The sequence below is a fragment of the Rhinichthys klamathensis genome, unplaced genomic scaffold (genome assembly GCF_029890125.1).
Source record: "Rhinichthys klamathensis goyatoka isolate OS25496 unplaced genomic scaffold, OSU_Roscu_1.1 h1tg000010l_1, whole genome shotgun sequence".
NCBI classification, from domain to species: Eukaryota; Metazoa; Chordata; class Actinopteri; order Cypriniformes; family Leuciscidae; genus Rhinichthys; species Rhinichthys klamathensis.
Genome location: NW_026606563.1, coordinates 1097816 through 1241994, shown reverse-complemented (window position 1 = coordinate 1241994; position 144179 = coordinate 1097816). Strand labels below are relative to the sequence as shown.

Here is a 144179-nt window from a genome sequence, read left to right as displayed (position 1 = left end):
TGTCTGTTGTTCCAGAGCCGGAGCCAGAGCCAGTGCCTGTTGTTCCAGAGCCGGAGCCAGTGCCTGTTGTTCCAGAGCCGGAGCCAGTGCCTGTTCCAGAGCCAGAGCCAGTGTTTGTTTCTGTGTTTGTGTCTGTTCTTGGAGCTGTTACAGTTCTGGTGTCTCTTCCTGAGCCGGTGTCTGTTGCTGTCCCTGAGCCGGTGTCCGTTGATGTTTCTGAACCGGGTTCTGTTCCTGGGGCGTCCAAGGGAGAGTCTCCGCCCTGCCGCCCGATGGGTCGTCTCCGCCCTGGCCGCCCGAGGGAAAGTCTCCGCCCTGGCCGCCCGAGGGAAAGTCTCCGCCCTGGCCGTCCGAGGGAAAGTCTCTGCCCTGGCCGCCCGAGGGGTCTTCTACGCCCTGGCCGCCGGAGGGGCCTTCACCACCCTGGCCGCCCGAGGGGTCTTCAGTTTCGCCCTGGCCGCCCGATGAACTGTCCGCTTCACCCGGACCGCCCGATGGACTGTCCGCTTCGCCCTGGGTTCCCGATGAACTGTCTACTTCACCCTGGCCACCTGATGGACTGTATGTCCCCCCCTGGTCTGTTTCTCCCGTTCCGCCCTGGTCTGTTCCTCCCGTCCCGCCCTGGTGTTTCTTTCGGTCCCGCCCCGGTCTTATGGAGCGTCTGGTAGCCGCTCCGTTGGGAGGGGGTAGTGTCACATGTCTGTCCTGTCTTTGTGATGCACATGATTGTTTTGTTATGTTGGGCCATGTGCTCTTGTCATTGTCTGGTCCCTCCCCCTTGTTATCTGATTCTTGGTTTATTTGTCCCACCTGTTATCCTCGTTACCTTCCTTATTTGCCTTCCTATTTAATCTACCTGTGTTTGCTGTCCTGTGCTCGTTCGTTGTTATTGTTACGTGGTTTAGTCGTGTGGAGTTCTGTGCCTGTCCTGTCCTGCCTGGTCTGTGTTGGATTAAGTTTTGAATCGTTGGAATTCTTTTGTTGGTTTGTTTATTTTATGTTTTATCTTTATTAAATTCTTCATTTCACTCCGCATTTGAGTCCTCTTCTCCATTTCTCCACAACCCACCGTGACACTACAGACAACCTTTGAAGCGTTAAAAGGAGGAATATAATTACATCGAACGGTTCTATAATCTTAAATAGATTTGTTAGGGTCTGAACCTTCCTGCAGAGAGCACTTTGTGACATGCAATAAGAACAGTTCATTACCAAACGCATCACAATCATCTCCTTTGACGTTAGTCATTTGAACAACCAGATAATTCAATAAGAATCAAGACAGTTTGTATAATCATATTGGTTTTCAGCCTGTCATCATATGGTGGATGAAACATTATTCTTGCATGCATATCCTGAGTCATTCTCACTGAAAACAGTAGCAGAACTAGAGTTTTATACAATAGGCTGGCCAAGCGGAGAGCAAGAAAGAAAAAGAGTGTGTGACTCTAAGCTGGCACTGAAGGAGCATCAGTGAATCCTGTGATTGAGGCGGTGGAAGCCGTCCATCTAAATCCATCAGAAGGATTGACAATACAGACTGCAACAAACTCAAACGCTTACAATGAGTCTGAAAAACTACACTGTAAAACCCAACAAGTTCAGCTAACTCAAAACATTTGAGGACACCAATTACCTGAATTAAATTAATTTGATTAAAAACAATAGCTATGAGTACTCTGAACTTGTTTTAATTGAGTCCACTAAAACAAGGATATTTCTTAATACACGATTAAACTTTACACTGCATTCAAATGTTTTATATAGCTGAAACGTCCCTATACTGATTAAAACCACTGAAATTACAAACTTTAAATAAACTCAGAGTGCTTGCAGTTACTGCTCACAATATCACACACAAAGTCAAATCCAATAACTTAAGCTAACTCATAACATTTGAGGACACCGATTACCTTAATTCATTTAATTTTTTAAAAAACAATAGTTATGAGTAGGCCTACTCTGAAAGTAGTTCAGTTGAGGTCACTCAATGTGCATTTACATGACAACAATATGCTTAAAACAGAGAAGTTTTTCCTATAAGTTTTCCGCATACGACACCATTATCAAAACAATCCCCATTCACACGGATCCGCGAAAACAACTAAAAACGCTGTATTCTGCTGCCAGGCCATTAGATGGCAATGAAACACTATAGACTGAACACGTAATATGCATATGCATGACGTCATCGTCTTCAGAGATTGCATTTTTGTTGTTTACACGGAGACCGTTTTCAAAAACTTGCACTTTGAAACCCATTTTCAAAAGTTTGCGTTTTCAGGCGCCCAAAACGCCATTGTCGTGTAAATGAACGGCCAAAATTCATAAACAGTTTTTAAGTTTGTCTTGTAAACAGTGCCTAAAAAAAGATATACATTGCAGTCAAGAAATGAAGTGATTAAAGTGATCAATTTAGGATGATTGACCATTAGTGACGAACAACTTCTGGTAACAAGCAGACGAGAAATAAAGAAAGAGAAACACAGAAACTACAACTGACTTCAGCCACAGCCTTAGATGAAATCAACTGAAGATAAAAGAGATCTCTCAAGATCTCAGCAGAGGAGGATTAAACAACTCCACAAACAGCATTACCAGCTTCACCTATTACTAACCAGACTGACTTTATTTCAAGTCAAGTTATCCTCATTTATAGCGTTTTTAACAATGTAGATTGTCTCAAAGCAGCTTTACAGAGATAAACATATAATTTAAGGTAACAGAGATTGGTTTGGTTTTATAGCGGTTCTTGAATAATGTTATTTTCCAGCTAAAGTTAGTTTTGATTTATTCACTTCCATTGAAATGATCATTTGTTATTAAATTAGGGTTCTCTAAAGCCCAATTTATACTTTTGCGTCGAACTCACGCCGTAGCTACGTCGTAGGCTGTGTGTAGCTCGCGTACCCTTTGGCGTACCCTGACGTGCACCTCTCCAAAAATGTAACAACGTGTCAATTCTACGCGCACCGCAAGTGCTGTGATTGGTCTGCTAGAACCGCTCCCCGGCTTTTACATGCTCCCTCTGCATGTGTAATTGCGCGTCAATGCGGACAACGACGCAGAAGTATAAATGAAAACTAACGCGTAGTCTATAGCGTAGAGGCTCCGGCGTAGGTCCGACGCAGAAGTATAAATCAGCCTTAAGACGACACTGTTCTCTCTAAACAGACTTTAAACTGAACCTGTGATAAACGCTGATGGCGTTCACATGCGCATTAAGAATTGATTCTATATGTGACAGAATCAGTTAAGTGATTGACAGTTGTGGTGTCCTATCAGAGAAGAGTATGGGCTATTTAATGCTTGTTGGCTGTACCCTGAGCACGTCACGTCTTGTCCCTCGTTGTGCGTCATCCACTAGCGCCTCGGGTATGTGTTGGTAGCGGTTGGGTTAAATCGTGTGTTTAGAACACTACTGATGTCTTGTCATCTCTTCAAATTGTAGCGTGTCCATTAATATTTTTCCGACGGTGTACTTCATCAGCTCAGAGTGAGTATCTGCTCACCCTTCAGGTATGTGAACTGTATTTGTATTGAGTGGCGGGTTACGATGGCGTGCGGTATCGTGGGTCGCTAGGTTACTATTAATGTGTTGCTTCCTCTACCCCAGCTAATCTGCAGTTTTGATGATCGCTGTAAACAGTAGCCTGTGGGCATTATATGTGAAGTGATATCCTCTTGCGGTAAGTGTTATGTAAGTTCGCTGGAAAATTGTAGTGGAAAGAGCACTAGTAACATTTCACTTATTTTAAGGCGTTCGTGAAGCGTGGGTCTTCTCTCTCGTCCTCAGTTTCTGGTCTCCAGCACAATCTCCCTCTCTCGTTTCTGCAGTGATTTGTGCTTCGTGAACCTGATTCCATAACCATGGTGTTTGTGCTGTCCTCCGCATCGCTGTGATCGCGCCGTGGGCCGGCAAACACGTTAACAGGATTCGTATCGTCTACTTCCTCCTTTTTTCTTTTAGAGTGATTGCAAAGTTATAACCTGACGGTTATTTGTACGATAATCAGTGTGTGGATGTTTGTGCTGCATCAGCTGGTTCTTTCTGTAATCTTTTTCTTTAGCTCACCTGTGTATTTTGTTTAGATTTTGCTTTCTTTGTTTGTTTTTTGTTTGTGATACTTTCTTTGGTTATTTATTTGTTGTTGTTTTCCCCAGGAATTGAGGTGGCCAGGCGGAAGGACCTTCTCTTGCATGGTGGTGGTGTTGCAGTGAGTGACATTGTTTGGAGTGCCTGTGTGTGATCCAAGTGCACGGTGACGTGTGTGTGTGGGTAGGATTGCGCTTTTGGAAAAGCCATTAAGTGGTCCTTCCGCCGGTAGACTCAGTCTGGTGGTTTGGTATGAACTCTTATTTTGTGTTTGTCTGATCTGTGAATTTAATTCAAGTTCCTTCTTGCAGTTCCTCCTACCCTCGTGGTTAGAGGACTGTGCTGGTGTTGCCATTATATACTGCCAATTGTATTACCTTGCTTGTGACTTGTCATTTTGTATATGTAGCGCTGTGTGCCCTTTTTAAAACAGAATACTATTTTTTAACTATTTTTGTATGTCAATAACGACCATTTATAAATTATTTGTACTTGTGTCTCTGACCTTCCTGGCACACACGAACCTGTGTGACCTAGTTCAAACTGCTGGGTTATTTTGATATTCCCTGATTTATTCAGGGTGGCGTAGTCGACAAATTATCATCATAAGCTAAATTATTTATTAAAATCCAATACCGCTTCACCACATACATGTGTGCAGGTTTGTTATTCCCTACAAACCATGCGTAAACAAACTACTTGTCTTGCCTATAAATTTTGATACAGAATTCTATGTTATTTTATCACTTCGGGGTCGGTACGTGAACCGTAATTTCCACAACGCCTTATCTTTTTCTGTCCCGCGTCTACAGTTGTTGTTATTGAAAATTAACAGAGGTTAATGTTTCAAATAAAGTTACCATGATGGTGATCAGTGTTTGCTTTAGTTGGGCTCTTGACCTTGACTTTATAACACCAGTTTTTCCCTGGCTGCTGTAACCGTGTGTTTATAAAACACATTTGTTGTTGCACAAAGGCCAAAAGAAAATATAATCCGGTGTTGATGGTTGTGTTTTGATCAATCAATCAATCAATCAATCTTTTATTTATAAAGCACCTTAAAAACAACACTGTTGACCAAAGTGCTGAACACAATCTATAAACAAGAACTTACAACAAAGGCACAACAAAGGAATAATAAACAATACCAGTAAACAATAGTACAAAAACTGAAAAAGTCAACCCTCAAACTGTATTAAAAGCCAAAGAAAATAAATAAGTTTTAAGACGAGATTTAAAAACAGGAAGAGACTCAGCCGATCTGATGTCCAAAGGCAGCTCGTTCCATAGTCTCGGAGCTGCCACAGCAAACGCACGGTCACCTCTAAGTTTACGTTTCGTCTTAGGAACGACCAGCAGTGCCTGATTAGTTGACCGGAGCGAACGAGTAGGGGTGTAGGGCACAAGCAGATCAGACAGGTACTGAGGGGCCAGCCCATGCAGACATTTAAAAACAAATAAAATAATTTTAAAATCAATACGAAACTGCACAGGGAGCCAGTGGAGGGATTGGAGAACGGGTGAAATATGGCCAAACTTTCGAGTTCCAGTTAACAGTCGAGCAGCTGCATTTTGAACTAGCTGTAGTCGTGTCATAAGTGATTTGCCAAGACCACTATAAAGTGCATTACAATAATCTAGTCGAGAGGTGATAAAAGCATGGATTAATATTTCAAAATCATGTTTAGATAAAATCGGTTTTACTTTAGCTAATTGCCTTAGCTGGAAGAAACTGTTCTTTACCACTGCATTAATCTGTGCATCGAGCTTTAAACTACCGTCCAACTTGACTCCTAGATTTGTAACCACAGGGCTACTGTCACGTGTTAGACAACCCAGATCAACAGGAACTGTAGCAGCTGAGTCACTAGGAGCAAATAAAACAAACTCAGTTTTACTCTCATTTAAATACAAAAAGTTCATAGCCATCCATGCTTTCACTTCTTTCAGACACTCTAAAAAATTTTTTGACTGACTTAGCGGCACATATATTTGGCAGTCGTCAGCATAAAAATGGAACGCGACATTGTAACTTCTAAGGATTGACCCAAGAGGCAACATGTATATTGAAAAAAGTAGCGGCCCAAGGACAGACCCTTGGGGAACTCCGCACAACAAAGGAACCGAAGAGGACATAGCATCATTAACCTGAACTGAAAAACTTCTGCCGTCCAAATAGGACGTAATCCAGGCTAAGGCCGACCCCTTAATGCCCACATAATTCTCCAGCCGAGACAACAAAATTCTGTGGTCAACCGTATCAAACCCGGCCGTAAGGTCCAATAGCAGCAGAGCAACGGTGTCACCAGAGTCTGAGGCCAAAAGTATGTCATTTAAAACCCTCAGCAGAGCTGTCTCAGTGCTGTGGGCTGACTTAAACCCAGACTGGAAAATTTCAGTAATACCATTGTCATTCAAAAATGTGCTTAACTGCAAATAGACAACTTTCTCCATAATTTTGGAAAGCAAAGGGAGCTTAGAGATAGGCCGATAATTTGACAGCTGTAGTTGGTCCAGACCAGGTTTCTTTAACAAGGGTTGAACAACCGCATGCTTAAAACTCATAGGTACGACTCCAGTAATTAAACTGACATTAACAATATCGAGAATACAGTGCGCCACTGTAGGAAAAACCTCTTTAAAAAGACGAGGAGGAATCACATCATTGGGGGAGCCGGTGATTTTCATTTTACCAATAATGTTTTCTAAAAAAGGCAAGCTAACAGGCTCAAACTGGTTCAAAACAGCAGAACAGGTTACAGAAATGCCCGGGTCATTCAAAGGTGGACCAATAAGGGCCCTAATACTCTCCACCTTGTGGATAAAAAAGTGAAGAAACTCATCACACATTTTTGATGGATTTTCCAAATACTGAATTTGTGGAACATTAAAAACAGGTTTGAGGGTATTAAAAAGAACTCTAGGATTGTGACCATGATGATAAAGCTCATCATTTAGTGACTTGATTCACTGAATTTTTCCAGAGCTCTGATTAAACAAGTGATCTATTATTAGCAGAGGTGTCAAGTAATGAAGTACAAATACTTCGTTACCTTACTTAAGTAGACGTTTTGGGTATCTATACATTACTTGAGTAATTATTTTTCAGCCGACTTTTTACTTCTACTCCTTACATTTTCACGCAATTATCTGTACTTTCTACTCCTTACATTTTAAAAATAGCCTCGTTACTCCTATTTCATTTCGGCTTGTTTTCATTTCGGCTTGTCATCGTTCGAAAAATTACCAATTACACAAACGTTTAATAGATCTGAGTCCCGCCTCCTGAATATCGCTAAACTGATTGGCTTTGTGTTTTGGTTGTGCGAAGCGGCAAAACTCATCCAAAGGAATTAGGAAACCTAGAGATGCGGTAAGTGAGGGAGAAATCAACAGTTTTCTGCTGAAGAATATGGGGCAAATCGCGTCAAATATTGATTTGGGGACAGCCGTTTTTACAATATACTGTAAGACAATCGCGGGATAAGTGGCAAACATAATCGAGTGTGTGTGTGTGTGTGTGAGAGAGAGAGAGAGAGAGAGAGAGAGAGAGAGAGTGTAACCCTACATTATAGGATCAAAGTATCCCCATAAAGATGGCAATATCCGAAATCCCTTTGGAGAAATTTTTTTGTTTTTTTAGTTTTTTTTGAAAACAGCTTATAAATCAGACAAAGTGATGTTTTTTGAAAATGCAGAAAGTTATCTGTGATAGGGTTAGTGTAGGGGGGTAGAATACACAGTTTGTACAGTATAAAAATCATTATGTCTTTGGAAAGTCCCCATAAAACATGAAAAAATAACACTGCTTGGTCTGTTGAAATGAGAGGTCTGTTTGATCAAGTTGAAACCTTGTCATCCCAGTCTTATCCGCTGGACTGAAAGAAGTTTCAGTGCACTTAGGACCCTGAAAACATGTCTCAATGCAATGGTCACAAGTGACACTTGACAGTATTGCTGTGTGTCGTGTCCAACAGGACAAACTTGACAGTATTGATGCAAAACATATGCCAACAGTTAATTTCTGTTAAAGGGATAGTTCACTTATTTAAAAACGAAAATTCTGTCATCATTTACTCACTCTCAAGTTGTTTCAAACCAGATTCTTTCTTCTGCTGAACATAAAAGAAGATATTTTGAAGACTGTCGATAACCAAACAGTTGATGGTAGCCATTGACTTCCATAGTATTTTTTTTAAGTCAATGGCAATCAGCTGTTTGGTTATGAACATTCTTCAAAATATCTTCTTTTATGTTTAGCAGAAGAAAGAATCTGGTTTGAAACAACTTGAGAGTGAGTAGCCTAAATGATTTTCGTTTTTGGGTGAACTATATCCTTTTAATGAAAGATGCAGACGTGTTTGGCTTCTTCAAAAAGCAAGGAACAAGGCAGTATTGCACTATTGCATTGCACTATGAACGGAGTAAGGTTAAGTCTCTGTTAAACTGCCTCCTTGTCTTTATTAGTTACCTGTAACATTACAGAATTAATGAATTAACGTATTGTTAAGGTCAATATAGACTAAAAACCTTAAAGGAGAGCTCCGGGCAATTTTTAAGTTAATCTTGACCGTTACACCTTTGTGAGTACTGTCTATAGACCCTTTTACAGCCCACGCGATCAAATAGTTGCGCGCGCATTTTGGCAACGGAAGTGGTGTTTTTTCCCACTGGCTCTAACGCGTTAACAACTCTGAAAATTTACCAAAACTATTTCCCAGCATCAAAATGTCTGGTTGTTGCGTTTACGGTTGCTCTAATCGATATTCCACCAAGGGGCTTAAGTTTTACAGGATTCCGACAGGATCACGGCCGTTTCAGAAGAACCGGCGGCGCTTGTGGCTGCAGGCGATTAAACGTGTTGATTGGAGCGATTCACTAAATACGTATTGGAGTATTCACTAAATACGTATATATATCTGGCCACTGTATATTTGGCCATCTACTAACGTCTTCTACTAACGTCTTCTATCCACTCCACTGTAGTACACGGATCTGGTAGCCGGATACCATTTGATAAAGTTAACTTTTTTAAATAACTTTCTCTGTCTGTGTTGCTTAATCCGCTCGCGTAGCTTGACATGTTGTTGATTCTCGCCATACTTCGGTTGCCAATATGCGCGCGCATACGTTGCTACGTCATCATTGTGTACAAACAGTAAAAGGGTCTATAGAAAAAAAAAGGAACCGGATCGTTGCTTGCAACACGGAGCTGTTCCCGCAAGGCCGCAAATGCCCAGAGCTCCCACTCAGCTAAAACGGCAGTTATGGGGGCATAAACAAAAAGAGTTCTTTGTACCTCTTAACAGACACAAAATGCAATTAAAATGTCTGTCCAACACGAACAGGGGCCTTACATGTGAACAAGATGCGTTTAGCAACTTAGCCATTGTTTAAATTCACCTAAATAGTGTTTTAGACGGCAAGCTGTAGTCTCGCACTGAAGTCCCGTGGGAACTCAGTTGTAGCCGGAAAAGGTAAACAGTGTCCAGGTGGGAGGAGCGCGAAGAGCATGATCGGAGTTACTTACAAGTGAAGAAGCTTGTAGTAACGTACTGTCATTCGGACTGTATTTTCCCAGATAGGTCGTGGCCTGTGTGATCATCACACATCTCCCCCTCCCCCGTACTGCACACTCCCACACAATTTATTCTCTCTAGCAAGTGCATTTGTATTCTCATAGAAATTAGCAAAACACATATATAATTCAAGTCATAGAAGCTAGTGAAATAATTAAAGTTTTGCAAATTAGTCTACAAAAACATTACTGCACAATCTCTCCTCAAGCCATGTGTGCCCAAATGGAAGGATAAATAAAGTTTACATTACCCCACAGTGGTTGCACCCGTCTTCGTCCACGGAATGGCTTTTTTCTTCAACCGGCCCCGCTGTGTTGTGTCTGTAATTATCCTTGTCAAAGTGTTCGCTGCAAATGCGGTAATCTTTAGCGCGTATTACTTGTATGGGAGTTTGCACATTAGGTTGAAGTACAACTAGCCACAACTGCAGAATCTCGAGGTCATGGAAAGGAAGACGATGAAAATTTAAGTTCTTATATTTTCGCATTCTGTTGCCACAATTCGGAAAGGCACAAACACGAACCATTTATTCTTCACTTGTAAGCAACTCCGATCATGCTCTTCGCGCTCCTCCCACCTGGACACTGTTTACCTTTTCCGGCTACAACTGAGTTCCCACGGGACTTCAGCACGAGACTACAGCTTGCCGTCTAAAACACTATTTAGGTGAATTTAAACAATGGCTAAGTTGCTAAGCGCATCTTTGTAAGAAATTATAGTCTGCTCCGATCCAACTTCCACTCCAATATAGATATATTGAAATGTTCCTTCACTTAAAAGAGCTTATTTATCATAGAATTAATTCCTTACAATCTTAAAAGTATCACAGAGTCACGTTTATTACCTATAGCGTGGGAATGACAGCGGGTATTCAAGAACCATCTTGATTAGGGAGCTTCAAAGAGATGTTATCACCTTAAACATTTGGCCGTTCTTATTTGAAAGAATATCAAAGACATGGACACAGAGGTACCAGTTTCAGCTCCACGCTGAGAGAGAAGACGAATTTGTTATTCTCAATTTACATTTAAGAGAGAGCTTCATTTACATGCTGAGGGGAAAGACAGATGTAAGACGGTATAAAATGTTTACGCTGGGATGAGTTCGGGGTTCATTCTGACGCCAGTGAACCCAAGGTGCTTCGTGTCCCTTGCCACTGCTATGCTGTAATAAACTTCATTTTTGAGATCTTCGACATCTACATCATTTTTTCTTACATTGGCGAGCCACCCTTCCAGGAGTTTCCGACAAAAAGTGGGAAAAGGTAAGAAAAAGCCGTTTTCTTTCATTTATGCTATTTTTTGTCAGGAAACCCCTCGTTTAAAAAAATCTAGAAAAGGAAAATTTAAGGACAGAAGAGAATTTGGTTTATTCAGTATTAGCAGGAGGAGTTGTTAAGCCTATTCTGTACGATTTTGTTTAAGATTCTAACGGAACTGAATCAGCCCGAAGCAGTGTGGCGGCAGAGTTATATTGGAATTGTTGTTTCTAAAGTAACTGAAACTTTGTGTTGGTCTCTTATAAATTCTGTTAAGATCCTAAAGTAATTGAATCAACCCGAAGTAGTGAGGTGGCAGAATTATATTAGATCAATTATATTCAACCGAAACAAAAGTGTATGCAGCCTATTTGAAACCGATTGTGAAAGTTGTAATAATTCTGAGGAAATTCTAAAGTAATTGAATAGACCCGACGCAGTGTGGTCACAGAATTATTTCACAACGATTGTGTTTTATAGTGTAGATTAGTAAATCTAACACTGTGGCTCTGTGAAATTTAAAACAAGAACCCGAAGCAGTGGTTTTGCCCGACGTACTATGGCAGTGTTTTAAATTTTATAAATATTGTTTAAGCCCGAAGTACTGTGGATAAGTAAACTGTTTTAAGAAAATAACATAAAACCCGACGTAGTGTGGTTTTGTCCGACGTACTGTGACGTGTTATTTAAAAAAAAAAAAATTGTTTTGTGTAGTGAAATTTAAGGCCCAAAGGACTGCGGCTATGGTTAAGTTAAGCCTCGGGGCTATTTTGTTCATTTGCGTCCGAAGTACTGGAGCTGTGAATAATTAAACTAACGGATATCTTAAAGGAACTAGATAACGTGTAGTTATTTAAAATCAGACTTTGTGAATAACAATTAGATCACGAGATACTCTAAAGCCCGATAAGACTTTTGAAAATGGAAGAAATTATTCTTAAATACATTGCTAAACATGGTTCTCAGGGAATGTTTGATGGAATAGAGAATATTGTTGATAAACCGTACAAGTGGGCTATCTCTAAGTTTGAAAATGATCCCAAAATGCCTAAGAACAAAAATGGGAAAATTGCTAATGCGCTTCAAGCACTTTTTGCTTCATACAAAGTAACGAGGAGGAGACTAGATGAGTTAGAGGCTGAAAATGAGCGACTCAGTGTTGGGGTAATTTCTACCAAAAATTACCTGGCTAGTGAAACGATATGGAAAGAAGAAAAGGTCAAGATGCAGAATGAGATTGCACTTCTGAGAACAAACAATAGTTTGCTTAAATCATCTGTGGAAACATTGTCCAACAATTTGGAGGAAGCAAAGGCAGCTTATCAGTTTATGATAAAGAGTGGCACAACTGAGAAAAACTGTAGTAAGACATTATTAGGTGTCACATTGTGTAACCCAGTTCCAGAAATGCCAGATTTGCAGGAAGACAGAGCTGAGGGTTGGGAAAAAGATACTCAGTCATTTAGTAGCCAATACTCAGACTGTAGAGTCAGATTTCCCATGGCACCAGTCCATACTACTACCGCTATACGTGCTAGTGAAGGAAGAGAAGAACCAATAACCTCTACCATAGTCCGAGGATTTAATCCAACTGAACTAGAAACTGTGATCAAGAATATTGGTAGATTTGATCCTGTCAAACAAGATCCACTAGATTTTCTGAAAAACTTGGAGGAATATGCTGAAGTGTACAATTTAACAGATGGTGATGTGTGCGTTTTGTTAAGAATGTGCTTGCCTGACACTTTGTCTGGAGCCTTAACTCAGAAAGTAAAGGACCGAAAGGCTAATAAGTCAGAGAGGAAAAAGGCACTGCTTGAAGTCTTAGGTGTGATGTCAGTTAATTGGGATAAAATATCTGAAATGCACATGAGGAAAGGGGAGCATCCAGCTGCATTTTCAGAACGATTATTGGAGATGTTTAAAACTTTCAGTGGGAATCCTGATATTACTAAGAATGATGTCAGTTTCAAGTCTGCCTTGATTAACAAATGTGACCCACTCACCCGGTCTGCTGTGACAATGCTTGTGACACCACTCTCTGAATATAATGACATTATTGGTAAAATGACACAGTTTTACAACAATAATGCTAATGCAAATAGTCAAATGAGAACTGTCAAATCTAGACAACCAGTTGCTGCCTTTGGCGGGAGAGAATGTTCTTCTACATTGTCTAATGGTTTCCATCATAGACCAAGGAGATTTACAAGAATAAATTCAGAAGGTGTTATTCTTTGCTATGCATGTGGAAAAACTGGTCACATTGCTAGACATTGTCAAGACAATGAGAGACCTCTTCAAAGCTTTGTCTGTCATGCATGTGGAAAGGATGGTCACATTGCAAGGCACTGTTTGGAGAAAAGAAAGGAAGATCAGGAAGTTGTTTGTTTTTCTTGTGGACTGATGGGGCACAAGGCAAGACAGTGTCACTTTTCACACAAAAGAAAGATGGGCTATCGTGGTTTGCTCAAGAAAATAGGCAATTTAGAAACCCAGTTGGAACTGTTGCAAGGAAATAAAGAAGCGATTCACACCTTGTCAAACATATCACCGCATGAGCAACAAGACTGTAGCTCAGTCACAAGCAGATGCTGATGCAAATTAGAATTAGTTTTATGATAGTAACACATTTTAGAAAAGGGTTTACTATCAAAAGGGGGGTGATTCTTTATGATTTATGGAACATGTTTTATTAGCATTGCTATGTAGGTGTAATTTATAATAAATGTTTTGATGGCATTATGTTTAGAAATAATTTTTAAAAAAAACATTACAGATGTTTGATGTTTTGAGATTAAACTTCTGTGACTTTGATGTTTGAATGTGAAAAGATGATTGTGGGGGAAAGGGGGGCAACCTCTTCTTTTGATAATTGTTTCAGATAAGCATCAAGATGTCCTGGAGAAAGATGGCATGGTCGTTTGAAGGACGAGAAGGAAGTAGAACCAGTGGAGCCAGGGGATTTCCTCAAGAAAAGAACACAATACAGAGATTTCCAGACCTGTAAGATCCAGAACTCCAGACCTAAAAGACTGAGACCCACCATGGGATGGATGGAACTGATGAAGAGACACAGACTTGAAAAACACCAGTGACTGCTTCTTCTAGAAGGACTTACAGTATGGTCCATGTGAAAAAGAATGGACAATGAGAAAAGAAACAAGAAGAGATCAAACCATTTCAGAGACTACGGACAGCAGTCTTTGCACATAGATGGAAAACAAGTGGGCAGAAGACATACCCACTCTAAGAAATGCGCAAAGACACAGACTTACTACATATGAAGAGACAAATATATTCAAACTCATTCACATTATATATATTATTGTCTATTGGATGCACACGTGGATAAAGGATGCCCACACTGAGAAAATGGACACAAAACACATGACAAAATGAAAACACACACACACACACACAGTCTATTGATTGTTGATTGTTTGAATTGATCAAAACTAAAACAATATGCTAACATCACTGATACACATTGTGAGCCCAACAAGGCCTTGAAGAAAAAGACAAAGATTTTGGCAAAACAAATGCATGATGGAGATTTAGATATTGCCTTTGCTGGTTTAATTTGGAATGTAACCTTTAAAACAGCTGTATGTGTATGTATGCATTCTTATTATCGGTCAGTACATTATGTACATTATGCTGTATGTGTTCCATGTTGAAACGTCAGGTTGAAGATAATTCTATGATCAAAATTGGACGTTCCCGTTGGATGTGATGGTTCTTGATTACCTCTCTCAAACCCAAGAAATACTTTTCCAAAAAAAAAGAAAAAAAAAAATTCTTAACACCAACTATGATAATTCTGCTCAAGTGAAGTAGAGCTGTAACCAGTGTGCATGAGGTGTCATTCCTATGACGGGTAAGATTCTCCGATGGCCATAGGGGGACAACCTAAGCCAGGATGCCACCGCCACTGGGCACCTGCCCACCAGGGAAGGGAGGTGTTATTTAGGACAAGGGAGTGGATGTGATGCTACTTTTGGGCCAAGAGCATCAAAGGGGGGTCTGTAAGAAATTATAGTCTGCTCCGATCCAACTTCCACTCCAATATAGATATATTGAAATGTTCCTTCACTTAAAAGAGCTTATTTATCATAGAATTAATTCCTTACAATCTTAAAAGTATCACAGAGTCACGTTTATTACCTATAGCGTGGGAATGACAGCGGGTATTCAAGAACCATCTTGATTAGGGAGCTTCAAAGAGATGTTATCACCTTAAACATTTGGCCGTTCTTATTTGAAAGAATATCAAAGACATGGACACAGAGGTACCAGTTTCAGCTCCACGCTGAGAGAGAAGACGAATTTGTTATTCTCAATTTACATTTAAGAGAGAGCTTCATTTACATGCTGAGGGGAAAGACAGATGTAAGACGGTATAAAATGTTTACGCTGGGATGAGTTCGGGGTTCATTCTGACGCCAGTGAACCCAAGGTGCTTCGTGTCCCTTGCCACTGCTATGCTGTAATAAACTTCATTTTTGAGATCTTCGACATCTACATCATTTTTTCTTACATCTTGTTCACATGTAAGGCCCCCTCACGTTCACGTTGGACAGACATTTTAATTGCATTTTGTGTCTGTTAAGAGGTACAACACTCTTTTTGTTTATGACACAAAGACACTCTTTTTGGAGCTCTGGGCATTTCCGGGAACAGCTCCGTGTAGCAAGTACCGATCCGGTTCGTTTTTTTTTTCTATAGACAGTACTCACAAAGGTGTAATGATCAAGATTAACTTAAAAATTGCCCGGAGTTCTCCTTTAATACATTATCCTATTAATTTCCTGATTCCTCCGCTTCTGTGAATGTCCCCAGTCCCCACCAATCTCAAAATCAAACCTATGCCTTTAAAGAGAAGTATGGTCAACTGGCAATTTTTATTCACCACATTACAAAAATTTGGCTTTGGAGAGTCATTTATTAACTGGATCAAGATTTTATACACATTACCATCTGCCACAGTCACAACCAATGCACTAACTTCACAAAGCTTCACACTGTACGGGGGGACGAGGCAGGGATGTCCACTCTCTCCATCCCTATTCAATATTTTTATTGAACCCTTAGCAGCAGCTATCCGCCAAAACCCAGCAATCAAAGGTATTGAAACACCACAACAAACACATAAAATCTCACTTTATGCAGATGATATTCTACTATTTATACAAGGACCTCTAGAATCTACTCAAGAAATAATTAAAACAATCCAGTCCTTCTCAAAAATTTCAGAATACGCAATAAACTGGAACAAATCTTCTGTCCTCCCTTTACATAAAAACAAATGGGTACTAGCTCTATCTAACCTCACCCCACTGTGGAACAACCGTGACTTCATAAGCAATAAGAAAACACTGAATTTTGGCACATGGGCTGAAAGGGATATCACCCACATTAACCATATTTTCAAATCTAACACATTAACAACATTTCCGCAATTGGCCCAGGAGTTTGGCATCGGGAGCAATGAATTTTTAAAATACTTACAACTCAAATCTTCTATTCTGGCAAAAATAAACATCAGAGCCACAAATGTAGAACTTCCACCGGCAATATCAGACTTGGTTAACATTTCCTCTCCAAAGAAACTTCTCTCTAAAATATACAAAAAGATTTCAAATCAACTTCAGACCATAGACTTACCAACAATAAAATGGGAAGACGATCTTTCAATAGCTCCTGATACCAACTTCTGGACCCAAATCTGTAAAAACATCTATCTCATGTCCAAAAATGCTAATCTTCAATTAATACAATACAAAACACTTCATAGAACACACTACACGGGCAATAGATTTAGCCAAAATGGGTTTCACATCAGAAGTTTGCACACATTGCAATCACAATTCTACAGATACATACATCCATGCAACCTGGCACTGCACTCCAATCAAACACTTTTGGGAAGAGGTCACACAGTCACTATCCACTATGGTCGGCTACCACATCCCACTATCACCTCCTCTTTGCCTCTCTTGCTGGGAGACCTCACAATAATCACTCATAAAACTATAAACTCTAAAATGCTCCTCATAGCTCTAACCATCGCCAAGAAAACTATCCTCATGAACTGGAAATCTCGTAACAAAATACACATTAACCATTGGAAAAATCTCATTACAGACTTCATTACAATGGAATACACATGTGACCCGTCACAGAAACCAGGGACACAAGTCGGCAGCACAACTTGCGAGCAAATTGAGAAAGAAGCTTTTTTTTTTTTTCAAAATTGGTGATTTCAGCTTTTTTGCAGAATCTGTTAGTTGAGATCATGAAGAAGCCTCTCCATGTTTGAGATAACAGTATTGGTATATTTAAAAGCGTACATATTGAGGTTGAAAACGGCTTGTTTCCCCCCCCAACAGCGTGGCTACTTATTATGCTGTGCTCTGGTCGGCTCTATCTGATATCAAAATTCAATGAAGATGGACGCCGCAAAGATTGTCGCAGACGAGCTGAAAATGTTTTCGCCGCACTTTGTGGGCTCGGGAAACTGAACCGGAGGTATGGGCGCGGCGCGCGCACCCTCGGTGCTTGCATACGGCGGCTCGGCTCGCTGACAGCGGTGGCATAATATGTCCCGATTGCTTTGAATGGGGAACGTTTTGTGAACAGGGAACAGACTTAATGGACTGGCAACAATCTCCATAGAACATGAACTGGCACAGAGAATCGAAATAGAGAATGCAGTTAAGACCTTTGCTGCGATGAAGGCCTGCCGTGCGCGTTTCTGAAACGTAAGTTAAGCTTCATTTGCTCTTTAGTCGTTATTTAAGATGCTGAACCTGCTGATGATATAATGTGCTTGCGGACATTTCATTTGTGTGTGTATAAGTTACGCACATAAGAAAGTGGTGTAAAGAGATTTGCAACAGTAATTTGAGGAGGTGAAATATGATTATTTGGAAAATTCCTGTAATGACTGCTTAAAGAAAAATGCCAGCAGGCATTTACCTCCTGCATAAACTTTAATTTTGTTGACATTTTGGGCACACGCGCATTGCACACTATTTGCGTTATATGTAGGCCTATTATATGTATGTTATATATGTAGGCCTATATTGGTCTTTGTGTGTTGTTGCTGGTTTTGCGTTATATGTATATGGCATATTGGTCTTTGTGTGTTGTTGCTGGTTTTGCGTTAAATGTATGGCATATTGGTCTTTGTGTGTTGTTGCTGGTTTTGCGTTATATGTATGGCATATTGGTCTTTGTGTGTTGTTGCTGGTTTTGCGTTATATGTATGGCATATTGGTCTTTGTGTGTTGTTGCTGGTATACGTTGCAAATAGAGGGGCAGCACAATTGTTTTTCGCCTAGAGCGGCAGAAGTGCATTCGCCGGTCCTGGGGGTGAGTTTCCATAAACATTAAAGTTTGTCGTTTTGTTTTCATTCTAAGAACGCGTAGTTATCTCATGTTTAGTCTGTTTAGACCTTCCCATACCTAACTATTGTTATTAGCTAGCTCAGGAAAGAAAAAAAAGCTGTAAGCACAGGGGGGAGCATTACAGGGGGTATGGCTTATCTAAATGAGATGTTAATGAGCCCTATTGTCACTCCTAGCAGCAGAGAGAGGTGAGAACTACACAATCTTTAGAGGCTGTTATCTAACCTTTTAGTTTTTTTAAGTGCCTACCTTCAAATGGCCACAACTTCTCCAAATATTATCAGATTTCCACGTGTTACACATCGTTGGAAAGCTTGGAGACTACACTTTCAGAATCTATGAATACCTCAAAATGCCCCAGAACCGACTTGTGTCCCTAGTTTCCGTGTTTGGTCACAAATCTCCCCCGTATAATTACGCATCTGAAACCGACCTCTGCCATCCAACACTTTCTGACCTCTTACAACTATGAATCCTTTCTCTCCTTTCACCTCCGACTCCTCCCACCTTTTTAATCAACCCACGGATATTACTTTATTTTTGTTATTTTTGTCATCATTGCCATTATTATCCTTATTGTTACTGTTATGATTACTTTTTTTTTTTTTTTTTTATAATAATTTTTTTAATTATTGTTGTAATTGCTGTTGTTATTGTCATTGCTCTCATCATTGCTATCACCATTGCCATCATTATCATCATTATCATTATTATTATTATTATTATTACCATTGTTATTGCTGTTTTGGAATTACTAACCTGGTGTTCCCCTTCAGGGACTACCGCTGCGTGTAATCGCAGTGGGAACGCCCCCAGCGTAACGCGTCTGAAGCATGAATGAAATCAGTCAATGGAGAGATGAGCGTCACAGCAAGTGACGTCATAGAACAGGAAGCTATAAATATCCCCTGAATACACAAGCCGCCAGCTTTTGTTACTTCAGCAAGCGCTCTGTGTGTGTCTGAATCTATCGATTGTGTTTGTCTGTTCTAGTGTTTTAGACAGGAGTTTTTCACTATATATATATATATATACACTCACCGGCCACTTTATTAGGTACCCCATGCTAGTAACGGGTTGGACCCCCTTTTGCCTTCAGAACTGCCTCAATTCTTCGTGGCATAGATTCAACAAGGTGCTGGAAGCATTCCTCAGGGAGTTTGGTCCATATTGACATGATGGCATCACACAGTTGGGGCAGATTTGTCGGCTGCACATCCATGATGCGAATCTCCCGTTCCACCACATCCCAAAGATGCTCTATTGGGTTGAGATCTGGTGACTGTGGAGGCCATTTTAGTACAGTGAACTCATTGTCATGTTCAAGAAACCAATTTGAAATGATTAGAGCTTTGTGACATGGTGGAAGTAGCCATCAGAGGATGGGTACATGGTGGCCATAAAGGGATGGACATGGTCAGAAACAATGCTCAGGTAGGCCGTGGCATTTAAACGATGCCCAATTGGCACTAAGGGGCCTAAAGTGTGCCAGGAAAACATCCCCCACACCATTACACCACCACCACCAGCCTGCACAGTGGTAACAAGGCATGATGGTTCCATGTTCTCATTCTGTTTACGCCAAATTCTGACTCTAACATCTGAATGTCTCAACAGAAATCGAGACTCATCAGACCAGGCAACATTTTTCCAGTCTTCAACTGTTCAATTTTGGTGAGCTCTTGCAAATTGTAGCCTCTTTTTCCTATTTGTAGTGGATATGAGTGGTACCCGGTGGAGTCTTCTGCTGTTGTAGCCCATCCGCCTCAAGGTTGTGCGTGTTGTGGCTTCACAAATGCTTTGCTGCATACCTCGGTTGTAACGAGTGGTTATTTCAGTCACTGTTGCCCTTCTATCAGCTCGAACCAGTCTGGCCATTCTCCTCTGACCTCTGGCATCAACAAGGCATTTCCGCCCACAGAACTGCCGCTCACTGGATGTTTTTTCTTTTTCGGACCATTCTCTGTAAACCCTAGAGATGGTTGTGCGTGAAAATCCCAGTAGATTAGCAGTTTCTGAAATACTCAGACCAGCCCTTCTGGCACCAACAATCATGCCACGTTCAAAGTCACTCAAATCACCTTTCTTCCCCATACTGATGCTCGGTTTGAACTGCAGGAGATTGTCTTGACCATGTCTACATGCCTAAATGCACTGAGTTGCCGCCATGTGATTGGCTGCTTAGAAATTAAGTGTTAACGAGCAGTTGGACAGGTGTACCTAATAAAGTGGCCGGTGAGTGTATATATATATATAAAAAACCAACGATGAGCAAAAAAGTGACTAGCGAGCAGCAATATAGGAAGTGTGCTTCCCCCTGTACACGATACATCACTGGTGGGGATTCACACCAACTGTGTGTTGCTTGTTTGGGAGTGCAGCATGCCCAGTCAGCTCTCGAGGGAGTCGATTGTCAGCATTGCGAGCGTTTTCCCTTGAGAACTCTGCGCTCGCGGCGATCGCTCTTCGAGGAGAGTGGTTTGCTGCGAGCTCCCCAAGGCTCGGGTCCCGCTTCTGTTGAGGCAGAGCGGCGGCGCTTGTCTTGGGGTTCGCAGATGGATCTCACCAGCGACGTTGAGACGGGCTCCGCCCTATCTCAGCTATCTCCGGCGGGATCCAGTGCCTCTCACCCGGCTCTGGAAGCACGCGCTGCGGCGGTTACTTCTGCCAGGGTTGAGGCACATGTTCAACTTAGACTATCCAGTTCTGAGGAGCTGGATGTCGAAAGTTTTACATCAGAGGAAACTGGTTTGTCACTCCAGTATACCGCTGAAGAGGGGCTGATGATTGTGTTATCTCGGGCTGTTGAAAAGCTCAGCATCGAGTGGCCAACTGATAGGCAGGAGTCTAGAAATAAAAGCAAACTAGACGATAGATTTCTGTCTGCACGACCTCAGCCTTCTCGCTGGTGCTTACCATTCTTCCCAGATCTTCATACTGAGGTTTCAAAGCCCTGGGTTAGACCAGTTTCAAGCAGGATTTACACTAACCAATCTAATGCTTATGGAAACATTTTTGGTGCAAAAAATGCAGGGTATGTGACGATGCCGAAGGCGGAGGAGACGCTTGCTAGCTATCTCTCTCTTGCTTCGTCATCTTCGCTTAAAGCACCGGCTCTTCCCTCAAGACCACTAAAAAATACTTCTGTGCTGGTGGGGAAGGCTTACTCGGCGGCGGGGCAGGCGGCTGCATGTTTACATACTATGGCCATTATGCAGGCTTATCAGGCAAACCTGCTTAAAGATGCTTGTGAAGGGGGGGAAATTTCTGCTGATATGATTAGTGAACTCAGGCAGACTGCTGATCTCACTCTCCGGGCCACCAGGGAGACCGCTAAATCTATCGGCCGGTCTATGGCAGCCATGGTGGCCACAGAAAGACATTTATGGTTGAGTCAGACCTCAATGAAGGAAACAGATAAGACTTTCCTTTTAAATGCTCCCGTTTCGCCTGTGGGCCTTTTCGGTGACGCTCTTCACTCTGTCACCGAGAGGTTCCAGGAAGAGAAAAAACAGGCGGCTGCTTTTCATAAATTTATTCCCCTCAAATAACGTGTCGCTGAGGCTGCTGAGCGAGGGCAGTCCCAGCCGCCGAGTACATCTTCTAAAAGAGCGCAGCAGAAACGGAGCGTCGCGTCTCGTGCCCCCCCGCAGAGAAACTGGAGGGACGAGGCGGGGCGCTCTCCGGCGCGGCCTTCTCGGGACAGGGCTGATCTGAGGACAGTCATTGTCGCTAGGAAGGCCGCGTCGAAAAGGTCCTGGCGTTTTCAGCGCCAGGGCTCTGAGGGGGGTCCCCGCCGAGAGAGACTTGTGTTCACCTCCCTTAAGGGTGCCCTGTCTCTCCCGGCGCCCTCAGGGGCCCGTTCTACTAACCCTGCCAAAACAGGGCGTAGAAGGATCCGGCGAGTGCTTTCCCGAGGGACACTCGCCGCCTCTAAGGAGGGTTCTAGTGTGTTCAGACCAGTCGTTCCCTGCCGGTGCGCCGTTACAGGGCACTGTGTCTGTCACGCAGAATGTTCAACCAGAGGCCAGCCCCGTGAGGCTGGTACCCTTAGTAGAATTTCTGGTAGAGTGGAAAAACCTTCCAAATGTGTCTCGATGGGTCCTGCACACGATCGAAAGAGCTTACGCTATACAATTCAGGTCTCGTCCGCCTCGGTTCAGAGGGGTCCTTCCCACTGTGGTGGGCTCCGAGCAGGCTATGGTGATGGAACAGGAGGTTATGACTCTCCTTCAAAAAGGAGCTATAGAGCGGGTTCCTCCTCCCAGCAGGGAGTCAGGCTATTACAGCCGGTACTTCATTGTTCCGAAGAAAGACGGGGGGTTGCGTCCGATTCTAGATCTGCGTATTTTAAATCGCACTGTAGGGAAGCTCAAGATGCTCACTCTCAAGCAGATCGTGTCACAAATCAGATCCGTGGACTGGTTTGTCACGATAGATCTAAAGGACGCTTACTTCCATGTATCCATCCTCCCTCAACACAGGAAGTTCCTGAGGTTCGCTTTCGGGGGCGAAGTGTACCAATATCGGGTTATTCCGTTCGGCCTAGCATTGTCACCCCGCACGTTCACGAAGTGTATGGATGCAGCTATAGCCCTGCTGAGGCTGCAGGGCATCCATATTCTGAACTATATAGTCGATTGGTTAATTCTAGCTCAATCAGAACAACAGGCGGTTCGGCATCGAGATGTCGTTCTTGCTCACATCAAGAGGTTGGCATTGAGGCTCAACGCCAAGAAGAGTGTTCTTTCTCCATTACAGAGAACCACTTTTCTCGGTGTAGTGTGGGATTCGACGACGATGCAGGCACAATTGTCACCTGCTCGTGTTGCTTCGATTCTCGCCGCAGTAGATCAAGTCAAGCTAGGCCGGTCATCCACTGTAAAACAGTTCCAGAGACTGTTAGGTCTCATAGCAGCTGCGTCCAACGTGATACCTTTTGGCCTCCTGCACATGAGACCGTTACAGTGGTGGCTCAGAACCAAGGGATTCTCCCCGAGGGGAAATCCGCTTCGCATGTTCATGAGTTCGCGACGGTGTCATCGCGCCCTGGTTATGTGGAAAGATCCTTGGTTTCTGTCCCAAGGCCCTGTGTTGGGAGCTCCTTGTCGTCGCGTTATGCTAACGACAGATGCCTCTCTCACGGGTTGGGGGGCGATCATGAGTGGTCGCCCAGCTCAGGGTCTGTGGGAGGACCATCACCGTCTATGGCACATAAATTGTCTAGCAGTGTTGGCAGTGCAGTGCAGGTGCAGGGCAGTGTTTCAGGCCCTGAAACATTTCCTCCCAGACCTAAGGGGCCACCATGTTCTTGTCCGGACAGACAACACATTGGTGGTCTCTTATATCAACCATCAGGGGGGTCTGCGTTCTCGCCCACTTTACAAACGGGCACGTCAGATCCTTCTATGGTCCCAGGGGAAAATTCTTTCTCTGCTATTTAGCCATTTATCTCCCGGGGTATTTAAATCAGGGGGCAGACATCCTGTCGAGGCAGGGGCCGAAGCCCGGGGAATGGAGTCTTCACCCCGAGGTGGTGGAGCTCCTATGGGATCATTTTGGTCGTGCCGAGGTAGACCTATTTGCGTCCCGAGAGACATCACACTGTCCACTGTGGTTCTCTTTCAGCCACCCAGCCCCGCTGGGGTTGGACGCGATGGTACATCCGTGGCCGAGGTCACATTTGTACGCATTTTGTACGCGAGTTCTGGAGAGGGTTCGCCGGGACGGGCTCAGTCTTCTGCTAGTAGCCCCGTTCTGGCTGGCTCGAGTATGGTTTGCGGACCTAGTGTCTCTCATCGACGGCTCTCCCCTGGAGATACCGATCAGGAGAGATCTACTCTCTCAGGCGAGTGGGTCGATCCTTCACCCCTGCCCAGAACTATGGAGGCTGTGGGCTTGGCCTCTGAGGGGGCCCAGCTCATAGATTCTGGTCTCTCGACTGAGGTCGTTGAGACCATCCTCCAATCCAGAGCTCCCGCCACGAGGAAGTTATATGCTGCGAGGTGGAAACTTTTCACCTCTTGGTGTGGAGAGCGCCAGCAGGACCCAGTTAACTGCCCGGTCGGTACAGTGCTGGATTTCCTGCAGGATCGTCTCTCCACAGGGTTATCCCACTCCACACTGAAGGTGTATGTGGCGGCCTTAGCTGCTTACCACGCCCCTTCAAGTGGAGGTTCCCTCGGGAAACACCCACTTATATCTGGCTTCCTTCGTGGCGCCTTGAGGCTGAGGCCTGCAGTTCGCACGAGGGTACCAGCTTGGGATCTGGCCATCGTCTTAGAAGGTCTCTCCCTAGCTCCTTTTGAGCCCATCGAGGAAGTTTCGGAAAAGTTTTTTACACTTAAGACTATCCTTCTTCTCGCTATCTCGTCTCTAAAAAGAATTGGAAATATTCAAGCACTTTCGGTGGCTCCCTCATGCCTGGAATTTGCTCCTGGTATGGTTAAGGCTTTTCTCTGTCCGAGACCAGGGTATGTTCCTAAGGTACCAACCACTTCTGTTAGACCTATAGTACTGCAGGCCTTCTGTCCTCCGCCTTTTTTGACGTCAGACCAGGAGAAACTTAATTTGCTGTGTCCCGTTAGGGCTTTAGATACGTATGTCCACAGAGCTGCTCTGTGGAGGAAATCGGAACAATTGTTCGTCTGTTTTGGGTCACCTAAGAAGGGGTGTCCGGCATCTAAGCAAAGGATGAGCAAGTGGGTGGTCGAGGCCATCTCGCTTGCTTACGGTTCGGCCCATCAGCCTTCACCTTTGGCTGTAAGGGCTCATTCCACCAGGAGTATGGCTGCCTTTACAGCTCTTCTTTCAGGAGCTTCTCTTCAGGACGTTTGTGATGCGGCAGGCTGGTCCTCACGGCACACCTTCGTTAGATTTTATTCCCTTGATCTTAGCTCCGCTCTCGGGGCTCAGGTTCTCTCATTGGTTTGTGTCTCCTAATGATACACGACGGGGATTTGGTCGTATGGGGATGTGGGTATTGCGTTCCCACTGCGATTACACGCAGCGGTAGTCCCTGAAGGGGAACGTCCCGGGTTACGTATGTAACCCTAGTTCCCCGAAGGGACGGACGCTGCGTGTCCTGCCATACTTCCGGCATCCCCGTGGCTCGCTTGCTTCAGTAACATTAGAAGCTGGCGGCTTGTGTATTCAGGGGATATTTATAGCTTCCTGGTCTATGACGTCACTTGCTGTGACGCTCATCTCTCCATTGACTGATTACATTCATGCTTCAGACGCGTTGCGCTGAGGGCCGTTCCCACTGCGATTACACGCAGCGTCCGTCCCTTCGGGGGAAACTAGGGTTACATACGTAACCCAGGACGTTTTCACTACTGCTGTAGTTAAATCAATTGATTGTTTCCAAATATTCCCCCCTAATCTTTTCATGTGTTTTTAATGCACCACATTGTAGAATAGAAAAAATAAAAAAATATTGTAGGTATATATAGAGGTATATATATATATATATATATATATATATATATATATATATATATATATATATATATATATATATATATATATATATATATATATATATATATATATATATATATATATATATATATATATATTGGGGCGGCAGTGGCTCAGTGGTTCATGTGGGTTGTCTACAAACCGGAAGGTTGGTGGTTCAATCCTCGGTTCCACCTGACCAAGTGTCGAGGTGTCCATGAGCAAGACACCTAACCCCGGCTGCTGGATGGCGCCTTGCATGGCTGCCGTCGCCCGTCGGTGTGTGAATGGGTGAATGTGAGGCAAATGTAAAGCGCTTTGCACCAGAGTGTTTTTGGGGCCCTTGGGATGTTTTGACATGCACTGACATTTGTGCTTTTTTCAGTTATTTATAAACATGTTAATGGCAAAGGTGTAAATTCACTCTATATAGCACAAACTTGGCTACCATGAGATCTGAGCAACATGTATGTACATGTTTGTATTTTTAATAGAATAATGTTTATGCGTGGTTATTGAAAAAAATAAAAATGAAAGTTGCTGAAATAAGACCACAAAACACATATTGATTATTTCTTCACAAGACTTTTGAAAATTGTATCACATAGCCTAGAATATTTGCTCCAAAACTATGTGAGAATCATCCTGACTACTCATTCAGATAAGTCAATAAAGTCTTTTACATTTTTAATGACGTGTTTTGTTTGAGAAAGCTTTATGCAGGAGGCTTGATCTCTCATTAATATGTGTGGCATTCCACACCTGAGAAAGACAAAGACCCTCCCCATAATGGCCCTATTAGGTGCTATCAGGCCATATCATTACAGGAGCCTTGCACAAAGAATGAGGAGATTTAAAAAAGAATGGCTTTTAGATTGTTTGGATTTATATAAGGAAAATACAGGGTGCATACGTCTGGACACTTCTATCACACACCCTTCACCATATAGACATGGTTTTATTTCAGTTCAAAGTTAGAGTTGGAAACATCTTGAAAAGAAAATTGTCTTTCTCCATAAATGTCTTAGTTTGATCATACATATTTCAAAGTTGAGGATTCATTATTTTGATATAGCTTGAAAAAACACTATAACATCTTAGTTGATTAGTTTATTGACAAAACATACTATATATTTAACATATGAGCAGAAACTCCTAACAAAAGCTTATTTGATGTCTATTTTAGAGTAAAAACTTTATCCAAAACGAGTCAACGAAATGTTGTCTGTTATTTAGTCTGTAACAGTGCATATCTGTGCGTTCATTCATTCATTCATTCACACACACACACACACACACACACACACACACACACACACACACACACACACACACACACACACACACACACACACACACACACACACACAACATGATTCACATTTAACAGTATGCTATTTTTCCGTTTACAGACACTACGTTATTCTATATCGCGATAAGAACAAAGCACTTGCAAAAAACACTTACTTCTCAGCTGAATCTGTTCATCCTCGAAGTGAAAATAAACCCAGTGGTAAATGTCCCAGGATTGTTCCTCATATAGCCGCGCAAGACGACAGTAGATTAATCTGACTAGAAAATAATGTGTGTTTTCAGAGTTTATGGGTGTTAACGCGTCTCAATGTGTTGCTTCACATATTTGCGTTTGAATAGCGCGTGCTCTCCGTGGGCGTGTCACATTACCAGAGATAATCAGCTGAGAGAACGATAATGAGACGGGCTGACACGTCTCTCTTTTTATATAGATGACATAAACGGAGAATAATAATTTTAGTTTTGAATCGGATCATTTAAAAGTACAAACTCAAATGATTTAAAAGATATATTGCTTATGGCTGGGTGAATAGTATTAGCTGAGTTGTGTTGAAGATTAGAGAGACGTGCTCCAGAAAAAAAGTTCACGGTGACCGAGAGGCAGAACTAGAGTTCTCAACGGGCCTGAAAATTACAACCCGACCCGACCCGGCCCGTGGCTTTTAAAGCCCGTTCATTTTTGGCAAAATGATCATGATAGCCCGTGGCTTTTAAAGCCCGTGGCTTTTAAAGCCCTGTTCATTTTTGGCAAAATGATCATGATAGCCTTTATATATCTGTGTGGTTAAGTCTTGTATATTGATTAAGCCCCCCCCCCCCCCCCCCCCCAGCGTTCCTTATTTCCATTTCAGAAAGTTGGCAACCCTATTAGAGACGTGCTCCAGAAAAAAAGTTCACGGTGACCGAGAGGCAGAACGCACACCCTGTTTATTTTCTTTATTTTACAAAAGCACAATATTTTATTTCGATTGTATGTGGGCACATAAAAAAGTAGACATTTAACAGATTATTTTCTCATATTTCTTAACTCTATATGAACAGATATGATGGTAGTAATTTAAGTCTATTTTTCTGCTATGTGAAAAAAAACGAGCAAAACGCGCCGGCGCGTTTCTGGTCCCCAGAGGGTTAAACACTACACATAACATACAAAAAAATATAAATAAATAAATAATTTTTAGGAGAAAATAGAGATTGAAGAGATGTGGGGGGGAGGGTTATCTTATATTATCTTATTAAAGTATCTTTTATTATTCTTCTCCCAGGTCACCGGCCACTTACTTTGGTGTATTTCGGGAGAAACTGATGAATTCACATGCTTATTCACATGCTTATTCACATTGTTATTATTTAGAAATAAAAGCGCTACATCTGTCATACAGCGCTATTTTGGCTGCGGTGAATCACGTGCCAAGCATGACGCATCACAACGGAAACATGGGGGGGGGGGGGGGATTGCGATGCCGGCTCAACATCGTGATGCTGGACGATGGCATCATCTATCGGCCCAACCCTACCGGAAACGCCCAGTCTATATGTGTAACTTCCACATGATACCTTCCACATGATGGTAAATGGACTGCATTTATATAGCGCTTTCACAGACCCAATGGCCACCAAAGCGCTTTTACATTTTGCCTCACATTCACCCATTCACTCACTCATTCATACACCGACGGCGGTGTCAGGCATGCAAGGCGCCATCCAGCTCGTCGGGTTAGGTGTCTTGCTCATGGACACCTCGACACTTGGCCAGGTGGAACCGGGGATTGAACCACCAGCCTTCGGGTTTGTAGACAACCCACATGAACCACTGAGCCTTATGATACCAGTAGGATGTGGCTTCTGCAGCGTTCCCTTTCCACTGAAAGTGTTATTCAAGTCTGTCTGAGTGGGTCTTGCAGAACAGCAGGTCGACTTCCTCTGCCTAAGCCCTGTCCCATCTTCCACCCCAAAGTGCGGGGGGATCAGGAGTCTTTCGCCAGGCACTGGAAGGTGGCAGCACTAGGTGGCGTGTTACTTGGCTTACCAATCAGTTTTACCAAACTGAAAGGGAACGTCTCGGTTACGTATGTAATCCTCGTTCCCTGAAGGAGGGAATGGAGGCGTACATTCCGTCGCCACCATTGCTGGACCACCGCTGACCCTGGGGCTACTGTTCGGCTCTTCAGCGAAAAACAAATGGTGCTTGCATCCGCTTCCTATTTATACCCGCGTTGCGGGGCGGAGAAAGAGATGCAAATCTCGCACGCCAATTCTGCATTGACTCATTCTGTTAACACTCAAAGATGATAGATCGCCCTAGCGAGATCCCAATTTGTCAGTTCAGTTCTGATGTACCTCTCTGTTTCCCTCCTTCAGGGAACAAGGGTTTCATACGTAACCGAGAAGTTCAAACAAATTAACTTTTATTAGTATGTAGAAATTCCTGTTTCCTTTGAGTTCACGAAATAGACATATTTTAATTGCTTATTGTTTTGTGTTTAATGAACTTCCTTCTTTTAATTTAGACCAACTTAAATTTAACTGAAACAGGGCTGGGGATTTCTGTTTCCCAGCATGCTTTGCTATGGCACTCAAAAGAGAAAGAAAATGTAAGTGTGTAAGTGTTTTTTTTGTGCAAGATTAATGTTAAGGGGGAGATTAAGTAGTATAAAATTGTTTTTCTATGCAAATTTACAAGAGTTTCTGTTATGTTGGATTATTTTTTTTTGCAGGGGCTTACGATCATGTGACTAGTGGAGCATGAGCTTAGTTTGAGAACAGGCCTGTTAAATGTTCTATATTGCCTTAATCATTCAGCAATTTTGATGCTAATCAAAGCATTGTGTTACCAGTTAGCATGCTAGAATTTGCTGAATTAGCTAGTTATAGCTATTTACGTTTCCACAATTAAGTTAGATTACATGATGATTTTGAGTTAAATATATTAGTTAGCTTGCTCAAATATTTCAAGTTAAGATCAATTAAAATGGACAAAATAAAAACCAGCTTGTTCTGCTTATTTAAACTTGGAATTTCTTAACTTAAAATTTTTGTAACACTTTATTTTGATGGTCCCTTTTGAACATTCTGTTGACTATAAGTAACTTTGCAACTACATGTCAACTAACGTCTCGGGTTACGTCTGTAACCCTCGTTCCCTGAGAAGGGAACGAACGCTGCGTCGAAATCGACACTACGGGGAATGCCCTTAGCATGACGCGTCTGAAGCCTGAATAAAACTAGTCCAATCCTGATTGGTGCTGCGTGATGACGTCAGCCGTGACGTCGTAGGTGACGGTGAGCGGAACTATAAAACGGGCGCCGGAACCCGGAAGCGGCAGCTTTAAATAGTCCGAAGCAAGTCGTCTCTAGGGGCGCGAAGAGTGTGGCCGAGGGACGCAGCGTTCGTTCCCTTCTCAGGGAACGAGGGTTACAGACGTAACCCGAGACGTTCCCTTCCGAGGGAACTCCGCTGCGTCGAAATCGACACTACGGGGAACGCAATGCCCACTGCGCCACACTAAGAGAGTACGCCCTGGTGTGAAGCAATCTGGCACACTCAAGATGAGAGAACCTGTGAACCCGGTGTAGAGGTCAGATCCAAACTGTAATGTCTTATAAACGTGTGAGGGGAGGCCCAGCCTGCGGCATCACAGACCTCCTGAAGGGAAACACCCGCAAGAAGGGCTTTAGAGGAAGCCACTCCTCTCGTGGAGTGGGCCTTAAGCAGAAGAGGTGAAGGCAGGTTGCGCACCTCGTAAGCTGCCGAAATAGCTTCCACAATCCATCTGCTTATAGTCAGCTTGGAAGCAGGAGAACCCTTTTTAGGCGCCCCAAAGCACACAAAGAGCTGGTCCGACTTTCTCCAGCCTGAGGATCTCTGCATATAGACCTCCAGGGCTCGGACCGGGCACAGTAAATGAAGGTTAGCTTGCTCAACCGACACATGGGGTGGAGGATGAAAAGCCTGGAGGATAATAGACCGTGCCACATTTGAGGGCACCTTAGGGACATAACCCGGTCTAGGATGGAGAATAGCCTTTACCTTGCCGGGAGAGAACTCGAGGCAAGAAGGAGCGACCGATAGAGCCTGTAAGTCCCCAACTCTTTTAAGGTACGTGATTGCAAGCAGGAATGCTACCTTAAAAGACAAAAATTTCTCCGACACCTCACCCAGAGGTTCGAAGGGCGCCAGGGATAACCCTTCGAGGACCACTGTTAAGTCCCATGAAGGAACTCTGGACTGGGTGACAGGCCTCATCCTCCTTGCTCCACGAAGGAAACGAACAATAAGAGGGTGCCTCCCCAAGGTGCCCACCCCTAAAGGCGTGTGGAAGGCAGCCACGGCCGCCACATAGACCTTAAGCGTGGACGGGGAGAGCCCGTCAGAGAAGCGGTTTTGAAGGAACTCCAGCACTGAAGCCACTGGGCAGTTAACTGGGTCCAAAGAGTGATCTCTACACCATAAAGAGAACACATTCCACTTCAAAGCATATAGTTTCCTCGTGGAGGGGGCTCTAGAGTTTAGAATGGTCTCAACAACCTCGGTTGAGAGACCTGCATTTATGAGCTGGTCCCCCTCAGGGGCCAGACCCACAGTTTCCATAGCTCTGGACGAGGGTGAAATATTGTGCCCTCTGCTTGAGAAAGAAGGTCCCTCCTGATAGGAACTTGCCACGGAGGACCTGCCAGGAGGACCATGATGTCCGAGAACCATACTCGGGCCGGCCAGTACGGGGCTACAAGGAGCAGGCTGATCCCGTACCGCCGGACCCTCTCTAGAACCCCTGGGAGCAGAGCGATCGGGGGAAACGCGTACAGACGTAACCTCGGCCACGTCTGTACCATGGCATCCAGTCCCAGAGGAGCTGGATGAGTAAGGGAGTACCATAGGGGGCAGTGAGAATTCTCTTGGGAGGCAAATAGGTCCACCTCCGCCTGACCAAACTCCTTCCATATTAACTCCACCGACTCGGGGTGGAGTCTCCACTCCCCGGGCCTCAGCCCCTGCCTCGACAGGATGTCTGCCCCCAAATTGCTGTGTCCCGGGATAAACATTGCTCTGATTGACAGAAGCTTTCCCTGGGACCATAGGAGGACTTGATGCGCCAGTCTGCACAGAGGGCGCGACCTCAAGCCCCCCTGACGATTCAAATACGAGACCACCGACATGTTGTCCGTTCGCACTAGAACATGATGGCCTCTGAGGTCCGAGAGGAAGTGCCTGAGAGCCAGAAACACAGCCATCATCTCCAGGCAATTGATGTGCCAAGAAAGATGACGGTCCCTCCAGAGACCTCTGGTGTAGCGGCCTTCCATTACCGCACCCCAGCCTGTGAGGGACGCATCCGTGGTCAGAATTTTTCTCTGACACGGTACTCCTAACACAGGACCCAGGGACAGGAACCACGGTTTCTTCCACATGACCAAAGAACGAAGGCATCTGCGCGTTACTTTGATCGTGCGAAAAGGGTTCCCCCTCGGGGAAAACCCTCTGGTCCTGAGCCACCACTGCAGGGCCCTCATATACAGCAGGCCAAAAGGAATAACGTTGGACGCTGCTGCAAGAAGACCCAGAACCCTTTGGAAATGTTTGACAGTGACAGCCTGGCCTAGTTTGACACTCATTACTGTGGTCAGGATGGAGTCTATAGGGGCGGGAGACAGTTGTGCCCGCATCGTAACTGAGTCCCAAACCACCCCCAGAAAGGTTGTTCTCTGTAGAGGAATTAACGAACTTTTCTTGATATTGAGCCTTAACCCCAAGCACCTCAGGTGTTGCAAAACAACATCTCGATGTTGAACTGCCAACTCCAGCGACTGCGCCAGTATTAGCCAGTCGTCGATGTAGTTGAGGATGCGAATGCCTTGAAGTCTCAAAGGAGCAAGAGCAGCATCCATGCACTTCGTGAAGGTGCGAGGGGACAGTGCTAGGCCGAACGGAAGAACCCTGTATTGATACGCTACTCCCCCGAAAGCGAATCTTAGGAACTTCCTGTGCCGAGGAAGGATGGAGATATGGAAGTAAGCATCCTTTAGATCTATGGTGACAAACCAGTCCTCGGATCTGATTTGACTCACAATTAGAGGTATAGTTAACATTTTGAACCTGTATCTCCTCAGAGACCGATTCAATACCCTGAGATCTATAATCGGGCGCAACCCCCCATCCTTCTTGGGAACTATGAAGTACCGGCTGTAGAACCCGGTCTCCCAATCTTGAGGAGGAACACGTTCTATGGCCTCCTTTGCCAAGAGGGACTGAACTTCCTGTTCCATGACCTGACCCTGCTCTGGTTTGACCAGCGTGTGAACCACTCCGCTGAATCGAGGTGGACGATATTCGAACTGAATTCTGTACCCCTTTTCTACCGTGAGCAGGACCCATTGAGATATATTTTGAAGACCCTTCCAGGCGTCTAAATAATCCACTAAGGGGATCAGTCTCTCGGGACTGACCTCTGGTCTTATAGTAGAGATATCGGTGACCTGAAGCATTTGATTGGCAGGAACTAACCGATTTAATTTTTCTGCAGACCTCTTGAGAGGGAACACAATGCGCGGAGCCGTCAATTTTACGGGCGGACTCTGCACCTTGCATTCGCTGGAAACCGATGCGTCCCGAAGCGCACGTAGCGGCGGGCAGCATGCATCGATTTCCTGAGGGCTCCGTGAAGGAGCGAGCTGTTGTTGCTCGATCACGGAGGGGACCACCCTCAGAGGCCTGCGCAACGCATCAGGACCTCTTCGATGAAGCCTTCCTAGCCTGAATGACAGTCCTCAGATCTGCCCTAGGGTTGGAAGACTTCGATTGAGAGTGTTGCCCCTGGCTCCAGGCCTTCTTCGGGGGAGCACGAGAGGCAACACTCTCCTTCTGCTGCTGCAGGCGTGAGGAGCTGGCGGCTGCCTCATGGGACTGCCCCCTGGCAGCAGACCCATGAGACTTAGAACGACGGCGGGGGATAAGGTGTTTGAGTGCGGCTGACTGTCGTTTCGTTTCCTGGTACCTCTCGACGACAGTGTTGACTGCGTCGCCAAAGAGGCCAGTAGGCGAAATCGGGGCATCGAGGAGGAAAGCCCTGTCTTTATCCCCGATGCCCGACAGATTCAGCCACAGGTGTCTCTCCGTAGCTACCAATGCTGCCAGAGAACGGCCGATGGCGCGGGCCGTCTCTTTGGTAGCACGGAGAGACAAGTCCACCGTACGACGCATCTCGCGAATATCGTCGTAGGCGACCTCCCCACCGTCGTCCACCTCTTTGAGGAGGTCGGCCTGGTACGCCTGCAACAGCCCCATAGTATGCAGGCATGCACCAGCCCGACCTGCCGCCATATACGCTTTCCCAACCAAGGCCGAAGTAGTACGGCAGGGCTTGGAGGGAAGCGCCGGAGCTCTCAGGGACGATGCAGCATCGGGCGAGAGATGGTTCGCAAAAGCCTCTTCAACCCGCGGCATCGTCCCGTAGCCCCTCTCTCTCGACCCCATAATGGATGAATATAAATGAACATCGGGACTGGAAAGTCGAGAAGAGAAGGGCTTATTCCACGATCTCGACACCTCGGTGTGGAGATCAGTGAAAAACGGGAGACTCCGGCGCGAAGGCTGTGACCGGGCTTGCAGGAAGCGCTCATCAAGTTTACTTTTTTTAGTCGCTTCCTGCACTTCTGGGGGCCAATCGATATTTAATTTAGCCACAGCCCTGGTCACAACCTCCAGCAGCTCCTCAAAGGCAGGGGAATGTGGTGATGGAATTTCACAATCCCCTGCCCCGACGCTGAGAACATCTAAATCCTCGGATTCAGATAGTTCTAGCATCGGTTCCTCTCTGCGGTCGGGAGAAGCCGCAGGGCGGGCTCCCGAACCGTGAGCGGGAACATGAGAACTGGCCGATGAATGCTGAGAAAGAGCCGAAGCTGTCTCAACATTATCAACCAGATCCTTTTGCGATCCCCATGAATGCAAGCGCCGCGCTGCCTCGACAGACGCGGGACCTGATCCATGGGGAGCGCGAGCCTGGCCTGATTCATCGAACAGGCTCAGGCGGGAGCGGAGCGTTCTTAAGGGCAATGTTTCACAATTTGCACAGGCAGCGCCCTCAAACGCTGCCCGAGCATGCTCCACACCCAAACAAACAACACAAAGCTCGTGTGTGTCACCCTCGCTTAAATAGCGTGGGCAAGGGGACGCACACTGCCTGAACTGTTTCACAGTCTTCTCCATCACAATATACCTTTGTTTTACCGAACAAACAACACCAAATAAGACAGACAGATTCACATATAACGCTTTGCTGAAGGACAAAAGCTGCCGCTTCCGGGTTCCGGCGCCCGTTTTATAGTTCCGCTCACCGTCACCTACGACATCACGGCTGACGTCATCACGCAGCACCAATCAGGATTGGACTAGTTTTATTCAGGCTTCAGACGCGTCATGCTAAGGGCATTCCCCGTAGTGTCGATTTCGACGCAGCGGAGTTCCCTCGGAAGGGAACTCTCATTAGAGTATTAGTAGACTCTCTGCTTAATATCTGCCAACTCTTTATTGTGATGCTCCTCCAACAGACATTCTACAGACTATAAGTAACTTTGCAACTACATGTAACCCTACCAGTCTGATAATACTCTACTAACACTCTAGTGAGAGTTAGTAGAGATGTAGGTGCAACGTTACTTATAGTCAACTGAATGTGTTAAAGGGACCATCCAAATAAAGTGAAACCAAAATTTTGTATGCAACTGATTACCTCAACTGTGTACTGAGATAAACACCTTTCTGTAGCATCTTTATTTCAACACTCATATAATGTAATAAAATACAAAGTATATGGAATCAATATAAATACAGATGATATTTTACCAAGCTGTCACAGACTGGAGTATCCTCGGTATTTGAGGTGTAGGTTTGTCTTCTGATTTGGGATTAGACTTTTCACATGTGTTCTGGCGGGGATAAAGTATATTTCTCTAGTTTTATGGATGTTTACATACTTTTAGTGGACAACAAGACAAAAATACTGATGACATTTTTTTATTATATTGTTAAAATATAACATTTGAGATTTATTTCAGTGGATCCTGATTGCTTGTTGTTGTGACTGTTCCGGTAAAGGCACAGGAGGGACGGAGCCAGACGGATCCTGTCAAACAATTCTAGTTCAGACTGGGCTTACGTTAAGTGCAATACAGAGGTTTATTGATGAAGAGAGAGAAGGAAGGACCCTTGAGAGAGCCGTCTTCTCTTATCAGATTATCAAATACCAAAAGGAGACTCTGAATCAATCCAAACCTCCCAGAAACAAACATAAGTGGCCACATGCACACAAGCAAACTCTGCTCAGGCTTGTGTTCAGCTAGCGCTGGCGTGTGTCAGAGGGCCCATGTTACCCCACACCCGCTCCATCTGCTCCTGATGGCCAGTGTGTGTGTGTGTGTTGGGTGGTGCGCTCTGTGCTCTGTGCATATTGTGTTTTTACAAGCATCATGTTCCATTAAATCATACTGTATTACAGTATTGGTTTTAAGAAAATAAAATGAGATGATCTGCAGACCTCTAAATATAGATGGATGGTATTTCAGCGTAAAGCCAATAATCATCATTTTAACTTAAAGGAGAGCAAACTCCATCGACGTGCATAAGGTTGAATGTCACATAACCAGGCCACATTCTCACTCAAAATGAAAGAAAAAATAAAATTGGCCTGTTTCTTAAGATTCTTTGCATAGTTGCATTATTTCTATGATGATTCCCATTCAATTATTTTTCCTCATATTGCAAACATAATGCATTTTTTTATATTCCTAGAATAAAAGCACTACTGTTATTGTGTATACATATTGTACAATTTAGATAATATTTTATTATTTAGGTATTACAGTAATGAGATTGAGATTGTTATGCGTTAGAAATGGGTAAACATAACAAAGAGCCAAGGTGAGGTTGAACTGCCAATGGCAATTAAAGTAGTCGAGAAAATCTCTTAAAAATACCTTGGAGAGTTGGGACTGTTTGGGGTGCTCTGAGGGGTACGGGGGAAATCAGAGGAAAAGCTTAAACCTCTCCATTGTGGCTGAGACAGAAAGAGGTAGAGAGCAGGGAGGGGAGGGATAGACAGACCAGAGAAAGAGATGATGTCACCTCTACTCATCCGCCAATCAGAGGTGTGTGGGAGGAGCTCGTGCTGAGGAGGGGAGGAGGGTGAAGGGTGTGTTTCTCCCTCACTGCAGCATCCGGCAGGGCTTCACCCATTGGATGGGATGAACAGAGAGAAAGACAGAGGAGAAGCAGAGAACAAGGCGTGTCACCGTGACCGTACCACAAGATAGAAACCTGTCTTCTGTCCAAGACCTTCACACTACCTGTAAAGGTAAGACACATGATCGTTTCAGAAACAAAAACTGTGCCTTTTGGCTGTATGTACGTGTGGTTGTGTGTGTGTGTGTGTGGATGGGTGTGATGGTGATACCTCAGTCATCAGGGGCCGAACGCAGCTCGAACACACCTTGGCCTTGTGTGTGTATTCACATCAGTGAGGGAGTGTGGCAGATTCAGAACTTGCACTCTTGGCGATTGATGGAACTATTATCTGTTATCAGAAATGGTGATTTATTTTTTATTTTTTTATTACAGTCTGTTATAATGTCCAATAATTGGAAGATTATTTTGATAGAATGATTTTCAATACAAACATGAGTGCATGAGTAAGTATATTATTGCAAAAGCAGGGCACTTTCTATTACGTTCAATTCTGGGAATCAATTTGTTGAAAAGTAAGCCTGTTTGTTTGATATGTAATGTAATCTGGAGTCGGTAACTCAGATCATGCTGCTGTATAATACTGTATAATAGCCCTCTTTAGGAACACTGTCTAAAAAACATCAGTTAACTGTGAGGAACAGACATGCCATCTTTATCAGTTAAAAATGCTATATTATTTCAGCAATCTGCTCTGCTTTTTAGTTGCCACCCCGCCTATCTATGTGTGTGTGTGTGTGTGTGTGTGTGTGTGTGTGTGTCGCTAGCAGGTGAACGGCCTCAGCCATTGTTTCTTTATGTGGATGTTATGATGTAGCCCAAGCTATATAAGAAAATCTTTCAAATCTTTTAAGGTTTCTAATTTTGATTCTCCAGGATTGACAATGCTTAGTGTATCCTTGATTTCACTGGCCTCAGTTATGATACGGTAAAATGCTGAATCACAAGCATGTCATCATTAATTAAATGTGGCACAATAAATATGGCACTGCACTGTTATTTAACTGAGTATTAAATTACATAATAATAATAATAATAATTAATAATAATTGGTTGAGGGAGTGACAGTAGATTTGTCATATTTCTCCTCATTACTCCTTTTTGGAAAAGTTGTGAAAATGCTATTGTGATTTTTTTCTTTTCTTTTGCTATTAGAGAAAATGAGAGAAATTCACGTCTGCTTGTAAGACCCCATAAATGTGTGACGGGTCCATGTTAGGGCTGTGTATAATCTATAAGTGTAATAACAGAATGACCCGTATCTATATTCGGGTGAAACCTGATGTAGACGATGCTTAATCCGGAAGAGCGTTCAAAACTAAATGAAAACTCTATTACATTTACAGTTTCCAAAGATGCCTTGAATAATTCACACATTTATTTATTAATGTTATTACAATCTATATCAGGGCTATTCAACTATCTCCATTCGAGGGCCGGATTATCCAATCGAAAAGTTGAGGTGGGCCGGTGGGTTGGTTTGGGGGTTTAGCTTATTTATTGTAACATTATTTATTGAAACATAACAGTTTCAATAAATAAGCTAAAGTAAACCTAAACAAGTATTGTACTTACTTGTAAATGAGGTACCCAACAGTATGCAGATATATAAGACCATAAAAAATACAATTTTGATCATTTACAGCTCTGTACAACTATTTTCCTTGGAACAAATAAATTAATTACACAAGCTCATAGCTATTGATAAGTAATAATAATTATTTTATTTTTAATTGCTATGCTTAAATGAAGATATTCTGACAGTGAGACTTGCTGACCACAGGCTACTCACTCCTACAGCCTAAACACAGGTTAACAACGATACACACCTTCACAGAGAAACTGGCGTAATATCAGAACAAAAATGAATTATATATTCCTCTACCCATCTAATAAATCGAATGCAATATAAATTACTATAACATATTCAATATAAGTAAATATTCCACATTTCTGCCCAAACCATGGTAAATTACTACAGTACATTCATGGTAAATGTTTGTAAGGGTGGTGAGTAGAGATTTAAAGTCTTCGTTCATGACACAATGTTTCTCCTGCTTTCCTCATCAGTCGTGTTGGGAATGTTGAGGCCGTTTCATCCGATTTAATACTAGTTAAATCATCGAGTGATTTGTGGTTTGTAACAGAGGTGTCTGTCGAATTGAAACGCTTCCCTCTAGTTGTTTAACAATAGTGTCCGGGACCGGGAGTAAACGCAACCCCGTGCTGAAACCACTGGTGAGCGACTGAAAGCAGCGCTGTGTCGTCACTGACTGAGAAACCGCTTCAGCAGATCCAGTGACACAGCGGTCCAAACGAATCCCGATAGTTTCAGACCGTTGTGCAAGCGTGTCTAGACAGAATCGAACCAAAAGAATGATTCATTCACGAATGATGGCTGGTTCAGTCGACAGAAATACGGGACACGCATAATAACTGCTGAAATATTCACACGTACAAGGTTTCTCAGGTCAGAATATTCACACGTAAAAGGTTTCTCAGGTCAGAATATTCACATGTAAAAGGTTTCTCAGGTCAGAATATTCACACGTAAAAGGTTTCTCAGGTCAGAATATTCACACGTAAAAGGTTTCTCAGGTCAGAATATTCACACGTAAAAGGTTTCTCAGGTCAGAATATTCACACGTAAAAGGTTTCTCAGGTCAGAATATTCACACGTAAAAGGTTTCTCAGGTCAGAATATTCACACGTAAAAGGTTTCTCAGGTCAGAATATTCACACGTAAAAGGTTTCTCAGGTCAGAATATTCACACGTAAAAGGTTTCTCAGGTCAGAATATTCACACGTAAAAGGTTTCTCAGGTCAGAATATTCACATGTAAAAGGTTTCTCAGGTCAGAATATTCACACGTAAAAGGTTTCTCAGGTCAGAATATTCACACGTAAAAGGTTTCTCAGGTCAGAATATTCACATGTAAAAGGTTTCTCAGGTCAGAATATTCACATGTAAAAGGTTTCTCAGGTCAGAATATTCACACGTAAAAGGTTTCTCAGGTCAGAATATTCACATGTAAAAGGTTTCTCAGGTCAGAATATTCACACGTAAAAGGTTTCTCAGGTCAGAATATTCACATGTAAAAGGTTTCTCAGGTCAGAATATTCACACGTAAAAGGTTTCTCAGGTCAGAATATTCACATGTAAAAGGTTTCTCAGGTCAGAATATTCACACGTAAAAGGTTTCTCAGGTCAGAATATTCACATGTAAAAGGTTTCTCAGGTCAGAATATTCACACGTAAAAGGTTTCTCAGGTCAGAATATTCACATGTAAAAGGTTTCTCAGGTCAGAATATTCACATGTAAAAGGTTTCTCAGGTCAGAATATTCACATGTAAAAGGTTTCTCAGGTCAGAATATTCACACGTAAAAGGTTTCTCAGGTCAGAATATTCACACGTAAAAGGTTTCTCAGGTCAGAATATTCACATGTAAAAGGTTTCTCAGGTCAGAATATTCACACGTAAAAGGTTTCTCAGGTCAGAATATTCACACGTAAAAGGTTTCTCAGGTCAGAATATTCACACGTAAAAGGTTTCTCAGGTCAGAATATTCACATGTAAAAGGTTTCTCAGGTCAGAATATTCACACGTAAAAGGTTTCTCAGGTCAGAATATTCACATGTAAAAGGTTTCTCAGGTCAGAATATTCACACGTAAAAGGTTTCTCAGGTCAGTGTGCGCATATCACACTAAACTAGCGGAAGCGCCAGGACAAGAGGAGGAGGGGTGGTGCCGTCGGGCCGGATGGAGATGATTGAATAGCTCTGATCTATATGGTCAATAAAGCTGGAAAAGGTTCAGCTTGAGTCAGACATATAACTTCAACAGCGCAGCTTTATAACAGAACAACAGAATATTTTGAATTTCCAACAAACAATCACAACGCTAAACACAGGCTTCAAACCGCTGATAACCTTCTTCCAGCCAACATCCTAACGTTTGCAGAACTAAACTGAATTTAAGTCCATATGGTACCCCTGCTCGAGTACCTGCATCAGTTCAAATATCATATACAGGCTACTATAGGCTACGGTCTATGCTGATATTAAATCCTGAATATGTCAGGACCCCCCGACCTGGAGGCATAGACTGAGCCAGTGACACAGAAGCTGCGATCCACAGTATATAACGCTCCGAAGGCTTAAAACATCCACATTTTAAGAAGGCCTACTCTTGACACGTTTCTGAGACGCGCACAGTAAAAGGAGACTGCAACAGCACTATCCCATTTTAATTGATAAAGTTTCATATTGCCTTCACAATAGCGACTAGTAAACGTCAAGCTTAAGGCGTCATGGCATTTATAGGGTACAACAGGGCTAAAGCACACCCGAAGAAAAATGAGCTTTTCACTCCCTTAGTGTATGAGTGCAGAATTGATATATATACATAAATGCATGTTTCACTTGTTCAAGCATTAAATGATTATTATGATGATTAAGTGCAGTATATTTTACATTAAATTAATGCCTATACTCTTTCATTAAGTATGATTTGTAACAAGATGAACAGTAGGAAATAATATCATCACACGATACAGTCAAATGAAACACATTACAATATGGTTAGACATTTATTAATATATTATCAAAATTAAAAAGTTAAACGTATTTGTTCTGATTAGTTTCATTAGTTCATGCAGTATGAAGTATCAATGAACTATTGTGTTTGTACTGTCCATTAACATGATTAATGTTTTAAAAAATTGCTCATTTTACATCATATCTAGTGCATGTATGAACCTTGTTTAAAAGTATTGTTGTTAAATATTGGAAAATCCATGTGAAAATATCTCATATCTCCTAAAAGAACATGAGTGTGTAGGAGGCTCATCTCTGGACTGGACATATCTCTGTCATGTTGTTATGTTGCCCTGTGTGTGGGACGTCCTGCAGACTTTACTTTCAGGCAGGTGTTTAGGGAAATACCAGTCAAGTCATATTCACTTCACAACAGCTTTATGACTTTTTTTTCTTCAATTGAATTTCATTATTTGCACAAACAGCTGAATCATTCTTCAAAGTACCTTCGGCAAAAGAAAGAATTGGGTGGAACATGAGGACGAGTAAATGAAGACATTTCCATTTTGGGGTGAACTATTTCTCTAAGGAGATGTTTTTTAATAATTGAATCATTTTTAAAAATGTTGGTTGTCGACGGATACATGAGGATTCTCAGACAGCTTCCCTGGCCGCTGTAGTGCTGGATAGATACATGCATTAACATGGCAGTGCAAATCAAGAATACAGAACTAATTCAGTGCAAACGAACAGACAGATCAGTGTTGGAGAAAAGATTCACCAAATATCATTGCCCCAATCTTCTTCTATGGCCGTCTCTGATTCTGACCTTTCTCGGTCCACTTCCTGTGACAGAATGGAGTCTTTGTTGTGTTCATTGACTCATTTCCTCTGAAGATCAGCGAGTGTATTAGCTCCCGTCAGAGTCCTTCATCTGGGTCACATCAATGCATGTCGCAATTCTCAGAATGGCTTATAACTGGAAATCCTGTCAGAGTTGCAGGAACCAGCTAATGGAGAAACACAACACACTGCCAATACATTTAACACTCCAACAAGTATGTTTCTTTCCAAGTAAAACACCGAAACATCCTGAAATCAAGATCACTGTAAAAAGTGAACATGTGCAGTTGTTGCTTTAAGGAGGTTTTTCTACCGAGTCTACCTATAAATTCTAATGTTGTTGTTGTAACCTACTTTAATCAGATTTATGTAACATAAAGCAAGGGAATGCCACCTTGACAGTGGATAAGGATAGCACATATTATTGTACATGTTATAAAGTATAGCAAAAATAAAACTATGTAGAATGATATAATTAGTAAAGCCCAACCAGCAGTATAAAAACACACACATACTGTACACAAACTTCATTGTTAATTGTTATGTGGGATAGGAACTAGTCATTTTTAACGAAGACATTTTTTTGTGACGCTCCTAAAAATGTCTCCATGTTTTCGGCCATCACCACCCAGACAGCAACAGTGTCGGCCCAGATCCGGATCACACACACCAGACGTGGTTTTACCGATAACTAGGTTTGACCGTACGTGCCGATAACCGATTAATCAACCGATATTTTTAAAATGGATACTGCATTAAAAACAAACATAACACTCCAAGTAAAACAGTGCTGAACTGAAATGTGCTAAATTAAATAAATATATAAATATGAATCTATTAAAATGAGAAGTTTAACAGAATGAATTCTACAGAAAATAATTGAAACATTCAAATATTACAGGTTTCTTTAGCTATAACCTATATGTACATTTCACTTTGCAGGCCCCATTTGTGAACAAGGATATATTAGCCAGCTTTCATGAACTGCATGAAGCAATATGCGTTTTTACTGCATGTATTAATATTTGAGCAATACAATTGTACCTTGTTCATTCATGTTAGTGCATAGTACATTAACTAGGGTTAACAGATCAAATTAAAATGTATTAGTAAATGTTGAAATTAACAAACTAACAATTAACAATACTACAACATTTATTAAACTTAGTTAATGCTAAAAATGTTACCATTTCATATAAATCCAAAGAGTCTGGACATATTTAAATATCTGTAAAGGCCAGAGCATTAAAATTACATACATGTATATTACATGTAGTCTCTCACATCTATATTAGAACACTTGATTATCTAATCAAAATAACAATATGTATTGCAGTGATAAAAAAGAATTGAATCGAATGCGTTTCTGATCTGTTTATGTTTCTGTCTCATTATAATTGCATAATGAGGGCGCATGTATACAGTCATTATGTCATTTTCCCTAATGGAGACTCTTTTCTCATTCATATCTTTAGTCCACATCTCTTGACGTACTTGAACTCAAAGATTCCCGAAGGTTTGTGGTCTGGTCGCCACGCTCAACATCAGATATATGATGTTTTATTAACAAAGTTCTGGAGGAACACGTTTAAATGATCTAGCCAGTCAGCAGGAGAGGAGGTCTATATACACACAGTCGAATCTCCTCGCTCTCGGCTGGTTCTGTCCCAGGCAGCGATCCGGGGGGGACTCCGGGTTCAGTCTCCTCGGACAGCACACCACACACTCTTTACTCGATCCGATTATTTGTGTGAGCTCGGGAAATACAGGGGTGCTCTCTATATAGTTTCATAGGACACAATATGTGATTATCTTTATTTCAGAAAGTGCATTCACCTTACAATAATCTCAAAACTACAACAAAACTTTAAACAAAAGTCAGCAAGCATCGAAACTATAATCTTACAATAGTAACGCTGCAATACATGCTGAAACTATAACATATCCTCGTCCTGTTCAAGTCAACAGTTAATGCATGATGCTTCTCAATGAGTGAGTGAGTTTAACATCACATGACACACACACACAGCCGTGAATCATCCAGCTAATGACTCGCAGTAACAGGATTAAGAATCAAGGGCATGATCATTGAACAAGTGTCCATCTATTCTCCTTGCAGTGTGTGGGGTGTATAACCAGCAGTTCACTGACATTTCTTCCCTAATTCTCTCCATGTGTACCATGCAGTTTTACCGTAATGTGCATGAGTGTGTGTGTCAGTGAACTGAATGGGGCTCTTATGAATAAACAACTGCTGAAGTCTTCCAGGAAATGCTTTGGCAAAGCTCTGATGTGTCGTAACAGAGCGCTTGAGAACAACACAGACAGCTTTACACATCTCAGAAAGCTAGTGATGGAGCTCAGTAATGCAGCATAGCATCATTAAGCCCTCATGCTTATTCTTTTACTGAATCAATAATATATGGTAATGTATTCAGTGTAATTTGCTTCTTAAGTTAATGAGTTTAGGTTATTTTGTTATTTGACAGTGAAAGTATGAGCATTAAGAGATGGCATTAATGGCTCTCCTCTTTACAGAGTCCCGTACTGGTTCCAGTGTAAACGTGAACATGTTCTGACAGCTGACATGTAAATGTTTGGCTTCAACAGAGGAGTGTTTCTAATGAAGAATGGGAAGCACAAAGGGGACGTCTCTGTCTTTTGTTCAGAGGAGCCCCTCTAGGGTCAGGATCATTCAGTTATTTCGGCAGGGTACCGTAGGGAATATGGGACTCATTAATTCTGGAGTCTGCCATGTGTGTAATCGAGTAAAAGTCTTGCTCTGGCTTCCAGATGGAGGGTGTCTGATGACATCCCCACATTAAACATGGGCCGGCCAATGACATTCGTGCTTCTGGTTTGGTCCGGAATGAAAGTGCACACGGGGTTCAGAGTCCTTTCACTGTGCGCATCTCAGAAATGTGTCGAGAGGAACATTATAGTGATGGGACAGTGTCTTATAGTAGGCTTTACAAACAGTGCTTTTGTGAACGAATCACGACTGAATAAAGAGAAAAATGGTTCGATCTGCTTTGTTGTCGTTTGCTCTTAAACACTCTTTCTGGGGTCTCTTAGTAGATACAGCACACACACACACACACACACAGTACAGGACACTAGCCCTGATAGACTCAAGGAGAACGGCGTGACTAAAATCTTTCAGTGGTTCTTAATTCCTCGCAGTGTGAACTTTCCAGAAAACTTGTGCTGGTCCGTTTTGTTACTGTGACTGTAGTTACACTCCATTACATGTTTATCTTCTGGGTATAAAGTTCATTTTTTCACAGTTTAGTATTTGTGTTTTTTTTAATCAAATTATCAAATTAAACAGGAAATTTAATAAGTTGGCAGGCTAGTGGTGTGCAATATGTTGAGCAGTCCAAGAATGAGACATTTTTCATTTCACAATTGTTTACCATTACGCCATTTAAAATGCAATTATAGTCATATTTAAAGGTGCTCTAAGCGATGTCACGCGTTTTTTAGGCCAAAACATTTTTTGTCACATACAGCAAACATCTCCTCACTATCCGCTGGCTGCCTGTCCCCTGAACACACTGTAAAGAAACGCGATCTCTGTAGACAGCCCAGGCTCCACAAACAGCACCAAAAACAAACTGGGCCAACCCGCTCCCCAAAACATAACAAACTGTTCCAGCCAATGACCGACAAGAAGGGTTTGGGGGGTTAGTGTGCGGATGAGGAGGAGGGAGGGTCTAGCTAGCCTCCGTTGTGTTTGACAATATTCGAACGTCAACAAGAAGTGACGTCACCCAGGATCGCTTAGAGAACCTTTAAGTAGATAAGATGACAAACTGCATAGGTTTTCTAATCAGGCGCTGATCAGAGTTCACATTTAAAGGCCTTTCAGCAGGAGGACCCATTAGTTCATGACAGCTAAAGGCCTCCAGAACCTGCACAGATCCGTCCTCAGACACACACACATGAGGGATCTGGAGTAGAGAGAGCTGGTGCAGGTGTGATCCTGAGTATCCGGCACGCATCCCGTGTGGGGGATTCCGTTGTCATGGAGACGAGACCGTGAGGCGCGTCCCAGTCTGAGCGTGTGTGAGATCGCTCTCTTCTTTACTGGGAGTGTGTTTGGAGGTGAGCATCATGCTGGTCGCTGTGTAAAAACACACTGATGCTCACCTCCATGAACACCGACTTCTGATTCATGTAAATCACTGACACAGCATTAGCACACATTAAAATCAAGCACGCACACACACACACACACACACGCACACACACACACACACACACACACACACACACGCACACACACACACACGCACACACACACACACACACACACGCACACACACACACACACACACACACACAAGACAAAAGAAAATGTATGATACATTAAAGAAGAGCAGGGTGTGGCCGACAAAGAGATGAGTATTCCTATATGACTCAGCAATATCAAGTCGACTGTCCGGAAAATAAACACAGATGATGGACAGAACGGTAAATCTCTCCTCCCCCGTTTCATCCATTAATGGCCCTTACCAGCACAGCTGCCACTGCTCAATATTTTAGCACAGACCCACACCCACTCACACACACACACACACACACACACCCACACACACACACACACACACTCACTCACACGACTCCTAAACCTACCCATCACACAAAACTTTCTGCATTTTTACATTTAAAAAAAAAAACCTCATTCTGTATGATTTATACCTTTTGTACCTCAATTTAGGTCCAGGGCTGGACTGGGACAATTTAGGCCCTGGCATTTTGGCCCAGACTGGCTCACAACATATGATCATAAACACCACCCATCTTTGCACATCCTTGAATATGTATACCAACTCCTAATCCTTAAAACCACTAATGCCATGTAATGAGTGAGTAGGAACGAGTGAGAGTTAACAGATGAAATAAGTACAGAATTGTCATTTATTAATACAATTGAACTATATTCCACAGTGATGAATCCCCCAAAAAACAAGCTGCATTGGCATAGAAATAGTAGTTTCTCACAGGATTTTTGGTAAAACTGTGTTGGGTGGAGCTTGGGCCTTCTAGGGGGGTTCGGGGGCATGCTCCCCCGTAAGAACATTTTGTGCTTTTTAATGTTAAATTCATCAATCTGGTGCACTTTGAGAGGTCAAAATTAAAAGCTCCAACCCATATTCATTGTGCAAATTAAACAAAGAAAAATCCCATGACAGTAATAGCCATATTTTGTAAAACAAATGCACTGAAAAATAAAGGAAACTTTCATAATTAGTTTTGTACTAATTTCTATACTTGAAAGAGATTAGCACATGATCTTTTATTTTGACGGAAACTGCATCAAGCCTTTATATTGGCGGAAAACACGGTTTACAAAAGCTGCAGTAGGGAGTTTTGAGAAAACGTTGACTTAGCCTGAAAATTTGAACAAGCACAACTTACAGGTCCCGCCCCCTTGCTCTCTGCTGCGCTACAGCCCTCCCTCCACAGCGGAGCCCGTCGTGAACGCGCAGGCTAGTAAACAGGGCCACCCATAACGGCGGATAAAAAGTTATATGGCACATTCACTAATAGGGACTAAACGTCAATAATATGCTTTACATTGACTGTGGCCTGCCCATACTTTGACTACAAACTTGGTCCTCAAATCATTATGTATTTTCCAATAGCCTACATGTAACTTTATAACGTTGCACTCTTTCTATAAGTTATAAATAGCTAGTAAGATAACGTTAATATAACGGTAACTAACGTAACAGTATGTAAGTAATTATTCTAGCGATATATAATGCTAGATAAGGTGTGCTAGTACATTATTTCAGCAACATGACAAGCCAGTGAATTAGCAGGTTTCAATTGTTGCTTAGCAGAGTGTGTGACATTTTATCTACATGTTATGCGGCTAGAGTTTTGACACCGAGTCAATGGGCTCTGTGTAATTCTTTATTTTTCGCTTGTTTATCGTCATCAGTCTTTTTCCTTTTACCTCTTTGTTTTATGAGCAGGTGTCACTCGAGAATTGGCAGTTTAGGTTGTTTCTCCGTCATAAGCACAGCTGCAGCACGCCGGCAATCTTGAGTTTGAACGACTGCTCGCGCTGTGCAAGAGAGGGGTGTGATCAGCGCGGACACGAGCGTGATTGACACTGCTAAGACATTCCTCCTAGCTCTGATTGGTTGTTTCTGACCGGGAGCGTGTATTTCTGCAAATGGCAATAGGACCACTAGGAGGAGCCAGAGGAGCTTGATTTTTACACAGATTATCTGTCTCATATTCTACTGTCAGGACATAATGACAGTTTTAGCAAATATATGTTTTCAAAAGTTACCTACAGGAGCTTTAAATGTCTAGTAAATTGCGGTAATAGTCAACTATGCAGATGTGGAAATAATGCGTAACTCGGTAATGGGTCAGACATAGCCTATGTGTTTTGAAAGTAGTTCTGCTTACCGCGGACTCTACACTCACTCCTCCCTCTCCTCATCATCACGGGAGCTGATGAAGGTCCTGCTGCTGCAGAAAACATATATTTTGACACATTTTACAGCGTCTGCTTGAAGGGCATGTATCTATTTTTCACGCTATTTCTCTGCGCATTCCTTGCGTTTCTTCTCCATATTTCAGACTATTTTTGACAGATACACACTTGAACGTTACATGGACCCTTATAATCGGATTGACGGCTTAATCGGACTAAAAAACCTTAATGTAAACACCTTAATCAATCTGATTGAGCTCGATCCGATTGGAATCTCGATCGGATTGAAAGGGGTGGTTTACTCCGTTTGTAATCCGATCGAGAGAACATGTAAACACTTGATCGGATTGAAAACCGAAACTGAAAGGATTGCGCATGTGCAATGACGTTGAAATAGCGTAATGACGTGTGGAAAGAGCTGTTGTACCTGTTGAATAAAGTGTCATCTAAATGAGTGTCCCGTTATTCTAGAATTCTCCTTTCACTCAGCGTCTGTGAAGTGGAGCAGGACAACGTCCCACCAGTGCTTGTTTCAGACTCTCATCACAGACGACTGGGCGCTGGGTTTCCCTGCGTGATCAATATAAGCAGCAGCGGCACAACGGTTCATGCTCATCGTCTCCAAATCATGACCAGAGACGGATAAATATTAAGTCTGCTGTTTAAAACAAACAAAGAACCAATAGAGGAGAATAGTTATGAGCGAACAGCGGCAGTATATTCGTGCAGTGTGCGCATGTCAAAAAATCAATTCTCGATTTGAAGCTTGCGACATATAAGACATATAAGCATATTTCCCCTGTTCTTTACGAACTCCATTGGTTTCCAGTAACGGCACGTATCGATTTTAAAATCTTGATTTTAACATATAAAGCTATTCATGGGATAGCACCGGAATACCTTTGTGATCTAGTTGTTCCTTACATTCCAAATCGTCCTCTACGCTCGTCTGACTCTTCTACTCTAACCCACATTTAAATTAAAGTCGATGGGTGGTCGCTCCTTTACGGTTACTGCCCCTCGGTTGTGGAATAAACTTCCTCTTGCGATAAAAAATTCCCCAACTTTGGACAGCTTTAAGAGGTCTTTAAAGACCCATCTTTTTAAAAATGTTTATTGTCTTTGAAGTGTATTATGTCTATTTGTTTACCATACTGTGTAGCGCTTTGGGTTGGAGAAAAGCGCATTATAAATAAAATGCATCATCATCATATAAACGCACACATCAACCCCATTACTTAATTTATCGTTCATGTAAATACCGTGTTCGGATTCATCAATCGGATAGATTTCATTCCGATTGAACCAAAAGGTGTCCATGTAAATGTAGCTACTGACACTGCACGCTCGCTCAAAGTCCAAAGGGAGAGGTGTTTAAAGATGTGATTGGGCCAGACCAGTGTCAATCAAGAAAAGAACCAATGGGCCGCTGATCTACGTGTTTCATGTGCCGGTCTTACCAGTCCAGGACAGTGACACGAGTCCCCATGAATCTGTATGCATTCAGGTTTAAGTCCCCACCAGGATAGAAAAACATGTACACACACACGTACACACACACACACACACTCTCACTCACCTCTCTCTCTCTCTCTCTCTCTCTCTCTCTCAGTAGCTATAATGAACGATCAACTCTAAATGTCATGTGTAGGGATACTAGGGATTATTCCTATTAGCTCAGATATAATTTTAATAACGAATCATGAAACATGATCGGGAATCACCTACAAATTATAAAATTACCCCTAAGGGAATAAGTTGCCAATGTTCTGTATGAACGACTGAATGCAACGACCAATTGTACTATCAATAATCAATCACAAGAATTATAATTAAATATTAATATGTCAATTGTCCAAAATAGATCAATTGTCAAGATAATCTTTAAGGGGATTAATTTATTATCGAATCATCTGCTTGTCCAGCAAAACTGATCATTCGATCTCTATCAAACCTCACAAAAATGATCCTCCTTTATAGACTTTCAAGAGAAGCTATTCCTCTGGCCACGAGGATTAACTTTCCTGTTCTATAACAATACTATAAGTATCAATAAATTTGTAAAGCACGTAGATTGATCGCAACATTAAAGGGACTTTGAAATGTGCATGAGACAGTCAATCAAATGAATATAATGTATTTAATAAATTAAAACTACGTATACAGGTGAACTACGTTACATGGAATAGATGTATATACAAACAATAACAACGAAACACAGACAGAGAATGAAAGTGAAAGAAGGGGCGGGGCCGGGGTAGCAGGGGGCGGGGCGTGTTCGGTACGCCATGAGAGTATTGCGATTCGAATCGTGGGTTCTGTATCACGGTTTTTCGGTTCGGTTCGAATATCGTTACACCCCTAAAGTTGGGTAAGAACTTATTATAGTAGTTTAACAGTCCCAAATAGGCCTTCAACTCTGTCACATTCTTTGGTGAGGGAGCGTTTTGAATAGCAGTCACCTTTTCTGGTACTGGGTGGAGGCCAGCCTCATCTACTTTATGACCCAAGAACGTTACCTCTTTTTCCATGAAGGAACATTTGCTCCATTTCAACCGCGGTCCTGCTTCCTGCAATCTTTCCAATACCCTGGCGAGCGTTTGGAGATGTTCCTCATCATTATGACCAGTCACCAGGATGTCATCTAGGAAAACTGCCACATATGGTAGACCTTGCAGTACTCCCTCAATGGTCCTCTGGAACAGTGGTTCTCAAACTTTTTAGCCACCGACCCCTAAACTAACATCGACGAGAACTCGCGACCCACTACCTACCACAGCATACACAAACAATAAACAAACAAAAAAGTTGTTTTAAATCCACATCCACTTCCTATGGATGCTTGTTTCCACCACAGAATAAAAAATAAAAAAGGTAATTGCAACTTTATATCATGCAATTCTGACTTTATAACTCGCACTGCAAGTTTATATTTTACAATTATGAGAAAACAAGTAAGAATAGCGCGATGTAAACCTGCAATTTTTAGATAAAAAAAAAAAAACGCAATTATCTTTTCAAATGTTTTCTTATGTGGCGGAAACAAGCTTCTATAACTTCCACTATATTTACTATATATAAATTTAGTCTTACCTTTCAGTGGGATGGGTGCACTTGTTTTTCGGTGCACAAAAGCTTAAAGGGTCACTCCACCCATTTGCATTAAGAGGTCCATTGTTAGACAACCAGTCATACTATTGAATGGTCGTGCAACATTCTTTCATTTTCCCCTGAGACAAGAGAAATCTACTATTTACCTTTTTCACTTCCTCCTACAATGACGCAAAAATCGTCATTTGACGTCATTGTAGGAGGAAGTGTAAGAGGGGGGGATTTCTGTAAAGACTACAAGCACAAGTTCCCACCCTTTCAAACCCGCCCATAGGGGGTTGTGCCTAATGCGCTAACAGAGCTATCACAGATCAGTGGGTGGGACTTCCCTTGCAGATACTGAAAGCAATATCAGCCATCTTGTTTATAATTCCATCCAGGTCTTTGAGATCAGAAAATTTAAATCTCCTTGTGACTGTAAGAACAAATCTGAAACGTAAAGGTGACAGAGCGTTTTCTAGAGTCGGTCCGACACTGTGGAATAATCTCCCGCACTCTATCAGATCAGCAAAGTCGTTGGCCGTGTTTAAGTTGTTGTTAAAAACATACTTATTAGATGTAGCATGGGGGCAAGTCTGAAGTAGTTATTATTATTTATTATTATTTCATATTGCATTGTGTGCTATATAAATAAATAGAAAAAAAAAAAAAAAAAAAAAGCGCTGTGGATATAGGAAGTTACGACAATGACGGAAGAAACTAAACATGATATGGAAGTAGAGGATTTTGAAATTCTGCTGCTCGAATCCGCTGTTCGTGGCTATCTTTATGAGCCGCAGTATAGTGAAGAGCAGCTGAGGCTGAAGGAGGACCAGGAGGCGGACGAGGAGCCCGGGCTGGGCGGACTGCTGGTGCCTGTGCTCTCGCTGTGCGCTACGGACACAGATAGAGTCCGTCTGCTGCAGAGAATTTCAACGATCGCAATTTCTCCTGGACGAAATCTCTGAATCAGACGAGCACACGGACGTTTGTGTTGTGATGTGAACCATCCTAGTTTCGCCTGACTGAAAATCCAGGTATCATGCAATAATTCACCAAATAGAAAGAAATACAAACGAGTAATTCACTAATGAGTTTGCCAATGTAACGGGGTTCGTTGTTGTGGGAAGAAGGAGGCTGGAACCGGCGAACATTTAAACATTTTAATAGTAAAATAAACAAATACAAAACAAAAGTATAAGCCAGCTGGCCACACACAACAGAAACAAAACATAAAATCAGGCCTGTTCCTTTTGTGCTTCCGCTCCTCCGTGAGAGATATGAGACCGCTGCGTCTCACAGGTGTCATTCATTATCACTCGCGCCGTCCTCTCACGTCCCTCGCCCTCGTCCTGCTCGCCACAGCCAACTAACTAGACATTTTTTGTGAAATGAATTTCAAACTCATTTAGCAGCAAGCCTTCTTGTAGACGGAAGAGTGATTTCTCTGATGTTTGCGCTGTTCTGGATTAGTGGGAGTGGCTTGCGGAGCTGTGCAACGTGGTGCATTGTGGGAGTTGTTGTCTTACATACAAGTGCGCCCTAAAGTTATTTTCTGTCTTTTCTCGGTCAAGAGGGCACCAAATTCAAAAATTCTTTTACATTTCGACTACATATATAACCCACTTTCAATAAAGATTAATGTTGAAATGGGTGGAGCGAAACACTACAGGTGAATAGGGTAAAATTTTAAAATAATAGATATCACCATGAAACTTCCTCAGTTGATTACTTACACAAGTATATATATATATATATATATATATATATATATATATATATATATATATAAAAAAGTATTACAAGTTTTTGAAATTTGTATGTTTAATTATGCCAATTAGGCATTAAATATGCACGATTTTGCATATATTTTCGGTAGATAGATCTGAACATATGATAAAGGCTGGTGCAAAATTCTGTTTCCATTTTGTTTACACACAAGAAGAAAAAAAAAGTTCAGAGGGATTTCAGGATATATGCTTTCATTACCTAGGAAATCAAAATATACTGCCCATAGCCTTAAAAAAATTGATTTTCGCCATATTTATTTGATTCAAATGTCACACAAATCAGGCCAGGAATGATTTATTAACAAATCCCTCTGAAAATATCTTCAGAATACTGCTAATGCCGAGTTCACACTACACAACTTTAAACGTCGCCAGATCGCTGTGCTGTTCAGACTACATGACTTGCTCTGGAGTCTTGAAGTCGTTGTGGTGTTCACACTACGTGACACTACGTACATGATCTGCAACAGGGGGTTACACACTACACGAGCTGACAGCAACTCTGTCACCCAACAACTACTCTATCCGGTCCCCAAACCACGTTTTGTCACGAAAACACACGCGAGAAGTGGAATGGAAAATGAGGCGAAACAGGAGTTGTCTATTTGAAAATGGACGCCGGGACAAAATTGGCGGTGCAAGTTGTTTGCGCAATGATTTCTTCAGAATCCCCCCCAAAAAAGAATATGGGTGAAAGGATGGATAAGCACACGCCGGCAGCAGGGATTGTCTGTGCTCAGGGGCGGCACCAGATGTGCAGGTGCTGAGGGGGTGCTAGATCATTGACAGCGAGCGCTGCACAATTATATATATATAAATACTATTAATAAATGAGCAAAAACTTAGCAACTCAATATTTAATATTCAATTATTTTAATTATCACAATTAAAGTTTTAATTTGATTAAATTCAATAAGCACAACATTCAGCATATAGGCTTATTCAGCAAATATTCATAAAGATTTATTTTTATTAATAATTTTATTTCAACATAATATCTCGTTATTTTGACATAATATGTGTGCGTGCAACAAGCAAGATGTGCATCTGTAAATCCGGTGACAAGTGTGCATTGATTTTTATTAATAAACGAGTGTTTTCTGTGTAAGTGTCGACTGCAAAGATGAAGTTGACGATCGCCATCTCTGTATATGCGCCTATAGAGAAATGCACATAATGGATTACATCAGAGAGTAGCGTATTTATTTTCGTTTTGAATTGTTTCGTTTAAAAACATTTTAAGATTTCTATAGATATATTCTCATGTCTGTGAGGCATATGGTGAGTTTCAGTTAATTGATCAGATGCTCCAGTTCACGTGCAATGCAAGTGACCGCGCAGGCGCCTCCATGTCATGATAATATTGTCTGCTATATTTGCATCTTATTTATTAATAAAGTTAAATACAGGCAATTGGTTGACGAGAAATAACGAGATATTATGTTGAAATAAAGACTTAATATCTCGAAATAACAAGATAAGTTTTCTCTTTTTATTCTTCACCATGCGGTTCAGGGCTTTCATAGAATAGAGCCTGAATATAATTGCTTCCAGAAATGATTTTTGGGGGTGCTATCGGGGTGCTTTGGTCTTTCCTGGGGGTGCTGAAGCACCTGCTAGCTCCTCCTATAGCGCCACCCATGTCTGGCTACACATTATAAACATTATTAACATGTTTATAATGAAAAAGCAGCTGCCAGCTCGGTTGTGGTAGGCTACATCTTGTTGGAAACATCATACGCCTGTATTCATGCTCCTGCCACAGTTCAATTAAATTTTGCTCCATTTCTTTTGTCTAATGCCTAACCTATGCCTTGATCTCTCATTGGCTGTTGCTTGTTGCGACACGTGACACCACAGGCTATCGAGTCAGCCGACAGCTCCAGATATTTAGCATGCTAGATATTTGTCTGGCGTCGGCGAGGCTTCACCGAACGTTTTTGATGCGTCGTTTAGTATTTCACACAAAGATTGGCGAACGCGGATCACCCGCAGATTTGCACGCGATTACAGCCCAGCCTGTTGGCGAGCTCGTTAACTTGCAAATCGGGCTTTAATCGTGGCTTAAAATCCTGTAGTGCGAACTTGGCATAAGTGTATAACTGGAAAGTTGCAGGAGACTCAGAGCTTTACAACGATACCGGTCATGACAGACTTCAGTAAACAGACGGAGCGCGGCATGACACGTTGGAATGCTATAACTTGGTAAATTCGGGAGAAATTTACTGCCGCAAGTAAACAAAATGTAATAAAATAAACATCTTAATGCATATATTTCAACGTTTTCTTTATAGCAGCTTGAACGAACACATATTGAAGGAGTAAATTTCAATGAATGAATGAATGAATGAATGAATGAGGCATTTATATAGCGCTTTCATATGTACTACTGTACACCCAAAGCGCTTTACAATCATATCAGGGGTTCTCTCCTCAACCAGCACCAGTGTGAGCATCCACTTGGATGATGCGACGGCAGCCACAGTACAACGGCGCCAGTGCGCTCACCACTCACCAGCTATAGTTGGAGAGGAGAGGGAGTGATAGAGCCAATTCAGTGGATGGGGATTATTAGGAGGCCATGATTGGCAGGGGCCAATGGGTGGAATGTGGCCAGGACACCGGGGTTACACAACTACTCTTTACGAGAAGTGCCATGGGATTTTTAATGACCACAGAGAGTCAGGGCCTCGGTTTAACGTCTTATCCGAAGGACAGTGCTCTTTGACAGTATAGTGTCCCCATCACTACACTGGGGCGTTAGGACCCACACAGACCACAGGGTGAGCGCCCCCTGCTGGCCTCACTAACACCTCTTCCAGCAGCAACCTGGTTTTCTCAGGAGGTCTCCCATCCAGGTACTAACCAGCCTCAGCCCTGCTTAGCTTCAGTGGGCAACCAGTCTTGGGCTACAGGGTGATATGGCTGCTGGTTAAATCAATGTTTTTGCCTGCCGTGTCTCGCCTTAATCTGTGGCCTGATGTTGGATACGGCTACTCGCAGATCATCCTCAACATCAAGACGTGATCTGTATTTATTTTTCATGTATATAACAGCAGAAAAAGTCTGCTCACACAAATACGTAGATCCAAACGGAAGCAGTACCTCCATTGCCACACCCGATAACTCTCTGTATTCTTCTGCTACTGCGATCCAAAATTCAGGCAGTGTGGAACTGGAAAATAAAGTTTTTAATGTTCGATCACTGGACAGCTCCAGCAAAGCATCTTCCAGTTTTGTGGGGAGATTAGTCCTAGTTTCAGTGAATGGTTGCCGTATCCAGTTATACAGTTCTGGTTGCGTCTCTTTTGGAAAATACTTATGGAATTGTTCCAAAAGGCAGTGGAGATGACCAGTGATGTGTGTTTTCAGGTTGCCGAGACTCAGTCCATTCTCCTCCAGATGTTCATCCAGCTCAGGAAACATCTACACATTACCTTGTTCAACTCGCTCTGCCCATCTTTCCAGCTTTTTGCATCAATTTTCTCATTCATTGTCAAGATGTTTGTGTTTGGACCTTGTAATGAAAGATTAAGTATGTTAAGCCTTTCGAATATACAGGCCAAATAAGCAAGTTTTGATAAACAATCTGGATCTGTCAGGTGGTGCGCAAATTCAGATTTAGATTCTTTCAACAACGAGTGCACTTCCTCACGCAGTTCGTAAAGCCGGCCGAGTGTCTTCCCGCGAGATAACCCCCAGACTTCGGTATGAAACAGCAGCGCTTCGTGCTGCGAGCCCATCTCATTGCAAAGGGTGGCTAGCAGTCTACTGGTTACTGGACGTGATTTTATGTGATTTACAATTTTGATTGCACCTTTGAGAACACTGTTAAGCTCACTGTGAAGTGCTTTGCTAGTCTTGAGTCCCTTGTTTTTACCTACCATTGCACCTGCACCATCAGTACATACACCAGCACAGTTATCCCATGAAAGTCGCATCTCTTTTAGTCTGGTGTCCAGCTTGTTGAAAATGTCACTGCAAGTCCCCTCCAACACTGAGCAGAAGAGCATTTCCTCATGCAGTTTTCCATCAAATGTGTATCTGATGAATGCCAGCAACTGAGAAGAATTAGACACATATGTAGATTCGTCGACCTGTAATGCATATTTCTTTCCATTTAACCTATTAATCAATTGACTCTTAATGTCTTTTGAAATATCATGAATACGGTGAGCTATCGTGTCATTCGACAGACAATGGGACAGTCATAAGCTCACTTGCAATTTTCTCGCCATGCATGGCCCGACACATAGCCACAGCTGCGGGCTTTATCAAGGTTTCCCTGATCGTGAGTGGATTTTTGGACTGTGCTATCAGGTATGCCACCTCAAGATGCCTTCAGAGCATTAGCAGTAATTTGGGTTTGTTGCAGAGATGGGGGACTCGAGTCACATGACTTGACTCGAGTCAGACTCGAGTCGCAAATTTAAGGACTTGAGACTTGCTTGACTAAATTAAGAAAATGACTCGACTTGACTTTGACTTGAGATCCAATGACTTGAGACTTGACTTGACTTGAACTGTATGACTCGAGAATGACTTGATATACATTTTTATATAAATCATCGCAACATCCATTGATAAACAAAATGAAAGCAACGGAACCATTGACGTCATCAGATTCTGCGCGATTGCGTGACGCTGCACAAGCCCAGAAAAAGCCTACATCGCGGTCAGCGCGCTAAATACAAAAACATCTCCCTGCATCGTATCTTTTTGGATATAAACACTAGAAAATGACCATATTCATGCAAGAAGATTTGTTGTACGCACAATAACTGGCAAGGGATATCGGACGACCATCACAACCTCGAACAGTCGAACTTCATTCACCACGTCTAAAAGTAAGCTATGGCTTGTTTAACCTGTTTGTTAGTTAATTTGACTATCTTTAAATCTAGAGAGAATAATATTGGTCAAAACAGCATGCCTCTTTATACACAATTATGTTTTCAAATGTAGCTTAATGTTGTCAATATTCAAATGATAATTAATGATGGTATATGTTTTGTATAACATTTGCCACATTTCTTTTTAAATCATGCTTTAAAGCCAAAAATGTTGTTCTTTCCAATGACGAAAAACAATATAGAAAACTGTTAGTTTTGTCGTTTATGTTTCTCTTAATGTTATCAGAGGGTTGGTGGCAAAAAATGCCAGCAGAATTAATATGCACCCAAAATTCAAAATGTGGTGGAAAAATGGCCCTAGTATGAGTTATTTTCATAATTATATATAAGTTCAGTAAACAAAGAGTGAATATTGTGATGTGACATTTTAGACATAATATTCTAAATATTTTCTGTTTTTGCTCTATTTCTCCAATGACAATAGTTCCAAACAAGCCACAGAAAGAGTTATGCGTATTTGTGATTCAGTGACCTAGTTGCTTAGTTCCAGAACGAATCTGTCATTTTGAACAAATCAGTTGAGTTGACTGCTTCTATGACTCGTACATTAAGACGGTGATTTGGCGCCACCTATTGGCGGTTTTAACTTCATAATAGGCTAAATGCCAACGGCTGTTATAACTTATATAAAGCGGATGCCAGTTTGAAGAATGCCATTTGGTGGCATAGGAACCATTATACTTGAATTGTGAATTGTTTAATACCTTTTAATGGTCTTCTGCAATGTTTGAGGCATATTTATTTTTTCATGCTTTAATGTTGGCCTAATTTCAGTTACATTTACATTTTAGGCTATGCCTATGTAGTTTGAAATTTTATTTATTTTTTATTTTTTAGATTTTTATTGTAGTAACCACTTAAAACTTAAAAAAACATGTTGCAAATAAAACCATAGTCCACAACTTATGTAGTTTTAACTTATTTTAATATATAAATTCAGTGAAATCATCAAACGTTTGTATGACTTGCCAGTGACTTGTGACCCAAGCTACGACTTGACTTGACTTGCTTGACATAAGGCAGTGACTTGACTTGACTTGCTTGCTTTTATAAAAAATTGACTTGGACTTGCTTGAGACTCGAAGGTTAAGACTTGAGACTTGCTTGTGACTTGCACATGTGTGACTTACTCCCACCTCTGGTTTGTTGTGCAAGTGTGCGTCTTTGAAAATGTAATTCCTTCTCTTTTCTGCGAAAAAAGTCTATAGGGTTTTCAACACAAGCAGGGTGTCTTGTCTCCAAATGTCTCTGCATTTTTCCAGGCTTCATACTTTCATGGGCAGGCACTTCTGAACAAATTACACACTGAGGATGGTCCACGTTGATGACAGTAGAGCAAGTGAATCCATACTTCATGAATTCCTCTTGATATTTCCGACGTTTCATACATTGGTCAGAAGGGGTCTTGCTCTTGTGTTTAGTAGAGGCACACGGTTCAGATGATTCAGGCAGACTGTCCACAATTTCCTCAACATTTTTAACCTTGCGAATGACATATTTATCCATTCTTGCAGTTGCAGGTTCCACGTGCAGTATTGATAACTAGCGATCAGTCGCCGCAGGGTGACGTCATAACTTAGACGAGTCACGAAATATTATTAAACTTTTTTTTAAAACCTTCTAATCACTTCTGTCTTTAGAAATCAGAAAAATATTTAGTTGTAATCTTAATTTTTTAGTATTGAAAAATATTTTTTGTAATCAGAAAATACAGAAATTTTTCAAACCAACTCGTAACCTCTTGAAACCCCAGTTTGAGAACTGCTCTGGAAGATGGCAGGACTAGAAGCAACTCCAAAGGGTAAAACACAGTAAGTAAACAGCCCCTTGTGGATATTCACTGTGACATATTTCTTGGACTCCGCATATAATGCAATCTGGTGGTAAGCATGGCTCATATCCAGTATGGTAAACTTTTGCCCACCTGACAATGTTGCAAACAAATCGTCTATTCGAGGGTTGGGATACTGTTCCAACTTTGAAACTCGATTTACTGTTAACTTGTAATCACCACATAGTCGTACAGTATTATCCGACTTTAAAAGCGGCACTACAGGTGCAGCCCATTCAGAGTGTTTAACAGGTTCTATGATGATCAGCTTCTACGTTCGTCTTCCTTGCATAGGGAACAGGTCTGGCTTTGAAAAATCTGGGTATTGCCTCCTTGTCCACATCTGTAACCAGGTCTGCTTTGACTTTCTTCTTGCTTTACTGACTGTTCCTACCATGTTGGCCATCTTCTTTTCCAAAGCTCCAACTTGTATGTATTAAACTTCCTCACCTTCAAAAACATTTTCTTTTCTTGCTGTCATCCTCGTCGCCAAAATGTAATAACTTGCAGAAGACAAATCCATTCAAGAAAGTTAATTTACTCAGGGAACATCAAAAGCCAGCAGTACACTTGATAACAGCCCAGGTGGAATCCATGTATACCTCACAGGTTCTTCTTTTCTACTCTTAAGCCAAAGTCGAACAGCATTAGATTGCCCCCTACAGGTCAATCCACAAAAGCACACTCTACAACACTTTAATATACAAACATTAAAAGAAATACATCAACCATATAACATTCTATACACACACTATCCAGTGTGTATAGAATGTTAAATGTCTATCTTGTCTATCCAGTAAACACAGCAACCACGCGTGTTACCTCACACCACTGCACCCGTTGTGAACACTGCAGACTGACAGCCGGACCACCATACACACACACACACACACACACACACACACACACATAGGACTCTGGCTAATGCTGGCACCCCAATTCTGAAGGGAAAAGAAAACAATGTGGGAAACAAGCAAACACACATACACACTTTCTAAATAATAATAATGAACGCTCATCACATGCTGCCAGAAGGAATTAGTTAATCAAACAATAATGGAGGACGCTCACTGGCCATTACCAGTCACCAGCACCCCAACATCACTTTAAAGCGTCGCCCCAGGCTTACATTACAAAAGAAACATTCATTAAAACACATCAAAAAACATTCAGAAAAGAAGAAATAATAAAAAAACAAAAATAGCAAACACAAAGAAATCCACCATAATAGTGACAAACAAATAGCTATTCGCCACCGTTACCCACCTCAAGTACCAATCTACCTGAAACCACTAAATTTAAATGTGTCACCTCAGGCTGCAAACGCGCTATCGTTCCGAAGATTGGTTGAAGAGAACAGCACACAAAGGGAAACGATCTATTCCGCCCAGAAGCCTTCCAATACAGCCAGTTAATGACTCATTCAGGTAGTAGCAATTCATTCAACCTAAAACCCTCGCATAAAGTCTCACAGTGCTCCACAAAGACTTTTATATCCGCAAATGTGACCGGTCTTCGTTTAGCTCTGCGTTGTGTTGGTAGATGAACAAGACCGGGCTACAGAAATTACTCAAGCCAGATTTTATTCTGCATGAATAAAAAGACAACTGAATCAAAACAAGCTTGAATCTGTGGCCTTCTCTTGCTATTGTAACATCAGCCTCTCTTCAGTCGCGCTTACCGCAAACTGCAACACATTTTGCAGTTTTCATGTTTCACATATCAAAATCAATAGTTTGCTGTCCCAAATATATCTAAAGAAATCGGAAGACGTGCTTTCAAATTCAAAGCCCCTTCTGATTGGAACAGCTTACCTTGTTCCTTAAGGTCCATCTCTTTCTTTTCACTCTTTAAGTCAGCCCTTTTAACTTACTTGCAATTCTGTGATCAATGTAAATGTTTCCCTGGTGTTTGACCTGTGCGTATTTATGTGTTTAGGTATGTATTTTTGTATTCGTATGTATATATGTAGGTTATATATTTGCTTGGTTTGGTGGCTTCGTCAAATATGGTTCTCTCCTGTAATATTATATATTTTTTAATATTACCTTAATATCATACTATATTGTTTATGTGAATACGCTTTGGACAGAGGTCGGACAGGTTGGGGTGGTTGGTTGTGAGGAAGAGCTTTAGTATGTATGAGCGTCTAAGTTTTTGGTGATATCTTGAGGACCCCCTCGAAAACGAGATGTTCCATCTCAAGGGGTTATCCTCAAATAAAATGAAATGAAATGGTGTTCCAACACATTTCATCCAAAATAAATAAATAAATAAAGCATTTTACATATATTCAAAACAATATTAACAGACGCATGATTGAGAACATACCTGCATGAATAAAAAGACAACTGAATCAAAACAAGCTTGAGTCTGTGGCCTTCTCTCGCTTATAACATCAGCCTCTCAGTGAAAGGCATCATTTTAGCCACTGAGCTTGCACAATTAATGCTTAATGAACTCTCTTCAAAAATACATGCTTCACACAAACTTCATACAAGTTTGAATAAGATTAAAGTGCATTAAAGAACAAAATTACATGTTTTATTAAAATAAACAAAACTTATATCAAACTTTTTAGACGGAGCTTCAACACAAATCACCTCTCTTGAGTCGCGGTGTGAAAACAGGGCAGGTGTCTTGGTGAGAGATCAGTGTTAGCTTATATATATATCCACGTTAGCCGACGATAGCCTATGTATAACACTATGCTCAGATCACAATATTGTACAGATTATTATCATGTATCAGGCCAGGGTTAGTATTTAGACCCTTACCTGCATGTGTTGTGTTTGTCAGCCATTAGGAGACCGTTTCCAGAGGAAGAGGGACTTTATAAAGGCTTTGAATGGACCCATTTTGCTGACAATGAATACAAAAGTAATCACAATCACAACTGTCTTACTGTATAAAAACTTAATATGGAAACAGCCAACACAAACATTAAAGTGGTTTTGTACAGATTGAAAATGAATTATAGAACATAATATATTATTTTTATAATAATAATACGTTTCGGCTGCAGACTAATAACAAACACATAAATGCATTACATTACAAGTTTATGTAGGATATGTTCATGAATTAAATTAAGACAAGGCACATTTTGTAAAACAGATGTACAATAAGAGATCTCTGACAGATCCATGACCGTCATGTTTCCCACCGGTGGCAGAACCACACGCTGACGACGGACCAGGTGACCCGATGAAGGAGCTGTCTGCACCGAAGGAACCGCACCAGCCCGGAGTCTCTCTTGGCTCTTTCTTTGGCATCCCATGTTAAACTTCATCATATCGCTATACTGCTAGCTAGTAAGCGCAGTTAGGCTATGTGCCACTTGACGTTACACAAAACACAAACTTGTCTTAGCTAACGTTAACTACGCTTATACGTGTTACTATGTTTGCAAACAGTAATGTTAACATTAGGGACATAATGTTATTAGACCCAGCATAATTAGCCAACGTACTGACCTTCTCCATCAGGGTCCACTCCAGACGGCTGAGTTTCTTCTCCATTATCAACCCTGCAACAGGGGCTTGTTGATCAGCTGCCCGACAGTTCATATCTTAGGTACGTTCCAGCGGGTGGGGCAGTCGGAGATGAGCTGGACTGGTTTGAGACCAAGGAGCTTCTGCTTGGACTCCAGGAGGTAGCTGTCTGTAGGCGAGTGCTTGAAATGCTGAGCGGCAGCCTTCAGGCGACTGACTGTTGTTGCAACGGGACGCTCTCCAAGCCCCTTTTTGCTGCCAGGTTAATTGTGTGAGCCATGCACGGTATATCCGTGATCCCCAAGTACCTCTCTACAGCATTGACATAGTTGGTCGCATTGTCTGTTGTGATGGCAAGCACAGACTCCCGCTCCACGCGTGGTACTCTCGTAGAATACTGTCGATGCATGTGGAAACATTCGCTGCTGTGTGAGCGGTTTGAAGCTCAAACGTGTCCAGGACGACATTTCTCATCTCCCAGTCCTCGTCGATGAAATGGGCTGTGACCGTAACATAGGACTCAGTAGCCAAACAACTCCACCCATCAGTGGTCAGTGCAAGTTTTTCTCCACGCAGCGTTTCCCTTATGCCATCTTTGGTTGTGTCGTACAGCTTCGTTATTTTACCATTCATGGTCCTGTAGCAGGGGATTTTGAATCTTGGCTCTAGCTCGTGGACGAAAGCTTGAATCCCGCTCCCATATTTCACCATACTGGGCATTATATTTTTGCAAACGAACCGTGTCAGCAAATCTGTCGCTCTATTTTGAAGGGCATAGGGGAGGCCTTGTGAAGGAGATAGCATGGAGTCGATTCTGGCCTGCCTCACCCCTGATCCCTCAACCTCCTACTCTTCCAGCTTGCCGGGATGTAGTGTTGACAGGTTGGCTCTCATGTTGCTGGTTGTCGCGTGGTATGTGAGTTTGGTTCTACATATTTTACACATCACTTTATCCTTACTCGTGATTTTTCCCTGTTTCTTTGGGAACCCAAAGTAGCGCCACACGTTGCTTTTCAAATTGTTCGCGATTCACAAATTCACCTGGCGTGAAAAAGCCTCGGACCCTAAATTGAAAAAAATAAAACGTTTACAAGCAAAAATATTTACAAAAAATAATGTCCATAACAGGTTACAATATTAAAGGCTGCCTAATATTCGTTCGAATATCATTCTTTTTTTAAATATTCGAATTATATTAGAATAACGAAGTTCGGAGTCAAAGCCCTAATATATATATATATATATACATATACAGATTAGAAAAAAACACTTGCAAATCTTATTGCTACATGGTCCAGTCTGTCCATTTCTTTTAGAGCAATCAAGCACAGGTGCATTAATGCTGATGTTAGAAGCCGTGGGTTGAGTATCTGATTGTAGATGAGCATGTTTTTACATCCTGTAGGATCTTTGTCACTTGAAACACAAAGCTGATTATACTGTGTGTGTGTATGTGTGTGTCTGAGAGATATTCAGACCCATATTCAGTAATAATTCAGTTACACATTATGTTGATGGTCCACTTTAGACATTCTACTAGCTATAAATAATTTTGCAACTACATGTAAACTAACTCTCATTAGAGTATTAGTAGGCTGTTCGATTAGAGTTCGGGTTAGTAGAATGTCTAAAGTGCACCATCGAAATAAAGTGTTATCAATAATTCCTTTAAAGTGATGTGTGTAGCCAAGTATGCTGTCCTATACTCAAAATCTGTTCTCGGCATTTCACTCCAAGTGCACACACACAGCAGTGAGTACTGAACACACACTCGGAGCAGTGGGCAGCCATTTTTTGCTTGCTCCGGGGAGCGATTGGTGGTTAGTGCCTTGCTCGAGGGCACCTCAGTTGTGGGTATTGAGGGTGGAAGAGTGCTGTTCATTCACTCCCCCCACCTACATTTCCTGCAGGTACTGAGACTCGAACCCACGACCTTCGGTTTAGCCTAAAAGTCTGACTCTCTAACCATTAGGCCACAACTGCCCCTTCTGCTGTTCATGTGTGTTTTTGTTCTGTAATCGGTTCTTTTTGTTCTTTTTATTTGCTGTTTTTATTCCTCTATTGTCCATTCTGTAACTGATGGGTTAGGGTTGATTTTCTGTCTCATCCCTCTGCTCCTCCTTGTGTTTGTGTCTACAGTCCTCCCTTCATCCATCTGTCATCTCAGAACAGAAGAAGTGTGCAGAGTCAGACGTGACCCTCATCTCCAGCCTTCTCTCAGTCTGTGTGTTGCTCTGGTGGAGAGTGTCGGGACCCAAGTGTGTTTTCATGCATTGGCTGCTGGTTTGATGCACGATGCCTCCCGCACAGCGTCAGCCGGCAGGAAGAGGGCGAAACAGGACACATCTTCATCTGCTGCTCTTCTTACTCAGTGTGCTACAAACACGTGGATACATTCAGATCCCTCCGGATTGTAAGTACCTTCCCATCTGGACTTTAAACCTCATTCAGAAAGACTAACAAAATGTGCGGTTACTTTGTCGAACTTTTAGCAGTTATTCCTCTAATAGCGATAAGGCGTCTCTGGACCAAAAAGCTGCGCTTAAACACAAAGCACAGACTACAGCCGACTGCAAACTAGCATGTGCACTCTGCGCCTGCATGTAGGAATTAACTGTCTATATCAGCAGGAATCAATAGTCTATTTTCTGAGATGTACGCAGATGTACAAAACGTAAACAAAGCAGCGCTTGCTTACCATTTTGAATATCAGTTATGTTGATAACTTTCTTCATTCTAAGCAAGCTAGTGTTGTTATGAAAATGTTCACGTTTGGAAAGCTCAAGTTGGATAACATAACATTAGATTAGTTGTTCTCTTTCATCACTCTCGCTTTCATTCTTGTGCACTGACTCTTTCGCTAAACTGAACATCCAATCAGAGTTCACACTCTCACCAACGGCCCCCGATGCCGGTTCATAATGATGAATAGGGCAAACTGCCACCAAAGTGAGCCCAACGAGAGCCAACGTGTGGAACACACCGCAAAAACTAGTCCGACAGATGCTCGCCGATGGCCCAACGGCTGACCATCGGCTTGGTGTGTCCCGGCCTTAAACAAAATCATGATTCATCAAGAACTTTTATACTAAAATGTATTTTAAAATTACGACAAAATGTAGGAATGACTGAAACCACACATATACAAAAACACACTCTGGGTGGCCTTATAGATGTGTAAAATTGTAACAGGTGCAAGACAACACCAGGATATTAGATTCAAGGATATTAGATTCAAGACAAGAGAGAGCAGGATCCAATTGCAGGTGATTTATTAAAAATAACCCACATAACAACATTGTGACGTCCCAGATCCGGCCCACATCTGGCACATGTGGAAAGATGATCTGGCCCACACGCAGCGTGGAATGACGGCCCTTGGGTGGCTCACTCCTGTTTGCCAGATCTGGGCCACAAGCAGGCCATAGCAATGCCACATGTCAGCCAAGTGCAAAGAAATAAACCAGAACTGGACCTTATCTGAGCCACAAAATCTGTGTTTATTAAATATGGAGTCATCTCAGCCTTAATAAGCCAGAATCACTAAAGGAAAGAAGAGAACAGAAAAAGAGACGAGCATAAATGTACTCGGTTACTAACGTAACCTCGGTTCCCTGAGAGTAAGGGAACGAGTTGCGTAGCTAAAACGCAGTGGGGAAACTCCTTTTCCTCGAAATATTAAAACAATAATTTAAAACGCAGTGCAGCTGCACAGCGAACACAGCAGAGCATCTAGCTTGTTCATTGGCTGTGCTGCGGCAACTGCACATCCAATGGCTGAGTGCCTCAGACGCGCGACCCAATCAACTGACTTGGCGCTGAGTACGTCTGAGCGCGCCTAAATGGGCATGGCCTAAGCCTATAAAGATCGCTCATTTCGGCCAATATATCAGGTTTAAATCGACTGAAGCGACACATCCTGACAGATTGCAATAGTGCGGCAGACTACGCAATACTCGTTCCCTTACTCTCAGGGAACCGAGGTTAGATTAGTAACCGAGTACGTTCCCTTTCGAGAACGGTAACTTCGTATTGTGTAGCTAATACGCAGTGGGGACGCAATGTAAAACGCAACACATTAGCAACTGGCTGAATAACTGGAGCCTAGGAACACCCCGAGGCTCAACAGAACAAGCCATAATCAGTCTCCCAGTAAGTGACACTAACCAGACAGATTAGGGTTTCATGAATAAAAACTGGGGCTCATATCCGTCCTAGGACTACTTGGGCTTATGGACATTAACATGCTAGTCAGATAAAAACCAGACACCGTTGGGTTAAATATCATGAGAGGACCCTGGCCTGCAGAAAAGGTACCTCCAGATTATAAAATCTGACAATGTGGACGGCGAGGACCAGCCGGCCGCTGCACAAATGTCTTGAATTGCCACACCACTGGACCAAGCCCACGAAGAAGCCATGCTTCTCGTGGAATGGGCTTTAGCGCCTATGGGACAACCTGGCCCACAGAGGCGTATGCCAGCGAGATGGCGTCCACTATCCATCTGAATGGAACCCTTTGGTGCGGCCGCCGAAATAAACAAAGAAATGTTCTGATTGCCTAAACGGCGCAAAACGCTCTAAGTATATTTTTAGAGCCCTAACGGGACAAAGTAGATTAGCCTCCCATCATTCTCCGAGGGTGGAAGTGCAAATAATGTAATAACCTGAGCTCTGAACGGGGTTGAGAGCACCTTAGGTACATAACCGTGCATTGGCTTGAGAATGACTCTGGAGCCATTTATCCCAAATTCCAGGCAGGAGGGGCTCACAGAGAGCGCCTACAAATCCTCCACTCGCTTGACTGATGCCAAAGGCAGCAGCGGAGCAGTCTTCAGCGAAAGTGGTTTGAGATCAACCAAATGTAGTGGTTCGAACGGGGGCCCCTTCAGGGCCCCAAGGACCATGGAAAGGTCCCACGCCGGTATAATGGGAGGCCTTAGGGGTTCAACCTCCTGGCTCCTTTGAGAAAACGAACGTTAAGGTCATTTATCCCCAGCGACTGACCAGCCACAGGAGCATGGTGAGCTGCCATGGCTGCCACATACACTTTGAGTGTGGATGAGGAGCGACCCGCATCCAAAAGCTCTTGTAAGAAGAGCACCAGCCAGCGAATACTGACCACTTCAGAGCATAGAGGTGTCCTGTAGACGGTGCTCTAGCCTCAGTGATGGTATTTAAGCCTTTTTCTGGGAGGTCCCCGGATACCCATTCAGGGGCCATACATGGAGGGCCCATAAGTCTGTGTGAGGGTGCCAGATTGTCCCGTTCGCCTGTGTGAGGAGGTCCTTGGCACTGGCCAGGGAACAGTGTCCATCCGTGCCAGCTCTGGAAACCACGCTTGGGTTTTCCAGAGGGGGGCTACTAGGAGGACTGAGCCTCCGCTCTCCTTAATCCGTCTGATGACCTGAGGGATCATAGAGACCAGCGGGAATGCATACAGCGGACGTCTGGGCCATGGGTGGGCCAGCGCGTCCCTGTTCTTTGAAAAGAACGTTGCACAGTGAGCGTTGTTCCTTGAGGCGAAGAGGTCGACCTCTGCCCTGCCGAACACATATTAGACTAACCGTCTGTGAGTTGAGAGACCACTCGCCTGGGGGAGTGTTGTCTCGAGACAGCATGTCCGCGCCCACATTTTGGACTCCTGGGAAATGCGCAGCTCTCAGGGAGCGCAGGTTGGCATGCGACCAAAGGAGGAGCTTTCTAGCCATGAAATACAGGCTGCCTGATCTGAGGCCACCCTGGCGATTTATAAAGGATACCACCGACATGTTGTTCATGCGGATCAAGATGTAGTGTCCCCTGAGGTCTGGCAGAAATGCATTCAGGGCTGACCAAACTGCTCTCATTTCCAGGCAGTTGATATGTAAGCTCTTTTCCTGGCTCAGCCAGAAGCCGGAGACAGGCTTGCCCTCGTGCAGCGCTCCCCAACCTTGGTTGGAGGCGTCTGTGAAAAATACTTTCCACCTGGAGGCCACACCCATAATTGCGTCCTGAGTATATAATGGCTGAGTATCATGGATCTGTGTGTCAATAATTCGGTCCTCGACTGAGACATAACGAGCCAATCGTCGAGATAATTCAGCGCGCGCACTCCTCGTTACCTCAGGGGAGAAAGCGCTGCGTCCATGCACTTCGTAAATGTACGGGGTGCCAGGGACAGACCGAATGGTAGGACTGTGTATTGATAAGCTCGCCCTTCGAAGGCGAATCTCAAGAATGGCCTGTGGCTGGGCGTTATTGCTGGGCGAGTGCCCCTCAGGAAGTTTCAGAGGCTTCTCGGTCTCATGGCCGCCGCATTGTCACTTGAGCCACGCTGCTTCTCACTGAGGTCTCGACGACCGTCTGAGAACGTGTGGGTCTGCGAGCGAATTGGAACGAGTAGCCTCACTTTATAATGTCCATAACCCAGTTGATACATCGGGGATGGCCTGCCAGGCCTGGGCCCTCATGGCTAGGGTTTGAACATATATTGGGGCTGGGTCGCCTAGCATAGGGGGACCTAATACCCCTGTGTTGTGTTTTGTGCACATGTTCTCTTTTGGGTTGTTTTGACAAACCTGACGGAGAGATAGAGTGTTAACTGGGGAGGGGTCGCCTAATGAATGGGGACCGATTATCCTGGTGTTGTGTGTTTGAAACACTCTTTTTGTCCTTATTTTCAGAGGAGCGTGTCTTATGACGGGCCTGGACTGGTTTGTGAACACTCATGTCTCGCTCTATCAGAGCTGCCGTTGAAGCAGTGACTATCTGTCGTGGCGCATGCTTCGGAGCGGGCGCGCTGACTGCAGTGATAATATGCGGTATCAGTGGCGCGTGCTTTGTAACGGGCTTGGTAACTGGTTTGAGAACATTTCCAGCCATCCATGAGCAGGGGGCTGTAGGGGAAACATTTATTTCTCGCTCTGTTTGAGCTGCTGTGAGAACAGCGTTTGTCTGCAGCGGTGCGCATTACAGAGGGCCCATTGACTGCAGCTATAGTTCGCTCTGTTTGTTTGTGTTTATCGGTTCCCTGATAAAGCAGCGTTAGTCTGCAGGGGGTGCATGCTTATAACGGGCCCTTGCTGCAGTTAAAGCACCACAGATACCTGAGCTAAGAAGGAACTGTGAGGGATGAGCGAGCTCTCTTTGAAGGTGTTGAATATCAACGGAGAAAATACTTTCCCTGGAGAAAGTGAGTCACGCGGGAGCGGCGGCGTGGACTCACTCGTTTCTGACGCTCATTGTTTGTCTGAATCATGCGGAGGACGCATGCAGCACAGCCAATGAGCGAGCTAGACGCTCTGCTGTGTTTGCTGTGTAGCTGCACTGCGTTTTAAATTATTGCTTCAATATTTCGAGGAAACTAATTTAGAGCCTAATCTCTGAGTTAGGTGTACTTTATTGATTAGAACAGTACTGTCCTTGCATAACATAATATTTTTTAGTATTTTCAATGTAATCAATGGATTTCTTAAAGTTGGTCTGAAACCAAAAGTTAGATATTTTTTTTATTTAGACACATAGACATCAAGAATCAGCCTGTGAATCTCAACAATGATGACAATTATAAAGCATATCGCAGTGCATTCTGGGTGCTACCAATCCAAACTCATTCATGGCTCCCATCATGCATTGCTGCATGAATAAATAATGAGGTTAATTTTCTTATTCATTTTATATATTCTTACTATTTTATTTCTGCTGTTTTTATGTGACTTTTTAGTCACTTGTTTTCTAATGGTCAGAGTTGATCTGTTTATCTGAATATGCTGTTTGTCACCATTGCTGAGATTCGTACGCTGATTCTTGATGTCTGTGTGTGCCTAAATGAACGATTATATTTTCAGAACAACTTAAGAAACATTGGAAATGCTACAATTATTATGATTATACAAAGCCAGTGCTGCTATAATCAATAAAGTAAATCTAACTCAGAGATTAGGCTCTAAATGAGTTCAGTGATTCAGGTCAAAAAAATTTTATGTTCAGATACAACCAACACCACCAGATCACATTTTCTCTTTGATCATCTGGCTGTTATAACTCAGTCAAACTAAATCTGAAGTTAAAACGGGCGGCAGTGGCTCATTGGTTCATGTAGGTTGTCAACAAACCGGAAGGTTGGTGGTTCTATCCCCGGTTCCACCTGACCAAGTGTCGAGGTGTCCATGAGCATGGCTGACACCGCCGTCAGTGAATGAATGGGTGAATGTGAGGCAATATGTAAAGCGCTTTGGTAGCCATGGGTCTGTTGAAAGCGCTATATAAATATAGTCCATTTACCATTTTACCATTTAACTAAAGCAAGCACGGATCACCATAATGGTGACTTAAATTTGTGATTTTCTACTTCAGTGATTCTGCTTGTTATCAATCAGGTGTCTTCAATAATGCTCAATCATCACTCAATTAATCACTTAATAATCTCATTAAATTCAACACTGCTTCATTGTTACTTATAACACTCTGAGTGTGGACTCATATAAACACTGAGCGGTGTTAATTTAACACTGGGGATTTTGCTGTGCAGTATTCAGAATGCACCCTAGGGGGGTTGCGTCCAATTATAGATTTACTTCAGCTGAATCGTTCTCCGCGGAGATTCAGATTTAAAATATTGATGATCCCTTTTATCATGAGTCAAATCAAATCCAAGGATTGGTTTGTCATGAACAATTTAAATGACGCATACTTTCATATCTCCATCCTTCCTCAACACAGGAAAATCTTGAGATTTGCTTTCGGCGTGAAGCGTTTCAGTATTGGGTTTTTCTGCATGGCCCAGCATTATTCCCTTGCACTTTTACAAAGTGGATGGATGCAGCTCTGGCTCTTCTCAGACTCGTCAGAGCTCAAAACTTCCTCATTAAAAGGAAGTATGAGCTGCAGGATGGTAGTGAACCCAGAAGAGAAGACAGACATAGCACTGAAGAGTTGAGCCCTGTCCAAAGGCTCTATTCAGAAGTTACAGGCACAACTGGCAGTTAACAAAATAAAGAAATACAATCATGTAAATCTAAAATGGCCAGCACAAAAAGGCAGGCAGATATTAAAAAAAAAAGATAAAACCACAAAGGGTAAAAGCACAAACTAAATCCAAAAGGAAAATCCACAAACACTGACACAAGCACTCTTCCTCAGGCAGCGGGATTACAACATACAAACGCCAAATGAAGAAACAGTGAAACTTGACAACTAAAATACAAAGACACAGGTGCAACAGATGACCTCATTATGGCGGAAAACTAACAAAATACAGGTGTCAAAACATAAAACAACAATGCCAGAAACAGCTTTTCTTGAAACCAAGCTACCAAAACAACTCGTTTTGTACTCTCTCCTCTTTATTATGTATAATAGAAATGTTTCCACCAATTGTGGTGAGCTGCCAAAAAGTCGCAACAAATCATGATAAAAAATTGTTAAGTTATTTCGATGGTTTATCTTATGTTCTGCTGAACTCATTCTGTCTAATGAGAACAAAAATGCCTGAGACACATGGACTGAATCATTTGAGCTTTTGATTTTACATAAATCTGTTTCTCTGTAGGACGCTGTCTCATATCGATAGAAATGCCTCACAGTCTAAGGGCTCGTGCATGACTCTCTCTAACCCTGTTCTCGCTCTCTCTCTCTCTCTCTGCAACCCCTGCTTCCTTCTGCGGCTCTTTTAGACACATATAGAAACCGTAAGTACATCGACTTCCTCTTTATGCATGCTCCTTTATTTCTGGCTCTGTGTCTCTGTGTATGAGTGCCTCTGCTGAGTCTTTACATTATAACTTCTACAAAATTATTTTTCCTGTGCTATGAGACAATATGTTATTTTGAGTAATCAAACTGACAAACAAGTGATCACCATTTTTTATTCAAATGTTTTTAGCTGTTAGAAACAATGGGCACAATGAGAAAATACCAGTTTTACAGTATTTAAGTAACAATTGCTCTCACAGCCATCTGGTGTGAAATAAACCTTTACTCAAAACATTGATATGCTTTCTGTTACAACAATGATTCCCCCAGTCAAAGAAGCTCCAACGATCACGACTCAGCCCAAGTCCCACACCGCTTTCTCTTTGGATGATGTCAATCTGGCCTGTGAGGCAACTGGAAACCCGACGCCCAGGTAAGTGTAAGCTAGCTTAGAACCCACATAGCAACATTTTGACGTCCCAGATCCGGCCCACATTTGGCACATGTGGAAAGATGATCTGGTCCACATGCAGCGTGGAATGACGGCCCTTGGGTGGCTCACTCCTGTTTGCCAGATCTGGGCCACAAGCAGGCCATAGCAATGCCACATGTCAGCCAAGAGCAAAGAAATAAACCAGAACTGGACCTTATCTGAGCCACAAAATCTGTGTATATTAAATATGGAGTCATCTGAGCCTTAATAAGCCTGTAAACAGGCAGAATCACTGAAGAGAACAGAAAAAGAGACGAGCAGAAACACAAGAACTACAACTGACTTCAGCCACAGCCTTAGATGAAATCAACTGAGGATAAAAGAAGACATTAAATCTCTCAAGATCTCAGCAGAGGAGGATTAAACAACTCCACAAACAGCATTACCAGAAAAGTTTACAAGTTTTTATTGAGAATTAACAGGGGTTTAACTCGAATGCGTTTCATTTGAAGTCATCATAACACTGATTAGTGTTTCCATTAGTTGGGCTCTTATCTCTTATTATATATTTAGTCTTTTTTGGCCACTGTGACACTAGGCGCATTTCCATTACAGATTTGCGCAAAACTTTTGCGTTTTTTTCTAAATATCGCTAAAAAAACTATTACGAAATGACGGCTTTTCAATTAACCGATGTTATGTATGGGATTAATATCCTGCCATAATTCAAAACTGAAAATAAAGTTCTGAAAGGTTGAAACTAAGTGTTCGAAAACTCTAAATCTTACAAAAAAAAGTTTTGCAAGATCAAAAAATAAGATTTGCAAGCTTGCAAAATGTAAAAAAAATAAAGATATTAAAGAAACATTACAGATATCTTTCAGAGTTTCAAATTTGTCAGTGTTCTCCCAGTGTATAGTTTGTTTTCCAGATTTGAAACCTTGTAAATGGTGATCTGAAAACTGGTGTGCGAATATGTGAAAAAAAGTTTGGAAACTCTGAAAACAGAGTTTTGCAGGCTTGCAAAGTGGTAAAAAAAAAAAAATCTCTGCAAACATAATTTTGTTTTTGAGTTTTCCTTCTTCCTTCTTCTCTTTTTTACGGTGTTGCGCAATCATTTTTTCAGAGTTTCTAATTTGTCACTGTTCAGTTCTCCCAGTGTATAATTTGTTTTCCAGATTTGAAACCTTGTAAATGGTGATCTGAAAACTGGTGTGCGAGTAGGTGAAAAAAAGTTTTGATACTTTGAAAACTGAGGTTTGAAAGAGCGAAACTTATTACATTACATTACATTTGCACTCCTATTGCAGACTATTTTTTTAGAGCTGAGTTTACAACACCCACTTTGCGGAGATACGCCCACACAGTTGCGAGCTTGCGACTGATTTGTGGCAGCGTTGTCATGCAGCTCTGCTCTGAAACTCAGACTGAGTGCTTTGCTGTCTGCTGACGTACAGACCAATCACAAGTCGTATTTACTGGAAAGTTGGGATTGACCGACTGCTCCGCCAATTACAATGAATATAGTATCAAAATGATTAACATGTGCAAGCACAATTATCAATGAACTTGATTAATGTTGCAGAAATGTTTCACTATCCACAACCAAAGGCCTTTCAACGTGCATGTGCAAAATTCTAAATTGAATGAATGTGTTGCAATTTGTACAAATAGAGACAAAGTTTCAAAACTTTTTTCACACATTCGCACACCAGTTTTCAGATCACCATTTACAAGGTTTCAAACCTGGAAAAAAAACTAATACACTGGGAGAACACTGACAAATTTGAAACTCTGAAAAATTGTTTGCGCAACATCGTAAAAAAAGTGTTGCAGTTCTGAAGAAGGAAAACTCAAAAACAACATAATGTTTGCAGAGATATCTTAATTTTTTTTACATTTTGCAAGCTTGCAAATCTTATTTTTCGATCTTGCAAAACTTTTTTTTGTAAGATTTTGAGTTTTCAAACACTTAGTTTCAACCTTTCAGAAATTTATTTTCAGTTTTGAATCATGGAAGGATATTAATCCCATACGTTATGCGACTAAAACGTAATTTTTCCTCCTGCGATAAGTTCCAGAAATCATGGCAACGGTCGTTGGTAGGTTTATATATATCAGAGCCACCGCACTAGACATTATTATTATTAATGGAAAGAGACTTGGCGTGTTATCCAAGCATTAATGGCAAGTAAAGACCCTTATACTGTGAACGGCTCATATGAGGAGTTTATCTGTGTTTCTCCCTCATTTCTGCTTCGAGGTCTTGATTGTGGCATTTCTTTGAAGTTTAGAATTTAGTATTCCTGTAATTATTTTTTCTTTTATGAATTTAATAAAGAACTCTGTCTCGTATTCTGTCCAAACACACCGCGCCCTCTAAGTCAGGCGACTGTTAATGCGCAAAAACTGTTTCCATTGCAATTAGGCAAAATATTCCTTATTCGAATTGCCTGAAAAATCACCTCATGCGAGCGTAAAAACATTTTTTTGCGATAAACGAGAGTTTTTGCGAAATTGACGTGTTTCCATTGTGCGCATTTTCAATTCGCGCAATTTGAAGGGTAATGAAAAAACGCGGCTAGTGTGTGTCAAACACATTTGCAGCAACAAAGAAAGCTAAAGTGAAACAAGATCAGGTGATGATGTTTATCTGTTGATGGTTTTATAATCATCATGAAACAAACTGATTCACTGACGTCTTTTAAATCTAACAATTGTGTTTTAACATTAATATAGTCACTTCACAAACCCTGTGTTACTGCAGCATGAGATCCAGCAGTATTATAACAATCAGTAAGAAGATTTTAACAAACATGAGACCCTAAGAGTTAATCTACACTGACATATTGATATCAACAAACAGCACATGAATCTCAACAATCTGTCTGTGTCAGCATTGTCACGGGACAATACAGAGGAATGGGAGGATCCAAATATAGCAATATTATAATCATGGCAATCCAATTCGTCGTCATCCATGCAAAGTTCAAAATCCAAGAAATTAGAATCATAGTCATCCATGCAAGGGTCGAAATCCATTTTAATCAGTCCAATAACAAATACACAAAATAAACAAGAAACAAAACAAGAACAGACTTGTAACAGACCTCAGAAGTGTAGCGTGACATACAACAATGACTCCGTGACATGAATTGAAACAGACAGGGTATTTATACACGGAGCGGACAGATCATCGGCCGGCCGGGACAGAGCAGATAGTCCATCGGGCGGCCACGGCGGAGACGACCCCTCGGGCGGCCATAGCGGAGACGACCCCTCGGGCGGCCATAGCGGAGACGACCCCTCGGGCGGCCACGGCGGAGACGACCCCTCGGGTGACCATAGCGGAGACGACCCCTCGGGTGACCATAGCGGAGACGACCCCTCGGATGACCACAGAACAGGAACAGGCACCCGCTCAGGAACAGACACCGGCTGCTCAGGAACAGGAACAGACAGACACCTGCTCAGGAACAGGAACAGACACCAGCTCAGGGACAGAAACCGATACAGGCTCGGCGGCGGCCATCTTGTCCGGAGACTCTGGATCGGCAGACTTGACGTGAACGGTCTCTGGATCGGCAGACGTGACGTGAACTGTCTCTGGCTGTGCAGACGTGACGTGGGCAGTCTCTGGCTGTGCAGACGTGACGTGGACAGTCTCTGGCTGTGCAGACGTGACGTGGGCAGTCTCTGGCTGTGCAGACGTGACGTGGACAGTCTCTGGCTGTGCAGACGTGACGTGGGCAGTCTCTGGCTGTGCAGACGTGACGTGGGCAGACGTGACGTGGGCAGTCTCTGGCTGTGCAGACGTGACGTGGGCAGTCTCTGGCTGTGCAGACGTGACGTGGGCAGTCTCTGGCTGTGCAGACGTAACGTGGGCAGTCTCTGGCTGTGCAGACGTGACGTGGGCAGTCTCTGGCTGTGCAGACGTGACGTGGACAGTCTCTGGCTGTGCAGACGTGACGTGGACAGTCTCTGGCTGTGCAGACGTGACGTGGGCAGTCTCTGGCTGTGCAGACGTTTGCTGGTTTGAAAATTATCTATCAGGTAGAACACAAAGCGTACAAGTAGATGGTCTCACCTCCAGCACTCTTGGTATATCCAAGGGTGTGCCCCAGGGGTCAGTGCTGGGACCACTCCTATTTATTTTATACATCAACATTCTTGATCGAAATGTCTCCAACGCAAATTTTCATTTCTATGCCGATGATACTGTGATATACTGCTCTGCTGCCACTCCAAAGCAAGCTCTTTGTCAGCTACAACTTGCTTTTGATACTGTACAATTTACCTTGTTTGACTTAAAACTTGTTTTGAATGACGACAAAACTAAACTTATGTTGTTTTCCAATGCGAAATCTAAGCTACAAAACCTTCCATCCATTACGACTTCTCAGGGCTTCGAGATTGAGACTGTATCCCAATACAAATACCTTGGTATTCTAATTGATGAGTCTCTCTCTTTTAAACCTCACATCCAGCAGTTGGTGAAAAAACTGAAGTTAAGACTGGGTTTTTATTTTAGAAACAAGTCATGTTTCTCCTTTGAGGCAAAAAGAAGGCTTGTTGCTGCCACTTTCATGTCAGTGCTTGACTACGGTGATGTTATATACATGCATGCATCCATTCAATGCTTGAAATTGTTGGATACTGTTTACCATGGAGCCCTTAGGTTCATCACAAACTTTAGAGCACTTACCCATCATTGCTCTCTGTATGATCGTGTTGGTTGGTCGGCATTGTCCACCCGTAGGCATAATCACTGGCATATTCTTATTTATAAAGGTATTCTTGGTCTGCTTCCCCCATACCTTCAATCTTATATTAAAAAGAAAGGCACAGGACGATATTGTCTTCGTTCTGAGGACTTATTGTTGTTGTCCGTCCCTCATGTCCGGACTGAAATGGGAAAAGGGTCGTTTATGTATGCGGCCCCCAGCGCATGGAATCAACTGCAAAATGTCTTAAATCTTCAGGAACCAGTTTCACTGGCTGCTTTTAAATTACTTTTAAATGATATAGAGGCTACACATACTGGCTGTAGTTGTTATGATTAATTATTTAGATGATCCTTGCTTCTATGTTTTATGTTTATGCTATATGTTATCTATGTTATTATATGTTATATATATATGTTTTTTATGTCTGCAACTTTGTTATTTGTGCTGCTGCCTGTCTTGGCCAGGACACTCTTGGAAAAGAGATTTTTAATCTCAACGAGTTTTCTTCTGGTTAAATAAAGGTATATATGAATATATATAGACGTGACGTGGACAGTCTCTGGCTGTGCTGTGCAGACGTGACGTGGGCAGTCTCTGGCTGTGCAGACGTGACTTGGGCAGTCTCTGGCTGTGCAGACGTGACATGGGCAGTCTCTGGCTGTGCAGACGTGACGTGGGCAGTCTCTGGCTGTGCTGTGCAGACGTGACGTGCACAGTCTCTGGCTGTGCTGTGCAGACGTGACGTGGGCAGTCTCTGGCTGTGCAGACGTGACTTGGGCAGTCTCTGGCTGTGCAGACGTGACGTGGGCAGTCTCTGGCTGTGCAGACGTGACGTGGGCAGTCTCTGGCTGTGCAGACGTGACGTGGACAGTCTCTGGCTGTGCAGACGTGACGTGGACAGTCTCTGGCTGTGCAGACGTGACGTGGACAGTCTCTGGCTGTGCAGACGTGACGTGGACAGTCTCTGGCTGTGCAGACGTGACGTGGACAGTGCAGACGTGACGTGAACAGTCTCTGGGTCGGCAGACGTGACCTGAACAGTCTCTGGATCGGCAGACGTGACCTGAACAGTCTCTGGATCGGCAGACGTGACCTGAACAGTCTCTGGATCGGCAGACCTACTGTGTCTCCTCCAAGCATGCAGTACTGCTACAGCATAAAAGAGGAAGACAGCCCTCCTTGCCGTGGCAGGACTGATGGTGGGTATCTCCGGGACGATCTCTGGGATGACAGCAGACTGCACGGGGACAACCACCGGAACGACAGCGGCCTGCACGGGGACGAGCTCCGGGACGACAGCGGCCTGCACGGGGACGAGCTCCGGGACGACAGCGGCCTGCACGGGGACGAGCTCCGGGATGACAGCGGGCTGCATGGGGACAACCTCCGGTACCACAGCGGCCTGTACAGAGACGACCTCCCGGACGTTAGAGAGAGGGGAAGTCTTCCTCCTCCTCCGTCGTTTCTTATGGCGAGGTGCAGGCTCTGGGCTGGACAAGGACCCGTGGCGAAGGGTGCTCTGGGCTGAGCATCACCGGCCCATGGTCGAAGAAAGACCGGAGTGGAGAGTGGGTCCAGGGATCACCTCTAGTACTTCCTCCCCTGCGGGCTCCACGAGTCCCTGAAATTCTGTCTAGACGGTTTCCTCTAAAAGACTCTCTGTCATCAATGGAAAGGGGTTTAGGGGATTTGAACGCCATGGCCTCCTCATCTTGGCGGGCCCATAAAGCAAAGCCCTGCAAAATATTCATACTACTGGATTCATTTGTTGACGGAGTCATTCTGTCACGGGACAATACAGAGGAATGAGAGGATCCAAATATAGCAATATTATAATCAGGGCAATCCAATTCGTCGTCATCCATGCAAAGGTCAAAATCCAAGTAATCAGAATCATAGTCATCCATGCAAGGGTCGAAATCCATTTTAATCAGTCCAATAACAAATACACAAAATAAACAAGAAACAAAACAAGAACAGACTTGTAACAGACCTCAGAAGTGTAGCGTGACATACGACAATGACTGGACTGAACTGAAACAGACAGGGTATTTATACACAGACACTAACAATGTGATAAGGAACAGCTGAGTGCAATCACGAGTGATAGGAACAAACAAAGTATTATGGGAATTGCGGTTCCAGAGTGAATGGTGACAGGAAGGGAAAGAGACCTCTAGTGGACACCCAGGGGAAACACAAACCAGACACTGTGACAAGCATAGGTTAAGTTTTTGTGCTCATGTTTGTTAAAAGATTTTAACTGATTGTTATAATATTGCTGGATTTTATGCTGCAGTAACACAGGGTTTATAATATGAATGTATTAATGGAACAACATAATTGTTAGATTAAAAGAAAATCAGGCTATTTCATGAACAATATAAATGATATATAAAGTCATCCATCAGCAGGTATCAACCATTACCCGGATCTTATTTTCACTTTAGCTTTCATTGCTGCTGCAAATGTGTTTGACAAACACACTGTCACAGCAGCCAAAAAAGACGAAATATAAATTTAAAGTTAAAAGACTAACTAATGGACACACTAATCACTGTTATGGTGACTTCAAATGAAACACATTAGAGTTAAATCCCTGTTAATTCTCAATAAAAACTTTTGTAGACATCTAACATAAATAAAGTCAATCTGGTCAGTAATAAGTGAAGCTGGTAATGCTGTTTGTGGAGTTGTTTAATCCTCCTCTACTGAGATCTTGAGAGATTCTCAATCTTTTATCTTCAGCTGATTTCATCTAAGAAGTCAGTTGTAGTTCTTGTGTTTCTGCTCGTCTCTTTTTCTGTTCTCTTCTTTCCTTCAGTGATTCTGCTTGTTAACAGGCTTATTAAGGCTCAGATGACTCCATATTTAATATACACAGATTTTGTGGCTCAGATAAGGTCCAGTTCTGGTTTATTTCTTTGCTCTTGGCTGACATGTGGCATTGCTATGGCCTGCTTGTGGCCCAGATCTGGCAAACAGGAGTGAGCCACCCAGTGTGGTTAGCTTTGGTAATATTTGTGTATGAGTAATCCTTGGTGTGTTGGTCCATACAGTCACTGATAGATAGGTGGAGTGACAGCAGCTTATCCTAAACCTGACACCACCAAATTAGGAATCAAGCATAAGTAAACTTTTGAACGAGGTCATATGTGTAAATTCAGCTAGTATTTTGACATGTGACTATATGGAAACATTTATTGTAGCTTATTCAGGGCAGTAGATTTTGCATGTAAACTTTTGACCAGCACTGTATATATTCCTTTGTTTTTTATCTCTCCATCTGTCTATCTTTATCTGCTGTATTTTTAAGATGGTCTTTCTGTTCTTTTCTCCCACGGAAAGTTTCCGTTGGGTCAAAGATGGACAGCAGTTTGGGGAGGTTCTGCTGAAGTCTGGAAGCCTGACCGCGGGTCTAGATGAGGAGCTGAGATCGTATCAGGGCTCGTACCGCTGCTATGTGGCGAACGAGCTGGGGACGGCCGTCTCAGACCTGGTGCACCTGATCACAGAGTGTGAGTCTGTTCTGAAGCACCGTCTCACTGGCTCAGTGTTTGGAAAAACTTAGTGCTCTTAATATTTGTTACTATCTCTGGGGTATGCTTTACTGTGCATTATATGCAACGTTTCTGTATGCAGGCTACCTGGTGACCTATCCTCATTTCCCATGTGTCAAATGTGCAGCACTCTGCTTTCAGTCACTGATCTGTGTGTTTTAAAAGCATAAACCTAAAATTTCATACACTAAATCAAGCACAACAGACTTTATAACAATATACTATAACAACAAACATTAAATACATACTAAGACTCAACAGTAAACAAGTCAACAGCATAGCTCAGAATGGATCGGCATGTGTGCGATCACCGATTCAAACCTACTGTGTGTGTGGACAAATACAATGTCCGAACAAGCAATTCCTGCTTGAGTGTTGGAATGAACTGTGACGATCACTGTTCTGTCAGGACCACTATCGTCAAAGATGATTGACAATAAGCATACAGTTTGGATAGGCATTGGTATGAAATTGTTCTGGGCAAGAACTCCCTACACATCCATGCAGCCTTGCATTGATAATAGATAACTCCCTTAGGGTAAACAGAACAGAACCAACATAAATGTGTTGCAAATATCAATAATGTTCAATAATTTTATGTCAACATAATTGGAGATAAGTGAGTCTGATTCAAAGAGGAATATCAGAAGGCTAAGTCCTGAATGGACAATAGGAGCTGGGGATAGAGGAGGGTAATTAGCTCCTGATCAACATGATAAAGCTGCTGAATAATACCAAATGGACCTTATATAGGGATGCTTATATAGGGATGCTAGGCGTCATATTCTGATAGGTAGATGTGGATCAGCTGAGAGTCAGGTGATGCGAGCAGTCTATTTATTTACACAAAGTTTGATTTTACGCGATCAATCTGTTTTGCAGTCCCTGACTCTGTTGTTTTCGGTTGCAAATAGCTGTTCACAGGCTTGCAATGCTTTTGGCCGCATTTGTGCGCAAAAACCGTGCCAAAAGTGTAAGCGCGGAAAAATGGAAGTCAGAAGAATACAGATCCTATTTATTTTGCATTAGCATGAAGCTGCAGTTTCACAATACATGTATTACACTTACCAATAACAGTAAAATGCTGCAAATATTTTTTTCTTACACTTGATATGCGATTTACACGCTTACAAATCTTCTCTTGCACACGCAAATTTAATTTAGGCTTGCAATCTTATATACACTTTCACAAATCTTACCCTGCGCACGCGATTCTTTTAGGCATCATTTTACCTTCATATACATTCATCTTCATTACGGTAGCGAATATCAGATCAGCCAACGGACGAGACACTTTAGAATTTATATTACAAATGTCAATGATTATTCTGAAATCTAAATACAGATTTATACTTTGTAAGGCATATATTCTATATATAGCCTTTCCTGCCAGAAAAGACCATCAACATTACAGATAACACAAGTGAAGTGTACGTTAATTGGCCGAATGCATGCGAAACACCAGCACCCACCATTTTTAAAAAGCTGTGCAAATAAACAGTTTATAGCCTATATGTTTACTCCACAAACATGGAAAACAGCGATAGATGGATCGACACCAAAGTCGAGTCGCACTTCTCAATTCTTTACACTAAGGAGGTAATCCAACGCAACTTGGAAGAGACCAAGCAATTATGTATTTCTGCTCCGCTAGCAACTCTGGGCATTAACCACACTGCAAAAGCTATCATTATTTTTTGTACCCCGTTCACTTTCTTTTTTTCATTTGTTTTTTGCCCTAAGCGCAATGACGCTATACATTTCCTTTGTTTAATAACGCATTAAATAGGATTATTAAACCGATTTAATGAAGACAGAGAATGAAAGCGCTGTGTGCACAGGCTTTAGTTTAGTTTAGTTCTCGGGGGACCGAAGTGGTGGCTATAACTTATAGTTATAATATACAGTTCCTATAACTACCCAGTGCGAAAGCCCCTATTACAACTCTAAGTTACTATAATGCACCTTTTTAGGGGCTGATAGGTACAAAGATGTCCCTATAAAGGCCCGATATACTCCATGTTGCTATGATCAGATGATTTTCTTATGCTTTATGAAAAAATGCTTGCTATTTCTCTATTTTGTTGTGTTTATTTTGTTATTGAGAATGTTCAACAGTTTACCCCTAAACAAAGAACGAAAAAAAGTTGCTGTGAGTATATCATGGCTTTAAGAGTTCTGCCCGATTGACAAGCTGTTGTACCCCTAACAGTGCAAGTAAAAGTTTAGCACCTTTTCTTTTTTCTGACAGTGTATAACACATTGTTTCAAAGCAGCTTTGAAAATCATGATGTTAATGTTTATAATATCTTAATATCTTCATGCCTTATTGTTGCATTTAGCAGATTAGAGCTGAGTGATCATTTTGAGTGTTTAACTGTGTGATGATACAAGCAATCAAGCATTTGAGATTTGCTATACACTGTACTGGGGTATATTGTACTGTAGCAAAATCCCCAGAGTTAAATTAACTCTGCTCAGAGAACATTTGGTCCCTCTCTACAGAGTTAAAATAACTCTGAATCAGAGTTAAAGTTAATGAGATACTTAAGTGATTAATTAAGTGACGATTGGGGATTAGTGATGAACACCTGCTGTCAACAAGCATAATCACTGAAGGAAAGAGAAACAACAAGAACAGATAAGAGAGAAACACAAGAACTAAAACCAAAGCCTTATATGAAATCAAATAAAGACAAAAGAAATCTCTCAATTTCTCAGCAGAAGAGGATTAAACTTCACAAACAGCATTACCAGCTTCACTTATTAATAACCAGATTGACTTTATTTGTGTCATACGTCTACAGAAGGTCTTTTTGAGAATTAACAGAGGTTTAGATGTTGACGATTTATTGAAAATGTCTGATCACCATGGTGATCAGTGTTAGTTTAGCTTTAGTTGGGCAGTTTGACTTGGCTTTTTTTGGTGAGTTTGTGGTTTTTGTAACAAATTTTACCTAAACATGTAATTTGTTACAAATTAAGACAGAAACAAAGCTGATCAGGTGATATAGTTTTCAACAACAAAAAGTAGAATGCACTTATCTCATCACTGTCCAAAAGTGGTTAATAGATTATATTCACTAACAAAACTCTTGCCACAGACCAGACATTCTGAATTTGGATTTTTAAAATGCATTAAGGATAATTTTTTTTAAAGACAGACATCAAGAATCAGCATTTGAATCTCAACAATGTTGACATGATTCATGCTGCAATGCATGCTGGGAGCCACAATAGTATAAAACTCATGGCTCCTAGGATGCATTGCAGCTAGGGCTGTAATGATACGCGATATAAAATCGAAATCGCGATACTCAGGTCCACGACCCTGTATCGCGATGTGAGAAGGCAGAATCGCGATCACACCCCTTCCAACTCCCAGAGTTATCCTTCCTGTCCTACCACATCTTTAAATTACTATTAGTATTATTTGAAACTAACATTATAAAATACGTAGACCAACACCACAAAACTAGTTGAGGATAAATTATTAAAAATTAGGCAATTTCAGCATTATGGACGTGAAATTTGCAGCCAAAACTTGAAATATAAATTCTCAGTCAGAAAGTGCATTAAATTAATCCTCAATTGACCGGCAACACGTCCAACATGCAGATGCATATCTTACGGCACCATCCCGAAATCAATTTAGTTGGAGTACAGAACACAACCCAAAAGCAGCAGCCTACACTGCCTAGTATAGTTTAATAATTTGCAGTTATTATTGTTCTTTGCTGTTTCGATTATACAGGTTTTTCCTAATGTTATTCAATAAAAATACCGGTATTTTTTTCTTCTCTCAAAATCTCTTTTTTTCACCACAAGCCCCGCCCCCTCAAGCTCCGCCCCCGTGATAGAATCGCGATACGAATCGAATCGCGGGTCAAAAATCGTGATACGAATCAAATCGTGGGTTTGGTGTATCGTTACAGCCCTAATTGCAGCATGTCACCACAGTGGCGGATGCAGAACGTGACAGATGGGTGGGCCTGGATTAAGTCGAGGTGGGCCTGAATCTAGGGTTTCTAGATTTTGTATTAGCTACTAGATAGTTATGGCGATGAGAAATAAAAACCGCACTGTACAGCTATGATCAGCTGTTTGGCCGAGCTTTCGAAGTTGTTTCGGAAACTGAATACGGCCGAAGCTGAACGGTTGGTTTTTGTCACATCACATGACATGCTTGCGTTGCGGCACTCTCTGAAAAGTTGAGATGTTTTCATCTCGTCGCGGCATAGAAAAACGAGCGCGCTGCAGCCTGCACCACTTGCGTATGGCAAGCAAAAGTATTCATAAACGCCTGGTCAGGCGTCTGATTGCAAACTGACCCGTCAAAAGCAAGCGGGACGCGCGATTTGTCATAAAAGCGCGCGTTCTTAACGTGCACTTTGTGGTCACGGAAAACGCGCGTCAGAATCTCGTGGTTTTTGCATAAAAAAATAATAAAAAATAACGTATGAAACCTTATTGTAAAGTGTTACCAGAATTACAACTGGAAAATTTGCGAGATGTGTCTCGAACGAAGCGATTAGGGGTCTGATTAGTTGCTGAAATAAAAAACCAAGGTGAAACCGAGAGTTGTTTTTCTTTTCTTGTTACAAAAACACTTCTGATGCATAAAACACCTGCAGACAGAAACAATCTCATTTAAATAGCAGATCACACGTCCAGGACGCACGTTTTGATGCAAAAACCGCGTGTTTCTGACGCGTGTTTTCCGTGACCACAAAGCGCACATTAAGAACGCACGCTTTTAATGCAAATCGTGCGTCCCTTGGCTGTCGAAACGCACGCGTTTGACGAGTCAATCAGACGCCTGACCACGTCTTTTCCATTATGAATGGAAATAACATTTATACATTTGTAACATTTGTAGGCCTACATTTGAAATAACAAACTTGAGCGCGCAAAAGACGCGATATGTGAACGGGCCCTTAGTCTTTGTCTTTCCAAGACATGGTGTTCATGTGAACAATGAGCCTCGTCGCCTCTCCTTGCAAAGGTTTCAAAGTCTGGACAAAATACAGTACAGTGAAATGACATAACTGCCAGATTGGCTGGCGCTGAGCCAGAGATGGACGCGCTCAGCGCTTGTCATATATCATATAAAGTGTTCGGCGGGTCGGATATGGCCAAACTTAATTCATTAATATTATTAAAATTTATTGTTTTTATGAATCTGATTGGGTGGGCCACCTGTCAATCTGGGTGGACACGTGCCCACCCAGGCCCGCCCATAAATCCGCGCCTGTGTCACCATAGTTGAGATTCATATGCTGATTCTTGACGTCTGTGTCTTAAAAAAAATCTTTGTTTATGGCTTCCTTTGCAACAAATTACATGTTTTGGTAAAAACTGCTACGAAAACCACAAACTTACACAAAAAGCTGAGAGTTAAACTGCCCAACTAAAAGAAATACTGGTCACCATAATGGTGACCAAACATTTTCAGTAAATCGTCAACATCTAAACCTCTGTTAATTCTCAATAAGAACTTCTGTAGACATCTAACAGAAATAAAGTCAATCTGGTTAGTAATAAGTGAAGCTGGTAATGCTGTTTGTGGAGTTGTTCTTATTTTGTCTTCAGTTGGTTTCATGTAAGGCTGTGGTTGGAAGTCAGTTGTAGTACGCCACTTTCCCAGACATTCAAAGACCCGACAAACGCAGATTCAACTTGGTCAATCGAAAACAAGAGTTCCCTTTCAGTCGCTCACGTTCGACGTGACGTCGATGTGACGACGTAATTGGGATCACTACAGGGAGCCCTATCAACTTCGAGTGTCTAAGAACGAGCCAATGAACGTTGGCGTGCGTGAGAAGCGTCACGCGCCCCGCCCCGATACAATGAGTGCGAGAAGGTCGGGTTTCTCGGTTGGACGATTGGTTTCTCGGGACGGGCCGTGCTGGTTCTCAGTGCGCCGCCCCGGTACCATTCTTTCCGGAAGTGCATGAGGAGCTTACTAGGACGTGGACGGCGCCGTATAGTGCCAGAAGCCGTCCTAGTGGCTCCTCCCTCCCCACCACCCTCAACGGCGGAGCAGCTAAGGGGTATGTGGATGTCCCGCCGGTGGAGCGTGCCGTCGCGATGCAACTGTGTCCGGTGTCCGGCGTCCGCTTCCTCCTGGCGGGGCAATCCACGCCTCCCGTCCAAGGCATGTAAGTTTTCGTCCGGTCTCACGACGAAGGATTACAGAGCCTGTGGACAGGCTGCTTCCGCCCTCCATGCCATGGCGCTTCTGCAGGTACATCAGGGCCAGGCGCTCATGGACATGAACGAGGGTGGTTCTGACCCAGAGCTCCTCCGGGAGCTCCGTGTGGCAACTGACCTCGCTCTCCGAGCGACGAAAGAAACCGCACGTTCAGTCGGTCAGGCGATGTCCACCTTGGTGGTCCAGGAGCGCCACCTTTGGCTCAACCTGGCGGACATGAGGGAGACCTATAAATATCGGTTCCTAGATGCCCCTCTCTCCCAGGTTGGGTTATTCGGCGACGCGGTCGAGAGCTTTGCCCAACAGTTCTCGGTCGCCCAGAAGCAGACGGAGGCCATCCGACACATCCTGCCCCGGCGGACCGCTGCTGTTCCCACCCGTCCGCAGACCCTCCGTCCGCTCGTCGCCGAGGTCGACCTCCTGCGGCGTCCTCCGCTCCCGCTAAGCCTCAGCAGCAGCAGCCACCATCCACCTCACCATCCACCACCTCAGCGTGGAGCAGGTCGCAGGAGGTCGACCACGCCCGTCCCTGCATTCCGCCGCGCTGCCCCACCCCGGGTACGTCTGGTCCCGTCCCGCTTGCACGATGTCTGGGAGCCTTCCCAGCCCGTCTCGCTGGCTCATCCGTACTGTCAGACTCGGCTATGCGATTCAGTTCGCCCGGCGTCCCCCTGTGTTCAAGGGCATTCTGTTCACCCATGTTCTGGCCAATATGAAGACCGGTTTCTACAGCCCGTACTTCATTGTACCCAAGAAAGGCGGTGGGTTACGGCCAATCTTGGACTTGCGTGTCCTGAACCGGTCCCTTCACAGGCTGCCGTTCAAGATGCTTACGCAAAAACGCATTTTCAAATGCATCCGTCCCCAAGATTGGTTTGCAGCGATCGACCTGAAGGACGCGTACTTTCATGTCTCGATTCTCCCTCGACACAGACCGTTTCTTCGCTTTGCCTTCGATGGACGGGCATATCAGCACAAAGTCTTACCCTTCGGGCTGGCCCTCCTTGGCCCATTCCTCTGAGAGAAGACCTGCTCTCTCAGAGACGGGGCACCCTATGGCACCCGCGTCCAGACCTCTGGAAACTCCATGTCTGGTCCCTGGACGGGACACGGAGGTTCTAGGTGACCTACCCCCAGCGGTAGTTGACACCATCACTTCCGCTAGAGCCCCCTCTACGAGGCACCTCTATGCGTTGAAGGGGAACCTATTCGTTGATTGGTGTTCTTCTCACGAGGAGAACCCCCGAACTTGCTCGATCAGAGCCGTGCTTTCCTTCCTGCAAGATGGGTTGGAGCGAAGGCTGTCTCCCTCCACCCTTAAAGTGTATGTTGCCGCTATTGCCACACATCTCGATGCAGTTGAAGGTAAGTCGTTGGGAAAGCACGACCTGATCGTCAGATTCCTGAGGGGGGCGAGGAGACTAAATCCTCCTCGCCCGCTCTCTATACCCTCTTGGGATTTGTCTCTGGTCTTTTCGGCTCTTCAGAGACCACCCTTTGAGCCTTTGCAGTCAGCTGAGTTAAAAATTCTGGGTCCCACTTTATATTAAGTGGCCCTAATACCTGTGAACTTACATGGTTACTAGATATGTACTTAGTATGTAACTACAGTGTAAATACACATTGGTACATAGTATTTACAACTGTAATATTTGTGTAACTACACATATGTAACAACCCACGGAAAGGTATGTGTAAGTACAAATGTGTAACAGGACATTGGTAACAACACTTTTTCCACTACAGGAAGTACACATGTGTAACAGGCATTATGTAACTACATTTTGTAACAACAATATGTATTCACACAAGTTGTTCCACTTCCACACGCAGTCTTCCATACTGTAGTTACCAGTTAAGAACACACTGAAACCATGATGATTCCTATGTGTATACCATGTATTTACTATATGACCGGCAGGACTTATGTTGAATTACAGCTAAAGTTTTCCCTTGTGGTACCAGTGTACATACATGGTAACTCCTCAGGAACTCTGCACTTGATACAATGTGTTAAACTGTCATAACTTACATGTATTATGCAAAACCCAAACCTCTGTGCAACTGTACTAACAGTGTACTTACATGGTAACTCCTCAGGAACTGTCCACTTAATATAAAGTGTAAAATGGTTAAAACTTACTGTGTATTATGCAAAACCCAAACCTCTGTGCAACTGTACTAACAGTGTACTAACATGGTAACTCCTCAGGAACTGTCCACTTAATATAAAGTGTAAAATGGTCATAACTTACTGTGTATTATGCAAAACCCAAACCTCTGTGCAACACTGTATTAACAGTGTACTTACATGGTAACTCCTCAGGAACTGTCCACTTAATATAAAGTGTAAAACGGTCATAACTTACTGTGTATTATGCAAAACCCAAACCTCTGTGCAACACTGTATTAACAGTGTAACTTACTTACATGGTAACTCCTCAGGAACTGTCCACTTAATATAAAGTGTAAAACGGTCCACTGAAAAAAGTGAAACTACTGTGTCGTTCATTTAAAGTGCATTTTTATATTGGCCTAAAGTGAAAATCACAGTTTCTGATTTAAACCTGTTTTGTTCAGTTTTCCTTAAAGCAAATAACAAACACAAAAAAATTATACTTTGGACCAACTTAAAAAAATTACTGTAATTTGTTACAGCTAAATTTATTAGTTTTTCTCAAGCTATATTTTTGATTTGGTTTAAACTTAAAATTTTAATTTAATATCAATCAAGTTATTCTGCTCAACAAAAAGTTAAAGTAACACTGAAGCGGTGTTAAAGCTAATGAGATAATTAATGAGATAATTAAGTGATTAATTGAGTGATGATTGAGCATTATTGAAGACACCTGATGTTAACAAGCAGAATCTCTGAAGGAGAAAACCGGAATTTTTATGTCACCGTTATGGAGATCAGTCTGTGTTTTAGTTGGGCTCTTGGCCCTTAAATCATTAACTTTAGATGTTGTTTGGCTGCTGTACTTGAGTTATAACAGCCAGATTAACAACTAGAATAGGTGATCTGATGGTGTTGGTTGTGTTTTAACAATCATTATTTCACAATCATTTGACCTGAATCACTGAACTCATATTGAGTCCAATTTAGGTTTACTTTATTAATTATAGCAGCACTGGCCTTGTACAGCATAATATTTTTACCTTTTACAATGAAATCCAAAGATTTTTTTTTAAACATGTCTCATGTACAATAAATAATTTATTGATTCGATTTTGTTTTTAGACACACAGACATCAAGAATCAGCCTGTGAATCTCATCAATGGTGACAATAATAAGCATGTTACAGTGCATTCTGGGTGCCACCAATCAAAACTCATTCATGGCTCCCAGCATGCATTGCTGCATGAATAAATAATGAGCTTGTGTTCAGAGGTGATCTGTTTGTCACCATTGCTGAGATTCATATGCTAATTATTGATGTCTGTGTGTGCCAACATAAGTGGTTTTGAAGTTTTCTTTTTATTGAATTGATAATTTGGATTTCATTGAAAAGGCTAAAAATATTATGCTGAACAAGGCCAGTGCTGGTATAATTAATAAAGTAAACCTAAATGGGACTCAATTTGAGTTGATTCAGGTCAAATGATTGTGAAATAATGATTATGTTAAAACTCAACCAACACCATCAGATCACCTTTTCTAGTTGTTCATCTGGCTGTCAGCAGCCAAACAACATTAAAAGTTAATAATTTAAGGGTCAAGAGTCCAACTAAAACACACACTGATCACCATAACGGTGACTTAAAAACATTTTTTTTCTCCTTCAGTGATTCTGCTTGTTAACATCAGGTGTCTTCAATAATGCTCAATCATCACTCAATTAATCACTAAATTATCTCATTAACTTTAACACTGCTTCAGAGTCATTTAACTTTTTGTTGAGCAGAATAACTATTTTGATTGCTATTAAATTAAAAATTAAAGTTTAAACCAAATCAAAAATATAGCTTGAGAAAGACTAATAAATTTAATTGTAACAAATTACAGTAGGTTCCAAGGTTCCTACCACTCCCTTCAGGGACCAGGTGGTGAACCTGCAAGCGCTGATTTCATCAACATCAAGCTGATAACACCTGGTCTTACATATTCTTGGCTTTCCTTGCAACATCAACTGTGTTTTACAAACACACAGTTACAGCAGCCAAAGAAAAGCTAAAGTAAAAATAAAGGGGACCAAGAGCCCAACCAAAGCAAACACTGATCACCACAATGGTGACACTTCAAATGAAACTAATATCAACATCTAAACCTCTGCTAATTCTCACTAAGATAATCTGACAGCAATAGTCAAAGTAATTATGTCTAAATGAGACCATAAATGATGTAAAAAATATGTCCACAATGACCACATTTGACCTAGTTTTTAACCTTGTACGAAGGGTCCATGAATGTCTATATCGGACGTGCAGAACACGTCAAAAAAAGACGTCTTAAAAACTTTCATTCTGGCTCCTCAGTGGACGTCATTTCAACGTCCGACTTTTGTGACAAAGACTTTAAAAAGACGTCTTTTGGACATCATTTTGCTTAGTGGGTTACATCAGTAACCGAGACGTTTTCCAACTCCAAAAGGAGTAACACACTGATCTGAAAAAACCTGTCAAGTGTCTGTCCCAGTCCGTCTGTGAAGTGTGAGTTGTCCTGGGCGACTATGAGGTTATACCTCTATCTTTGTGATGACATATACATGACAGGACCCTTTGGATCAATAGTGATTTGAATTAACTGAACACTGAACATTGTATACATAGACACATTAAAGTGTTATTTCTATTTCACAGCCATCCCAACCTTGGCCAGAGAGAGGAAGCCGCAACGAAGACTGTTTGAGCAGGGAGAAAGCACAGTCCTCTACTGTAACCCCCCAAGGAGCTCTGTCGCTCCCAAAATACACTGGATGGACAAGCGTAAATTTCCTAACAAGTCTTTTTCTGCCTAACTAAATGACCCTGCATGACACTTTAATTGATTGAACTAAATCACATTCCCCTCTTTCTTTTTGTCAGAATTGCACCACATTCCTCTGAGTGACCGGGTGACCATAAGTCTGGACGGAAACCTGTACTTTGCCAACTTATTAGTCAAGGACAGCAGAGAAGACTTCACCTGCAATGCCCACTACACCACTGCCAGCGTCATCCTACCTAAAGAGCCCATCGCCATCACCGTCACAGCCTGTGTGTGAACCTTCTTCTGCCAGTGATTAGAACACATTACACAGAACATATATTTTATTTCTATAACAGAACCCAAGGATGCTTTACAAATCAGAACAAAAAGAAGGGAACTGAAGCATGCCCAAAGAGCAAAAAAAAAAAAGCATTGAAAAAGCATCAAAAATAGCATTCAAGTGATAAATTGGGCCAAAATGGTATATATATATATATATATATATATATTACCAAAGGACAGAATTATTATTATTGACTAAAACACAGTCTGAGATTAACCAAAATTTATATTGCATATAATTGTCATAGAAATGCACAATTGACAGTAATTTTCGTATGCGTTTTTTCGTATTCGTGATTCGGTGGCTCTGAATTGTCAAAACACCATTCAAACTGCTTGCTACGGATGCGAAAAACGCAGAAAATCGAGCCCGATCTGCTTTTTTTTTATGACGGACGAAAGTTTCGGAGGCAGTGTGCAAGCGTGATTGACATAACGTGAGGTCGTATTTATTTTTTAACGTGTGGAAATTTCGGACGCGAATTACGGACTTAGTGTGCAAGGGGCTTTAAGCATAAATATTCTGCTAACTGCTATACATCTGTAAAAACACCATTAACGCAAATATAATTCTGACAGACTTACTGATATCCAGGCTGGAGGAAATTCAAGTTGACTCTTGTACAGTAGAGGGTGCAGCTCAATAAAACACTTTCACCTGTGCTGCCATTCTGGATCGCAGAAGAATAGGACGCTGGTGAATTAAGTTCAACACTTTTACTTCAAAAGTAAAAACCAACAAATTGTTATCTTTAAAATAACAAATGTGATTTTTAAAATATTTTTTTGTTATTAGTATGGTTGAATTGGATCATTGAAGGTTAGCAGCAAAGACATTGGTTGATAAAGTGAGATTAAATACATAAAGTATATTTTTATTATTTAACATATTTAATTACTACAGGTTTGTGTAATTTTTTAGAGTTTGCGTTTCACATTTTTTATTCATTTTAAGGAATACTTAATCTGTTTTTTGTGCAAGTGAGATGAATAAATGCTCACATTTAGTCTAGACCTACAATAAGCATCATATTCACACGGAACGCATCTGCCGCACTCAATCACGATCCTCTCAACATGAGGACAGGAGAGAATCTCTTCTCTTCTCTATTCTCTCTATACATTGGGGAAACAAAGTAACTTGAGTTACTTATTAGAAAACATAACTCAGATATTTTGTTGTAAATTTAAAATTAATGTGTTACCTTACTAGTTTCTTGAAAAAAGTAACTCATTATGTAACTTACGTTACTTGTAATGTGTTACCCTCAACACTGCTGATATCTTAATTCGTGATTTGTTTTGAATTCATGGAAGTACAAGCTTTAGTCCTGCGTCTCCCGATGGTTAGTCCAGTTTCTTTTTCAACTGTTCATGAGCAGGGATTCAAAAATGCGCAAGTACAATCTCTACCAAAAAGAACCTGCGCAGAATTCACTTTATAAATCCCGATAAATCTCAGTCAGCGGAAGATTGTGCGCACATGCGTCTCCTCCCCGAAATAACCATATATGGAGCTTACAACGCCTAGTTTTACTATGCATATCCTCATCTGCATATAATTTGCATATAATTATTCATCCACGTTATAACATGTTTAACGGTACAAGACATTAGGAAAATATGAAATAGCCTGGATGTGCCGTCACATTAGCCTACATTAATACAAATAATTTAGTAGCCTATCCTTGCCTTGTTTTTGAATAATTAAATCAAATAGTGTAAAATACATTTCAGAGAAAGTTTTCACAATCTTTTCCACTGACCAAATAGTATTTTTTATTGATTTATATTTTTAATGGAAACAGATAGACTGTTGTGTATTATTTGCATGAAACTATTTTCTCAGACAATCTGCTATAAGCAATTATCTCTTTAGTTAAAGCTGCTGTCCGTAGCTTTTTTTGGGTTAAAAATTATCCAAAATACATATTTGATAAAATACATAACCAGCCAGTGTTCAAAACTATCTGCTTGCCTTAGCTCGATGCAAAACGGTAAGCTTGTAATAATGTTTTTAATTTTAGTGGTACTGGTGGATTTCCGCGGGAGATTAGAGCATGTCTTTGCGTCATTACGTCACATCTGTACACATAAAGAAGGAGTCTCGGCTAGTATAAGCTATATTGCGTGTGAGGATGTTGGAGGTAGAGATTTATAGCCTTTTCTCACAGCACTTGATATAATTAAACTTATCAATTTGATGGCGGATCCAGAAAGGTTCAAACGACGATCATCATCAGTGACAACTAGAGACTCACCCGCTGTAACATGCAAAAGACTTCGTTCGGACTTCGGAGTGGCTACAGAAAAAAAGAGACTGCAACCGGACCCATGCGAAAACAAGGATAATATCGGAAGGACATTACATGATGTAGTCACGCAATGCTTGCTGACGTTGTTAACATTAACAATTAGAGAACATAGTATAGCTACTTTGCACGGTTTTGCGTGAAATGATAACTTATAAGCAATTGTTAGATTTAATCAGCGCGATTTACTGCAATGTCAGAACCAGAACAAAAGTGAATGTTTCTTACTAGTTCAGATGACATTTCCCGGTGAAAATTCTTATGTTGGTCATACTTCCAAAAAGAATAATCTGTGATTCTGAATGACAATATCCACATCGGCGCGGTGACTGACAGCTGCACACTCTCCTCAAACACTGTGTTCATCCGCGCTGTGCCGTGTCGAGGGTGTTGAACTACAACCCACGTAAAGTTCATAATTCCGCGAATGACTGCAATTGCAGATTTCGAACAGAGATGGCGACAAAGAGGAAAAACGCCGGACTGCAGCTTTAATATAAAACTATCAAGATAGCATATCAGCTAGTCAGGGCCATCAGAGCCTGTTGAACGGCTACTCTTCGCGCCAAATGTATAATCTGTTAATTTGAAGCATTTCACAGCATCTACCTCTAATGCTTTTTTTAACCGTCGGCTAAAATTGGTCCTCGTCGGCTTTTTTTTTGGCCGATTCGACATGTCAAAGAGGAAAAATGCCGGACTGCAGCTTTAAAATATTAAAACACAGCATGCCAGAGGAAAAGTGTTCAACAGCATTGCATCCACAACAAATATTTATATTTACTGAATATAAAAAATGTTGTAACTTCTCAGTAATGATTTCATGTTTAAGTGTTTAACTCCATCAATGACAATGGCATATTTAATCTAAATGTTTATATCAGAAGTAAAACAGTTTGAATCATTCTTTTATTTATTTAAACTGTTATTGTGAACACGCACTGTTTTTATGATTAGGACTCTGTCGTTAGATAGGCGTTAGTTTCACTAAACGGCACAACGCGCTTGCTGGCGCGGACATTTAAGAAGGGATGAATATTTGCGTCAAGTGATATGCTTGGTGAGTGAAATTATATTTGTATTATCTTTCTGTATAGCCTATGTATAATTTTCTTTAGATTTTCTGTCTAAAAGTGACCAAAAAGACATTTAACTCCAGCTCACCATCGGTGTCGCCAAACTGCTCCGTCTCCGAAACGCTCGTACGCATGGGTCAGAGTTTGCGTGCAGGTGCGCACATTTTTCCGTCAAGTTTGTTTTTATAAATCACAACTTATGCGTCGGAAGTGGCGTACGCCTCTTTCAGGGCCTGTTTTGTGCGTACGCAACGGTTATAAATGAGGCCCCTGATCTTCAGAATAAACTGGAAGGCCGACTTCAGACCAGGATTCATTGCCCAGTACTTTGCCTCACTAATGCTCTTGATTCTTACTTTACACTTGTTTAAATAAGTGTGGCAAAAACAGACAATAAGACATGAAACGTGTTGAAGTTTCCCTTCCTTTTTGGCGAAGAGAGCCTTTTGAAATGGATAAAACTTAGTTGTGTGATTGAATGGTGTTCTCCTGTTTTCACAGCAAATTCAGTGGTGAAGAGCCGGCCGCCCCAGCTGCTCCAGCCCACAGGACACCACAGCTCTTATCTGGTGCTCAGGGGCCAAACGCTGACTCTAGAGTGTATCCCAGAGGGCCTGTGAGTGTTCAGCCAATCTCTTATCATGCCTGCTGGGTTTAAACAAACCACTGTTCAATTGAAATCTGCTTTACAAGCTGCTGTACTGCACTTCTGATTATTAATACATGCATTAATATAGGAATTCTGACTTTCTTATGTTTTAAGGCTAATTATTAAAATGTTAGCTTTAACAAATAATATAATAACATATTTTAATGTTACGTTTATGAACATGTTTACAGTAGTTTACACATTTAATGTATTTAGGCACTAAATACATTAAAGGTATTTAGTTTATTAAATACCAGGATCACTGGACGGCAAGGACAAGTGTAAGCTGTCATTGATGTTTGCAGTGCATTCAAAAAAATTATAAGTTGGCTTTAATTAACTTTTTTATGTAAACAGATTCCACATAACTGGGTTACGTTAAACAAACATAATGTGTTCATGTAACTTCAACATCATGGAATTAAGTCATTTTAAGCGACCCAATTAAACTCTGAGCGGTGTTAAAGTTAATGAGATAATTAAGTAAACAATTTAGTGATGATTGAGCATTATTGAAGACACCTGATGTTAACAAGCAGAATCACTGAAGGAGAAAACCGGTATTTTAGGTCACCGATGGGCCACTGGTATCTTTCCGCTCGCAGTAGGAGCGCAGTGGGTAGACTGGATCGCTTTACAACAGTTGCAGAGCCGCACTGAGTGCTGGAGATTCGCTGTTGGTCCTTTTGTAATCCAGAGAACTGTAGGTCAGGCAGTGGTCTATCCACAGGATCCTTTGTAGGAAGGAGGTTACAAAGGCAAGAGTCGTGCAGGTCAGGTGTTGAATGTTGGAGCCGAAGTCCTCTGCAGAAGCGGTTAAGCTGCTTGAAGGTCCGTGGGGGTGAAGGTTTACTTGCGAGAGTACAACCTTGGTCATGCTGTTGTTCCTTCCCTCGTCAGGAACTCAGAATGAGAGTGTGTTCGCTTCGGAAAGCTTTTATTCCTTCCAGTTGGGGAGGAAATGACTAATTCCCACTTTCCTACTCTAGTGGTGTGATTGGGTTGTAGCATTCCAAGTGTCCACCCATCCCATCCCACCTTTCCTGTGGAGCTTGTTGCGTTGTCCCAAAATACACAGTTAAATGAAAGTCTTTAGAACATTGGAAATGCTTTATTTCTCTTCCAAACCTTTCTGAAAGCCCCCCTGAAATCAAAATGTACGTTTTTTTAGCTCTAAGTATGAATACGTTAGCCTTAAGATTATGAATAAGCTGGTGTGTTCCAAAACAATGACAAAATTCGCATTTAGGAGATAAGCATTCAAAACTTCCAGTCTCTCACTTCCGCTAAAATTGGTTCACGGATTTTAATGACATCACCACAGACTTCTGCTTCTCATCACGTCTTCTGTCCAATCAAATGCTCTCTAGAATCTAAAGCATCCCACCACCTATGCCATACATACCACCTTGCCAAAGTGACCGTGGCTGTATCTGTACACTCCATAGTACACGCAGACTCAGTGTCAGCTGCTCGTGCTCATCAGTTCTCTCAGCACAACATGTATCAGTTCAATGACCAGTTGGAGTTACTGGAGTAACATATACACCGGGATATTGGTTTATTTCGAGTCGGAGGGACTGTCAGGCACGTCCGAAAGTGAGGAACTTTAGAAATCTGTGGATCAGCGCTGACTCAAGACACAAACAGTTTTGAACAATTCAGTTCGATTTGGTGAACTGGTTCGACCGGTTCAAAAAAAAGTACTGGTTCAAAAGAATTATTCGTACATCTCTACCGTTGACACGTCATGGAGCAATATGGGTTGGAGATGTGTGTTGGGTTGCTCAAACGCTCAAGTTTTATTCCGTCTTACAACTGTACGTTTGTTAAGAATGAAATGGCTTGAATTGTTTCACCTCCAACGTATCAGCGCACGGATTCGCTTTCATGGTGCTGTCAAGTACGACTTGCAGTCTGTGAGGTAAACTGAACGCTATGGCTATTTGAAAAGGCGGAGGAGCCATTCAAGATGTCCCGCCTTAGCTTCCTATTACAGTGGAAATTACGTCAACACATCATTCAAAGCTGCATGTTTCAAGGCACTTCAGTGGGCCTTTAAATTCCTTGAGGCTGTGTTCTGAACTTGTAGAGTTGCAAATAGTGGATAGTGGGTGAGTTTACATTGGCTGTTATTTCAGGTGCGGTTTCCACTGTGTGTGCACAGTTCCCTGGATAAAGAAGGAGATGTCTAGGACATGTTCCTTACAGTTTCCTTCCATTTTTGTGGTTTCAAGCCAATATGTATAAAGATTGTTTTTTTTATTAGGGCCTTTCTTTGTTCCTACTGTGTTCTAGCCAGAACTGGTTTGGTGGTCCTGGGCAGTCCGTGGTCGTTCACACCTTGATCTCAGGAATGGAGGGTTGAGGTGATCAATGGGCAACTGGTGATTAGATTAGCCTGCGATCAACGGGTCCTTGATGTCGCCACCTCTGGCAGTCCGGATTTCCATAGTCCTTTAGTTGTCTCGGAGGGTCCTGTCACATCCTTCTGTCTTCTTGATCACAGTGGGACAAAGGGACTCCTGTTGTTAAGTGGGGACCTCTGGTGCCATCATGTCTGCTGTTCACTACACGTGTTTATCAGTGTCTGAATTTGCTCACTCCTTTTCATTCACTCTGTCAAGTGGACTATAGTGAACTAATGTAGGGAAGGGTGAATGAGGGTATAAGGTGTGATTTGGAACAAAGCCTCTGAGTGTCAACTTTAAGTGCTGTTGATTCAAAGTATATTTTTGTAGGCTATTTTCTCGAAAACGACAAATATTACCCACAATGCATTGTTTTCCACGGTATATTACTGTTTTAATGGAAAGTGATATGTTACTGTTAGAATTTGGCCATTTTTTTACAGCAAGGTTTAACAGTGTTGACTAGTTATTAATCGTTCTTGGGAATTATTTTTAGAAGAATAGAAGTAGATTATTAGTATTAATGGCGCTTTGCAGATCTCAATTCTTCTTACCTTTCCTACCATTGGAAAGGGATCAGTAGGCTCATATCTCTCAGAATATAGGATCATTTAACTTGAACTAGCAAGAAGTCTTTTTATGATCACTTTGAAAACTAATAACTATTGCTTCCTCTGATTAAGACCGACTCCAGAAGTACAGTGGAAAAAGATGGACAGCCCTCTCTCTCCTAGCCATGTGAGGGAGCTGCACTACGGCCGATGGCTTAAGATTGAGAGCGTGTTGGAGACGGATGATGGCGAGTATGTCTGCACTGCCACAAACAGCCTGGGCTCCATCAAGCATCAATACACCGTCACAGTCGAGGGTAAGACACACACTGTCCTTTATACACATGTGATATCTACTTACTATAGTAATAAAAGTACATTACCTAGGTCTATAACCATAACCCTATCAATCATATTTTTTGTACTGTATACTTATCATATTATTTTAATTTAATACACTGGGTTGTTGACGAATAGATTTGCCTTTTACTGCACTTTATTTTTCTAGTTCTTTACCTATAAAGGCGGCTAATGAAGTCAAGTCAAGTCATCTTTATTTATATAGCGCTTTTTACAATACAGATTGTATCAAAGCAGCTTCACAGTGATAGCATGAAAATAAATACAAGAAGTTTGTTTCTAGAATAAAATTGCGTCATCGTCCACCTGAAGTAAGGCAGATCAAAAATATTGTTGAATAATTAAATGTCCCCAACTAAGCAAGCCAAAAGCCAAGGCGACAGTGGCAAGGAACCAAAACTCCATCAGTGACAGAATGGAGAAAAAAATCCTTTGGAGAACCCAGGCTCAGTCGCTCAGTTCTTCTCTGGCCAAAGAGCGAACAGTGTGTGATTATGATTCAGGCAACATTACAGGTCAGAAGTCAGATTGGATCAGAATATTCAGAATATTATACAGTTCCATCTGGTCAGTCATCACGCCGTCATCACGTCATCACGCCGGTATGGAGACGAGTTTGTAGAGGTGTCCATGAGGCCTCCACAGGGCTGATGAGGCTGGCTCTGCAGGGATGCGTTGTGGTCGTGTCCAGGCGCAGGTTCAACAACTGATCTGGATATGGCCCGGATATGGCCCGGATCCGGCTGACTTCAGTAAACCTCGGCATAAATGGAAAGACTGACATTAGCGTAGATGCCATTCTTCTTAAGATGTAACGAGTACATCGGGTGTTTTGGGGAGTGTCCCCAGTTCCGGCTGACCTAATCTATGCAGCCTAATAATCATTTAACTGATTTCAATAATAGACTTTATAAATCCAACAGTGATTCTAACTAACACTTTTTAGTAAACTCTACTTAATGTCTTAACTTAATTGTAAAAATATAGTAACATGTATTCACACACTTTGTTTACTCAGAAACCCCAAGTAAAGATTAATTGATTGGTTTGAGTGTGGTTTTTCTGGCGGGAAAAATCTTAATGGAGTTTTCACTAATTTCCTCCACTTCTGCAGTTATTTTTCTCTGTTTGCATTCACTTATTTCCCAAAGTCATCTTGAATGTTGAATTGTCAATTTTGAGAGAACATAACATAAGCTGACTTCATACACTGATGTTGATTTTTCTAAAATATTTTTAGTCACGATTCGCCATAATGGGAAATCAACATTAATTATTTTAGGAAAATCAACATTAATGTTCCTTTTGGTTGGTCACTTGGAACTTCATTTATATTATTATTATTATTCTCTTCCCATTGATGCAACAAGAAATCAATTATATGATTTCAAAGGCAGAGAAGTAATATATATATATATATATACACACACACACACACACACACACACAAATATATATGTATACATATGTATATATATGTTTGTGTGTATGATTGATGTATAACTATATTTCATGACAATAAATATCTTTAATAAAAACAATAAACACTTATGACCTAAACACCTTGTGAAACTTTTGAGTTAATATAATCCCATATAAAAGTTAAATATAAAAGTGACAAGCTTGTAATTGATCATGCTTGAGTTATTCAGCATGCAAAACGCAACAGTGGTAACAATTAAATTGTATTTAAAGTAAATTATCAAGTACTCTCTACAGTTCTTTTTTAGTGTCTAGAACTCTTGTGTAAGTGAACTATACTAACTAAGCATTTGTCCGTTCAACATACTATTCCTATTTCACTTTACTTGAAGAAAATGTGGAAACCGATTGCACATATTTTTTTAAGTCTCCATATCTTAAAATGGCAGATTAAAACCATGTTGAGAATAATAGTAATAATAATAATAATAATTCATTACATTTATATAGCGCTTTTCTAGGCACTCAAAGCGCTTCACATGGAAGGGGGAATCTCCTCAACCACCACCAATGTGCAGCATCCACTTGGATGATGCGACGGCAGCCATAGTGCGCCAGAACGCCCACCACACACCAGCTTACTGGTGGAGAGGAGACAGAGTGATGAAGCCAATCAGTGTATATTTATGAGGATGATTAGGAGGCCATGATGGACAGAGGCCACTGGGCAAATTTGGCCAGGATGCCGGGGTTACACCCCTACTCTTTCGAAAGACATCCTGGGATTTTTAATGACCACAGAGAGTCAGGACTCGGTTTAACGTCTCATCCGAAGGACGGTGCTCTTTGACAGTATAGTGTCCCCGTCACTATACTGGGGCATTAGGACCCACACAGACCACAGGGAGAGCGCCCCCTGCTGGCCTCACTAACACCTCTTCCAGCAGCAACCTGGTTTTCTCAGAAGGTCTCCCATCCAGGTACTAACCAGCCTCAGCCCTGCTTAGCTTCAGTGGGCAACCAGTCTTGGGCTACAGGGTGATATGGCTGCTGGCTAGTAGTATTTAAGATGTTTGCAGAACACATTATAACACTGTTAGTTAAATGAAATTACTCAAGTAATCTTACTATTAAATCTTAAGTAAGATTAGTAAATATTATTTAGTATGTTAACTAGAATTGACATTAAACTAACTTGATATTTATACTTAATTTACTTGGGAAGAGTTAGCTTTCTTTACTTTTAGCCGATTATTAACTTAATTTCAGTTTTCCCTTTAAGTTTGCTTTGCAAAAATAAGGCAATCGGTTTCCAAACTTTTTTTAAGTAAATTGTACTTGTTAGAATTTACAGTGTAGAAATGTATAATGTTCTATGTGAATGTCAGATAAAAGAGATGTGTTTTTAGTCTAGATTTAAACTGACAGAGTGTGTCTGCTTCCAGGACAATAGTAGGAAGACTGTTCCAAAGTTTTGGTGCTAGAGAGGAAAAGGATCTACCGCCTGCAGTCGATTTAGATATTCTAGGTATTATCAACTGGCCGGAGTTTCGAGATCGCAATAGACGTGAAGGACTATAATGCGTTAAGAGCTCGCTCAAGTACTGCGGAGCTAAACCATTTAGTGCTTTGTAAGTAGACAGCAATATTTTAAAATTGATACACTGTTTAATAGGCAGCCAATGCAGTGTTGACAGAACCGGGCTAATATGGTCATATTTCCTGGTTCTGGTCAGAACTCGAGCTGCTGCGTTTTGGACTAGCTGTAGTTTGTTTATTTAGCGTGCAGGGCAACCACCCAGTAGAGCATTACAATAATCTAGCCTTGATGTCATGAACGCATGAACTAACTGTTCCGCATTTGTCATTGAAAGCATATGTCGTAATTTAGATATATTTTTAAGATGGAATAATGCGGTTTTACATATGCTGGAAATGTGACTTTCAAATGAAAGATTGGAATCAAAGAGCACACCCAGGTTCCTAACCGACGACGAAGACTTGACAGAGCAGAATTTTTATATCAACTATGCATTCCGTTAATTTTGTGAATTGGTGCGTTTTGTCGGGCGCGGAGAAATATAGAGCTGAGTATCATCGGCATAACAGTGAAAACTAATGCCATGCTTCCTAATGATATCTTCCAAGGGTAGCATGTACAGAGTGAACAGCAACAGTCCTAGTACTGAGCCTTGTGGTACTCCATACTGAACTTGTGATCGAAAAGACATATCTTCGTTTACTGCTACAAACTGATAACGGTCAGATAAGTATGATTTAAACGATGCTAATGCAATTCCACTAATGCCAACATAATTTTCGAGTCTATTTAAAAGAATGTTGTGGTCAATGGTATCAAATGCAGCACTAAGATCGAGTAACAGTAATAGAGAGATACACACACACACACACACTCCAGATCTGATGAAGGAACTGCGCCTGAACACGACGACAACGCAGTCCTGAAGTGTCAACTAGGCCTCTTTCCCTTTACCTCTGTACAGATAAAACGCTGTCGGGATAATTCCGATTCACGTTGCTCCACGGAAGCGATTAATAATTCTGTATTATCATTTTTTTTAGGCCAAAAAAATATTTTGTTGAGGGTTGGTTTGTATAGAAGGCCTACATGCCTGCGCACATATCTTTAAACACACATACCTATAGACTAAACACGTGATGTGCATGTGCACGGCGTCTGCGTTTTCGCGGTTTTGCATTTTTGAGGTTTGCGCAGAGATAACCTTTTTTTATTTTTTTATTCTAGGCTTGCACCTTGGAATCTATTTCAGGCTTTGAAACTATCTATATTGTTAAAAGCTCTATATAAATGAAGGTGACTTGACTTTCATTTAGTAAATTTGACTCTATGATTTTTACAGTACATTACTGTTTTTTTATTTAACGGTAAATTACTGGCAACAGTGTCAAATTGGCCAGTATATTACTGTTTTTCTAAAGTCTGTTTGGGGTAAACAGTGCCGCAGTGAGTTAATTAAGTGAATATGTAAGTGATCATTGAGCATTTATTGATGAACACCTGCTGTTAACAAGCAGTATCACTGATGGAAAGAGAAAAAACAAGAACAAAAAAGAGACGTACAGAAACACAAGAACTACAGCTGACTTCCAGCCATTACACATTACACTTATTACTAGCCAGTATGTAGTACACCTGATCAACTTCCTCTTGGCTTTTTCTTGCCCTAACAAATGCACTTTACAAAAATACAGTTACAACAACCAGCGAAAATTTAATGTTATAAAGTTAAGGGTCAAGAGTCTAACAAAAGCAAACACTGATCACCATAAGAGTGACAACAAACTTTATTATTTTGAATAAAATATCAAAACCTCTGTTAATTCTCAACAAGAACTTCTGTAGATGAATGAAAGATACTGGCTTTAAAACTGGTTTGACACTCAATGTGGCTGGAATTCAGTTATAGTTCTTGTGTTTCTGCTTATCTCTTCTCCTTTTTCTGTTCTTGTATCTTGTGAAAACAAATATTACCCACAATGCATTGTTTTCTACAGTATATTACTGTTTTAATGGAAAATCATATGTCAAGTTAAGTCACCTTTATTTATATAGCGCTTTTTACAATACAGATTGTATCAAAGCAGCTTCACAGTGATAACATGAAAATAATACAACAAAGTTTGTTTCTAAAAGAAAATTGCGTCAACGTCCACCTTAAGTAAGGCAGATCAATAATATTATTGAATATTAAATGCCCCCAACTAAGCAAGCCAAAAGCCAAGGCAACAATATGTTACTGTCAAGGTTTTACTGTGCACCAAAAAAGTGAATGAAATGAAAATAACAGAACAGAATGAAGTCTTACTTATTTTAGAACCCTAGACTGACTAACAAAATCAAAGAGATCACTGACACCCTGGTTTTGAAAGTATTACAGTTTGATTTTGATTGTTTGCAGCTGCTCCTTACTGGACCAAGTCGCCTGATGACCAGCTGTACGCCCCAGGAGAGACTGTGAGACTGCAGTGTCAGGCTGATGGGATACCAACCCCAAACATAACATGGAGTATCAATGGAGTTCCTATCACAGGTACACAACGGGCCACAGCTTCATTTCATCTCTTCATCTACACTGTTAGACCTTACCAGGCTTTTTTTCCAGTAAAACACTGGCAACACATGCAAAAACCGACTGTCATTTAAATGTATGAGCTAAAATTTATAATGCACTAATAATGTGAGCAAAGTATTACTGTGAACTTATTTAATTTGAGACCACTAAAAAATATTGTAAATAAAGACCATTGGACCAGCAACTACACAGTCACCGCCTGTTAAATAAAGCAACATGCAGTATATCATCAATGTTTATAGATCTTCTCCTGGACTGAAGCACAGGCTCTATTCTTCAGCACAATGGTGACCCCCCCATTTTACAGTAAACTACTGGCAAAACTATTGCCAGTATATATCTGTTTTATTATGTACAGTTTATTACTGTTAAAATACATTCAGTTAGCATGTCTTTTTATCTTACACTGTTAATGAACCCTTTCAACCCCACAGGAAAATCCACACTACAAAGAGTAAAAGTAACATTGATGCAGTGTTCCAGTGAGATAATTGTGTATTGCATTAGTGATGAACACCTGCTGTTAACAAGCAGAATCACTGAAGTAAAGAGGAACACTAGAACAGAAAATAGAGAAACACAAGAACTACAACTGACGTCCAGCCATTACACATTATTACACTTATTATTAACCAGTATGACTTTATTTCTGTCATACAGTTGGTATTCAACCAGAATAATACTGTGGCGGCAATAAAATTGTGGATGTGTAATTTGCTGCCTTTTACCGCTAAATGGCACTATTCACAGAGTTTGAAAAGTGTCCGTTTATTCTCTCTATTATGTAATCTGCCTCTGTGCTGCGGCTCATTGAGAGCTGGTAGCAGATAAATTCAAGTGAATTGTTGTAGTTAAACGAATGCATAATCACAATACTGAAATTACAGTACAAATTTAAAACTGAAACAAATGTAGGCTTCTCTTATTGCATCAAATTTAAGCAAAGTAGGCTAAACGTTAATATTGTGTGCCCAGTTTTTCTATAATTTAGAAAAGCTATGCATGTCAATAGGTTACTTTGTGTTATTTTTAATTTGTTAGGAGGCCTAGATGTATTAACTGAAACATAACAGTGAAATAAATTAAAATAAATGATCGTAAAATTAAAACATTGTCAGGACTTGCTAACCGATGTTAGTCGGCAGAATTTGTTTTAGCATTCTTTATTAAGAATTAAATAGGCTTACAGTAGATTGTTATGATTAGCATAATTTTCTTTAATAAATAATGAAAACATTTCAACATAAAACATTGCAATATAAAAATGTAACCTCAATGAGGCTTTGCATGAGAGTAAGACGTTAAGCTCATGCTCATAAGACAGCGTTCAGACTATAGCTGTGTGGTCAACGCTACAACACGAGCCTCGCTCTACAATTTTGTCTCTACACAGCAAAATCCCCTGAGTTAAATTAATCGTGGCGGGAAGTCAGTTGTAGTTCTTGTGTTTCTCTTTTTCTGTTCTTGTTGTTTCTCTTTCCTTCAGTGATTCTGCTTCTTGACACCAGGTGTTCATCATTAATGCCCAATCATCACTTAATTAATCACTTAAGTATCTCATCGACTTTAACTCTGATTCAGAGTTATTTTAACTCTCTGTAGAGAGGGACCACATTTTCTCTGAGAAGAGTTAATTTAAATTTCCTGTGTGGCGAATTGGGATCGTGCCTGAGAGCGCCTCAGTTCTCCCTCGACACAGACCGTTCCTACGATTTGCATTCGAGGGACGGGTATACCAGTACAAGGTCCTCCCTTTCGGCCTGTCCTTGTCGTCCCGCATCTTTACGAAGGTCGCGGAGGCCGCCCTTCTACTTGTCTATGTAGACTGCACAAATCGTTTCAGGACCTCAGATCTGCTCTTTGTCTGTTATGGATGCCAGTAGAAGGGAAAGGCTGTCTTTAAAGCACAGAGGGAAACGTGCTGGGGTTCGGAATAGACTAAGGACTAGAGCGCATAGTGCACCTTTGCCCAGTATCCTACTCGCCCACGTCCAGTCGCTTGAGAACAAAATGGATGATCTTAGGGCCAGGATAAGATTCCAGCGGGATATTAGGGACTGCAACATCCTCTGCTTGACCGAAACATGGCTGACCCCGGCGGTACCGGACGCAGCTGTAACACCGTCCGATAACTTCTCAGTTTTTCGGATGGACAGGACAGTATGTTTCATGATTAAAAGCAAATGGTGTGACCCAAGAAACATCATCGCTCTGTCGCATTCCTGCTCACCTCATCTGGAGCATTTAACGATCAAGTGCCGCCCTTTCTATCTGCCTCGGGAGTTCACGTCGGTCATTACAACGGCCATTTATATCCCACCTCAGGCGGACACGGATACGGCCCTGTCTAAGCTCCATGATGTGCTCAGTGTGTGTTTAAACAGCCATCATTGTGACTGGAGATTTTAATAAGGCAAAACTCAGACAGGTAATGCCAAACTTTTACCAACATATCTCCTGTCCAACCAGAGGGAAGAACACACTGGATCACTGCTATTTTCAATTCAGCAATGGTTATAAAGCTAACTTGCTACCGGCTTTTGGGAAGTCTGATCATGCCGCTATCCTGATCATGCCGCTAGACTGATTGGCTTCATCACTGTCTCCTCTTCACCAGTAAGCTGGTGTGTGGTGGGCGTTCTGGCGCAATATGGCTGCCGTCGCATCATCCAGGTGGAGCTGCACACTGGTGGTGGTTGAGGAGATTCCCCCTTCAATGTAAAGTGCTTTGAGTGCCGAGAAAAGCGCTATATAAATGTAACGAATTATTATTAATTATTATCCTTCTCATACCGGAATATAAACAAATGCGCGTGCGGGTAGCTCCAGAGAGGCAGGTTGTGAAACATTGGTCTGCCCAATCAGAACCCATGCTACAGGATGCGCTCGATGACGTGGACTGGGAAATGTTCAGGGCTAGGTCTGGTGACGTCAATGAGTTTGCGGATGCAGCTATCAGCTTTGTTGGCACTCTGGTTGAGGAAGTAACACATACCATCACAATAAAAACTTTCTCTAACCAGAAACCATGGGTTGATAAGACGATCAGAGCAGCAGTGAATGCGCGCACAGCTGCGTACAATGCGGGACTTGTGTTGGGAGATATGAACGATTACAAAGCGGCATGCTATGCTCTCCGACGCGCAGTGCGAACCGCAAAACAAAAGTACAGAGAGCGAGTGGAGTCTCATTTCCGACTTAATAACTCCCGACGCATGTGGCAGGGACTGAGGACTATTAGTGCATTCGGAGGGGGACCCACCGCTGCGGTAAGTGCAGACTGTTCTCTGGCTGATGAGCTGAACATCTTTTATGCGCGCTTTGAGACAAACTGCACTAGTACTACTTTTAGTTTGCCAGTGTGCAACACTGGGGAAATAAACAGTTGCGTCGGGAACGAGCGTATGATCACGGTATCGAAAGACGAAGTTCGTAGAGCTCTGAAGGGGGTTGAGGGTCGAGGGTTGAGATCATGCGCTGATCAGTTGGCGGCCTTGTTTACATCTATCTTTATCTGAGTCTCTCGCTCAGTCAGTGGTACCCACTTGTTTTAAGAAATCTGTAATTGTCCCTGTGCCAAAAAATAATAAGCCCTCTTGCCTAAATGACTATCGACCAGTAGCACTTACGTGACAAGTTATAAAGGTTTTTGAGAGGCTTATCAAGAACATAATGTGCTCCTCCATCCCAAACAACATCGATCCACTCCAGTTTGCCTATCGTCCCAATAAGTGTACTGGGGATGCTGTCTCTCATATTTTACATGCCACTCTCACCCACACTGACAGTAACAAAGGGAATTATATGAGACTTTTATTTATAGATTATAGCTCAGCTTTTAATACTATAGTTCCCCTCAGATTGGTCTCCAAGCTCAGGGGCCTTGGTATGAATGCCCAGCTCTGTGATTGGGTTCTGAACTTTCTCTCGTGCAGAACACAAGTAGTGAGAGTGGGTCAGACCATTTCTAACAGCATTACCCTGAGTACAGGAGCACCACAAGGATGCGTTTTGAGTCCCCTGCTCTACTCCCTACACGTATGACTGTGTGTCCTCTCATAGCTCCACTTATATTGTTAAATTTGCAGATGATACAGTTGTGATGGGTTTCATTGCTGATAACAACATATTTGGATGTGGTGGAGAAATTAACAACATGGTGTCAGTTATACAATCTCTCTCTGAACGTTATTAAAACCAAGGAGATGGATGTGGATTTCAGGAAAAGGCCGCAGCGGCACTATACCACCCTCAACATCGGTAGGACACCAGTAGAGAGAATGAGCAGTTTCAAATACCTTGGAGTGCATATATCAGAGGATTTGACCTGGACTCATCATACTCAAGCCCAAGTAAAGACAGCTAGAACAAGGCTATTCCATCTGCGGTTGCTGAGGAAATTTGGGGTTTCACCTGCAATTTTAAAAACTTTCTATACTGGGGCAATAGAAAGTACATTGACTTATTGCATCTCATCATGGTTTGGAAACTGCTCAGCACAGGATTGTAAAGCCTTAAAGAGAGTGGTGCGCGCAGCAGAGCGTATAACTAGGAATGCTCTTCCATCTATGCAGGATATTTACATCCGACGGAGTGGAGTCAGGGCTGTTAAGATATACAAGGACTCCACTCACCCTGGAAATTCATTGTTTAAATTGCTGCAATCAGGTAGACGCTTTCGTAGTCTGATGGCTAAAACGGAGAGGCTCAGGAGGAGCTTCTTTCCTCAGGCCGTCAGACTACTCAACTCGGACATAAAAAACATTGCACTTTAAGGACTCTGATGACGATGTTTAACACATGGTACTGCACTTATGCACTTTACTAGTTAGTTTTAATACTATTTTAAAATTTTTGCATCTTTTAAATAATATTTAGGGTATGTTTTTATTACACAGTCTATAGGAATACCAGACTTACATTTCACTGCTCGTTGTATTAACTATAACTGGTATGTGACAAATAAACTTTGAACTTGAACTTGAACAGAGGTTGTCCCACTCGATAGTGGATGCCATCGACTTGGAGTTCCAGTCCCTGCCCCTTTAATCGTGAATGCGAAAGATATTATATAAACAATCTTGCCATATTTTCAGACAATGTTTCTCCTTGTAGACCAAAAGGCTTCTGTTGTTCTCTGTGTGTTGTAGAGACGGATTTGGACCCCAGACGGCATGTGAGTTCTGGGACTCTGACCCTGAATAAACTTCAGTACAGCGATACAGCAATCTATCAGTGCATGGCCACCAATAAACACGGCAATATCCTGGTCAACACACACATCCATGTTGTTGGTGAGTGTTATTAGTGTAAACTTTGATCAAATGCAGTTTGATTATTAGTGTATCTTCACACAATGCGGTAGAAAGAAGGGGAATGTTGTCACTCCAGAAAGGGTTCAAACGATGTAATGTGTGCTTAAAAAGGAGTCGAACATCATTTTGTACCTCATTCATGCCAACAACATACTGATTGTTTTTCGTGAGATATTTCTGTAACGGTTGTCCCTGGCCTTGTGTCGGTCAGAGCTGCCTCCTCAGATCCTGACGGCGGATGGGCTCGTGTACATTGCCTCAGCAGGGAAAACCGCCCTGCTGGAGTGCCGAACCTTCGGTTCCCCGCTACCCAAAGTGGACTGGTGAGCATGTGTTGTATATTTTCCCAACACACTTAGCAATGATGCATATAATCTTCTATGTAGTTTTCCCTGCCTGTGTTTAAAAAAAAAGTTGCCAGGCACCGCCAGCTTTTTTGATCATTTTCACAAACATATCATAGGCCTCAGAATATTTTTTTTTTTTTTTTTCATCTGAACATGCAATATATCAAAAGAAAGAACAGACCCTCTGTTTAGAAAAAAAACTGTTTTATTCTAGCTTCATGCATTCTTTATTATCAACACTTGAATGTGTGTAAGTTTCACATAAAAACTAAATTTTGAACAAAAAGCTGAGAAAATCACGTTTTTGTCAAAAACTACATCCAGATGGGATTCAGACCGATGATCAAAAAATTGATGGAGTAAATCGAGTCCATCGACAACACCCCTAATGCTTGAACAGTCCTATAGCTCGTCCTGGGTCAACATTTCATTCAATAACATTAGGCAGTATTGATTAATATGCTGTTTAACTTTTTTTGATTCATATGATTACATATGAGATCGCTTGTTTCTGCATCTTCTTCTCCTGTGTTTTGATCAGGAGATTTAGAACTCTTTCAGAAGATGTGTCATAGCGCCCCCTACCGTATAACAGTGAAAACACGGAAAGCCGGAAAATTCCGTCAATGGCGGGGAAGTGATTTCTCACAAATGAAAGAAATTTTCGTCAATGGCGAGGGAAGAATTAAATAAATTATGATTCTAAATCCATGCTGAGCAGAACTCTATGCAAGAGTTTTACAATATTAATTATACAATGTTTCCTTTATATTTGTATCATTAAAAAAATCATTTTTACATCTGGAGAAACTTACAACTAAGACAAGGGGAGCAGCAAAATTTGAGAAAGATGAATGCCCTAATAATAAAGCGGTATGAATGGGTTTTTGAGGTTTGTCTGCCAGATGCTCGGAAGTGATGTTGTCTTGTGTGTTTAATCCAGTGCGACTTAATGTTTGCAGGGAGATTGTAGACACTGGTCCAGCTCTTGCTAATCCCAAAATGTCTCAGATGACCAATGGAAGTCTTCAGATCAGTAGCGTGAGCAAAGAGGACAGCAAAACGTACAAATGCTCAGTGAAAGACAGCAACAGGAGCATCATTGCTGAGCTGAATGTCTTGAGTAAGTGTTTAAATCCATTATAAAATCATCATATACATACCATATCAATATACACAGATTTTGTGGCTCAGATACGGTCCAGTTCTGGTTTATTTCTTTGCTCTTGGCTGACATGTGGCGTTGCTATGGCCTGCTTGTGGCCCAGATCTGGCAAACAGGAGTGAGCCACCCAAGGGCCGTCATTCCACGCTGTGTGTGGACCAGATCATCTTTCCACATGTGCCAGATGTGGGCCGGATCTGGGCCGTCACAATGTTGCTCTACTGTTGTAGATGATGCCTTTTTCTAAATTACTGGCAATAGTTTGTGCAGTAATTTAGAGTCGGTTCATGTTAAAGTAATAGGTTACGGCAACAAAAGCAAATAACAATAGATTTGAAATGCATGGAGATGGTTCCACGGGGAGGGAAGTAGTCCTTAAGAAACCTGCTGCAATCTCACAAACATACATTTCTCACCACATGATCCATCCCTGACCCACATTTCATCTCTTATCTGGTATTGTGTCACATTATGGAAGTAAAATGAGTCATGAATGTCTTTTCATGTCTCCAGACAGAACTAAGATTGTAGACCCTCCCCAGGATATCCGTGTTGTACGTGGAAATGATGCTGTTTTGCAGTGCAAATATACAGTGGACCACAAGTTTAAAGATCCCACAGTTCAGTGGAAGAAGGACGGACACAAGATCACCACATCTTATGATAAGTAAACACAAAATTTGAGCTTTTTTCTATCTAAAATCTGCCAACCTTGTCAATTGTTAACGAGTTCGTTTGCCCATAAAATCTTTAAGATATTAGGTTAAACTTATTTGGCTTGCTGTCCGCTGGAGAGGGGCTCGATGAAGCAGCTTCAACTCGAGCTCTGATATACCCCCCAGTGGCTAAATGTAGGACCTGTTAATTAAAGGGCAAGGTACCTAAGATGAAGGTGGAGTTTGGGGAGGTGGAGGGATACTGGAACAGCTGATACTAGGGAGAGGTAAGCGGCTGCTTATATACTCTGTTTGTTGATTGAAAGATTGGATGGGCTCGCTCCTCCCTAACTTACGTTTAGGAACTTCATATAGTGCACATTTTCTGTTGATTCTGTTCTTTTTTTCTTTTCTTTTTTGAGTAAAATATTGTGTAAAAGACATTTAAATGTAGTCATTATTATTTGCATTAATTTAATGGCACAATATGTAAGATCTTTGAATAAAAATAACATTTATAGACAAAAAACTAATCATTGTTATATAGCTAATACTGTTAATCTTATTATTTGAATTGCTTATTTCCTTTATTTACCGCAAGGTCCATGTTTTTACCATGCCTTAGAGAAAAGCACTATTTTGTCAAGTGGCTATACATAACATATTCAGATCCAGCTTTATTTTTAGTAACAGTAATGCAGCATTTTCTCCAACATAAAATGTTTTAAAATGAATTGCATGCCATTCAGCAACACAAGCCATCCAATCTCAGCGTCATCAAGCTACACCTTTAGGACTTAAAGAATATACACAGCATATACACAGTATCTAATGTCTTGCCATTTTATCGCACATTGGCCACTAAGTGATCAAAACAATCCCATGAATATCTAAACGTTGCACATAGCAATAACTTCAATGCAGTGTTGGTAAAACCAGATTGTCATATGTGAAGGTCACAACGTAATTTCCGGAGGAGTTAACCCATCAAATCTTTCAATGAACTGCGGGAGCACATAAGCAGCCGTTCACTTGCTCTGGCATCAGCTGTTCTGGCGTCCCTCCTCAACGCCACCAACATAATGTAGGCATCTTGCTACCATACTCATCACCCAGGCATTAGTAGTCCCACTGGGTTTATCTCAGCTTGAGTTGAAGCTGCTTCCTCGAGCCCCTCCACTGCGGACAGCAAGACAAATACGCGTAACCTATTTAGCTTAAAGATTATATGGGCAAAGGAACTCGTGAAGTTGTATGCATTGCATTGTGTGGATGAATTCCATATTTCGGTGGCTTTGCTGGTGTTAAATGTTTGCGTTTTCCACATGGCTGCAGGTACACTGTAGACCGAGATGGCCGTCTGAAGGTGACGGATGTTCAGATGAAGGACACAGGAATCTACAGCTGTGAGATCAGCACTAAACTGGACTCAGACAGCGCCACGGGCTCCATCACCGTACAGGGTGAGTCTGGCTCTTCCAGTTAGACATGCAGTTTTACATTTCATCGCTTCTGAAGCGCATTCATGTGTTTGACGCTCCCTCAGATAAACCTGCTTCTCCTCACTCGCTGGAGTTGTCTGAAAAGATGGACCGTAGTGTCACCCTCTCCTGGATGCCAGGCGCTGAAAACAACAGTCCCGTATCTGGTAATTATTATCAAATCATTGACTATTTCATAATAGCCTAATAAAATCATCACCATCACCAGAAATAAAGTGTAACTGAAAGTTCTAAGGCTTTTCCTTTTTTTCCCATGTTTGTTGGAAGGTATGGCTTTAATATGAAATCTGAACCTCTTATACATCCACTGAGAAAAAAACAACATCCAGACTCTAGACAGCAGACATTCATTGTTCGATTTGTGAATTTAGTGAAAGATCTGATTCAAACATGTTTGGTTCATGCTTCAGCTTCATTCTGATCATCTGGCCTTTCGTCTCTGTTGTCCACCAGAGTTTGTTCTAGAGATGAAAGAGGAGCAGGATCCAGCAGGATCGTCCCGGTGGGAGAAGTTTGAGACCGTCCCTCACGACATCCAACACCTGGAGGTCCATCTGCAGCCGTACAGCACATACCACTTCCGGATCAGCGCTGTGAATGCCATCGGACGCAGCGAGCCCAGTCCTCCCTCAGACTCGTACAGCACCCCGGCTGCCCGTAAGACACTCGGAGCTCTGAAACATGCAATGAAACGCATGGAAAATGCAATGGAACTTACAACCCAATCTAATTTACAAAGTGGTGATTTTGAATGAATTTCGTATGAGACATGACCTCACCCCTAAACTAAACCGCCCATGGTTTCGCCAATAGGGTGTAAGCACACGTCCAGATTGTACGCATAAGCCACCAATTCACCAAAACCTAAAACAGTCATGAATTGCCATGAGAACATTTTGGAGCAAAAATTGTGTTACTTCACAGTGCATTAACTAATATTAACACGATTTTAATAAAGTATTAGTAAATGTTGAAATTAACATTAGCAAAGATTAATAAATGCTGTATAAGTGCAGTTCATTATTAGTTCATGCTAACTAATGTAGTTATCTAATGTTAACTAATGAACCTTATTGTAAATTGTTACCATTATTTTTTTAAGGCACTGTTCTTTCTTTTGATAAATTGCATATTCAGATATTCATACAACAAAATATTCTGGGGGCCATTAACATTTTTGTGAAAATGATCAAAATTCTGGCGGTGGCTGGCAACTTTTTAAAAAAAACGCTGGCGGGGAAAGAGTTAAGAAAGCTTTATGGATTAACAATCTCTCTTGTGCACAGAACCTGAAATGAACCCAGAAAATGTGACGACTGTGTCTTCTGATCCAAACTGTATGGTCATCACATGGAAGGTGATTAACAATCTTGTACTGGAGAAACGTCTTCTCCAAAAGAGAGAGCCATATTGCACATGACAGAGCATCATGTTTAATCTTGTTTTCTTTCTTGCATTTGGAAGGAACTGGAGCGACAGCATTTTAATGGACCAGGTTTTAAGTACAAGATCTACTGGCGTCACTCTTCAGACAGAGATCTACACTGGAAAAACAGCAGCGTCTCAAATCCTCCGTTCATCGTGAACGACACTGGGACCTTCATCCCCTTTGAAATTAAAGTTCAGGCAGCCAATGACCTCGGTGCCGCACCAGAACCAGTTGCAAAGATCGGCTACTCGGGAGAAGACCGTGCGTTTCCTAATATCTAGATGAGTTCCTGAAAGCGGCTGCATTAGCTTTGACCCATGCTTTGCCTTATCTTACTTCCATAATGTCCAGGTTGCCTTACGATGATTAGTGCCAGTTTTGTGTTGATCAGAAAGATACAGGTCCTACTTTCTGAGGATTCTCAACATCCTCTCTTACAGTTTTTCCCAATTATTTACATACGTTTGCTGAATCTTTGTTCCACTTTCCCAAAATTATAATCACAAAACCACAAACGCAAAACCATATTAAAAGAGATTTGTCTACCAACAACACACTAATGTGCTCAACTCAAAACACTGCTATGAATATCCCATCGGTAGGCTTACTCCTTTTGCATTGTCCGTGTTACACTGATATTGTTAACAAATATTGTTACATAAGTTATATATATATACACCTACTCAAAAATACATGCAATATAGTAACAAACAAACTCATTTACAGTATTTTCTAAATGCAGTACATTTGTGTTTTGTATGTGACAGTTTCCATACCCTACAGGAGAAAACTAACATTCAGTAAGATGAAGAGTTTTCTCTACAAACACAGAAACTATGTACTTTCTTTATGTTCATTCTTTCAAAAACTCTAAACAAAAAGACAAAAACACATGAAATGTGAGAAAAAAGACATTAGGCTTCATCTTGACTTTGTTCTGGCTGCAGCAGCTCATCTTCATCACAGGCTATGTTTCATCTAACCTAACCCTAACCCTAACCCTGGCTAAACCATAGCCAATCTGCTCCTCTTCCTCTGTCGCCTCTTGCTCGCTTCAAGATTGTCTTCCGGTTTCCTTTGAAACAGGTCAGCTCATTTTGCCCTTTTATAGTGGCTAAGCTCTGATTTTGAAGTGAAATATTCAGTAAATATTGTTTCCAGCAGTGAGCAGTGGCGGGTGTTGCACATTAATGTAAAGAGCATGGCATTGTGATTTGTGTTGCTTCAAACAAGGGCTAAAGAGATTTTCATTTTGAATGTTATGCCTGATGTAGAGAACTGTGTGTAGAGTTTGGCAAACAGTGTGATTTACAATAGGCTTTATGCACAGCTTCACTACTTCCTGAACTTCAGCCAGCCCTTTGTTTCCTGTCTGCCATTATTGGCCAAACTGATTAATCCAGGTGTGCCTGATTATTGTTACTGAGGCCAGGCACACCTGGATTAATCAGTTTGTCCAATAATGACAGACAGGAAACAAAGGGCTGGCTGAAGTTCAGGAAGTAGTGAAGCTGTGCATAAAGCCAATTGAAAACTGAGTGTAAAGCAAGACTGAGCCTCCTATTCCGCAGACTTGGATTAGGGATTTTGAACATGAGTGTCAGGGTTTGGTGATTGTGTTTTTTCAAGTTTTAATTTTAGTGTGTAAACAATTGGGAAAAACAGTAAACTTTACAGTAAAACAGTAAAATGACCTCTGCTTTGATCCAGATTCTGAATACAGTATTTTATAGAAATCTTTAGTAACTCAGCTAAAAAAAAAATCAAAGACCACAATGGAAATAAGTTTATGCAACTTTAGTGTGTTATCCTTGACAAAGAAGTTGTAACAATGTTGTATTGCTACTTTGTATGTCAAGTAAACTCAAAATCATCTCTCTCAATCTCTCCCAGTACCTCTGGAAGCTCCGTCACAGGTGTCAGTGGTCGAGCTGAACAACACTGCGGTCATGGTGAGATGGCGTCCAGTCAGCACAGAATCTGTGCGCGGACACTTGCTAGGCTACAAGGTACACCATCTTTAAACCTAATTCAGTTTCTGCACTTGGCTGCTGATTCTCATAGCTGGGTTTGGTTACACTTTACTTTAGGTGGCCTTAACTACTATGTATTAATATAAGAAAAATAAAACACCTACAATTTTCTGTGTAACTACATGTTGTTCTGGAAGATTCTCATATGTACTGCTGATGAGCTTGAGGTTAGGTTAGGTTTAGGAGTTAGGGTGGGTTATAAGGGTTAAGAGTTAGTCTTTAGGTTGATGGTTGAGTTACGGTTATAGGGGTTAAGAGTTAGGCTTTAGGGTGATGGTTGAGTTACGGTTATAGGGGTTAAGAGTTAGGCTCTAGGGTGATGGTTGAGTTACGGTTATAGGGGTTAAGAGTTAGGCTTGAGGGTGATGGTTGAGTTACGGTTTTAGGGGTTAAGAGTTAGGCTTTAGGGTGATGGTTGAGTTACGGTTATAGGGGTTAAGAGTTAGGCTTTAGGGTGATGGTTGAGTTACGGTTATAGGGGTTAAGAGTTAGGCTTTAGGGTGATGGTTGAGTTACGGTTAAAGGGGTTAAGAGTTAGGCTTTAGGGTGATGGTTGAGTTACGGTTATAGGGGTTAAGAGTTAGGCTTTAGGGTGATGGTTGAGTTACGGTTATAGGGGTTAAGAGTTAGGCTTTAGGGTGATGGTTGAGTTACGGTTTTAGGGGTTAAGAGTTAGGCTTTAGGGTGATGGTTGAGTTACGGTTATAGGGGTTAAGAGTTAGGCTTTAGGGTGATGGTTGGGTTACGGTTATAGGGGTTAAGAGTTAGGCTTCAGGGTGATGGTTGAGTTACGGTTATAGGGGTTAAGAGTTAGGCTTTAGGGTGATGGTTGGGTTACGGTTATAGGGGTTAAGAGTTAGGCTTTAGGGTGATGGTTGGGTTACGGTTATAGGGGTTAAGAGTTAGGCTTTAGGGTGATGGTTGAGTTACGGTTATAAGGGTTAAGAGTTAGGCTTTAGGGTGATGGTTGGGTTACGGTTATAGGGGTTAAGAGTTAGGCTTTAGGGTGATGGTTGGGTTACGGTTATAGGGGTTAAGAGTTAGGCTTTAGGGTGATGGTTGAGTTACGGTTATAGGGGTTAAGAGTTAGGCTTTAGGGTGATGGTTGGGTTACGGTTATAGGGGTTAAGAGTTAGGCTTTAGGGTGATGGTTGGGTTACGGTTATAGGGGTTAAGAGTTAGGCTTTAGGGTGATGGTTGGGTTACGGTTATAGGGGTTAAGAGTTAGGCTTTAGGGTGATGGTTGGGTTACGGTTATAGGGGTTAAGAGTTAGGCTTTAGGGTGATGGTTGGGTTACGGTTATAGGGTTTAAGAGTTAGGCTTTAGGGTGATGGTTGAGTTACGGTTATAGGGGTTAAGAGTTAGGCTTTAGGGTGATGGTTGGGTTACGGTTATAGGGGTTAAGAGTTAGGCTTTAGGGTGATGGTTGGGTTACGGTTATAGGGGTTAAGAGTTAGGCTTTAGGGTGATGGTTGGGTTACGGTTATAGGGGTTAAGAGTTAGGCTTTAGGGTGATGGTTGAGTCACGGTTATAGGGGTTAAGAGTTAGGCTTTAGGGTGATGGTTGGGTTACGGTTATAGGGGTTAAGAGTTAGGCTTTAGGGTGATGGTTGGGTTACGGTTATAGGGGTTAAGAGTTAGGCTTTAGGGTGATGGTTGGTTTACGGTTATAGGGGTTAAGAGTTAGGCTTTAGGGTGATGGTTGGTTTACGGTTAAAGGGGTTAAGAGTTAGGCTTTAGGGTGATGGTTGGTTTACGGTTATAGGGGTTAAGAGTTAGGCTTTAGGGTGATGGTTGGGTTACGGTTATAGGGGTTAAGAGTTAGGCTTTAGGGTGATGGTTGAGTTACGGTTAAAGGGGTTAAGAGTTAGGCTTTAGGGTGATGGTTGGTTTACGGTTAAAGGGGTTAAGAGTTAGGCTTTAGGGTGATGGTTGAGTTACGGTTATAGGGGTTAAGAGTTAGGCTTTAGGGTGATGGTTGGTTTACGGTTATAGGGGTTAAGAGTTAGGCTTTAGGGTGATGGTTGGGTTACGGTTATAGGGGTTAAGAGTTAGGCTTTAGGGTGATGGTTGGGTTACGGTTATAGGGGTTAAGAGTTAGGCTTTAGGGTGATGGTTGAGTCACGGTTATAGGGGTTAAGAGTTAGGCTTTAGGGTGATGGTTGGGTTACGGTTATAGGGGTTAAGAGTTAGGCTTTAGGGTGATGGTTGGGTTACGGTTATAGGGGTTAAGAGTTAGGCTTTAGGGTGATGGTTGGTTTACGGTTATAGGGGTTAAGAGTTAGGCTTTAGGGTGATGGTTGGTTTACGGTTAAAGGGGTTAAGAGTTAGGCTTTAGGGTGATGGTTGGTTTACGGTTATAGGGGTTAAGAGTTAGGCTTTAGGGTGATGGTTGGTTTACGGTTAAAGGGGTTAAGAGTTAGGCTTTAGGGTGATGGTTGAGTTACGGTTATAGGGGTTAAGAGTTAGGCTTTAGGGTGATGGTTGGTTTACGGTTAAAGGGGTTAAGAGTTAGGCTTTAGGGTGATGGTTAAGTTACGGTTATAGGGGTTAAGAGTTAGGCTTTAGGGTGATGGTTGGGTTACGGTTATAGGGGTTAAGAGTTAGGCTTGAGGGTGATGGTTGAGTTACGGTTATAGGGGTTAAGAGTTAGGCTTTAGGGTGATGGTTGAGTTACGGTTATAGGGGTTAAGAGTTAGGCTTTAGGGTGATGGTTGGGTTACGGTTATAGGGGTTAAGAGTTAGGCTTTAGGGTGATGGTTGGGTTACGGTTATAGGGGTTAAGAGTTAGGCTTTAGGGTGATGGTTGAGTTACGGTTATAGGGGTTAAGAGTTAGGCTTTAGGGTGATGGTTGAGTTACGGTTATAGGGGTTAAGAGTTAGGCTTTAGGGTGATGGTTGAGTTACGGTTATAGGGGTTAAGAGTTAGGCTTTAGGGTGATGGTTGAGTTACGGTTATAGGGGTTAAGAGTTAGGCTTTAGGGTGATGGTTGGGTTACGGTTATAGGGGTTAAGAGTTAGGCTTCAGGGTGATGGTTGAGTTACGGTTATAGGGGTTAAGAGTTAGGCTTTAGGGTGATGGTTGGGTTACGGTTATAGGGGTTAAGAGTTAGGCTTTAGGGTGATGGTTGGGTTACGGTTATAGGGGTTAAGAGTTAGGCTTTAGGGTGATGGTTGGGTTACGGTTATAGGGGTTAAGAGTTAGGCTTTAGGGTGATGGTTGAGTTACGGTTATAGGGGTTAAGAGTTAGGCTTTAGGGTGATGGTTGGGTTATGGTTATAGGGGTTAAGAGTTAGGCTTTAGGGTGATGGTTGGGTTACGGTTATAGGGGTTAAGAGTTAGTCTTTAGGTTGATGGTTGAGTTACGGTTATAGGGGTTAAGAGTTAGGCTTTAGGGTGATGGTTGGGTTACGGTTATAGGGGTTAAGAGTTAGGCTTCAGGGTGATGGTTGAGTTACGGTTATAGGGGTTAAGAGTTAGGCTTTAGGGTGATGGTTGAGTTACGGTTAAAGGGGTTAAGAGTTAGGCTTTAGGGTGATGGTTGAGTTACGGTTAAAGGGGTTAAGAGTTAGGCTTGAGGGTGATGGTTGAGTTACAGTTATAGGGGTTAAGAGTTAGGCTTTAGGGTGATGGTTGAGTTACGGTTATAGGGGTTAAGAGTTAGGCTTTAGGGTGATGGTTGGGTTACGGTTATAGGGGTTAAGAGTTAGTCTTTAGGTTGATGGTTGAGTTACGGTTAAAGGGGTTAAGAGTTAGGCTTTAGGGTGATGGTTGGGTTACGGTTAAAGGGGTTAAGAGTTAGGCTTTAGGGTGATGGTTGAGTTACGGTTATAGGGGTTAAGAGTTAGGCTTTAGGGTGATGGTTGAGTTACGGTTATAGGGGTTAAGAGTTAGGCTTTAGGGTGATGGTTGGGTTACGGTTATAGGGGTTAAGAGTTAGGCTTTAGGGTGATGGTTGGGTTACGGTAATAGGGGTTAAGAGTTAGGCTTTAGGGTGATGGTTGAGTTACGGTTAAGGGTTGACAGAGTAGTTACACTTGTTCATTAAATGCTTTAAAAGTGCTATAAAAGTAATATTAGAATGCTCCAACATGTATGTACATAATGAGTAAATTGCATCAAATCATAGTTAATATAAAGTGTGATCCTCCGTTTCTCTTGAGATCCATCTGAGAAGGAAGGGTCCCAGAACTCACAGCCGACGAGGCCTGGCAATCCGATCTCTCGCCGCGGACAAGTACAGAATGATTGAGGTTTCTGGACACAAGGTGGAGGAGGTCGTGAGCGACTTGCAGTTTTACTCGAACTATACTCTGACAGTGGCACCTTTCAACAGCAGAGGAGAAGGACCGCATTCAAAGGCGTATCACTTCAGCACTCCAGAGGGCGGTAAGGTCACTTTTCTCAGTGCATGTGGAACGATCCTCTATGAATGGGGATTTAGATTAACTGAACGTGTGCTCCTCGGCATCTAGCTCCCGGACCGATTTCATCCTTGACCTTTGAGAGCCCGTCTGAGACAGAGGTCACGCTGCGCTGGGAAGCTCCACACAAACCCAACGGGCTGATCACAGGATACCTGCTGCAGCACCTCGAGAGTGGGTCAAGCGTCCCGTCTATACACACTCTGTGCTAGTGCATTATGAGTCCAACAATACTGTATATCCTGAATATATACGCTTTACAGTCAACTATAGCCATTACAAGTACAACTTCAATGTCAGCAACAAAGCAGCTCTACACTGAATAATTCAGTGCTACAGTCGTTTCAATTACAGCTTTATCCAGATTATACTGACTGCTAGTGGAGAAAAACCTCGTGAGAAACCAGGGCTTACAGCACGAACACAGTGTTAGGCTGATGATTCCCAGCTACAACTGAGTTAGTATTTTACAAACGGACGTTATTTAGCTTAAACTGATAAGTACTACAGACTGAAGTAGAGGAAATCAGAGGAATTAGCTGTAGTTTGACTAGAAGACCAACTGGTCTCTAAATATGTCTCACTATTTGGCAGTACTGTGTTAAAGTCACCCTTTTTATTCAGTATTTTTAAAGAAAGAGTTATTGGTTAATGTAAATGTAAATGTTAAGCCTAATGTAGGGTGTTATTTGTTGTGACTGGCTTCTGTTGTGTGCTGTGTTTAGTTGTGCCTGGAAGCTCGAGCCCACGGCTGGTGGAGACCATCGACCTGCCCGCTGTTACTGAGCACACAGTGAAGAGCCTGGATCCTCAGAGCCACTACCTCTTCTACCTTCGAGCACGCAACACCGCTGGCGACGGGGAGCTGGTCAAAAGGAAGGGCGCCACCTTGCTGGATGGAGGTGAAACTGCACTGCTAACATTTCAGCATTCTCATTGTTTGGAAGTGAATCAATCAAAACTAACTTTAGCTGAACAATAACTTTATTCTAGAGCTGCTGTAAAGCCTAAATAATCTCTGTTACTGTAATCTCCTATTATCACTGTAAAGCTGCTTTGAAACAATATATTGTTAAAAGCACTATATAAATGAAGATGACTTGACTTCACTAAGACTTCACTTGACTTCATCAGGACACAATATAATATTTGTCAAGTCTTATCTACACGTTCCCTCCGCAGAACCTCCATCTGTGATCAACATGACTGCAGGAGAAACATCGGTCAACCTCAGTTGGGTGCCAGGAGACAGACATCGTAACTTTGCCTTTAGATTCCGATACATCCAAAAAAGTGGTGAGAGTTTGATCAATGTTTAGACAAATCTTTTGATCTACTTATGCTGAAAACATGTGTTTTCCCTCTATCATACTATCATCATATCATAAACGAGGGTTTAAGTTGTTGATCACCATCATCTAACATTAGCGATGATAGAGTAATCATAAATTGTTTTTATTTTTACCTAGTTTATTTTTGCATATTCAAACAAACACTGAAACCTACTAACATAATGATAGCATCTAAAATGTATATACATTTATATAAAAAAAAAATATATATAAATCTTTACGGTAACACTTAAATACTGTACTGTCATTAATGAATGAATTAACACAGGAACAAACAAGTAACGCAATATTAGTAGTTGTAACTAACTGTCACGGGTAGTTCTGGTTTTTAGTTCATGTGTCCTGTCTTGTCATGTGATTCCCTTGCCCTCATGTGATCCTGCCATGTGCTTCCCTAGTCTCTTATCTCATGTTGTCATTGGTTAATTGTCTATCATGTTTACAGATGTGTCTTGTTCAGTCATTAGTCTTCGTGTGCATTTAAGTAGGGAGGAATTGTGTATCACAATATCACAGCATCTTTCTCAAGTATTGTTTCGTGTAACCACTGTTGGTAAGCTCCATGTTCATGTTTTTGTTTTGAGTTTCTTGCCACGCCATGCTTTTGTTTTATGTTTGACTTAGTATCTTGTCAAAAAAAAAAGAAAAGAAAGAATAGCACATTTAATCCAGATGGGACTAAAAGGGTGAAGCTTTTTGCACTATTTTAATGGCTGAATTGAATTAGTCTCAAAGCTGATACGCTATCAATGATAGAGGTTTTGTACAGATGATTCATCAAACATGAGAACACCTGAAAGCCAAATGAAGCTGACCTCAGCAGTGATGTTGCGTGTGTGTGTGTGTGTGTGTGGTAGACGGTGGTTCATGGGAAGAGTCGGAGCAGGTGAACTCCACACAGGCCTTCTATCAGCTGCAGGGCCTGAATCCGGGTGTTTGGTACCTCCTGCAGATCTGGCCCGGAAACACTTCCTTGGCTTTCAAAACGAACGGACCAGGTACAGGCCAGTCACAAGCATCCCTGGATGGTGTCATGGGTTCCATGCTCTGATTCGCTGTGTGTCGTCTCTTCCTCAGAGCTGCAGGAGTTGCCCAGTAGCTTTGCAACTCAGGGCTGGTTCATCGGACTCATCAGCGCCATGATTCTGCTGCTGCTGGTGCTGCTCATTCTGTGCTACATCAAGAAGAGCAAAGGAGGGAAGTACTCAGGTAACACACACACACACACTTTGAACTTGAATTAGCAACCGTTATTCCACTCTAATTGAGGGAGTGGTCAATTTGAGAACCTGCTTTTTAACTTTTTGTGGAAAAAGTAAACTACAAAAAATAAATAATGGTCCTTATAACAATTTACAAAGTAATGGAATTGTTTATTTGAACATTCATGTGCAATGCAATAAAACCACTTAATCATTAAATAAATATGAAATGTTTTTTTCCCCCAGTGCAAACAGTGAGACATACTGAAAAGCCTAATCATGAAATTGCCTTTCTCTTTATGAACGCTGAGATAATTTTGACAGCCGAGTTTCAGAGTTGGGCGTACCATAAACTTTAAACATGGTGGAGGGGAGAACGATTGTTGCAGTGACTGCTATTCTTTATTAGTCTCTCCACAACAGCTACATCGTCTTCTCTTATCTTCAAAGTAGTGCATATTTAAAGCATGTTCACACCAAGAACGATAACTTTAAAGATAATAATAACGATATAATCGCCCAGACCAATGGACAATATCGTTGTTATTATAAGCGTGCAGCCACTTTCAACGCATAAGTTGTGATTTATAAAAAAAACTTGACGGGAAAATGTGCGCACCTGCATGCAAACTCTGACCCATGTATACACACTTTTTGGAGAAGGAGCAGTTTGGCGACACCTATGGTGAGCTGAGGGACTGACAGCAGATGAAGGACACCACTTTAAATCTTCATTATGAGTCCCAATCATAAATACAGTGCATGTTCACAATAACAGTTTAAATAAATAAAAGGATGATTTAAACTATGTTTTACATCTGATATACACATTTAGATTAAAAATGCCATTCTCATTAAGGAAGCACTTAAATTACATAAAATCATTACCGAGAAGTTTTTTAGATTTTGATAAATAGAAATATTTATAGTGGATTCAATGCTTTTGAACACTTTTCCTGTGGCATGCTGTGTTTTAATGTTTTAACTAGTGAGAATTGCTGAGCGCATGATAATAGCAGAACTCATGGTCTGAGATAATATTTCCACGCAAATAATGATCAAAAATGCAATAAGGCCTATTTCCATCAAAACTATAAAGCAATTAAAAATACTCTTTGGCCAGTGAAAAGATTGAGAAGACTTCCTCTGAAATGTATTTTTATACTAGTTTACTTATTTATTCAAAAACAAGGCAAGGATAGGCTATTAAATGATTTTTAGCAACGTAATGTGACGGCACATCCGTATCACATATTTTCCTAATGTCTTGTACCGTTAAACATGGTATCACATGGATTAATATGCATATGCAAAAGTATGCAGATGAGGATATGCATAGTAAAACTAGGCGTTGTAAGCTCATATATGGTTATTTCGGGTAGGAGACGCATGTGCGCACAATCTTCCGCTGACTGGGATTTATAAAGGGAATTTTGTGCAGGTTCTGCTACTTTATAAGTCTATCACAAGTCTAATATTTTTGTGTACGCCATTTTTGACTTTCGGGCGCACGTACACTTTTAGTAAGGATCCTAAGCACAATTTTATACATTATGGATTACCCTTTAATAAACTTCTGCATTTGGATCCTCAACCTTGTGTCTCGGAGCAGTTCATGACAATAATACACTTCGAATGGTTATTCATATATGTATAGGCCAGTTCACACCAAGGATGACAACTATAATGATACTGACACAGTGAAATGATATCGTTAGATCACTTTCAGAAAGATTAATTCCAGCTGATGAACGAAAAAAACACTGAGAGCCAATCTGGGGAGCCTGGGCAGAGCGGGATGAAGCAGGCTGGGATGAAGATCACCACGGTGGAGCAGAACACCACCACAGCAGAGCAGACGGGACTGAAGATCACCACGGTGGAGCAGAACACCACCACAGCAGAGCAGACGGGACTGTAGTTCCCCACGGTGGAGCAGAACACCACCACAGCAGAGCAGACGGGACTGAAGATCACCACGGTGGAGCAGAACACCACCACAGCAGAGCAGACGGGACTGAAGATCACCACGGTGGAGCAGAACACCACCACAGTAGAGCAGACGGGACTGAAGATCACCACGGTGGAGCAGAACACCACCACAGTAGAGCAGACGGGACTGAAGATCACCACGGTGGAGCAGAACACCACCACAGCAGAGCAGACGGGACTGTAGTTCCCCACGGTGGAGCAGAACACCACCACAGCAGAGCAGACGGGACTGAAGATCACCACGGTGGAGCAGAACACCACCACAGCAGAGCAGACGGGACTGAAGATCACCACGGTGGAGCAGAACACCACCACAGCAGAGCAGACGGGACTGAAGATCACCACAGTGGAGCAGAACACCACCACAGCAGAGCAGACGGGACTGAAGATCACCACGGTGGAGCAGAACACCACCACAGCAGAGCAGACGGGACTGAAGATCACCACAGTGGAGCAGAACACCACCACAGCAGAGCAGACGGGACTGAAGATCACCACGGTGGAGCAGAACACCACCACAGCAGAGCAGACGGGACGGTAGTTCCCCACGGTGGAGCAGAACACCACCACAGCAGAGCAGACGGGACGGTAGTTCCCCACGGTGGAGCAGAACACCACCACAGCAGAGCAGACGGGACTGAAGATCACCACGGTGGAGCAGAACACCATCACAGCAGAGCAGACGAGACTGTAGTTCCCCACGGTGGAGCAGAACACCACCACAGTAGAGCAGACGGGACTGAAGATCACCACGGTGGAGCAGAACACCACCACAGTAGAGCAGACGGGACTGAAGATCACCACGGTGGAGCAGAACACCACCACAGTAGAGCAGACGGGACTGAAGATCACCACAGTAGAGCAGACGGGACTGAAGATCACCACGGTGGAGCAGAACACCACCACAGTAGAGCAGACGGGACTGAAGATCACCACGGTGGAGCAGAACACCACCACAGTAGAGCAGACGGGACTGAAGATCACCACGGTGGAGCAGAACACCACCACAGCAGAGCAGATGGGGATGTAGTTCCCCAAGGTGGAGCAGAATACCACCACAGCAGAGCAGACGGGACTGTAGTTCCCCACGGTGGAGCAGAACACCACCACAGCAGAGCAGACGGGACTGTAGTTCCCCACGGTGGAGCAGAACACCACCACAGTAGAGCAGACGGGACTGAAGATCACCACGGTGGAGCAGAACACCACCACAGCAGAGCAGACGGGACTGAAGATCACCACGGTGGAGCAGAACACCACCACAGTAGAGCAGACGGGACTGAAGATCACCACGGTGGAGCAGAACACCACCACAGTAGAGCAGACGGGACTGAAGATCACCACAGTAGAGCAGACGGGACTGAAGATCACCACGGTGGAGCAGAACACCACCACAGTAGAGCAGACGGGACTGAAGATCACCACGGTGGAGCAGAACACCACCACAGTAGAGCAGACGGGACTGAAGATCACCACGGTGGAGCAGAACACCACCACAGCAGAGCAGATGGGGATGTAGTTCCCCAAGGTGGAGCAGAATACCACCACAGCAGAGCAGACGGGACTGTAGTTCCCCACGGTGGAGCAGAACACCACCACAGCAGAGCAGACGGGACTGTAGTTCCCCACGGTGGAGCAGAACACCACCACAGTAGAGCAGACGGGACTGAAGATCACCACGGTGGAGCAGAACACCACCACAGCAGAGCAGATGGGGATGTAGTTCCCCAAGGTGGAGCAGAATACCACCACAGCAGAGCAGACGGGACTGAAGATCACCACGGTGGAGCAGAACACCACCACAGCAGAGCAGATGGGGATGTAGTTCCCCACGGTGGAGCAGAACACCACCACAGCAGAGCAGACGGGACTGAAGATCACCACGGTGGAGCAGAACACCACTACAGCAGAGCAGACGGGACGGTAGTTCCCCACGGTGGAGCAGAACACCACCACAGCAGAGCAGACGAGACTGTAGTTCCCCACGGTGGAGCAGAACACCACCACAGTAGAGCAGACGGGACTGAAGATCACCACGGTGGAGCAGAACACCACCACAGCAGAGCAGACGGGACTGAAGATCACCACAGTGGAGCAGAACACCACCACAGTAGAGCAGACGGGACTGAAGATCACCACGGTGGAGCAGAACACCACCACAGTAGAGCAGACGGGACTGAAGATCACCACGGTGGAGCAGAACACCACCACAGTAGAGCAGACGGGACTGAAGATCACCACGGTGGAGCAGAACACCACCACAGTAGAGCAGACGGGACTGAAGATCACCACGGTGGAGCAGAACACCACCACAGTAGAGCAGACGGGACTGAAGATCACCACGGTGGAGCAGAACACCACCACAGCAGAGCAGACGGGACTGTAGTTCCCCACGGTGGAGCAGAACACCACCACAGTAGAGCAGACGGGACTGAAGATCACCACGGTGGAGCAGAACAGAACACCACCACAGCAGAGCAGACGGGACTGAAGATCACCACGGTGGAGCAGAACACCACCACAGCAGAGCAGACGGGACGGTAGTTCCCCACGGTGGAGCAGAACACCACCACAGCAGAGCAGACGAGACTGTAGAACACCACCACAGTAGAGCAGACGGGACTGAAGATCACCACGGTGGAGCAGAACACCACCACAGTAGAGCAGACGGGACTGAAGATCACCACGGTGCAGTCCAGAGCAGTAGTTCCACAGTCATTTTAGGGCAGACAGGAAGTTCATGAACGACCTCTGTGGTCATGTCGGGGCATGCATGCAGTTCAAGAAAGACCCCTGTGGTCATGTCGGGGCAGACAGAGGGTTCGCTGGAAACCCCAACGGTTGCATCAGGACAGAAAGAAAACTTAGGGACGACCTCCGTGGCCACATCAGAGCAGACAGAGAGTTTGTGAGCAGACGCTGTCACCTCTGGTAAAACTATCTCTGGTGCCACCGCCTCAGTAGAAGCTGAAACGTATGTGACCCAGACACACAAAATGACCATCGCCGTAACGGGGAGTGTAATCGACAGTGGGAGAACCTCTGAGATCCCCAGACTCTATACCACCACAGAGATGACGGCTGGAGACTCTGGCGTGGCGCCCATGACGGCTGGAGACTCTGTTGCGGTGACCATGTTCTGAAGAGGATCTGCTGTTGGGACCACCGGTCTGGAAGGTGGTCTACTAATGACCATCAGAACTGGACATGCTGGAATCCGTGTTGGTCCAAGCTCCGTTGTTGATGCATACTGCTGATTTTACAGGTTTGTTTAATCCATGACTATAGAAGTCTTTCAAAACGGCATTCTACCAGTTTAAACAGTTGGCTAGAGCACAGAATTGAGCGGTGTATTCCTTAATGGTACAAATATCTTTTCGAAGGAAAAAAAATGTCTCTGCTGGATCCGTGTGTGGCGAAGTCTTGAAGTCTCTGTCATGAACTGCTCTGAAACACAAAGTTGAGGATCCAAACACTGAAGTTTATCAAAGGGTAATCCAAACAGTCGAAACAATGACAGAGTCCAAGGCATAGGAAACCGGAGAAATCCAGGACAACAGGCAGAAGATCAAAACCGGGATACAAAAGCAATACAGACACATACAAGACTTTGCATCGAATGACTGAATTAACCAGACTTGTATAGGTAGAGTTGACAAGGTAAATGATACACAGCTGATAGCAATCAGGGCTGATGAGTCTAGGCAGTGATTTCTGGGAAATGTAGTCCATAATAGAATGACAATGAACAAGAGGGGAGTGCCCTCTGGTGGACATCCAGTAACAATTGTATGTTTTATACACAGGGAAAACGGCATTTATTTGACTATGTTTACTTGACTTATTTATCTAGATAGCGGTGAATGTATACAATAGTGCTGCTATGTTTCTAGGGTTGTCAACGAAAGAGACACTCTGAATTTATGGTGCGTTCTATTTTTTGGATTTCAGTGAAAGATAAAGAGGAGGGTCAGGTGGATGCTGGGGCCCGAACAATGAAAGATGACGCGTTTGGAGAGTACAGGTAAGCGCAGTTAGCCAATTATGTCACATTACAGTGTCAATAATTCTCTCTGTTCATAAGTCTCTCTGCTTTCATGCTTGCGCACAGATCTCTGGAGAGGTAAGAACATTCACTGACTCCGTCATCCATGTACACTGACTGTTTCCTGCTGGACTGTAACCGAAACCTCTGGTCTGTCTCTCCATCAGTGATAATGAGAAGTGCTCCATCAGTCAGCCATCTGTCTGCGAGAGCAAACGCAGCAGTAACGACAGTCTAGCCGACTACGGGGACAGTGTTGACATCCAGTTCAACGAGGACGGCTCCTTCATCGGCCAGTACAGCGGACGCAGGGATCCACACACTCACGCCGGTCACGACAGCTCGGGCGCCACGTCTCCCGTCAATCCCAACATGCCTCCACCCAGCATCAGCTTCCCCACTTCTGTGACAGGAATTCTGGGGCCAAATTAACACATGCATGTCCCTGACCATTTGAATGAGAGGCACTGATGGTATGAGACAGGATATTACTATATGACGCGAGAAACATCATCCATAAACACCACCGGCTTCACACTCACATAACGACACACATGCATCCGACAGACGCCAATAAAGTGCAGGACAATTGCTTATAACATTCCATCCAAGCACTGAAAACTGTTTACAACGCTCACCTTGCTTCTTCCCAGGTTACAGCAAGTGATGTTTGAACTGGAAGGTGTTCCACTAAGTTCTCTTGCTGAACTCCGGTAGAACAAGGTGTGATAGACTACAGACGCAGCCAGGAGAATACGGCCATACGAGAGTTCAGGACAGATTTTGGCCTTGTTCACATGGCGCACAAATGCAACTTGTTTTAAAAAATGATATCTGTAGGAGTGACTGCCAGCACTGTCTTTTTCTGAATCTGAATCTGTTTATAAAGCATAGTCAATATTTGCTGTATCTACAGTGCATTGGTTGCTGTAGGAAATAACATAGTAGATGTCAGCAGTATGGCTTCTACTGTACAACAAAAAAGATAATGTTGACGAGACACTCTGATACAGCTCACTTTTTAGTGAAAGAGTACATTTGAACACACAAACAAATGCAATGAAATTGAATCTGACAGTTCAGGCTAAGATTTGAATTGGCTTTTTAAAAACAACTGTTCAGTTTCTCACTGTTCGAGCTAAAGACTTGAGCCGAGCAGATTTGTGCTGCGTCTCTGAACAATGCCTTATGTAGAAAACATCAGCTAGAATCACTGCGATGTTCCTGTGCGATCACAGGTAACACAGTCTGAAAAGAGAAAATCCTTTCACATTTCATCATTATTTGGAGGCATTCTTTCCCCATTTGGGTTTAAAAAATTCAAATTGTTTTTAGTATATTTTGGTTGTGTTCATATCATGCATGTTCTTATTTTTTTATGTATATTTTATGTATAAACGTCATATATTTTATTTCATAGAGGTTAATATATTTTGATTTATAAATATTATCATATTATTTTTTAATTTATATATTTTTTTCTTTACATATTATGTGTAATGTTTGTATCTTTCATTTTTTATTCATGTTTTATAATACAATATGTATGAACAATTATTATCCTACCATGTGTGTCTCTCTGTGTCTTAATAATCAAAGTTCAGGGCTTTTAACATGTATCATTTGTATTGTTGCCCAAGTGTGTTACCCAAGTAAGCTTTTTAAATAATGGTGTTTTTGATGCAATTTATTACGTTAAATCCCTTTGAAGTACATACAGCCGCTGCACTAAAGCCAAATTTTGTGATTTTGACACTAACATATATTTTGTAACTTTTTTTTCCAACTAGAATTGATATCCTGCAGCACATAACAGCATGAGATGTAGTGCTAGGCTAGTGGATGTAGTGTGAGGCTGTGCCTGCTGTTCTCCTGTAACGCTGAGGCTAAACCCCGTCGTGTTGCCTTACAGAGTTTGATAACTCCCGTGCTTGAGTGTCTGTCACCAGTCCATCAGCTTGCAAATAACAACACTCAAGCAGTGCAAATGATGTACAGTAAATGATTACTAACAATAACAGTCATACAATATAATCTATCACACATTTGTCATCAGTTGTTCTTTCTAGTGTGGGCATTCTTTGAAATAAATGTAGTCGGGCTGTTCCTGTCTGTATCTAGTGTATGAAAGGGCAGTGATTTCAGCTTATGATAAATAGACACAAACTGATGTAGAAAAAAACATATTGATGGGTCTTATTCTGAATGCAAGTAATCTTTTACAATTATTATTTGGTATGTTTTCACTTTTACTATCTTTATTATTGTCATATACCATATCCATTGTCTCATGATCTATTATAGATTTAGCGTTTAGAGCACTGGTTTCATAGTGTTTTATTGATATCATTCTGGAGTGTTTGCTGGCTCTATCCAAAGAGCAGAAACACCTTCAGACAGTGATTATGGCTTTGAGTTTACTACTTAATAACATTATTTGTTTTATATAACATATGCCACTCATAAACCATCCTGAATTGTACTGAGCAAAGTCATGCTGCGACCGCCTGGTTAAAATCAGAATATTAGGAATATTTACAACAAATGTATGTAGCCTGTGTACGCATTAAAATCTATTTTCCTACGAAAAGAACTTGAGTAAAACGGGTGGAAGTGCAGTGCATGGCTTTATTAGAACAGCTGCAAAAGAGCTCAAGTGAACCCACACGTCACCATCCTTCCCAGCTTTATGGGATATCTTGATAATGTATGTAACCTTCTCTTACCTCTGCTTCTATTTTTAAATCTAAGCACTAAAATGACAATAAAAAGGTAGTCAGTGTGGTATTTCAAACAATAACTGCCTCTATGAGTAATAATAACTGAACTCTGGTGAGAGATAACTCATGATGGACTATATCTGTAATGTAGCGGGAATAGAAGTCAAGTATGGAGGTTGTCAGCTATGCTTCTTTAGCCCCTGTGCTGTATCTAAAAATACAATTAAATAAAATTACATGATGGATTATGCAGAAAATAATGTGTAACAAGTTTTACTTTTACAATATTCATTTAATTGAATTGACTGGATATGGCTTCATATTTCTTGTATACATTCCACATTATTAATTCCAGCTAAATATGAGTCACAAGCCTAAATTGACTGCACTTTTTCATTTATGATCAAAAATAATTGTGCAACCTCAAGAGCATGAAATACAATATTAAGAGCTGTGTAATGAGCAGGGCGGGGCGAAGAGCAGTGGGAACGGAGCGAGCTTAATGAACGACACCTATGAGTCACGCCAGTCCCACGGAGAAGCTCCGGAAGGATAAGAGGAGGATTTACGACAGTGGAAGACGAGAGAGGACCAGGCCTGGGACTTTTAACCCTCTGGGGTCGGCTATCTCTATTCAAACGCAAATGATCTGAGGCGATACATGCAAACGTGTCAACACCCACATCAGCTGGATAAAACACAACAAGTTTAATCAAGACAGTGGGGCTCGACAGCCTTAGTCAAACGGGTTGGCGCGTATGGTTGGGTTGCGGAGAGATTGTGAGATTCTGGTTAGGTCTCAGCAGCAGGAGGGATGTAGAGGTCAGTAAGCTGGGCTGAGTTGAGTGGGGGACGGAGGGGGGTGACTCTGGGACGCCAGAGTCACTGTCGAGCCCTCTTGAGGTGTCGTGGGCTAGTCGACGAAACACTGAGAACGGAAGGTGTCCACTTGAAGACCCTAGAGATGTCCCCTACTCGGCTCAATCCAGACGGTTGTCGTGCTGGTCCTGTAGTTGCAGCCGTCGCGTGTGCTGACGCGCCAAGTACACTGGAGCCGTTAACGCCGGACAGAAGGGGAGTCACACCACCATATGGAAAGAAGCGTAAATGGATGGAGAAGCATAGTTTACTGTAAAGCTACGTCTTAGTTTTGCTTATCTTGGCGAAAGCCGAGTACAAATCAGCATGAAGTTTCAACATCTACTCTCGTGTAATGGAAATCAATCAGATTACAGTAGGCTACTTTACGTCGTTTTGCCCCAGATAGCAATGAGTCGGCGGACCACCGTCGGTTCTCCGGCGGCAGTAGAAGCGTCAGAATGGCGACATCGCAAACACGTTGGACGGCGCACCACCGGCGGCTGCCGCTTCCTACCGCCTTCGTTAAGCGGCCGTTCCGCGGGCCAACCGCCATTCCGCCGTGCTTTATATTGAAGGCCGTCCTTCCGCGGCCCGCCGGAGGCAAACGCTATTTTCGAGCGCTCTGCCGCCGCTTATTCTGGCTATATATATATGTATATTTTTTTTTTTTTTTTTTATTTATAGCATGCAGTTTATCAAGAATAATGATTGCTCAAACCAGACAAATTTACAATTGGCATTTTTACTCCACATTTCAAAGTACAGTAACTGTCATTTAAACAAGATGTTTCAGATCACTGAAACATAACAGCAAAATAAATAAATCAATATACTAACATGCAGGTTTCCAATTCAATTTTGGTTAAACAGCCTTACAAGCAAATTACAACACTTACAATAAGTGTTCATATAAAAAGGACAGCTCTAGGGTAACAAATTACCAGTAAACATTATGACAAGTAAAGAGGATATTTGATACCAAATAATGTGCAAGATACCAAATAAATAAAAGTATAACTACATTTACAAGCCATTTCTAACAATATGATAAGTGGTAGTAATTTATAGTAAAGCTCTGGAGTAGAATAGGCCATTATAACGGCAATGCTGACCTGTGGCACAAGGATTTACAAGCTTTATTTGAAAAAGAAAAAAAGAAAGTAATTTCCACAGTGAGTGAGTGTAGTCTGACACTTCTGACTTCTTTAGGGGTCTTGATTCTACTGACTGCAAGATAAAGAAAGGATTCCAGTTGTTAGTGATTCTGGGGTGTCAGTAGTCAGTCTAGTTTTAAGTGGTCGGCTGTGGGTCCCTCTCAGCTGTGCGGCGCCTTTTTCTGCCTTCACGGTCAGATGCTCCTTTCAGGTAACGCGTAACGTTAACCTGGACCGCCTCATCAGTGCATCCTGGGTTGCCGGGTCCTTCCGGATGGCTAATATAGAAAATACAGATCTGTCATTTAATTTGAATTGCATGAGGACAATAGGACATACACATCTACTTAAATCTAAAAAAAATATCCAACTTACTTTGAACAATGGTCTTCAGGAACATGTCTCTAAAACATGCTTTATCCCCTACACCAAGCTGAAAATCCAAAAAAAGTGTTACAAATTACATTTCTCTGAAGCTTCTCATAAATAAATAAAAAATGTGAAAGGCTAAGGATTCAGACTGTAATATATGCAGTATACAATCTTAAATTTTACTTTATATCTAGGTCTACTACATGTACAGGTAGCCCCAGTGGGAATTAAACCGACAGCCACAGGTGCTGTTTGCAAGTTGTACCTAATTGCTCAGTGCAAGCAAACGTCTTCAACATTGTTTGTTGAACTTGCTTCACCTGCTCTTGAAGTAAGATTTTACAATTCGTATTTTTATATGTAATATTGTAGTGTTTATTATAAATGATTTATCTGTGCACTTCATTATTCTTTTAAAATTCATGTAGCCTTATAATCTTTAATCAAATACGTTACCCTTCCCTCCCCCTCGAAACGACTTCTCTTCTCTTCCGGTCATGTGCTATGGCGCGAGGGCATGGCAACTCCCCTCAAACCGTGCTATGAGCAGAGATGGAGAAGAGGAGCGCTAGAGTAAAACCCTGCCCTCCGTTCAATATACCGTTTCACTTTTAAATACGTCACAACACTGGAGAAAAGTCGTTTGTAACTTCCGGTTCATGCCGACTTCAAATAGAAGCAATAGTTTCCAAGACCAAAAAAACTTCACAAATAACATCACTTACTTGTACTCAAACTCTTGGCTCTGTGAAGTGGAGTCTGGATTACTGGGGAGAAACCTGGTTGCGAGAAAGAGGAAACAGAAATTTGAAAATCTAACAAATGGTATAGTTTAGTGGCAGGATCACAAATCCAGCATCACAGCAATAGATTTTACATACCAGTTCAGCATTTTCCTGGTTTTCTGGAATCGATGCATCTTTCTAGAGTTTTTTTTCTTGAGACTTACAAGATTCTAGAGTAGGGAATAATGAATATAAGAGTCAGTTATCCACAATAAACAGAAAATAAATTACACAGATGAAATACAGGAAAATCAAATACACAAGTCAGACCCATTTACCTGCTCCCTTCATGAACTTAAAATGATGTTTCTCCCAGGTGCTGTGTGGAGGTGTGCAGAGGATGGCTAAATTGTTGCCTTCGTCTTTTTGCTGAGGTTAAATGGGGGCCAATGGCACATGCTCTCGCTGAGCCACTCTTGCGGAACCACTGCAAATGGCAGATCCTCCTCGTTGATAAACTGAACAATGTGAACCATCTAAAATAGAAGAACATTTTGCATAAAGTATACTTTGATTAATTTCCAGGCAAAATCAATAACATTAAAATGCTCACCCCTTCAAAAAACGAGTCATTTTCACAAGTGGATCAACAGAAAACCATGTTCAGACAAACACAATCATATACATATACACACACACATATATATATACACACATACATCGTTATTTTTGTGAGAAAACACCAAAAGTTAAACTTTCTAGATGTAAAGCTTTCTTTCTAGATGTAAAGCTTTCTTTCTAGATGTAAAGCTTTGGCGATCTACTGTAGCTAGATACATTTCAACATGTCGAACATGCTTGAATTCAGTGAGTAAAAAAGGCGAAGCAGCATGTGTTAGCTAACACTGTAAGTTAAACTAGACTAGCAGCATGGTTGTCGAATCAAACAAAACATCATTATGTTTAGTTAGAAAACAACACAAGTTATACTGATCAGTCTTTCTTGTTGTAAAGATTTTGCTAACGTTACCATTCCCACGTGGGCGGGAGAATTGTCCTTCAGGATTTGGTTACGTAAGTTAGTTAATTATTCGACTGACCAATACTATCTTAAACCACATACTGTAGTACTCACACTTGCATAAACATACGTAAATATAGTTAAAAGAAGAAAAGAAAAAACTAACGCCAGGAAGAAACTAAGTAACGTTAGCCTAACTAACGTTAGCTATGTCAGAAACATGACGCAAACTTTGTAAACAATTAAGGCTAACTTACTAGCTTGACTAGTAAGGCAAGAACATATTTGAAAAAGATGAACTAAAAATGAACATAATATTGCGTTACACAAAAAGGAAAAATGTACTTACTTCAAAGATCGTAGTCAATGACTATAGGATATCGTCTCCAAATACTGAAACCGTGTGACGAGTGGCCACTGTTGTGTTGGTAAATCTGCTTCCGTTTTTTAGGTACTGCCCCTCTCGGCCGGTGGAGGTACTTCTCTGTTTGTGCTTTAATACTTTCTTAAACATTTGTACAGATTGCAAAACTCGCAATTGCAAATTAATCCCTTACCTGTAAAAGGTAAAATAAAAATAAAAAATCGAGCTTGTAAAAAAATGAAAGACATAAACGAAATTTCCTGGGGTGACAGAGAGACAAAATATTTCACTTTATCTTTCAGGTCAAAACAGGGATTTTCATGTTTATTATAAATATTACCATGGTTGCAAATTAATAAAAAAAATCTAAAGCATACCCAAGCTTTTGGCCAAGTTGCAGATGTCTTTCACTGTTCACTGATTTCAGGCATTTATTCTGCTAAATTGTTCATACCATGAATGAAATATTTATTTTAAAACCTAATCAGAATCAGAAAGATATTTATTGCCAAGTAAGTTTTACAAAAGGAATTCTTTTTGGACTATTTGTGCATCTCAATATTGTGCATAAATCAAAGAAATGTAAAGAATTGTCACCTTAAGTGAATAAAATAATTCTATATATTTTACATAGGCCTATCACTGAATCGCTTCAGAGTTTCAACGTAATTTAAATGTATTTTCCCAAACCTTATCATGGAATCAGACTGAGTCAAATCTGTTATAAACCCTAATGACTTTGGAGCAACAACAATAACAAAATTTGATATAATTCACATAATAATTATAATCGCTTTAAATGTGAAAGTTAAAATGCTGTCAGTTCCACTCATGCCAATGACATGGCTGGTCGATTTCAAAGCGGCTTGCCGCCAGCCGGCCGCGGTTCATTTAGACGGCGGCAACCGCCAGAGAGAATGAAGTCGGCGGCCCGGCGGCATCTCGCAAGAAATGGGAGTGACGTATTCGGCGGCAAACGTTTCATCTCCGCCAGCGGGGCGCACCTATAGCCGACAGTTTGGGGCCGGCGGCAAAAAGAAGCCGTGCCGATATTTTTTGCTATCTGGGGCGAGGCTGTAAGGAATAATCCTGGGATACATCAGAAGTGCTGGTTTAAATTCATTTCGAGGAGCGACGGATCAAGCTGATGTAGTAAGTTTTTTTATTATTAAGTGCTTTATTGTAATCGCGATATGGAATAGTGTATGTAAACCGCAAAAAGACTTTAAATATGAATCGCTTACTGCGTGTGAATGAATGAACAGCTTTTACCAAACTATATTGCTATACTGAGATGAGTAAAAATCGACTGAAATATGTTGAAATAAAATGTGTTTGTATAAGCAATTTAAACTGTTAATATTAAATTAACATTTATATGCCCTAATATATCATAAAAACCACACGATCTCATGAAAGTGCGTATCTATAGCGGAAATTTAATTTCTCGTACCATCCTATGGCAAAAATAGTTTTTGCGTGCAAATGATAGGCACTGTAAACCCCTTGGGTAGGATTAGGTGTGTGGAGTGCGTGTGTATTACACGCCATAAAGTGCGTATCATATGCACGCAAAATCTATTTTTGGTATGAGAAATTAAATTTGTGCTATAGGTATGCACTTTCATGAGATCGCAACGATATGTTACAGACGAATTATGAAAGACAACATTTCGTTGACTAGTTTTTGTTATAAACTTTTTATTGTAAAATAGACTACAGCCACATCAAATAAGCTTTTGTTTTTATAGTTAGTATAGTGTTTGTCAAAAATGTTTTGTCAAAATTTTTAGTTGTCTCTCGGAAATTCTTACCACAGTAATAGACCCCAACCCATTGACAGCTTTATTTGGGGTTCTACCGGAAAATGTTAATCTTACATCTTTAGAAATGGATAATATTGCACTTTGCACATTGTTGGCTAGACGGCTTATACTAATTAATTGGAAGCTGTCCTCTCCTCCGACCTACCCTCAGTGGGTTTTTGACCTACTTTTTGCCCTTAAACTTGAAAAGATTAAATTTGGAGTTAGAATGAAACCCGATCTTTTCTTGAAATCTTGGAGCCCATTTTTAGATTATTTTAAGGAGATGAGCTCTGGATAAACCCTTTTTTTTATTTTTCTCTTTTTTTCCCCGCTCTGGTTTATTTAGTTGTTTATATGTATGCATATGTTACTGTGATTATATGTTCATCCGCATTTGAGCATTTATTATGTTTGTTTATTTTTTCCCCTTTATTTAATTATGTAACAATCTGATACTTGTACTGTGCTTGAGATGCTTTTCTTAATAAAAATAAATAATAAAAAAATTGTCAAAAATAAACTAATCAACTGCTATAGTAGTTTTCTTTTCAAGATGTTTCCAACTCTAATTTTGAACCAATTCTATTGAATGGTCCATATAGCCTATTTGGACAGGATTTGTTTCCAGGTATGACTAAAAATCTGCTTTTGACTTTCATTTATATTTTGATTATATATATATATATATATATATACACTCACCGGCCACTTTATTAGGTACCCCATGCTAGTAACGGGTTGGACCCCCTTTTGCCTTCAGAACTCCCTCAATTCTTCGTGGCATAGATTCAACAAGGTGCTGGAAGCATTCCTCAGGGAGTTTGGTCCATATTGACATGATGGCATCACACAGTTGCCGCAGATTTGTCGGCTGCACATCCATGATGCGAATCTCCCGTTCCACCACATCCCAAAGATGCTCTATTGGGTTGAGATCTGGTGACTGTGGAGGCCATTTTAGTACAGTGAACTCATTGTCATGTTCAAGAAACCAATTTGAAATGATTAGAGCTTTGTGACATGGTGGAAGTAGCCATCAGAGGATGGGTACATGGTGGCCATAAAGGGATGGACATGGTCAGAAACAATGCTCAGGTAGGCCGTGGCATTTAAACGATGCCCAATTGGCACTAAGGGGCCTAAAGTGTGCCAGGAAAACATCCCCCACACCATTACACCACCACCACCAGCCTGCACAGTGGTAACAAGGCATGATGGTTCCATGTTCTCATTCTGTTTACGCCAAATTCTGACTCTAACATCTGAATGTCTCAACAGAAATCGAGACTCATCAGACCAGGCAACATTTTTCCAGTCTTCAACTGTTCAATTTTGGTGAGCTCTTGCAAATTGTAGCCTCTTTTTCCTATTTGTAGTGGAGATAGTGGTACCCGGTGGAGTCTTCTGCTGTTGTAGCCCATCCGCCTCAAGGTTGTGCGTGTTGTGGCTTCACAAATGCTTTGCTGCAGACCTCGGTTGTAACGAGTGCTTATTTCAGTCACTGTTGCCCTTCTATCAGCTCGAACCAGTCTGGCCATTCTCCTCTGACCTCTGGCATCAACAAGGCATTTCCGCCCACAGAACTGCCGCTCACTGGATGTTTTTTCTTTTTCGGACCATTCTCTGTAAACCCTAGAGATGGTTGTGCGTGAAAATCCCAGTAGATTAGCAGTTTCTGAAATACTCAGACCAGCCCTTCTGGCACCAACAATCATGCCACGTTCAAAGTCATTTAAATCACCTTTCTTCCCCATACTGATGCTCGGTTTGAACTGCAGGAGATTGTCTTGACCATGTCTACATGCCTAAATGCACTGAGTTGCCACCATGTGATTGGCTGCTTAGAAATTAAGTGTTAACGAGCAGTTGGACAGGTGTACCTAATAAAGTGGCCGGTGAGTGTATATATATATGTGTGTGTATGAACCACCTAATTATTCATGAGGGGGTTGGGCCGTTCACGCCCATCCGCATATTGCCTTTCCAAACAAAAAAAATGTTTTTCACAATTTAAAACAATCTATTGTTTTATGTGAATGGTTAGGCAGGATGATTTTTAGATCATTTTGAAGCAAAAACTCTAGGCGACAACATCCACTAGTCAAAAGTTTTGTGGACACATATTTAGTATGTGTTTTGTGGCCTTATTTCAGAAACTTTCATTTTAGTTTTTTCAATAACCATGCATAAATAATATTCTCTCAAAAGTACAAACATGTTGCTCACATATTATGGTAGCCCTGTTTGTGCTAAATAGAGTGTAATTTCACCTGTGCCATTAATATGTTTATAAGCAACTGAAAAAAGCACAAATGTCAGAGCATGTCAAAACATCTCAAGCACCCCAAAAACACCTCAGACCCCAGAGGGTTAAGTTTATGTGCGCCAGTCGTCCTTGAGGGGCTGCCACTTACTTTTGTTGTTTATGTTTATTTTGTCATTAAAGTTACAAAAAAATGCATTTGCCCACCTATCTAAATGTAGGAAGACAGTGAATAACCCCAATTTCAAAAATCGGTGGAGTGTTCCTTTAAGAGTTTTGTTAAACCTCCCCACAAGCCCATCAGTCTGGGGGTGAAATATGGAGGTTTTGAGTTGCTTCACCTTCAGTTGTTGC

At 42.0% G+C, this 144179-nt stretch overlaps 1 protein-coding gene across 2 annotated transcripts; it reads left to right on the top strand.

The window, feature by feature from the left end:
* The first annotated feature begins 37314 nt into the window (after positions 1–37314).
* On the top strand, positions 37315–133239 carry l1camb (L1 cell adhesion molecule, paralog b). 2 transcript variants are annotated; one of them, XM_056261323.1, is made up of 29 exons: positions 37316–37470; positions 66456–66729; positions 73973–73987; positions 74322–74424; positions 82500–82669; positions 93727–93852; positions 93952–94122; positions 98067–98181; positions 101309–101493; positions 106900–107031; positions 112224–112367; positions 112600–112711; positions 113698–113858; positions 114414–114567; positions 115892–116019; positions 116103–116204; positions 116512–116715; positions 117345–117415; positions 117523–117748; positions 119381–119496; positions 123686–123911; positions 123998–124120; positions 124672–124848; positions 125129–125242; positions 126156–126296; positions 126376–126507; positions 132444–132516; positions 132604–132615; positions 132705–133238. In XM_056261323.1, the coding sequence occupies exons 2-29, from the start codon at positions 66612–66614 to the stop codon at positions 132967–132969; spliced, it is 3816 nt and encodes a 1271-aa protein (XP_056117298.1). In that variant the 5' UTR covers positions 37316–37470; positions 66456–66611; the 3' UTR covers positions 132970–133238. The 2 variants fall into 2 exon arrangements, with proteins under 2 accessions (XP_056117307.1, XP_056117298.1); XM_056261332.1 differs by lacking the exon at positions 132604–132615 and having other exon boundaries at positions 37315–37470; positions 132705–133239.
* Positions 133240–144179: the final 10940 nt, after the last annotated feature.

Coding starts and splice junctions, on each gene's coding strand:
- l1camb (XM_056261323.1), top strand. CDS start 66,612: ATGCCTCCCGCACAGCGTCAGCCGGCAGGAAGAGGGCGAAACAGGACA. Junction 107,032..112,223: donor CAATGGAGTTCCTATCACAG/GTACACAACGGG, acceptor TGTGTGTTGTAG/AGACGGATTTGGACCCCAGA. Junction 116,716..117,344: donor GTACAGCACCCCGGCTGCCC/GTAAGACACTCG, acceptor TCTTGTGCACAG/AACCTGAAATGAACCCAGAA.